At 35.7% G+C, this 132,550-nt stretch overlaps 17 protein-coding genes and 1 non-coding gene across 33 annotated transcripts; 7 read left to right on the top strand and 11 right to left on the bottom strand.

The window, feature by feature from the left end:
* Nucleotides 1-996: 996 nt before the first annotated feature.
* LOC113693714 (uncharacterized) lies at nt 997-10,229 on the bottom strand. Of its 4 annotated transcripts, none has more exons than XM_072053063.1 (16): nt 10,051-10,211; nt 9,810-9,906; nt 9,598-9,701; nt 8,423-8,524; nt 8,242-8,313; nt 7,870-8,098; nt 7,476-7,735; nt 6,201-6,354; nt 5,429-5,538; nt 5,247-5,334; nt 3,975-4,310; nt 3,821-3,895; nt 3,044-3,660; nt 2,663-2,771; nt 2,387-2,566; nt 1,044-1,455 (listed from the first exon to the last, which is right to left on the bottom strand). In XM_072053063.1, exons 6-16 carry the CDS (start codon nt 8,032-8,034, stop codon nt 1,279-1,281), a joined length of 2,271 nt encoding a protein of 756 aa, XP_071909164.1. In that variant the 5' UTR covers nt 8,035-8,098; nt 8,242-8,313; nt 8,423-8,524; nt 9,598-9,701; nt 9,810-9,906; nt 10,051-10,211; the 3' UTR covers nt 1,044-1,278. The 4 variants fall into 4 exon arrangements, with proteins under 4 accessions (XP_027068127.1, XP_071909164.1, XP_071909165.1 ...); XM_072053064.1 differs by having other exon boundaries at nt 9,810-9,899; nt 10,051-10,190; XM_027212326.2 differs by lacking the exon at nt 9,598-9,701 and having other exon boundaries at nt 997-1,455; nt 9,810-9,899; nt 10,051-10,229.
* Nucleotides 10,230-23,698: 13,469 nt separating this feature from the next.
* On the top strand, nt 23,699-25,074 carry LOC113692394 (zinc finger protein 8-like). The gene has a single exon (XM_027210797.2). It carries the CDS (start codon nt 23,988-23,990, stop codon nt 24,738-24,740), a length of 753 nt encoding a protein of 250 aa, XP_027066598.1. The 5' UTR covers nt 23,699-23,987; the 3' UTR covers nt 24,741-25,074.
* Nucleotides 25,075-31,845: 6,771 nt separating this feature from the next.
* LOC113692133 (uncharacterized) lies at nt 31,846-35,197 on the bottom strand. The gene is made up of 6 exons (XM_027210504.2): nt 34,883-35,197; nt 34,731-34,781; nt 33,984-34,035; nt 33,840-33,898; nt 33,664-33,709; nt 31,846-32,129 (listed from the first exon to the last, which is right to left on the bottom strand). The coding sequence occupies exons 1-6, from the start codon at nt 35,009-35,011 to the stop codon at nt 31,981-31,983; spliced, it is 486 nt and encodes a 161-aa protein (XP_027066305.1). The 5' UTR covers nt 35,012-35,197; the 3' UTR covers nt 31,846-31,980.
* A 1,448-nt stretch (nt 35,198-36,645) lies between these two features.
* LOC113692357 (dirigent protein 22) lies at nt 36,646-37,570 on the bottom strand. Its single transcript, XM_027210752.2, has one exon. The coding sequence runs from the start codon at nt 37,409-37,411 to the stop codon at nt 36,824-36,826; it is 588 nt and encodes a 195-aa protein (XP_027066553.1). The 5' UTR covers nt 37,412-37,570; the 3' UTR covers nt 36,646-36,823.
* Nucleotides 37,571-42,787: 5,217 nt separating this feature from the next.
* LOC140008501 (large ribosomal subunit protein eL21z/eL21y) lies at nt 42,788-44,530 on the top strand. The gene is made up of 2 exons (XM_072053065.1): nt 42,788-43,130; nt 44,072-44,530. Exons 1-2 carry the CDS (start codon nt 42,894-42,896, stop codon nt 44,327-44,329), a joined length of 495 nt encoding a protein of 164 aa, XP_071909166.1. The 5' UTR covers nt 42,788-42,893; the 3' UTR covers nt 44,330-44,530.
* Nucleotides 44,531-51,233: 6,703 nt separating this feature from the next.
* On the top strand, nt 51,234-57,995 carry LOC113692741 (carbon catabolite repressor protein 4 homolog 2). 3 transcript variants are annotated; one of them, XM_027211264.2, is made up of 12 exons: nt 51,234-51,949; nt 53,738-54,488; nt 55,139-55,225; nt 55,302-55,385; nt 55,458-55,544; nt 55,955-56,041; nt 56,400-56,453; nt 56,540-56,631; nt 56,738-56,852; nt 56,993-57,137; nt 57,341-57,492; nt 57,749-57,995. In XM_027211264.2, the coding sequence occupies exons 1-11, from the start codon at nt 51,792-51,794 to the stop codon at nt 57,484-57,486; spliced, it is 1,806 nt and encodes a 601-aa protein (XP_027067065.1). In that variant the 5' UTR covers nt 51,234-51,791; the 3' UTR covers nt 57,487-57,492; nt 57,749-57,995. The 3 variants fall into 3 exon arrangements, with proteins under 3 accessions (XP_027067065.1, XP_027067066.1, XP_027067067.1); XM_027211265.2 differs by having other exon boundaries at nt 51,640-51,949; nt 57,630-57,781; XM_027211266.2 differs by having other exon boundaries at nt 51,640-51,949; nt 57,649-57,781.
* A 1,427-nt stretch (nt 57,996-59,422) lies between these two features.
* Nucleotides 59,423-60,664, top strand: LOC113691775 (non-specific lipid transfer protein GPI-anchored 22-like). 2 transcript variants are annotated; one of them, XM_027210071.2, is made up of 3 exons: nt 59,423-59,917; nt 60,021-60,116; nt 60,356-60,664. In XM_027210071.2, the coding sequence occupies exons 1-3, from the start codon at nt 59,581-59,583 to the stop codon at nt 60,466-60,468; spliced, it is 546 nt and encodes a 181-aa protein (XP_027065872.1). In that variant the 5' UTR covers nt 59,423-59,580; the 3' UTR covers nt 60,469-60,664. The 2 variants fall into 2 exon arrangements, with proteins under 2 accessions (XP_027065872.1, XP_027065873.1); XM_027210072.2 differs by having other exon boundaries at nt 59,427-59,917; nt 60,359-60,664.
* A 582-nt stretch (nt 60,665-61,246) lies between these two features.
* Nucleotides 61,247-69,180, bottom strand: LOC113691512 (F-box protein At3g58530). 3 transcript variants are annotated; one of them, XM_027209667.2, is made up of 13 exons: nt 68,733-69,177; nt 68,375-68,434; nt 68,037-68,120; nt 65,546-65,676; nt 65,358-65,433; nt 64,452-64,522; nt 63,971-64,057; nt 63,777-63,849; nt 63,584-63,651; nt 63,441-63,509; nt 63,085-63,190; nt 62,524-62,592; nt 61,247-61,592 (listed from the first exon to the last, which is right to left on the bottom strand). In XM_027209667.2, exons 1-12 carry the CDS (start codon nt 68,943-68,945, stop codon nt 62,527-62,529), a joined length of 1,104 nt encoding a protein of 367 aa, XP_027065468.1. In that variant the 5' UTR covers nt 68,946-69,177; the 3' UTR covers nt 61,247-61,592; nt 62,524-62,526. The 3 variants fall into 3 exon arrangements, with proteins under 3 accessions (XP_027065468.1, XP_071909167.1, XP_071909168.1); XM_072053066.1 differs by lacking the exon at nt 62,524-62,592 and having other exon boundaries at nt 68,733-69,180; XM_072053067.1 differs by lacking the exon at nt 61,247-61,592 and having other exon boundaries at nt 62,555-62,908; nt 68,733-69,178.
* Nucleotides 69,181-72,916: 3,736 nt separating this feature from the next.
* LOC113694195 (ubiquinone biosynthesis protein COQ4 homolog, mitochondrial-like) lies at nt 72,917-77,898 on the top strand. The gene is made up of 2 exons (XM_027213060.2): nt 72,917-73,469; nt 76,885-77,898. Exon 2 carries the CDS (start codon nt 76,955-76,957, stop codon nt 77,642-77,644), a length of 690 nt encoding a protein of 229 aa, XP_027068861.1. The 5' UTR covers nt 72,917-73,469; nt 76,885-76,954; the 3' UTR covers nt 77,645-77,898.
* Nucleotides 77,899-78,543: 645 nt separating this feature from the next.
* Nucleotides 78,544-81,385, bottom strand: LOC113694194 (probable protein kinase At2g41970). Its single transcript, XM_072053068.1, has 7 exons — nt 81,189-81,385; nt 80,290-80,543; nt 80,067-80,197; nt 79,723-79,992; nt 79,207-79,339; nt 79,028-79,114; nt 78,544-78,925 (listed from the first exon to the last, which is right to left on the bottom strand). Exons 1-7 carry the CDS (start codon nt 81,295-81,297, stop codon nt 78,800-78,802), a joined length of 1,110 nt encoding a protein of 369 aa, XP_071909169.1. The 5' UTR covers nt 81,298-81,385; the 3' UTR covers nt 78,544-78,799.
* A 4,787-nt stretch (nt 81,386-86,172) lies between these two features.
* On the bottom strand, nt 86,173-91,120 carry LOC113691620 (E3 ubiquitin-protein ligase SINAT2-like). 2 transcript variants are annotated; one of them, XM_027209846.2, is made up of 4 exons: nt 90,986-91,120; nt 89,178-89,404; nt 87,573-87,959; nt 86,173-86,741 (listed from the first exon to the last, which is right to left on the bottom strand). In XM_027209846.2, the coding sequence occupies exons 2-4, from the start codon at nt 89,391-89,393 to the stop codon at nt 86,421-86,423; spliced, it is 924 nt and encodes a 307-aa protein (XP_027065647.2). In that variant the 5' UTR covers nt 89,394-89,404; nt 90,986-91,120; the 3' UTR covers nt 86,173-86,420. The 2 variants fall into 2 exon arrangements, with proteins under 2 accessions (XP_027065647.2, XP_027065646.2); XM_027209845.2 differs by lacking the exon at nt 90,986-91,120 and adding an exon at nt 90,793-90,979.
* Nucleotides 91,121-103,553: 12,433 nt separating this feature from the next.
* On the top strand, nt 103,554-108,374 carry LOC113692769 (gamma-tubulin complex component 3). Of its 5 annotated transcripts, none has more exons than XR_011815892.1 (4): nt 103,554-106,185; nt 106,284-106,740; nt 106,824-106,886; nt 107,978-108,374. XR_011815892.1 is itself a non-coding variant. In XM_027211319.2 (2 exons), the coding sequence occupies exons 1-2, from the start codon at nt 103,664-103,666 to the stop codon at nt 106,594-106,596; spliced, it is 2,835 nt and encodes a 944-aa protein (XP_027067120.1). In that variant the 5' UTR covers nt 103,554-103,663; the 3' UTR covers nt 106,597-106,744. The 5 variants fall into 5 exon arrangements, 1 of the variants encoding a protein (XP_027067120.1); XR_003449052.2 differs by having other exon boundaries at nt 108,035-108,374; XR_011815893.1 differs by lacking the exon at nt 107,978-108,374 and having other exon boundaries at nt 103,728-103,922; nt 104,066-106,185; nt 106,824-107,300.
* Nucleotides 108,375-108,611: 237 nt separating this feature from the next.
* LOC113693003 (uncharacterized) lies at nt 108,612-109,978 on the bottom strand. The gene is made up of 3 exons (XM_027211594.1): nt 109,645-109,978; nt 109,087-109,540; nt 108,612-108,723 (listed from the first exon to the last, which is right to left on the bottom strand). Exons 1-3 carry the CDS (start codon nt 109,976-109,978, stop codon nt 108,612-108,614), a joined length of 900 nt encoding a protein of 299 aa, XP_027067395.1.
* LOC113692770 (DNA-3-methyladenine glycosylase) lies at nt 108,851-114,340 on the bottom strand. Of its 3 annotated transcripts, none has more exons than XM_027211323.2 (7): nt 113,782-114,340; nt 113,627-113,698; nt 112,130-112,250; nt 111,519-111,589; nt 111,011-111,068; nt 110,670-110,858; nt 108,851-110,060 (listed from the first exon to the last, which is right to left on the bottom strand). In XM_027211323.2, exons 1-6 carry the CDS (start codon nt 114,097-114,099, stop codon nt 110,695-110,697), a joined length of 804 nt encoding a protein of 267 aa, XP_027067124.1. In that variant the 5' UTR covers nt 114,100-114,340; the 3' UTR covers nt 108,851-110,060; nt 110,670-110,694. The 3 variants fall into 3 exon arrangements, with proteins under 3 accessions (XP_027067124.1, XP_027067123.1, XP_027067122.1); XM_027211322.2 differs by having other exon boundaries at nt 108,851-110,055; nt 112,127-112,250; nt 113,782-114,339; XM_027211321.2 differs by having other exon boundaries at nt 112,127-112,250; nt 113,782-114,339.
* A 768-nt stretch (nt 114,341-115,108) lies between these two features.
* Nucleotides 115,109-118,352, top strand: LOC113694268 (uncharacterized). Its single transcript, XM_027213170.2, has 3 exons — nt 115,109-116,179; nt 116,948-117,027; nt 118,013-118,352. Exons 1-3 carry the CDS (start codon nt 115,295-115,297, stop codon nt 118,104-118,106), a joined length of 1,059 nt encoding a protein of 352 aa, XP_027068971.1. The 5' UTR covers nt 115,109-115,294; the 3' UTR covers nt 118,107-118,352.
* Nucleotides 118,353-119,021: 669 nt separating this feature from the next.
* On the bottom strand, nt 119,022-119,103 carry TRNAS-GCU (transfer RNA serine (anticodon GCU)). The gene has a single exon. It is a non-coding gene; the product is annotated as a tRNA-Ser (tRNA).
* A 262-nt stretch (nt 119,104-119,365) lies between these two features.
* LOC113692086 (thioredoxin-like 3-1, chloroplastic) lies at nt 119,366-121,654 on the bottom strand. The gene is made up of 5 exons (XM_027210438.2): nt 121,216-121,654; nt 121,037-121,111; nt 119,965-120,031; nt 119,841-119,858; nt 119,366-119,719 (listed from the first exon to the last, which is right to left on the bottom strand). The coding sequence occupies exons 1-5, from the start codon at nt 121,512-121,514 to the stop codon at nt 119,621-119,623; spliced, it is 558 nt and encodes a 185-aa protein (XP_027066239.1). The 5' UTR covers nt 121,515-121,654; the 3' UTR covers nt 119,366-119,620.
* Nucleotides 121,655-127,576: 5,922 nt separating this feature from the next.
* LOC113693004 (uncharacterized) lies at nt 127,577-129,681 on the bottom strand. The gene is made up of 4 exons (XM_027211595.2): nt 129,321-129,681; nt 129,033-129,133; nt 128,770-128,837; nt 127,577-128,359 (listed from the first exon to the last, which is right to left on the bottom strand). The coding sequence occupies exons 1-4, from the start codon at nt 129,459-129,461 to the stop codon at nt 127,743-127,745; spliced, it is 927 nt and encodes a 308-aa protein (XP_027067396.1). The 5' UTR covers nt 129,462-129,681; the 3' UTR covers nt 127,577-127,742.
* Nucleotides 129,682-132,550: the final 2,869 nt, after the last annotated feature.

The raw sequence follows: 132,550 nt of genomic DNA on the forward strand, positions 1-132,550 counted from the left end.
TTTTTTTGAAGCAAACCACTTAAATGTGACATTTTGAACCCTTGCCTCCCACCCCACCAAGCTAGGTGATGGCCACCAGCCCAAAGGTTGGTAGGTAAAAAAAAAAATTCCCAATACTTGTTATGCCAAATTATGCTTAGTTGGAGTATTCTTCAATGAATTCATGGATGCTGGGGTCCAGAACCTATAGGCGTGCGTGGCCTCGATGCCTGAAATCTTAAAACTATACAGCTTTCGCCTTTATGTGTTGGCCTTCTATATAGATAATCTGTGGGTGTCCTGGCCCCATTAATAGTTAATACTACTGATTTGATCCTCTTCTTGATAGTCAAGCTAGATTAGAAAGGTCCGGTTGAATGTCATTGGCGGTAGCCTTGGTAGGTCAAGCCACTTTTTGATAGGTGTGTTAGTTTGAATCTGTTCTTGATTAGCTATCTGTCCTTGAAAAGATACTAGTGAGTAGTCGCAAAACTACTGAAATTTTGTCTCGCAACCTTTTTTGGTAGGACTATCATCCGAATGAATTGAATTCAGCTATCAAGTTAGGTCAGATTTATTTGAGAAACGAGTTCAATTACTCTACCATCCAATTGTTCATCCGATCATTCTTAGCATTAGCTTTCTAGATTATTTCAGTTCTTTGACATTTAGGTCCGTTTGATTCAGGGTCTGTTTGTACATTTTCTGGAAAACATTTTCCTTCCAAACAATCAGACCCTTGATCTGTGATTTTGGCTATTCCAGCCGTTAGTCGGTGGACACCAATTACTTGAAGCAAGCAATAGGAGGCTTTTACTCCCAACTGTTAGTATTTATTTTGTCAATTCTGTTGACAATCTCTGCTTTGGAAAGTCGATTTGTTCGAAGTAAAATGCTGATACTAGACTTGATATTGGCAGAGGCAGCCATAACATACTGGCAATGAATAATGTTTTGCAGATCCAAGCGTTCTCATGGGGACACTGTACATTGCAGTGCAGAGAGGAGATGCTCAGATGAAAAAGAAATGTTGTTATATAATAGAAACTCGTGAGAGAGAAATATTACAGTATAACAACGTATAAATTGACCCTCCAACACGAATACACTGCCTTCAGAAGCAAAATTTTAACTTGCCTTCACTGCTCAGACACTTGTTTATGTAGGCATTCTTTTGAGACAGAAATTGATACAACGCGGAAGAAAACCTCGGCAACCAAAGCAAACCTCAAGAACTGAGGCATCAATCTCTCCATAATTTACATTGAGCTGCCTTGCAGGCATCTCCATACGGACATCTCAAACAACTATTGATGTACTCATTTCAGCAAGAACACGGTTAAATGTGTGGTGATCTGAAGTGTTCTTAAACCCAGGAATAAAATCACAAAAGAATCTGAGTACTGCAGCAAGTTGCCGTGGGTCATTAGATGAATAAGCTGCTTCCAGAAACAAGGAAGGCCGAACACTAGTCACCTGAAAAATACCATGAGTTCTTCTTTAAAAGGATTGTGAAGGTGAGATATTTATGCTCTTGGCTTCAGCTCTTCTCATGCATGTGCAATGGCAATTAAAAACTGGTGCAGAAGAAGATTCCAAAAGAGAACTTTACAGGTCAGAAGCAAGCCCACTGTTATCTTAGTTTTTTATCCTAAATGAAATCAAAAACTTTACAAAAATTGGCTTCTGATTAGAGCATTTAAATGCCAAAGCCTCCATCATGTAGATGTCCAATCATGCTTCAGATATGTCAAATCAGAAACATATTTTTGTGTTGAAGTAAAAGAAGGCAATGGGTTATATTAAGAAGAAAATTGAGCGTTGAATGCTTGTATTGCCCTAGAGTGTATGTAAGTAAATATGCATGATCACATCCACCATTTCCAAACCCTAAGCTCATTGTCTCTTTCCTTTACCTACATCCACTTTTAAGCGAAGGCATAGAAAAGTTGAGCTTTTACTCCCTAAATTCTTCAGAGAAGCAATGAGACGGGAGGATAGTTGTCCACATGCCACTCTTGTCAAAGTTAGTCATCACAAATATGCATGTAGCCGTGTTCCTTGGCAAGAAACTCTGACCACTCTTTTTACCCATAACACATCTTACAGAGCTTAATGGCGTTTCATTGTGTAAGACTGAGCTTTCTTTTAAAGGCCATTCCTATTCTATCCAGAAATTAAATAAATTCAATGGAAGACAGAGCTACATTTTAAAAGTTGATGCTTAGACATAAAACTATGAAGGGACAAAAAAAGGTTACTTTATTCTGAATAAGGTTACTTTATTCTGAATAGACCAAGCAAATGAATCATGTTGGAAGAAGACGTGAGACAAAGTGCACTCCATGAACTACATCGAGAAGCATGTTAGTCATAGAACTATAATCAAGAGAGAAAAAAAGAGTACTTTGTGTTTCCGAGTGTAACGTAACGCTTCAAGATAATATCCGTCTTGCACAAGTAGCAACACATACTCATGGTGCAAAGATAGCTGTCTAAGCATGTCAAGGCCCAATTTTCTTGTCTGAAAATTCTGACGACCTGGCTCAAGTAGTTGCAAGGCAACTTCCAGAGAGGGCTCAAGGATCTGCAGTAAAATGAATCCATTGTTGAACTTTAAGTAACGAAAGTACAAAAGATGCAAGTGCCATAACTTCTTGAATGAACATATATGAAAAGTAACCTTATTGATGACAAATAATCCTAGTTCAGCATGACGCTCACTTCTTGCAAGCAACTGCACTGTCAAGACATATATATTTGGATGTAATTTTAACTTTTCCAGGTTAGCCCTGCAATGAAGGAGATTAAAAATAATTTAGAGGAACAAGAAAACCAAGATTATTCACAAAATTAAAATGAGAGATCAAAGACAAAAAAGTTACATCTTACACCTTTATTCTGTAAGATGATTATATACTTCTTTCACATAATCATTAAAATAAAAAGAATGAAGACGAACATATTCCTCAACAAGTCTCTACGTCTAGAAGAATTGTGACTTGTTTTAAGTCTATAAGAGCAAAAAAGCATACGCATGATAAATAACATGACGTAGAAGTACCTGCGTAGGAACTCAATGATGATAGCAACCAAGTAGGAAGCATCCCCTATCATCTCTTCCTCAACCAGAGCAAACACAGAACTGTACAAATCATCTGGTGAAATCACTGCTGAAGTCACTTGGGAGTCTAGATTATCAAAGGCACCAGCATTTAATGGTGTGTCACCAGGTCTGAGAACTTGTGATTGTGACAAAGGTTGATGAACTGCAGCACTAGATGATTCAACCCTCAAAGAGTGCCCTCCATCTATTTTACCACTCGAAGAATCAAGTTTAAGAGAATTGATCTTTTGTGTTTCAGCACTAAGATTGTCGTCTGAGTCCGAAGTTAAAACAAAAGATCTTTCAATGGATTCATTCTCGAGACCACTACTCACTGTTTCATCTATTACAGATTTTCCAGATGCATCAATACGATTGTTAGCATCATCAACGATATTTGCACTAGAAACACCAGAATTTGAAGTATTTTCAGCTTTTGTTCTCTTATCATTACTCCTTGTTTTAATTGACTGTGAATAAGAAGTGATTAAAACATCCAATGCCCTAGCAACAACAGATACTGGTCTGCGTTCAAGAATCATAGCTCGAGCTATTGCCAAGCACAACTGTTTTGCCTGAAACAACAAATAGGTAAAATTACAATTACCATGTAATATGAAACTTTGGGTGTAGACTGGACAACGTCATAAAAGGCCGTGGGCAATCATCATTGCACCATGCACATGGCATGTGTATCTTAAACACAGAACACACATGGAAGCAATGAACATTTACCTTATTTGCTTCTAACTTCCTCCTCTGTAAGAAGTCTAAAATAAATGGTACTTCTGAGCTACTGGCAGCAATGGCCTGCACACATATCAAGCAAATTGTCACAGCAAAAGTACAGATCATAACACATAGAATGTAAACAGCCACAAAAACTTGCCTCCAAATCTATATTTATCTTCCACAAAAGCCCATTAGTAACGTCACATATGAGATCAGGAACAAGAAATGACCAGCCATCTCCGTAAGTAATTGATTCAGTATCAGTTAAAATTTGAGTCTCTAAAGCATCAGAATTCCTGCTAGTTGATGAGGAACACAAGGAAGCAGCTCTAGGGTAAAGCCTCAACAAAAGAGGAAGTGGAGCAGATATGGGTGCTCTAGAGTCTGCAAATAGGTCATACATAATAACAACTTTCGCATCCACTTGATGAACAAGCAAAACATTATCAATTGCACTGACAGCAATCCTATTAGAATAAATTGGCAAAGAGCCCTGAAAACACAAAGGAAAAACCATTAAAGGTGGAAAAATCAGAGAGAAGGCAAGATGGAATGAACAAATAACGAAAATCTTATTCTACCGTAGTGTGCCAATTGGAATGGGTTCAAACTCAGAGCAAGTCCAGATAAACACGGAAACTCCTTCCTAGGTGAAATTTAATCTAAGATCATCTGCCAGATCTTTTTACAAATAACAGGGTTTAAACATAATTAATGGAACAGGAAATGTACAAGAAAGAACAAATTTTGAGGACGCAAGCAGAACCACAGACATGTTTGACATTTCACAAATATCATGAGCTATATTAGCTCCTACTAAAATGGCAGGATGACAACAGTGCTTTCTATTAGTACAATTTCAGAAAAAAGTTTTATTCAGAAGATGACAAGCATTGAATAAAACCAAAAGAGATTGAAGATAAAATAGAACTTAAAAGTGGCGATGATCCAAAATCCATGTAACAGCATCACCAAGAACTGCCATTTGCACAACACCAATAAAACTGAATATTTTACCAAAAGTGGCTAGGTGACAACATTGACTTTTCCTTGCCAAGTGCATCATAACGATAAAGATAGTGTGGATATGCTTTCACAGACAACCTCTCACAATTGCATCAATAGGCTTTAATCATTTGCAGTTCCTATCTCAAAATCACATTCTACATTATATATTCCACTTAGATAGTTTCATCTAAAAGCTGACAGATATTATTCAGAATAATAATTGACTATAATCATTGGACAAATATCAAAATCATGACAATAAATAACTCATCATATTAAAGTTGCAAAAATAAGCAGCAGGCTAAAATACAATTACAAAACACTGCAATTAACTATCTGCAATAGGAAATTTAAAAAACATATTCTAAAGTAGTAAATACTGAGAAAAAGGAAATATACTCAATTTTCAGCAAGATCTAACCTGCTGTATAACAGCATCTCGATAAAACCTATATGAGTGCAGTAGCATCGCAACTCTATCAAATTGCAAGCAGTAAATCCTACCATAACTGTTGACAAAAGAAGTTTATAGGAAAGTTTTGATTAGGACCGAAAGCAAAAAATAAATTAATAAATAAAATAAAAAAGTACAAAGCATCTTACACAGTGACAATGTGAACATCTTCAGCAGAAAGGACAGGCCTACTGTTAGCCCCATGTTTTGCCATTACCATTTCAAATCTCGGCAAGCGGATAATCCCAGCTGAGGAAATCTAAATACATGAATTAAAGCTCTGTTAAACAGATGAAGCTATATAAGAAGTTAATCTTAATATCAATGGATCCAACAATCACTAAGGCAATTGAAAACATGAATTCATCAGACAAAGTTCACTAAATTACAAAACCAATTTCCTAATTACGTCAAATGCAATCACCTAGTATATAATTAGTACAATTATCAATGAAAACAATTCTGGTCGAAAATTAACATCATCTAGCACTGTAATATTTAAATAAAACAAATGGAAACAACATAGCCTGTTTCCATTCCTCGGCAGTGGAAATTTCACTTTCTTCACCAACTACTATACCCTTAATTTCCCAACCCCACAAGTATGATCACCTCTTAAGAGAAAAGAGGGGGGGGGCGCAAAAAACCGAAAGCATCCTTGAATGTACTTATTTAATGACTCAGGCATAAAATGAAGATAAGTTGGTAGCCTTGTGAAGTTACATGAGGACAGTTTGATTGAATGGTAGTCCATTCATGCCATAATATTAATGATTCTGCAAGTACGACGTTGATATTATCTCAATAATTAATATCTAAGTAAAGATAGAAGCAGAGGAAAAAAACATAGAGTCCTAGCATCAACAAATAAATGAAAGAAAATAGAGAGGCCTTCAGTCTAAAACCATTGGTAAGCTATACCTGATATCCTGTGAAACTCTTGTTTTGCATGCCTTGGGCAAGAAGCACCAACCTGCTTTCATGTGTGTAGATATACCAACTGACATTTGTCTTCTTGGTCTCAACTAAAGTAAGTGATTTTGAGTCAGAACTGTAAGAGAACAACTCCAGCCCACTGTAATCAAGTAACACTTTTAGAAACATTTTGAAATTAAGAATAATATTTAAAAGGATGTTTCATGCATGCTTGCTCAACAATAGACACATAGTAGCATGTCAACAATACAAGATAGCAGATTCTGGATATAAAACAAATGGTTCATGACTCAGGTGGTCCAGGTGGGAGATGCGCGAGTGCAAGCATAACAATCTTTTACTACACAAAAGAAAAAAGCACAAAAGGCAAGAGAGTAGTTCAAATCAAAGATTGAATAGATTATGTGCATATGCACTTCAACAAAATAAAGCAAGTTAACTTTGAAAGACCTGCAAGGATCAATTGGAGTAAATGACAGTTGCTCAAGAAGTAAATTCTAGCCTTTTAAAAGTATACAGCTGTGTTTAGGCGTTCTTGCTTGTTTTTACCTACTGCTATTAGGTCATTCAAAGCTGAAAATAGTTATTTTCAACAAGCAGCTCTCAAGATGCTCCTGCGAAACAGCTATTTTGGTTTTCAAAACTTTTAATTACGTTTCCAATTCTTTAAACAGCTATCCAAGAATTGTTTTTTAGCAGGTTTAGAAACATTAAGCAAGCTAGAAGAGACCCTTAAGACGGTACCATGTTCTTCAGGATGGTACCATATTCTCTCAAACTATTCAAGATGGTACCATATTCTTCAGGATCTCAAAACATATTTACAGCTCTCTTCTCTGATAAGTCTGCAGTTTTTTGTTTTTATGGGTTCCCATGGAGGACATTTAATGGCCTTGCAACATGGTAACTATACTAAGGCTTGCAACCCTATAACATCTGTGTCCATGAAATTCCTAAGTAAGTCTGGAGGATCTCTCAAAATCTTGAACCCAGGTTACATACTCAGACTCATCTTACTAAGCTGTCAGCACAGGCTTTGCCCACTCTCCATGTATGAATAATTTTGCAGTCCCATTCCCTTCTCAGCCACTACCCTTTCTCCAAGAGTCTGTAAACCTCAATCTTGAGGCCAACTTCAACATGCGTTCAAATCTACCACTCTCAGCAATTTTTTTTGAGCCAATCCAACAAAGTCTGAATACACCTATCTAATAAACATAGACACAGACAAGATATTGTCAGAAGTTCTTCAGCTCATACCTGGTCTTCACAAAGACAATATCACAAGTTGGACAATCAGTCCAAAAGAATCCCAGAATATGTTCTGATTCGGACCTGCACTTATAGATAAAAGTTTTTTCCCCCTCTCTATTCCAGATCTGAACTTCATGATTAGATCTTTGGACTGCCAGCAGCTGACAATCTAAAGAGTATCGAACTGAGAGCACTGGACCTTCACTTATTGAATCACAGGATGGAGCGACATTTGGATCAAATGGAGCAGTTTTCCATGAGAAGACCTACAAATTGTAATAATAACAGATGTAATTTACTCACACCACCAGAAAGTAACGACAAATCAAGGTATCACCCGAAATTTGACTACCAAGTAAAAACTCACAACTAAAACTAGTATTTTACCGTATTAAATCACCTGATCAGACGTAGATGTAAGTAGCAGCTTACTTCCATCATCATAAAATAGATTTCTAGATCCCGAAACTTTGCACCTCAGTGGTGGATACCGGACATAAACATGTGATACAGCACCAGATCCAGAGAAACCAGAAGACTGAGACGAAGATGGTTTCCCAAACATTTTTTGAGTTGCAATCCGGAAAACAATCAAATTCCTCCTGCTAAATTATATACAAGCTCCAGCACTGCAGGTAGCAATCAATATGTATGAAACATAGAAAGAATAAAAGGATAATTAGCACAGCTTAAAGGACAAAGAATAAGATCAAAAATGAAATTCATGCAGTATAGCTTGGATACTGTCCAAAAGTACGTGACCATATCATACCAGTAGAATTGAAGCTATACTAAAATGAGGCTTCCAGTGGATATCTGATATGCTTCAGGCTTTTCCTCTGACCTGTGTATCCACACACAAAGTCATATATTTATGTCTGTGTCAGTAGAGACAATAAATACCCCAAATTTAGGTTATCTTTCTTTTGTGTGTCGGAAAATGAGTCTCATACCACATTCTGCATGCAATTCCTTAATAAAAGGAATTCTTTTAAACACATGTCACGTTCTACTACAGGAATCTTTGCTGCAACACAACTACCGTATGCTTTGGCCTGTACAAAATGATTACAAACATCAGCACAAGAACCATTTTTCTTTCTCATTTCTTGGGGTGGGAGGTTGTCAGATAAGGAAGCAAATAGCACTGCGCATTGCTTTTTTATTTTTATGAACTTTCAATGCAAAATTTGTTGCAACATTTTAATCACAAACTGAAGGGATGAAGCTTTTAATCAACAATTAGCATTTGAAAACAAGAGGGAAAAGAATTTATGAGGTGGCATTACTTTGGGATGTCATTAGTCACAATATTTTAATTTTTTTTTTTTTGGATATCAGAGACAAAAACAACTACTATAATTATATGTCTGTCTGTCGAACTATAAGGCTTATCACCCCAACTATGTTATCCAAACTCTTCACTTTGCCCTGCCGTTTCCCCACTCTCCATTTTGCACTAGAGCAGCCAGTCCTGGAAACAGAACTCAGGTAGTCAAAGTTGGAGGGTGTCATGCTGCCTTCTCTTGTCACTGATGGATCGAACCAAATGATGGATAGTCTTTCCATGGAATCGAGCTCGTGACAATAGACAGACAGACCACAATTTCTTAGTATGTCCATTTCCAACCAGGTCTTTCCAATAAGGGCAGGGAAGGAAGATAAGCTTTCTTATGCACTGATAACAGAAGACCTGAGCTACCTTTTATACGTATATGTAAGCTTCAGGGAAGCTCCTTAGGAATGAAAGATGATGGCTCTACTGAAAAATGATGGATTGACTAAGGTGGAGTGGAGGAACTAATCATAAACAGTCAGCCAAGCTCCCACATTGTTCTTAGAAAAAGATGCGGCATACTCCTCCTTTTCTCTTAGCCATATGTGCACGATCAGTAAAGAAAAAGACTCCCGTATCTAAGTCTGGATAATAATCGTACCAACATGTTGTTCATTCTATATTTCTCACGGGGACCCTCACTTCACTGATAACTTTGAACGTAATGCAACCAAATTAAACACAAATCAGTGGCACCCGTAGAGAATAGATATGAATTGCCTCAATTTCTTTCTTCCATCAGTCAATCGACAAAACAGTTTACACAAGCTTTTTGCTTTGTGTTAGTTATACATGTATAAGCTTTCAGAATCTAAGCTCTTGTTCTGATCTTCCTCTTCTAACTAGCAAATCCACAGGCACTTTTCCATCTACCCACAGTACGCAAATTCGCATTGCTAAGGATAAAAAATTAACGTCAGAACTAACTCATCTTAACTTTTCTTAATTTGTAAGAACTGTTACTTAGGACTACAAAAGCTTGCATAAAACAAATAAAAGATCACCTGAGCTCCACAATTCACCAAAATTCGCCGGAGTAACGTCGGAGTACTGTTACCACCAGTCTTCTCTTTCATTATCAACCGCTCAAACACCTGAAAACTTTGATTTTAAAAAAAAAAATCAAATTTCCAATCGACATTAATAATCAATCCACCAATTCTAACAAATTAATTAATACTCATGTTACCGTTTGGAAAAAAAAAAAAATTAATACATCTCAAAAAAAATTAGGGCTTTTATTACCTTGGACTGCAATCATTTCCTATCGGAGATCAAGCCGAAGTACCAAAATCAACACCTTTTGTTCCCCTTTCAATTAAGTAAATATTTGGTTTTAAGTATTTTAATTTGCCCTAAAATTTTTTTCCTTTTTGCCTTATCAAGCTTGGGGTTGTTGAAGTCTTGTCAAAAATTTTCACCTGACGGTCTTTCTAATCATAGGCAGCTTCTTACCGATTAAAAAATGGGCCGTTTTGGGCCCTGTGAGTGGATCTAATTTTCTCGTTCTACTCACGGATGCTTAGAATCCCGCAGTATTTCGAAGTGGAAAACAAATAATACGGGCTTACTTTGAAATCGCTCCCGTATTTGGGCCCAATTTTTGTAGCAAATCCTCTTCAATTTGTATTCTTTTAGGCAAGTTACCCGTATGCGGCTCTGTGTGTTGGGTTAGTCTATTTACCACTTACAAACGTACCCACCTTATCGGCTTCCAAACCTACCTTTCAAGCCCATCTGTTCTAACCCAATGGGTCGATTTAGTGGTAGATCTAAAAAATCAATTTAGTAACTTTTGTCATTTTTTTGGACAAAATGTCTCATTGGTCCTCAAACTATTATACATTTAAACTTTTGGCCTTAAACTATTAAATAGAGAGTTAGAGGCTTATAGCTCTCCAATTAACCAAAACATATACTCATAGCCTTCTATCAACTTAAGTCGTCATATCTATCTAACAAAAACAGCACAAAAAATGTCAAGAACCACCTTCACTGTACTATTGAACATAATGATTCAAATTGATGGAAGGATTATAAGTATATGTTTTAATTAGTTAGAAGATTAAAATGCCCATTTAATAATTGGAGGACTAAATGTTGAACTTTATAATAGTTTGAGGGTCAAACTCATATCTAACTATCTCAAACTAATGCCGATGGGATAGTAAATTTTAAGTCTCAAATTTCTTGAATTTCAAGTTTGTCCTCTAGTACCCTTATTTCTCTCCATTGCAATATTAATTAGTCTTGAATTATGCTTATTTTCTTAGATTTTATTTGAAATAATAGTTAATGACTTTTAATAATTTTTTGGATAGCAAAAAATCGTTTGGAAAATTTATTATTTTGAAAGTCCATTTGAGTCACAACTAATTATTTTCAAAGTCATTTGGAGTGACTATTTTTCAATATTGGGCATATCCAATAAGATTAAAATAGATAGTATTTGCAGACTGATAATATGTTTTTGAGGTTGTGTAATGACACCTTACATTTAACCAGCACCAAAGAAAAGAATTTAAAACATAGTTTGATTGGGGAAAAATTTTGATCCTCAAAAAAGTAATCCTTAATGTTTGGAGTGTGAACCATAACTTATAAACAATTTACATTGCCTTGACAAACATTGATGTGCTCAGAATCTCTGCTTATTGCATAGATAACAAGCATAAGAAAAAAAATACATATACATACATATATAAATATATATGTGTGTGTGTGTGTGTAAAACTTCTTTTGCATAAATGAAATAAAAAGTTTTTGAATGTATCAATAAATTAAAATTCTAAGTAAGCCTAAGCATAGCCAAGTTAGGCACTTCTAGTTCAATGCATACATGGTTGTAGAAAGAGGATTATCATTATTTTAATTTGGAAAAAAAATATTTGTTTTGAAAAAAAAAATGAGTTTTAGTTTTCAAACTACTACCATGGACATACATATCAAATTTTTAAATCATCTAGATCAATTCTAGAATTTTGAGAATTGCAGCTCTGTTTTCATGTCACTACCAACGGTTTTGAAGTGTACTATTGTGCTTATTGGCTGCAATTCTCTGACATATAACATATGACAAGCTTGAAGAAGCAATTATAAATTTTGGTAGGATCTAATGCAGAAGTTGTCTTCTACAATTCCACTTGACATTCAGAAATTTCAAATGCATAAAACTTGTTTCAAAGGATATATATATATAAAGGGATTACATGAATTTTCCAACAAGAATAGTGTACTTTGGCAGTAGAGCATTCATATATTTGGATAAGAAAAATATACTCAAGTAACAAAGAGAGAAGGCTGGTGTGTTTGGACTTGGTAGCAAGGATTTGAGATTACCTTTTAGTATTATTGGTGTAAACCTCCAATAATCTTCTAGACATATGTGTGTGTGTATATATATATATGTATGTATGTATAATTTCAGTATTAGGGAAGAACAACCGAGTAAAATTTATACCAAAAAAAAAAAGGGGAAATCCTCTAGTCATTGTTCCAACTGATATTGCTAAAAATATTTTCCTAGTCCAACCCTAAAGTTGGCCAGTTGCGGACCATCCTTAAAAGTGGAAATCCATTTAAATGATAGTGCAATTTGCCCTTTTCCACTATTGTAATTAAATCTGGTTACCTAAGCATGACATCTCAACTTATTTTGCAGGCCCTTAAACACATCTGAGAAAAGACTAAATTAGGACGAAGGTACAATGGTATCATTAATGAAGTCCAAAGTCACAGGAAGAAACATTCAAGGCATTAAATGCGAAGCAACTCAAGCTGGTGCCTCATACGAAGGACAACCTAAAATGAATATGTGATAAATGAAGCATACACGATAACATTATGTGGTTTGATGTTGCCCAAGAGAAGAAACAGGTAGCTATTTTATATGGATTATCTGAATTATTTTTTTTTCTTAAATTGCTCATGTACTTTCCTACTAAGCGTAATGTCTATAGTTCTATACCTACCAAACTGGCCATGGGGTTTCTTTGTGACCCTACTTGCTTCCTCCAATAATTGGAAGTGGTTAGTCTTAGGGTTTTTATTCATTAAAAACTTAAAAGGGGTTTTAGGCGTTAAGTTTTTGTTAAAAAAAAAAAAAAAAAAAAATTATGCCAAATTGAAAAAGTGTGTAAATGTAAGTGGAGCAATGAATGCAGATATGCACTTTTAAATGATAAATTAGGTATGAATTGAATGTAAGAATATGTACTCTTGGGGTAGTAGTTAGAATAATCCAAGTGAAAATATGTCTAATCTGCGCTGATACTAGGTCTCTCTTTGTGGGTGTGGGTTTCTTCGTAGGGATTAATTTTTATACATTGTGAGTGTAAAGATTTTTTTTTTATACACAAGTAAATTTAGATGAGTGCCGCATCATCATTGTTCAAAATTTAAATTCACTTTTTGTCCATATATCAAATATCTATACTTGTAAGTGTAAACAATATTTACACGTACTGACGGTGTATATAACATTAATCTTTCTTCATACTTTTAGCTTAATTACGTTTAGGTTTGAAATGACATGAAATTTAGGTGAAGTTTGACAATTTGAAGCATAAGTAATTGGAAGGTTCAAAAAGAAAACTGAAAAGGGAATAACAAACTAGTCAAACATGTCAATTAGAAAGCATATCATAAAATAAAGGGAAAAGTATTAACTAAGAAATCTTGAGGAAAACCCCAGGCAATGATGACTAAATAGAAACATGTATAAGTTGAATACATGAGTAGGCGTGAAATTTACTCACCATACAAATGAAATATGCCAAAAAATAAAACAAAGATAACGAGATCTTGTTTTCACAAAATATATATATATATATTTATATAATGAGGAAAATGTTACTTATGGGCACTCTTTTAAGTTTTCAAAGAACTTCTTCTTGATTTTTTCCTCTAATAGATAAAGGGTGGAATTTAAAAAATAAGGAAGGGATAAGAAAATTATAGCCTAGAACCTCTACATTCTAAGGGTTCAACCTCTCAAGTTAAAAAAAAAATCCTAGCTGTAAAAATATGGATGGAATTCATACTTGGCAAGGCAATTATTAAATATCATTGTTCCACTGAAATGCAAGGGAAATCTGCAAATCATAGCCGTGATAGAAGTCATGTTTACGAATAAATGGATGCCAACAGCAAGGGACCCAATAGGCCACCTCTTGATTTCAATTGATTAAAGGTAGGATGTCGTAACAACTACTGCAATTGGAGAAAGCAATTAACGAACATGAAAAGGATGTATAAGTGATTAACAAAAAGAGCTGAATTTTCGTAGGTTGCTACAATTAGGTATGGTTTATGTAGCTGATTAAGCTCCACATGTTGAATCAAAAAATACAAGTTTTGTCATCATCTTATGGGCTAGCTCCAAATGGTCCTTCGATTTGCAGCAATGAATATCAAGGGTCCCATGTAATAATTATGGAAGACAAAGTCGTACGTAGAAATTTGGTTTTGTGGAGGAAAAAAAAAGAACAGGAACAAAAAATAAAAACAAAACTATTAGTAATAAAAAATCAACTAATACATCTCTCAGTGCCTCCTTGATCAAATTTTGATAGAATTAAATAATCTTCAAAAGTTTTAGAGAATTTTAAACTAGTCCTGATGCATCTCTTTTTTTATAAAATGGATAGGAGCAGGCGTGCGCGTGCACACGCATATGTAGACACACATACACACACATGAATGAGAGACTTTTGAATCTGTTTAACCACGAACAACGAACAATTAATTAAGGTCAGGTGAACATTTTTTAGAACAGATTTATATATTCTTACTGCTTAATTTTCTAGACATTTGAAATAAATCAATGAATTAATTACCCTTTGATACGCACGAGCATTTGTTCTACCAGACTAAATTGAGTCCCAAATAATTGTTGTGCTTGCAGGAACCACATTAAAATGGCAAAAATCAAAAGCATCAATCAGAAGTTGATTGACGAAATTGAAAGGTTTAAAGGGGCAAAGAAAGAGAGCGACAGAGTTGTGGGGTGCACAGTGAATTAAACCGAAGAAGGAAAAAACACAGGACATATGTGCGTTAAAGAGGAGACCTGATCAACTGAGTAGTTTCTTTGTAAACAGCAAGAGCAGGACCACTCACTGTTGAGGGATGGCAGCCAAAAGCATTAGTATGAATCAATGTGAAGAACCCAAGTCCCACCAAGTGCATGCAGTGCAATGCAACTTCTCCATCTCCCTTCTATTCCAGTCTTCTTCATCATCAGTTCCTCTATCTTTTCAAAGCGTAAGTGGGGCTATAACTATGACTCCAACACACACTAGGAGTAGTAAATAACAACTGCAAACATTATGCCACTATTTATGACCTGTCAACGTATGTATGTTCCACTGCACTGCATTCCAAGGTGAGCAGAAAATGATTGCCAAACCAGCTGGGTACGTAGCATTTTCTGAAATGGCCCTTCTACACAAAAATAATTCACAGAATCAACTAGAACCTGCTGACCGCTTCAGAGATTAGATGACAACATTTCATTGATCATTATCCCAAACTTAGGAAATCGAGCTGAACAGAAATTGGCAAATTATGACTAGCTAGGGTAGTTCGATGATGTTCTATATAGTGTTAAGTTCTTCCAAATTTGGAAATTATAATCTCTTTTTCCACTGTATATTGACATGGGTTTGGAAAGTGGAATTCTATATATTAATTTGAAATTTTGTCAACGGTAAGGGTTTGGAGTCCATCTTAGCCTTACAACTTTGGAGAGTAATCCATGCCAAGTCTAAATCAATGCTACTACCACATTTACCATTGTTGCAACCTAACATAAGTGATAAAAAGCCAATGATGTCAATTCACCTAGTCTCTATTGTCAACATCTTATTAAAATCAATTGTGTGGACCATTTCACAGGAATTGAAGTAAATGGAGAAGCGCAATTCATGTGATCATGGTTTTACAACTACCAAAATCAGATGCAATGATGCTAATGTTTTAGCGTCAAATTACCTTTCTTTCTGGATGTACATAATTCATTTTGAGTGCAAAAGAGTTAGAAAAAATCATTCAAAATATCTCTCATATTTTGCCGGATAAAATTTTTTCATTCTTCACTTTTAAAATGTTAATTTTACAGTGTTTATAAATTTAAATTAGAAAAATTTGATCCCACCCAAGTTTTCGATCACTTTTTAGTCTAAAATTACCACATGACTCACGTGCAGCTCTTTTTTATGTACAAGAAGATCATATCCCACTTTTTTAATAATAAAAATGAATATAGATTGTGTCTATTTTTCTAGTTTGAGTGAGAGGTCTTGGATTCGGGACCTCCCACTTATATTTCCTCTCCCATACCACCCAATCCCCCTCTCTCTCTTTGAATATAGAATGGATCAAATTATAATTTTTCAGTGAAAAAATGATCATGATTCGTGTCCGATCCTACTTCTTTAGGAGTAAAAATGAATATGAATTTGGCCATTTGTATGAGTCACGTGATGGATTCAGGAAAAAAAAGTGGTAGAAAAATCTAAGTTGGAACTAAATTTTACTAAGTTAATTTTATAAGAAATGTAAAATTAATATTTTAAAAATGAAGGACGAAAAAATTTATTTGGCAAAATATAAGAGACGTTTTGAATAATTTTCTCGAAGAGTTACGGGGCCTTTCCACTACTATTTTGTAGTGTAATTTGGAACCTTTTAATCTTGCCGTAGCATATTTATTCACTAGAGGTAATTTGCTTAATCATAAAATGCTAATTGTACGAGTATGAATATAATTCTAGTTGCATTATATTTCGATGCTCATTATATTTGTTACTAAGTTTGATGGAGAAAAACTACACGGAGTCTTGAGCTTGCATATTTTCTCTTTCAGATATAGATAATCTGTTGAGTACTTGAGTTAATTCTCTTCTTCCATATAAGTATATGTGTTGTGATTCGAGGGTCTAATTCCTGTTAATGTATTTATACCTTTACTACTTAAAATGGAAACCCTTAACTGAAAATAGTGTGTATGTATATATATAAAGCGCTTTTACCACTTCTTGAATGATTAATACAATCATGGCCCGCCCACTATGCAATATACATGGAGGTTAATTTATAAATGACAAAGGCAACCAACGAATTGATGTATAGTTCAGGATAGAACATCATCGGATCCTTTCCAAATCTTGTGGATTGTGATATTTCACCGACAGTTCAGCAATAAGTTCAATGCATTAGGTTCCCTATGAACTCATCAAAACATGTTGATTTTGCTCAAACCAACATCATTAATTTTGCTACAGTATTAGACTTTCCTATAGTAGTAATATTCCGCTACAGCAGAAAATTGGCATTTTTGCGCTTTAATCAAAATGCCAAAAGATTCCTTTTTTTTGGGGTGGAAGGGGGTGGGGATATACGTAATTTAATCAGCTCTAATTTATTATATCCCGTATATACGTATATACTCTGTGCTTCCTAGTTTTTTTTTCTACAAAAAGGGTAAGGTGTGTTTGAGAGTGTGAGTCCAGACTCCGGAAGAAGAAAGGGACGGAGGAGGAGGAGGAGGAGGGGGGGGTGGGTATTGGAAAAGTCTAAAAATGCCACACAACTCAAAGTGTTAATTATGCAGCATCTGAAAAAGATGCCATTGGGTGGTCCTGAGTTTCAGTTCCAGACAACAATGATATATCATAGCCATCAAGCTTTTAAAGAGTTCAAAGAGGTGTTCTCATAATATTGACAGTTTTAAGGAGATGGATTTTACATGTAGAGGTGGATAGGTAGACGATGGATGGAGAGCCAGTCGGAGTCATAAAGTTAGCCCCAAAGCATGTTGACATGTGTTTTGATTTTTGATGGTTTATCCTTTCAACAATGAAAATGGTGGGCTCTCATGCTCTCTTCTCCACTTGCATTGCTTTTCTTGTATCCACATTCTTGTTCTCTGTCTTCCCCACCATTCTCCCTCTGTCATTTGCCAAAATATCTATGCACATACCAAACCTAATTTACTTCTCTCTTTATTGCGTACATACACCTCTTGTTTTTCTAGCAGATGAGAATTTCTTGCTTGTATAAGGTTAGGACTGATTTACAGCAATGTGTGTGAAACTTTCCCTTCTATAGACTTCCAAATTAATTAAGGATCTCCAAGTATTTCAATATATTAATTTAACCATTTTAGCATATACTATAATTTAACCATTTTAGCAATGTATAATATATTATTATACATATATTTTGGAAAAATTTATATATTATTATATAATATAAAATTTATAATATAATATTATATAGTATTATATTATATAAATTTTATATAATATTATATAATATAAATTTTATATTACATGTATAAAATATATATATATATTAAAAACGAATTTGAAATCGAAATCAGAATTCGAATTCCGATTTGAAATTGTGAATTCGAAATCGAAAATTCCGATTTGAAAAACTCCGTTACCGAATTCGAACTAAAATCGAAATATATGAATTCGAAAAACCCAAATTCAATTTCGATTTACCGATTTTGAAAATTTCAAATTCAATTCGAATTCGATCGATGAATCGAAATTTTTCGATTTTGCAAACCCCGACTCTACTTGTTTGTCTGCTCAAGCAAGTTCCTTGAAAAGTATTAACTGTTTCAACAGTTCAAAATAGCTTAGTGGTATAGTACTATGATGAAGTCATACCCTTGTCCTTCTAGATTCATTCAACATGGCGGTGTAGCTGATCACTGGTCTGAAATTATTCCAATCAAAAGTCAAGCCGAAAGCCATTGGGGATTGTTAAGTCCCACCTTTCAAGAACTGATCAAGAAGAAAAGCAAGAAAACCAATAGTCAAACGGTATCTTTTCCTCCAGGGTTCTCATAATAACTCAGAAAAAGTCTTCGTTTAGCTATTCATGCCATGATTCATGAATCAAGGAACAAGGGAACTACTTAAAGTGAGGTGCTTCCCATTATATTGATGTGACAATCACAATTTGATACGGAAACCCTTTTTTTTTTTTTTCTTAGTTTTGCACAAATCACTTAGCATGTGGGCCGTGAATTAGATACAAGTCAATTCATGATCTCTCGGTATAGTATACATGCATGTACATTTTATACTTGATGATAGAAATTTTCTGCCCACGAATTTTGCACTCAAAATTAGTCATACTTACGTTTGCATCAAGAATTGCTCTTCCCCCTATTTCCGTGGGTCCAATTTTGGCTCCTGTCTACCTGGTCCCAAAAACTTAAATCAACTCCATAAACAAAACATAAGAAATTAAACCAGGTGTGGCCTAAAAATTATAGTAGTATAATAATCTGATGAAGATCAAAAATGCACTTTCCAAATTCAGCATCTGACATGAATTATGCTGTCTGCATTTCAACGTTAAATTGAGCAAATAAGAGGGTGCATGTAGTATATATACATATGAACAACTATCTCTCTCTCAATATATATGTATATACCAAAATCACTCAATTGGATCTACATCAATCCCATGCCGGCCACACATGGGAAACACATGTTGCTGCAGAAGCAATATATATATATATATATATGTGTGTGTGTGTGTGTGTGTGTATGTGTATGTATGTATATATGATGAGAGGTCCCAAGACAAGAGTAGTTCTTGAGAGGCAAAGTCACAATCAGGCCACCTATTTTGAAAGAGAGCTGAGGGAACAAGAAGAAAACGACTCTTCTCAGTCTTCTGTCCTCAACATTGCATCAAACTTAACTAATGTGGCTGCTGGAACAAAGGGTCTAAAGAGATAAAGCAAAGGGGGGAAAACACCACATTGTCTAGGCAAAGATAGGCCAAAACAAAAGCTCTTCCCTTAGACTACTTAGTAAAGAGAATTAAGGTCGTTTAAGATGGTGACACTTCTGGTGGTGGTGCTGGACATGTGTGATCGCAAAGACATCTCTCAAATCTGCGATTTGGATGTAATGTATGCAATCTGAGCTCAGCATCTCCCATGAGAATGCCATCTTCTTCATTTGACATTTTGCTCTAGTGAATATAGTATTCAATATTAACGATCCATTATAATATGGTCTATATCATATTTTGACAATACATATAATGGGATGTGAGCTGCAGCAGCTTGATATTCTTTCATTGTAGGTTTTTTTTTTCCATTTAGGATGAAAAAGATTTCAGCTTCTTTTTTAGTCATTTAGTTTACTTTTGCGATTTTTATCTTGATTCGATTGCAGTCCCTGAATTCTTGGTGAAATAAAAATAATGGGCTTGGGAGAATGAACTAACTAATTAACTTGAAAAGATCACCAAACATAGAGTAGTTTAAGTTCTAACTCAAACATCCTGGAAAACAATCTCTCCTTTCGAACTCCTTAAGGCCTACTGAGACAAAATTTCTACTGAGACAAAATTTATCAACCTAGGACTTAGAGGTCTTAGGTTTAAATTTCCCCTTGCACCTCCCCGCTTCTTAAATTCCATCCCTCTCTTACTTTAAAAAAAAAAATTAGAAAAAAGACAAAATTTATCAAATTAAACTAAATAGAATGCTAATTAATTGAGCTCCCTGGGCCAATACGTTGATGAGAACTGGAATGAACAATAATTGCTCCAAACTGTCAATATTTTACAATTGTCGCGATTCATTTGTGGTGAAGGTGAAGCATTTGAGTAACTTGTCACTGTCCATCATTTACCTCCTCTAGGGCCAAAATTTCCTTTTTAGAGACCAAGTTGCAGAATGCACCAAGAAGTGGTTGAACAACATTAGCAAACAAGGTGCAGAATGCAGCAAAAATTGGTTAAACAAGAAAATCCTAGTATGTACTCATACTTTGTTCAAAGAGACATAATTTGAAGTGTGGTACAATGTTTGAACATAATTAATTAAGCACTAAAAAGGCGTAGTCCACATTGAGTAGCCACGGGACGGGATCCACCCGGTCGACAAAGGAAAACAACCAATGCCAAACTGTTTACATCAAATTATCAGTTTTCTACTTTCACAAAGGCACAGACGCACAAGTGGTGCAGCTGAATTCAATCCCATGTATGTACATAAATGGTCCCCTGACTACTCCTGCGAGTGTGACTTTAATGGCAAACAAGGGTTTCAATTCAAGGGTGATGAATGAAGTACTTTTGTTATTGTTTTATAAGGTTTGATACATACACATTTCAAGGGCTTGTTTGGTGGAGAGGTCCCATCTTAGATTATATACATGGTAAAATCCATCAAAGATTTTTGTTTGCTTTTCTTTTTTAAAGAATTGGGAGAAACAGAAAGGGAATTGAAGAGAGAATAGTATATAATATAGTGGCTGAAATCATTTTTGAAACTAGAAAACAAAACCCTTCATCATCTCCTCTCTGAGTTATATTCACCTATCACTTTTCTTTTACTGTAAGTTGCAGACCACCTTTAAGTCTCAACAACAGTCAATACACAAAACTAGCTAAAAGAACTACCAACCAATGCATGTCTAATGCGGAGGGAGATATGATACATAGAGGATGTTGACTTGTCTTAAAATGGCAAAGAAAGAAAGGTAGAAACCAGTAATTAAGATGCCAGAAGTTAGGGGTGTAGAATAGATAGATAAAGACAATTATTGCTGAACCGTTAAAGCGGTAAAAGATGTATCGACTAAAGCAGACTGTTTTGCAGGAGGGGCTCAAAATATATATAGGCATTTCATTAAATTGCCATTTTAGATTAATAGTACTCTCATGCAGATCCAAACATGCCTCGAAATGTACCATTAAATGGCTCCACTTCTGTTAATACACTCCAAAACAAGCAAAATTTCTCTCCGGAATAACTGAGTTTTACCAGGTCAGGTGAAGAGAACGGTAATTAGTGGTCACTCTCTGCTGCTTTAAGACTACCAAAGTAGCAAAAATATCTTCCAGTTGTCAACCAGCTAGTTCTGTGAACTTGTGAGGGTGAGAAATTAGTAGTCAGTGATGCCCATCATTAGCCAGTGCTCGACGGCAATAACTGTTAGTGCTTGAATAGATTGGACTTACGGTTAAAGTGTTAAAACACACCTTGATCCAATATATGACTGAAAAAACTTCTTCTTCTTCTTCTTTTACTGTATCCACAGCTTCTGGATGAATTTTTGCGAATTTCACCAAATATTTTATCAAGTTCGACTAATCTAGAAGTTGTGTTAAATTTTGACTGAAATTTTGTTTTACATAATCTTGGAATGTTTGTAGGTAACCAAGTCAAGATAATCATAAGTTACCAATCATGCACATGCATAAATATGAGATTAAACAGTCTCCTTTAATGTTATCGAGGCCTCCTCCCTAGATCCCCGAAACAGATCAGTGAGATTTTGTCTAAATTGCACACATATATAGTCGTATGATAAAGTAAAAATGGGTTGAAAAAAACTGAACCCCACGATCTTTTAAAATTAAAATTTCCTATCCCTTTGCGGATTTACTTTTGTTTTCTAGTTATATATCCCAATTATAGGTACACACAATGTGTATGCAGTTTAGAAATAATTATTAATTTTTATGAATATATTAATTTTTGTTTTTACAAAAATAAATTTTATATAAATTATTCATAAAAAATTACAATTATTTGTAATTTTTTCTTTAATACAATTATAATTAATTTGGTAGTTACTATATTTAAGGGAGTTATGAGAGATTATATTAGTAAATATGATTAGGTGGTTAGGATAAAAATTATTTTTTTTAAGGGCAAAATTAGAAGTTCAAAAAATGACACAAAATGTTTACCCCTACTGTCATCTCTCTTCCTCTTATTATTGTATAGATGTTTTCACTTTCATATAAACGACATCTCATTAATGGCAAATTGATGAAAATGCAGAAAATTTTAATTTTATGTCGACCAAATTTAGGGCATATGGTCTCAACTCTCAAGGAGTTAACTCTAGATAATGACCTCTAAGTTTTGTAACCTATTAATAGCAATCTCACACTTAATTAACCAGCATAGCATGGGCCATTGTATCAGTTTGTCCTTCACCTCCTCATTTCTATTCCCTTAAATAGGATGCGAAACTACAAAAGCCAACTTAAGAAGACTAACCATATAGAAGCTAACTTTGCCTGTTAACTTGGGAATGGTATATGCTTTAATTTAGAATTTCTGATGATCTTGGTTCCTAACCGAAATGTCTAAAACTAATTTTCCAGGAATGCTTTAATTTGCCTCTGACTTGTAACCGTAAAATTGCTTTATGTTGTTTAGAAAAAATCTTAAAATCCAGCAGAACTTTTATTGAGACTAAACGTGGATTTCTACAACATCATTTCGCATGGCTGATTTAGCAAATATTCAATTGGGTAAGTAATTAATTGATGGATAACTTGCTTATGTACTGTCAGTGTATAATTTTCTTTGTACTAGCAGGTTCAGATCATGTCAAATCCCATGAGTTCAAATTTAAAATTCAAATTATATACATATGGTATACATCCATAATTGCTAATATAAAAAAAAATCATTACACTGTCACTGTATGAAAAGTTAATCCTTAATTAATTACATTTGTGTTACTAGCTACTTCCAAGGCTCAAAAGAAGAAAAGGAAAAAGAGAAAGAGCAATATCACATGAAGTAAAATGCAGCATATACAGTGGTTTTGTATGCCAAACAAAAATAAAGAGTGACAGTTTTATATCCCTACCTTTGATGATCAATGTCAAAAGTCAAGTCTCAAACACATAACAACTCAAACTAAGTATCCTTCTGAACCAAAACAAATGAAATAGATTAAGTTTATAATTAGGTAAGTGCCTGACTAGTCTAATTTGTCAGAAGATACACCTATGACAGTGTGATTGCAAAAAATTATCCACTAGCTAGGAGCCCAGCACACAAAAACCAGAAACCACTGATCTCAAACATAGACCAAAAATTGTGGCCTTGTCAGGCATCACTCAAGGAAGGAAAGGAAGGAAGGAAGGAAGGGTCAGCTCCAAGCTCCAATTATATCCTTGAATCAGACCACTCCCTTCTTCAAAGGTCCCCACTACTACCACAAACAAGTGAAACAACAACAACACCCTCCTCAAGTCTCTATTCTTAACCTCAGTACCCACATTCATGTAAAACCACTACATTTTCCTGACTTCCCTCTTCTACATTCTCCTCCAATATTCCCCAGGTTCATCAGTTTTTTTTTTTTTTTTTTTTTTTAGTTCTCCTCATGGACAAGGCTGAAAGAGAAACACATGACTTCATGAATGTTGAATCCTTCTCCCAGCTGCCCTTCATTCGACCTGCACCAGTTAAAGAAAAGGGCATCCGACTTTTTGGCAAAGAATTTGGAGGGGACTCCAACAGTACTGTTACTACTGCTGACGACTCCGAATCTGCTCTGACGACTAATCCGCATCGTCATGAGCAGAGTACTAAGGATAGTGATAATGGAGATAGCACTCGAAAATTCGAATGCCACTATTGTTGCAGAAACTTCCCTACATCTCAAGCCCTTGGAGGCCATCAAAATGCACACAAGAGGGAGAGGCAGCATGCTAAAAGAGCACATCTTCAGTCAGCGATGGTGCATGGAGGCCTAGCTGAGACTCATGTTTATGGCCTTATGAATTATCATCGCCTTGGTTCGGTGCCAACCCCGGCTTTGGCCTATCATTCCTGGGGGAAAAGCAGCAATTCTTATACAAGTAACTCAAGATTCTATGGTACTGGTGGTCACGGCTCTTTTTCTCATCAGCCACCTATCAACGGCAGCCCGTTAGCCTTGTGGAGAATTCCAGCAGCTGCCCACAGTTCCCCTACTTTTAGTCGAGACGGTTCGGTTCATCATCCACTTCCCTTGTTTTCCAATGATGATTTGAAGCCTCCACAAGTGATGAGCTCCAATTCTCAAACTCGGCTAGGGTATGAAACTTCAAAGCCTAAAATTCAAGATCATGTGAGTTTGGACCTGCATCTCTAACTATACTAGTCTCAAGATGATTGATTTACTTCCCATCATATATAGGGAACTTTTGTTGTTTGATGAGGCAATTCCAAGAACAAGTGTTTCTTTGGTTTTTTTTTTTTTTCCTTTTTTCCACTTGAAACCACCTTCTTTCTCTTATACTTCCAGTAATCAATCTGATGTGTAAATGACATAATTTCACCATTTCAGCATGCACTTATTTCAGTGCAGTATGGTGAAATATTTCCCACAAGAATTACTTCTCGAATTTCTTGTACTTAACATGCGGCCAAATTGGTAATTGGTTTTGCCCTTAATTAAGTTTTACTAATATATTCACCTTTACTAATTGTCTCCTAATTACTTGTTCATCAAACCCCCGTTCTATAATGTCACAGTCCGGCACGCCCGGAATTCTTTCTTTTCCGGTTTCCAGCATCTTCAAATTAATTAACACTTCAATATTGCATAAACTCTTGGTGATAATGAGGAGAATGTTTTGGAATATTTGCATTTGGCTCTGAAGAATACTTCTTGAAGAAACACATATTGGGGAGGTAAATTCACGTGCGGAGGTTTTTTGCATGTCCCAGATCCTAGCTATGTAGGTAGACTCAGAAGTTAAGAAAAGCCTAGGTTGATCTATTATCAACTCATTGGTCATTCTGTACAAAATACATAGAAAGCTGGTGGTTTTATGGTAGTTTCTGGTATAACAGCTTTAGCATCTTTAATGAACATTCTTCATACTTTTCGCCTACTTGTTAGATAGAGAGAGAGAAAGAAAGAGAAAGAGGAGATGAGGCTCCTGAGATTTTTGTACGCGTTGTACCTTTCGAACTTTAAATGATCTTCAGACTTCTACTACATATCTACTCAAAGATTTTGAGGTGGATATATCAGGGATTCTGAGCCTGTAAGGAAAAAGGTGGCAAGTTTAAGGCCACTTGTTGAGAATTGAGATAACCAACGTGATATAAATGCAACCATCCTAAGCAAAAAATACCCCTAATTAAAGCGCTCCGTTATAACCATTGAGCCCGAGTTACTGATCAAATAAGAATCCACAATATTCTTGATTTGGAGTCTTGCTGTTTTGTTCATGCGGAATCATGCAAGCTAAACCATGGAAATGTTCAACATCCAATAAGTTTTTTCAGAAAGCTTTCTGGGAATTAATTAATTAATTTGAATGTAGTCTAGAAACACAAGGAAGCACACACACAAAATCCACCACAAAGTAAGTGGAAAATCTTTGTTCTAATTTCCACCATTTAAGTACAGAGTTAAGTCTTCTACTCGTCTACAACCAGCTGGAATTTCAGCTAATATTTTCATTCTCTCTTTTCTTGGGATGTCGATTACCTTTCATCTCCACGTTTTAATAAAATTTGATCCAGTGCATACTCTCGAATAGTGGCTGCAGGTACCCTTGTCAACAAAAAAAAAATTTGACGAGTTTCAAGGGCATCAAAAAGTTGACATGGTATTATGCAGGTTTCATCATAGGAAAAGTTATAATAGTGCACTTCAACCTTGGATTATGCACTCAGTGTTTATTTAACTGTCTCAGACCTATCATTGTAGTAGATTTAATGATCTGCCACTTCTACTTTTAAGAGTTTACTCTTTTATAGTTCATCCATCAATGGTAATATTCTTATTCACTGTTTAAATGGACTGTTTACTTTTGGACCGAAATGTTGCTCCGGGTTATTTTGTGTCACAATGTGAGGACAGACAATTGAAGTAACTAGTCTATAGACAAGAACTGAAACAGTAGTCAAGTACTTGCTGCTGCAACACCTGCGAATATTGAAAACAAACAATGGTATCATCTGAAGTTTTGAAATCCAAGTTATAGGCTTTGTAAGCTTAAATTGTAGATGTATAATAAGGTATTGCTTCAGTAAAAACCTTTTTAAACAAAATAAACTTCAAACTAAGAACCTTACCATGATTAATTTGATCAGTTAAAGCATTCAGTTTGTTAGTGTTACAAAACGCCCATTAACTTTCTTGTAGTGCATTTGTTGGTTTGATAAGCAAATATTAGTGGTGATGCTTTAAAATGATAATTTTGCAAGAAAAGAGAGAGAGCGAGAGAGAGAGAGAGATCATCAATTAGCCACTACAATGCCTTGGTCTAATTAATATCCTAACCGACATTTGAATTAAGTTAATTGTCAAAGTACCCACACGTTTGTAATCTCAATATAAAGATGAATGGTGGAAAATTACAAGCTCACATGATATGATGTACACTTCAAATCACAAGGGGAAATATATATATTGCTGTCTTTCTTTTGGCGTGAATAGGTTTGTCTTGTTTAACCTAAAAGGAAAGATTAAGATTGTCCTTTCAAACATTTCTTACAAACTATTATCAACTAACATGGCATTTGTGAATGATTGCAGCTTGTACTCCCATATTATCATGTTTCCATCCCATGAAGCCAAGTAGATAGCCATGTAGCCAATGACAAGAAAGATTAAAATTCAATGAACTTGAGAAGTATCACCAGAAATCTTTCAATCCAAATCTTTTTAAGGTACTTTTGAATGAGACAGTTTTCATTTGAAGAGGGACTTGTATCCTTCTACGTTCCAATGCAACCTAAAAGGACTAGAAATGCTCCTATATTAGGGAAAAATATCGGAACAAGTAAGGTCTCATGATTACTAGAGGCCGATTTGATGCATCAAAAGGGAAATTATAAGGATGGAGCCAGCGGTTGTTGAGTTTCAGGACAGCAAATTGAAATGTACTTTACGAGGACTCAGTACTTCTGTCTATAGTGAGTGGTCCACAGAAAAAAAAAAAAAAAATCAATGCATTGTACAATGACTCCACGCCATTGGGAACACATCCTTTATAATCTTTGATCGCATCCATGCGAGGAGCACCTCCACAATGTGCAGTAAAATTTTATCCACGATATATGTTGAGTTATAAGTGAAAATATGAACAAGTCCTAGCACCGTTAAATATACTGTCGTCACAACAGATATTAATTAGGCTGTAGAAGTGAGAAGCCTTAAACCTAGAATTCAGAACCTCTCTTTTAAAAATTAAAATTCCTTTTACTTTACCATCCAACCGATCCTCGTCTACGAATTTCACATTAATACTCAATCAAAAGAGTAAATGTATGATGGTAAATTCGTCATTTGATCAGATTGTACTGCAACAGTAAAATTGCTTCTATGACAATATCAGGCAGCCATGAGCCATGCATCTATCTATACGTAACGACTCCATACAATCAAAATCATCATCCCAGAAATCGATGTTTGCCTCTGTAATATTGTCGGGCAACTGTCATAGCCATTTCTCGCTAGTCAATATCATGTTTAGGGAATGAAATTTTCGTGTGATGAAAGTAAAAAATGATCCTGAAAGATGAAAACCACCACATCAAGATCCCATCTGTACAGTGGATTCGTAACACACGTGCCTGAAAAATATGGTCACAAAATTTTACGATCTTCCCATTTGCAAGATGATCTATTCACAAACAAACGTGCTTAAAGACATGGAAGCCTATGCTACAATCAAGCCAAAACTTTTGTTTACATCCTCTCGTTGGGGAAGTAGCTTATCAGAAAGGTGCTTAAAAAAAAACATAAGGCCCAGAGTTTGCTCTAAGGAACGTGGGGGAAAAAAATATATGAAACCAATAATTGTCACAGTTACACTTTAAAATGGCCAAAAATACGAGGGTTGGTTGGCTACAATAACTAAAAAAAAATCACCCAATATAAGAGGATTTTTAATGAGGATAAAAAAAATATAAAAAAAAAAAAGAGGCCAGATGACCAAAAAGTATTGAGAGGAAGGATAAACTGTCCTGGGCCAATTTACAGCGCCAGTGATAACGGCCCCCAACTATATAGGGGCCCGCGAATAAATGAATTGTAGAAGTGGGGACAACTGATTCTTGGACATGAGTTATGATAGCACAAAGGACGCAATAAAGACACACGAAGAAGAGTACACGAATTACGATCAGGACCACGTCTCCCAGCTTTGGAGAGCCCAGTGGAATTTAAGAAACATCGGCCCACAACCCAATAAAGGTTGGAACGAGGTTGACAGTTTCAACAGTATCCCATGCTAAAGTGCGCAGCAGGTGCAGCTACCGTGACAATAACTCCAGTTTTTTTTTTTTTTGGGTATTAAAAATGAATTCGACGCTAGTCCTTACCATCTTCGATCAGGAGTCACTTGCAGGATTTTTTTTTTTTTTTTTTTTTGAATCATCCATCGGTCATACATTGACAATGGGAGTTCTCGAACGGAAGACAAGACCTTTGTCGAGGAAATGACAGCAACTACTGTCAGTCGAGCCCTCCAATTTGTGTAGTAGTGACTTTAACTCTGCATATATGAATGAGTTGTGATGATGGCTGGCGCTGGAAAAGTCCATAAATTGGCGCCCAGAAGACTTGTGCCAATGTGGTCATCTCCGCAGGTTAGTTTTGGTTTGAATGCCCTGGTTAATCAATCATTATGGAAACTGAAATCAGAGGATGCTCCTCAATGAGGGATATTCCAAGACCTTAAAGAACCATTTAAAGCCTACTTCAGATTTCTTGGTTCAAGAAATTCACAGGTTTTACCCTCTTAAAACCCCTCCAAGAAGAGCACAGGAAGCATGAGATTAAGGTAAAGCAGTCGCCGAGATAATATAATCTTTCTTTCCTAAGGTATGAAGCATTGAGCAGAGACCGCACAAACTTTTTTTAATTTAACGCAGAACATGTTCAACAATCTGCAGTTGAATGAATAATCACCATGGCACATGCAATGAGTCAAAAGAATATGCAGTTGAATGAATCCTAATAATGCTGGGAAATCAGGAAAACATCAACAGAGGAGCTAGCAGCCACCACAACTAAGAGCTTCTGCAAGTTTTTTTTTTTTGGTCACAGCAACGATAATATTTGTATAACCTAATCTATTCTAATCTAAGTAGCAGTTGTTTAAACGCTGTGTCTACTTAAAATTAAGCAACGGCTTACGGCAGTACCGTGAACCCTTTAAATGCATTTCCACCCGCTTGATTTTTAACACCATCCCCCCCCCCCCCAACCCCTTTGGTTGGTGGGCATATGATGAGACGACAGTCGACAGAGCTGAGTAAATACTCACCAAGTGGTTTAGGATAACTAGCAGAAAACACTCACAATATATAAAAAAAATATATATATATATATATATATATATTATTGCTCATTTTGACATTTCAATCACTGTTGAACAACAAGATACACCATTTCCAAAATGCACAAGTCCAGGACAGTAGTAAAACACACAGATTCTGCCCATGCAGTGATCATGGAAACAAGGACCGGAGCGTACATTTTAGGGAAAAATCTACTCCCTAGTAACTTCCTTACCGACCATACCAGTTTTTTTTTTTTTTTCTAATAGTAATTTAAAAAAAAAAAAAGGAAAAAGTTTTCGTTTGATGTCGACTGGCATCCTAATGTCTGTACGTAAACAAATATCAGCGAAAACAAAAGCTTTACTCAAAAATATGCTCTTACTTTCTCAAATGGCAAACCAACAAAAACGACATCGGCGACAAAATTTAGTAGCGAAAGCACCCGGCTGTGGGTTCTTAAACGACAATAATGTGATTTCTTTTAACCTTTTCACCTTTGAGCGACCGCCTTTTTTTTTTTTTTTTTCTTTGCTTTTTACCCTTTCATCTATTTAATTATATGTTTTTACTCTCGAGAGTGACGAAGGAAGGACCACACGAGCTGTAGAAGCACTGCTGCAATTTAACTAATTATTGGAGCAACCACCAGTGGGACCAGCATGGTTCCAGAATTCAAAACACTCCTAAGACTCAGATTATATTATATATTTACGAGACAGGATATGCGCCCTTTTTTTCTTTTTTTTTTTTAGGGAAAATCGTTCAAAACGTTTCTCACATTTTATAAAATAACTTTTTTCGTCCCTCACTTCTAAAAGTGTAATTTTATATCCCTTACATATTCATATCGGATAAATTTAGTCCCTAACTAGGTTTCCGATCATTTTTTTATCGGAATCCATCACGTGCAAAGCACGTGATCATTTTTTAAGGGTAAATTTGTCAAATTATGTTTTACATAATCTGATCTATAGTCCTCCACATTTTATAAAATAAATTTTTTCGTCCCTCACATTTTATAAAATGATTTTTTCATCCCTCACATTTTGCAAAATGAATTTCTCCATCCCTCACATTTCAAAAAATGAATTTTTCATTTCTCACTAATTATGTGTGTGAATACATTTTTTTAAACACATGTATATGTTTATTTGATTTTGCTTAATAATAATAGCATAAACACATGTATGTAATTGGTCCCAACTTGTGGGCTATCTTCTATTTTTGTATGATTATGACTAATATTTACCAAGAGAACCTTAATTTGCATATTCTTATTGTATTTTGACCGAAAATAGCTTTATTGGCCAACTTGACAATGAATGTAAGATTATTTACTAGCTAACACCAGATGAAATCAAATGATCACGTATAATATATGGTATTCGTATTGTTAAGTGAAATCAAATAGACACATACATATATTTATGCTATTCGTATTATTAAGCAAAATCAAATAGATATATACATGTGTTTAAACAAAATGTATTCACACACTTTTTTTTTTATGGTTTCCCTCACATGCATAATTAGTGAGGGATGGAAATATTCATTTTTTGAAATGTAAGGGATGGAAATATTCATTTTGTGAAATCTGAGGGATGAAAAAATCATTTTATAAAATGTAAGGGACGAAAAAATTTATTTTATAAAATGTGGAGGATTATAGATCAGAATATGTAAAATATAATTTGACAAATTTACCCTTAAAAAATAATCACGTGCTTTGCACATGATGGATTCCGGCCAAAAAATGATCGGAAACCTAGTTAGGGACTAAATTTGATCGATGTGAATATGTAAGGGACATAAAATTACACTTTTAAAAGTGAGGAACGAAAAAAGTCATTTTACAAAATGTGAGGGACGTTTTGAACGATTTTCCCTTTTTTTTAATCAAATTCTAGTATCTCAGAGCAGACCCAGATTTAATTAGAATAAACCAACAGTTGAAATTAGTTTTTCTTTTTTCTTTTTTTTTTGATAAAAAGTCATATTTCAATTCTTGCCATACTAACATACATCCATCCGGCAACACTCACGCACAAATGTGAATACTAGTTTTCATTTTAAGTTCTGTGCAATCATCCCAGTGTTCCATGTTGGGAGGGGGAGGAAGAAGTGCGGCTGTCTTCAATCCGTCTGGTGAGCAATGAAATGCAGTAACTCGATGCGCTTGAAGCAGCATAATACGATGTCACACTGAGCTGAGTAAATCTTGGAAATGCATAGCCTGTTGGGACACCGAGTCTTATCAATTCAATTCATAGAGTAGGCAAGTGGAAAAAAAAAATCTGAGATAGAAGATTCGTTATTTATATCACTAAAAATTCCCTCAAGCAGGTAAAGCATATGCAGCATAAATACCGTCATCAGTTTCAACTCATTAAATTGCAGATATTAAACCAAGGCTTCAAAGTAGCTTAAAGATCCTTGAGGTCAAAAACTACAACTCGTAAAACTAAAAGCTTGAAAATTTCATTGAGGTAACCTAGCTCTCAAGCCTATTCAATGCGTCTCACTTTCTAGATGCACTCATTCTGTCTTGAACACTACTATTGGGATAAGTTACTGTAGCTGAAAATCCTATGCAGTTAATTACATGTATCATATTGGTCAACAGGTCAGTATTGTTACTCATCCTTCCAGATTCAATGAGCTTAAAAGCTCAATGGTGGATGACCTCGAGGTGCATCATTGCAACTAAGCTCGATTCCAACCCCAGAACAGCACAGAAGCTTCAATCTCTTAGTGGCCTGTTTAATCTTGTGCCAAGTCCTTTTTTTCCCAATTATTACCTATTTAGGACCCATCATCCCTATAACTTGTCCAGCCACAATTCTATGTTTGAAACAGTGGAAAAATCCTTGTTCATTTGTTCCCTCTTACAGTTGTAAATTTAAGATCAAATCCAATAGAAGAACCAGTAAAGGATGATGCTCTACAATGAAATTCTTCAAATTCTCCAACATCATCATGTTCTGTTTTGTACTCTGTACAATGACCACAAATGATTTCTTTTACATCTCAGGAAATTAACCATTCTGATCCCGAATAGGAATAACCCCAAAATCATAGCATCAATGCAGTTATAGAGCTAAGCATGTCACCTAGTCTGCCTATTCTAACACCACTAAGAAAAAAAATAGTGCACTAGATCGACATGGGCCCCTTAAACTGCAGTAATTAAAATGAGTCCCAGAAGAATTTCCAATGCTAAGAAAGCAGCATTCTCTTATGCAGAATGAATAACCAGCCACCGCAGTGGTCAGATAAATTGGGAGCAAATCCAAAAGATTCAGAAGAAACTATGTGGACTTGAATAAACTTTGATAAAAACCATGATGCCTGTGCGTAACCTAAAACCGCAAATATAATTCATTAAAGAACCTCTCCACAGCTGACTGTCCAACAATGGAAACATTTAACAAAAGTCAATGTACAAGTAAAAGATTGCAATTAATTTCAAAATCCTAATATTGACCCAACGGATTCCTTAGATTCCCAGATTCCTAGAGATTTTAGCATGAAATGATGGAAAAAGTCTCAATTCTTGCAACTATGAATTTCTCAAAGACCAAGTGGGATCACCATATCAAACTTAATGCTCTCAAAGGCAAATATGATAACCATAATCCAAGTTACTAACTTGGGGAGGCCATTCTCAAAGTCAAACTGAACATCTATTAGCAAATTGCAAACATGCCAAAAAATGGAAAACTCACCACCAGATAAAGATGAAAAATCTGATTAAGAACAACACATACCTCCAAATGCAGCACTAGCTGCGGAATAGATCAGAAATGGAGGAAGCTGAAAGCAAACAAAACCAAAGCAAATTAAATGAGCTATCCAAGTAGAACACTAGACAAGTATGCTCCCATGAACAGAAGTGCTAGAAGGCCTAAAAAAGTTCCAGAAGGCAAGGATGATACAGTCGTACCCCGATAACAAATGGAACCCACTTTGGCCCCTTCACATGTTTTTGGACATACGGAATCCCTGAAATAAATTTACATTCAAAGAAAGAAGAGTTCAGGCAAGTTCAATACTACAAAATGCAAGCAGAAACCGGATGACTTGGTACCTGTGTTAAAACCATGAATTGCACTGAGAAGTCCACCAATTCCTGAGCCAGCCTATTTATCAGAAGATCTAAAAGATAAACAACCAAACAAGCAGGAGATTTTCTTTTTATCATACAAAAAGAAGAAGGGGAAAAAACATTGTAGGAGCTAGATAACCTACTATCAACCTCAAAGCAAAAAATTACCACCAATCAACAAGGATAACAACATTTTTGTCACTAAAGGTTTGTGGAAGAAAGAAGGGCACGAGATACTCTTCAAAGCCAAATGTCTCGAAAACAGTGGATGGATGAAACCCGGAATGAGTAAGACTTGATTTACATAGTAAAGTACGCTTCATGGTTAACTACTCTATTAAACGAATGTAGAACCTTAACAGCATGACTTTAGCCAAATGACCCAAAAACTGTTGATAAAATGGAACTTGGAACACTTTGTAAAGTATACAGCCAAATTAACTATTCCATCCAACGGGTATAGGACCTACGTAGCATGACCATTAGCATCTCCACAACAATGATAATAAAACAAAACCAAAAATATCTATTATTATCTTCTGAAAATGGTAAACCTCAAAATCAATGATCCAATGTCATTTTAGCAAACCCATCGCAAAAGACCACCATATTTACTCCACCAACTAAAAAAAGATTTAACAAAAAAAAAAAAGACAATAAGTAAGATTTAGAGATTAACTTTTATCTCAAAACACAACGAAAAAACATCAAATGATTTAATATACTAACCACAGCAGTGGCGTCGCGGAGAACCGGAGTGATGGTCCACTCTCCCTTGTCCTGTATTCCCAAAAAAAGTTTGAAAATTTTTAGCCCAACTTATCTCGCGGACATATCATCGAACACCTGATATGCAACCAAGAATAAAAACAGATTCCTACCATCGAAGGTTCTAAGAGACAAAGACAACGAGGGCAACGGGGAGAGCCAAGGCCAGGTTTCATGGTAGGATCGTATTCGTACATATTCCCTGTTCTCAGCTTCTCTTCGTAGACTTCGCGAGTCCCCATTCCTTAATCAATTCTTGCTGGTGAACGTGATCTTCAGTCTTCTTGTATTGTTGCTTCTACCTCAGTTCCCGTAGCGGTGGAAGAGAATTTTAAGTTTTTTGTATTTTTTTTTCCCCCATTCTTCGTCTTTTCCTCTTCCTCCAAAATTTGGGCCCTGCTGAACTTTGGACTTGGTTGGATCGCTCTGACTCATGTGTGTGTCAGCCCGAATTTTTTTATAGGCACGTGATGTCGAACATCTGGACATCTCTGAGTCCAACTCGCGAAGCCCAATTCTCCAAAATGACAACTATGACAAGTTTTAAGCCTAACAACCGTACACCTGTCCCTACATGCCAATAACAATATACTCCGAGGTCCCACCTAATTAATTAAGTGCCACTCGAACTCAAAAAACAAAAGAGAATAAATGTGTTTCTATCTTCTTTTCCTTTTTATTTTTCTGTAAAATATATTATTCAAGATCGACTTGTGATTGTGGTAAAGTGGCACAGAATCCCAGACCTACAATTGAATCTTTGTCCCACACAGTATAGGCATGCTCCTCAACCCGGCCTTTATTCCTCTCGAAAATTCTACCCTTAATTTTTTTACTTTCCCTTTTTTTTTTGTTTGAGGAAATGAATGGTTATTTTCCAGACATATTAATTCCATTCAAATGTCCTAAAGTTGGAGAGAAATGGGATGATTTATTTATGTCCTATTTGATAAATCTAACTCAACACTTAAGTTTAATAGATTCAAATCTTAACATATTCAGTTGCGTTTGATAATCAAAATTTAGAACATCTGATTTCATTAAAATGACACTGAATATTCTAAACAAAATTTACTCTAAAAAATAAGTGATAAATTATCCATTTATCACTTAATTTGATATACATTAAAACGTATCAAATCTAGTATTTAACAATTCACTAAGTTAATAGAATCAGATTTCAAAAGTTAGAATTTAAATTTCAAATTTTACTTTTCAAATTTCAATTTTATCAAATACACCCTTAATTACAGTGAAAACTATTTGGATTTAAAAAAAAAAAAAGAAAAAACCAGAAGAATGCCACAACATTGAGAGATCCTCAATGCCATTGAAGTTTCACGTGTTAATTTACTTAAGATTACATTAAACACAATCGTCAATTTCAAGAAGAGTCCACTTTCGTTACACATTAAAGTCAAGATTTAGGCCAACTAAAATCTTCAATATCACTTATTTAGGGACAACTCAGTACCACTTTTGAATTTTGGATCGGACAAGCAATAGCACTGACCGAGGAACTGGTTTGAATTTAGGCACCCCATGACGGAATTCCAATTAATGCAACCTACACCAACTCCACAAAACGAGGAATATCTGTCCAGAAATTATAAGTTCCTTTGATTTCTTGCGAGTCTTCCTATAGAAAGGGACGTATAGGTGACAAGTGCCTCTTTAATCAACTTGTCCCAGGAGAGAGTTTCACTTTAGCAAAATGTGTGAAAAAACTTGCTAGGAATTAACCTTGTTTGGACACTTCTCAAAAATTGAGTCATTTTTTATGATCATATTTTTTTATTATTTTTTTTATATATATTAAATTGTTACAATAATTTTTTTTAAAAAAAATTTAAAAAATACAATCCAAACAAGAAAGTATAGAAGCAACAATCAATTCGAAACATCATGCACGTCATAAATCACTAGTGCATATTTGACAGTAGTGGAAGAAGTGGAACTTCCACCTTATGTGCGTTGAACAATTAGCTGTGCTAGTAGTCGCTTTCCATCTTGTGCTTGATTTTAGTAGAATGATACTCCCAATTTGTCAAGATTCAATAGTGGATGACATAGACATTGTATTCCACCACAGCATCCCCAGTCTTGAGATCAAAATAGTGAGTCCTTGCCTGAGCATAGCCACGAGCAAATCTGAAAAGCCCACTTCCTCCAACAACAGGCATCTCCCTTACCGTCGAAAGAACAGTGTTTCTACCCAATATGCTGAGGGTGCTTCCATTATACTTTCCTTCAACAAAAACATAGTTCAGGACCATCAAGTATCCAGATTCCTCCTGAGCTGCTGATGCATAAATCCCTTGAGCCCTCCCCACAAGTTTGGAGCTTAAATCTGGACCTGCTGTTAAGGGATCATCCATCATGACCACAGCTCCAAATCCAGTTGCTGAAGAGTTGGTCGTGGTGGCTGCAGCGACTCGAACAGCGGTGGGATTTCTCCCGCTGACAATATCATGGAAGTAGAAATGAAGGTGGCTTAGCTTCTCCCTCTTCAACCCCATTTCTTTTCTGGACAATTTTCTTGAGAACTGTTGACATGCTACAGGAAGAAGGACGGCTGATGAAGCAAAGAGAACGCTAAACAAAATGATGATAAGTCCTGATTTTGGGAAGGTTTTTGCCATGGCCAGAAGCAGCGTGAATTAATTGCGATACTGAACTGTGTCTAGGATGTCTAGGATTCGGAGTTGAAGTGTTGATTGATTATGAAGGGACTGAAAGACTTTGGGTCGAAGGGGGGCTACTCTTTCTTTTGTGCGTGTTACACTACCAGCGGTATATAATTATAGGCTATAGGAAAGTGGGATAGGGCAGGCATAATTGATCTTTAGCTGACATTAAGGCCCTTTCGGCAAATAAGTTTTTTTTTTTTTAATGTGTGTCTAAAATTTTATTATAGTGTATTATAGTAGTTGCAGAACAAATTTTTGAAATAAATTTTTGGGTATTTTGTTTAATATTTTGAAACAAATTTTATAGATTGATTTAGGCACCTCTGATCGTAGAATAAGAAAATTTCAAGACTCCTTCGATTGAGGATACTACCATGATCGCGTAAGTACATGGAAAAAGAATAAGAATGAAGTCTATATAAGTAAAAGCATTAAGAAATAATTTCTTTTCATAATTTATACACCAGTGGTTGACTAATTAAATGGAAAAATCTCGAAAGTACGAAGGTACTTCGTATCTCTAAAACAGCAAGTCTTTCATAATTGACTCTCTAAAAGTACATAATTGACTTAGGACCCTATACTCTGTAAAAGTAGAAAATTTCAGGGCTCCTTATAGTTTATTTCTATTAAAAAACTTGCACTTCTATCTCAAAAATTAATAGGCAATAAGTGGAACGACCCAACAACTTTATTTATGGCTAAAAGTCCTAAAGAACTTGCAATGCTGTCTTAAAACCAATTGGTAATGAGTAGCTCAGTAGCATTTATTTATGACTAGAAATCGTTGAAATATCAATGTGGGGTATTCTACTAACATTCTCAAGCAAGCGTAACTTGATAAATAGATTTAGAATATCAATGTGGAATATTTTACTAACATCCCCTCGCAAACGTGACTTGACAAATAGGTTTGAAACCAAGTCACGAGTGAAACTATAAACAGGATAACCAAGTCACGAGTGAAAATATAACCCACTGGGTAACAAATAAACCCGAGACTTAGCTCGGATACTGTGTTAGAGGTATGGCTGGAAATCCTTAGAATATCAAGGTGAGATATTCTACTAACAATTTCTCAAACGCTCTTTTTTACTTTTCCTTTTTAACCCAAAGCCACTTTGAAGTTTTTTTTAAAATATTTTTTGTACTTATAATGTATAAGAAAGCAACATGATCCTTTTTAAGTGGATCAGAAACGGCAAGCAAGCAAATATAATCTCGTTCTCTTAGAACAACTTCTTTTACTCTTTCTTATCTCGCAAATACATGAATAGCAATAGAATAGAGTAAATAGACACCCAAGTCAACATATTGCACAATTCTTTTACTAGCATACAGAAGAGGACAGTCACTACTACATAAATGACCTGAAGACACTAATTAGGGTGAAAGCTTTTCTGCGGGAGGAGCTGTGCACTGACTGATAACACAAACACAAATGAAAGGCTGATTTATCCCAACACAATCACAGTATCCTTCGCCATTGTACTTTTGCTTGCATACTCTGGGACAGGTTTTAATATCATTCTTACGACATAGATTAGCTATAAACTTTTTGAAATCATGTTCTTGTGCGTGGCTGCTCATCACTGCTGCGGCTGCACCCACCCAAAAAAAAAAAAAAAAAAAAATACTCATGAGCAGGTTTATATGATTCTTCAGGAAATAATCAAGTAGAAATCTCATATTAGTCTATAATCAATTAGACTAGTGTTCTATCATAAACAAAAACTGCTCACATGCAGAAACTAGCTTCTGAAGTTTGGTTATAAAGAATGGAAAAGAATAGACCATAAATTAAGAGAAAGGAACTACGTAATATGTATTTGTAATTAGGCGAATATTGAATGCACATACCAAGACGAGCAAGACGCAAGATGGAAGAAAACGAAGTTCGAACAGCCATTTCTAAATGTAGTGATATCACAAGCTTATTTATAATTTACATTACGGGATCCTACTTTGTGTTAGGAGTTTCTCAATAAATTTTGAAGCAGATGTATATTCGTCTGCATCGCTGAAAAGTTGCGATTCTTTTGAAAGGTCAGTGTATGTGTAAGTTCAGAGTATGTGCAAATTCAATTAACCCGCAGAGTTCAGTGCATGCACAAAGTCCAGACTATAAACTGGTTCAAGAAACCCGCTTCATTTTGAGCCACTAATGCATAAATCCCTCGAGTCCTTCCCACAAGTTTGGAGCTTCTGTTAAGGGATCGTCCATCATAACCACAGCTCCAAATCCAGTTGCCGAAGAGTTGGTCGTGGCTGCTTCAGCTACTTGAACAGCCGTGGGATTCCTCCCGCTAATAATATCACTGAAGTAGAAATGAAGGCGGCCGCCTAACTTCTCCCTTTTGAACCCCATTTCTTTTTTGGACAATTTTACTAAGAACTGTTGACATGTTACAGGAGGCAGGACGGCTGATAAAGCAAAGAGAATGCCAAACAAAATGCCGAATGCTTATGACTTTAGTGTAAACTAGGAAATATATTGGAGAAAAATCATAAACGACCCATGTATCCAGCCATGAAAACATGAAAGTTGAAGCAAGCCGTCTAATTGATCTGTAGCTAACCGATATACCCTACGACAGATTTTCAAGACTCCTTCAGTCGAGAAAACTACCATGATTGAATTAATTCATGAACACAAAATAATGAACTCTGCATGCATAAGTAATTGAATCATGAGAATTGAGACAATTGATTTCCATAATTTATATACGACAGATTCTAAACTGAATGAAAATTCTCAAAAATACAGAGGTATTGATCGAGCATGTGAGGCACTTGACATCTCTAAAACAGCAAATCTTTCATAATTGACGTTTTAAAATATTACATCAACAATTTTGACAAAATTATGAGGTACGACTTCCTTAGCCTGATGTCACTGTTCAGCCTGTAATCTATGTCGTAACGCAGGATTGACCTAAACGGTTAACTCCATTTTGGAGATGTGCTCATCTATATTTCGGGATAGAGGAGGGTTACTGTAACGGATTAAGGCCCTAACCTTTAATACTATTGTAACTTGTACATTCTAAAGCCAAAAAATTAATACCTCAAAAAATTGTTGACCAATTTCTGATAACAACTAAAAAAAAAAAAAAGCAACTTAAATGTTGGCATTGCATGGGAAGAGAATTGACGAAGATTGGCAATTAAATTTAATGAAAATATCTAATGATTGAAGTTTGCATTTGGTTGACTTGAAAAAAAAAAAACTTTGAATGGGTTACATTTATTACATTTAGCTGTTGATGGTTTTCCTCCAAAATAAATTTAACCTTTCTTGTAAGCAAGAAGCAAGATGAAAGTTCTAGCAGCCACATCGATGCGTATTGTATGTTGTCTAAAAGAAGAACGCTATGAATTAGATGTAATATCCCATTAAGGAATCTAAGGGCTGTTTGGAACCTGAGTTTTTTGGGAGTTTGTTTAAAATTTTACTGTAGTGCACTGTAGAATTTTTTAAAAATTTTTTGTAGAAGTTTTTGTAAGGTGAAAAACTTTTATATAATGTGAAAAATTTTGTAGAAGTTTTTGTAAGGTGAAAGTTTTTTTTTTCCTTTTCTTTTTTTGCTTTTTTTTTCTTTCTTTTTCTTTTTCTTTCTTTCCTCTCTTCTTCTTCTTCCTTCCCCTACCCCTTCCCCGTTACCTCTGCCTCCCAGCTCCAACACCTCCGTCAGCACTACCTTTCTTCTTTTTTTTTTTTTCTTTTCTCCTCTCCCCCCTCCCTCTCCCTTCCCCGCCACCCCTTTCCTCCCCTCTCCTCTGCCACCCCCCTCCCACTCCCTTCCCCGTTCCTCCCCCATCTGCCCACCACTCCCCTTGGCCCGCCACCCCTCCCACACCCTCCCCCGCCACCTCTTATGCCCACCATCCTTTTCCTCCCCTCTGCCCCTTCCCCCTCTCCTCCCGCCACTCCCTCTGCCCCGCTATGCCCTTCCCCTACCACCCCCTCTGCCCCTTCCCTCTCTCCCTCACCATCCTCTCTGCCCCTTCCCCCTCCCCTGTTCCCCTTCCTGCTTCTCACCTTCCCTTTGCCCCTTTCTTTTTTCACATTTTCCCTCTCCCACTCCTCCCGTCTCCTCTCCTTGCTCTTACCGGCAGATGAAGTAGCGAAATGGTTTTTTTTTTTTTGGGCAATTTTCCTTCTCCCCCCTCCTCCCCTTCCCCTGCCACCCTCACCCTCCTCCCCATGCGATCTGGTCTAGTGACCAAATCGGCCAAAGAGGAAGGGGAAGGGTGGTGGAGGAGGAGTGGGGGAGACACAAAGAGAAAAAAGACAGAGAGGAGGATGGCAGGGGAGGAAGAAGGGGAGAGGGAAAAAGGGCAAAAAAAAAAGAAGACAGGCACCGGAAGAAGTGATCGGCGTCGGAACCGGCGGCGGAGGTGGTGGTGGGTTGGAGTGGGGGAGGAAGAAGAAAAAGAAAAGGAGAAGGGAATTTTTTTTTTTGTGTGTTTTGGATATTTTAAGTGTGTAGGTAAAAAACTTTGAGAAGTTTTTTGGGGTTTCTGTAGTAAAAGTTGTTAAAAAACTAGTAAGTAAAAAACTTGTTCAAAAACCTGGCTTCCAAACAGGCCCTAAATTTGAGAATAAGAAAATTGGGTGGCTCAATCAAATAAGGATAAAATTAGCCACATAAATATAATTGAGGGACTATTTCGCCTTAAGTATAACAATTGAGCGATCAAGTTGGCTCATAATAAAGTTTAAATACTATTTCAACTTTATTAAAATAGTTAAGGAGCTAAACTGGCTCGTTCACGGAAATAGTATAGGGATTAACTGGTGTTTTGCATCACATTGGTGCTCATTGCTCATGGATCTTTATTCCTCCGTACAAAAGGGGGCCTAAAATTTTTACTTTTTTGTATAAATCACAGGTATTTACGTCCTTTTTATAGTCTGCGATTAATCTTGATCAATCTCATCCAAATACTTTGCAGAAAACTCTTGGGTCTTTTAGTTTTATTTTTACCATATGGACCTTTTTTTTTTTCAAGGAAAGAAGCAATACCTTAAGAAATAAATAATGTCAAGATTACCTTTTTTTTTTAGTGTATGCGGAGGTTTCGAATCCACGATCTTTTACTTCCACTTCATTTTTCTCGTACCACTTAACTCATCATTCTCTCCTCAAACTACATTTAACTTATATGCACAACGATACACTAAAATTCTCACAAGCAAATAATAATTACCTCAATGGATCAAACTTTGTCTGAAAATGGGCCTTGTGTTACCGATTGCAGGCCCGTTACTTTTGAAGCCCATTATCTTCCCCCAAAAACCCTAGGACCATCCGGCTATAAACAAAAACCACACTCTCCAGCTCCGCCTTCTCTTTTGTAGGGTTTGTTGTCTCCATTCTCTCATTCTTCACCCACCACTAGCGAGAAAAGAGAGGAGCGATCAGAAAAGATGCCGGCCGGACATGGACTCAGGGCTCGGACGAGGGACTCGTTCTCCAGAGGCTTCAGGAAGCGCGGAACCATCCCGTTGTCGACCTATCTCCGGACCTACAAAATCGGACAGTACGTTGACATCAAGGTGAACGGAGCCGTTCACAAGGGTATGCCTCACAAGTTCTACCATGGCCGCACCGGCCGCGTCTGGAACGTAACCAAGCGCGCCATCGGAGTTGAAGTCAACAAACAGGTCGCCCCTTGAACCATAATCCTGAAATGGGTTCTTCTCCTTTTTCATTTTCGATAATTTGCAATTTCTGTTAGAATATATTTTCCATTTTCTCTTCTTTATTTTATTTTTTTGTGGTTCCTTTTGCTTGGTGTTTAATTACTTTGTTGAGCATTAGATTAGTAGAAATATTTGTTTATTCTTCTTGTTATGGTGGAACTCAATAATTTGTTCATTAGGATTTAAACAAGAAAACCATTTGGTTCCTGGGTTTTTGTTCAGTGATCTGTGGTGGTTTAGTTGCAAGTCTCATGAAATTGTTTGATGGCTTTGCCTTACGCAGAAAAATGGATTTAAGTGTTTTGTGCTGGTCATTAACCTAGATATGTTATTGGGTGTTCGATTGGACTAGTTTTAATTGAGAAATAGGAAGAAGTCGATTGTTTTTGAGCTGATGTAGGGGTAAATTGTTAGTCTAATGTTTTATTTCCTCGAGTAATGTTGTGATTATGCTATACCTTTTTACATTTTTTTCTGTGTGTTTTTTCTTGCTATTCTTTCCTCAAGGGTCACTGTTATCATGCTAAAGCAAGTAATTGCATTCTGGTAAAACTGTAAGGAGTGCAATAGCTCATTCAACGAATTATGCTTGTCGATTTTTTTATCATGCTTGTTATGCCTGTCAAAACGAAGAATACTTTTTTTTTTGCACTGAATTTCAGGTTATGATGTCATCGCCTCTTACTAATAATTTGCCCCTGTTTTCCCCCCTTTCCTCCTCTTCATGAGTGCAAGTATATTCAAAATTAAGCCCAATTTTGTTCTTCTGTTACTGGTATGCTCTCGTTTGGATCTTTTGCATTGAGAATTGCATGTTAGTTACTGTGTTCATCTACCTTTTGCATCGTTTGGATCCTTTTCAAAATTAAGCTGATCTTTGCTTCGATGAATTTTACCTGCAGGTTGGTAACAGGATTATCAGGAAGAGGATTCATGTTCGCGTAGAGCATGTTCTGCCTTCTCGATGCAATGAGGAGATCAAGCATAGAATCAGGAGAAATGATGAATTGAAGGCTGCAGCAAAGGCAAGAGGTGAAGTCATCAGTACCAAGAGGCAACCTGAGGGCCCCAAACCCGGTTTCATGGTGGAAGGTGCAACTTTGGAGACTGTAACTCCAATTCCATATGATGTGGTCAATGATCTCAAAGGGGGTTACTAAGTTGGTGCTGTTTTGGAGTACTCTCTGTTTGTTTATGGCTTAAACAATTAAAGACTTAAAAATCTGTTTTTCTCCTGATAGATTTCAAATTAGTGCAGATTTGGTATTTTTGCAATATTAGTAGAGGCATTGGGCATTGAGTTTTTGTGTTTAATGAAAGCAATGTTGACAAAATGATGATGTGGTACCCGTTTCCAACCATTTTTGTCTTCGAGCAATGTCACTTTTGTTGCTCCTGACTTCGAGAGTATGTGTTTTCTGCACCGGATATGTTGCAGCTTCTGTGGATGAGCAATTTGGAAGTTCTTTGGTATAACAACGGGGTTTACAGAAGCATATTTATTTTTTGTCTTTATAGAGTATTTTCTGAAACAAAGGACTTTATACAAATGCGGATGGGGTGTAATCTCCACGAAGGTACGAGTCAGTTGAGTGGCTGCCTGGGTTTTCTACTGGGAAAGACGAAGGTACGAGCGGGGGTCGGGAGACCAAAGAAATGGTTATCGTGGTTTACAAAGTACTTGTAATTTTAAGCAATACGATAAGTCGAGTACTTCATCACCACGCGGCTCCCGTTTCCTCTGTTGCTGGTGGTCGTGCAGGTGCAGGTGCAGGTGCAGGTGCAGGTGTCGGCGGTGATGCCGGGTAAATACGGTAGCCCATCAACTCGATATTAGTAAATCAACAATTAATGGTTGTGTGTAGCACTTGCAGTATAATTAACAGCGTAAAATGTTGGTTGCTTTTACGTGGTGAGCATTGGACGTTTTCAACCTACGTTTTTATCTTTTTAATTATTTTTTTTATCTCATATACATTAACATTGCAAAAAATTCTACAATAATTATTTCAAATAATTTCTCTTGATATCTTTTGTAGTGGTATATCCAAAATGCCTGCTAGAGGATTTGTTGGGAATTGGAATATTTATCAACTAAGAAGAACTAATCAACATGGATTTTTTTTTTGGTTAACTACATCCATATTTCCAGCATTGAATTAGACTTAATTGTAGAGTATATAGATTGAATACTATTATAATAATCAAAAAAATAGTACAAGCATAATAGGAGAATAATGTCAGGAGTAAATGTCATTCCTTTGAATTTATTATTTGAAATGAAGAATTAAAATGTTACCATGTTTTCTAATTGGTACAATTTAATTGGGTTGTAGTTGAGGGCCACAATGGTATATGCAGAAACAAGCAGAGGACTGGTTCACAAACTGCAGTTCCGTTGTACTGTCCACTTTGCAGTCGCCTTGATTGTCTTGACCTCTTACACCATGCAAAAGCAATCCAGCTTTAAAGAGCATGCAAAAAAAAAAAATTGTTAGTAACAAGAAAGAATATTGCTGGAAGGTTATTTGTTAGGCAAGCATACCTCTCTTTCTCTAGGAATTTAAATAAGAAATGGGCACTTACCATAACTAAACGCCATGTGATTTTTGATATTAACATTCGTTTTGTATATTGTAACACAAATATGTGTCTTAGAAATCATTTCTCTGCTATGACCTTACTTTCCTGCCTCTCATGCACGGCCTTCCTAGGACAATTTTATGTTCATTTGCTTGGATTTCTAAGAATTTTGAATCCTTTCGATACTCTAATCTCTCCATTTGTTGGACTTTGAAGGACCTTTAAGAATCACACCATTTGGAAATCTTACGTTGAAACACGTTTCTATTATCTTATAACTTGTTAATTTTAATATTTGTTTAAAAATCTTTTGTTCCAAGGAAAAAATATTTTGGCTTCTAAGATTGTAGTTACTATGTAGAGGCTCGAACTCGGACCTTGATTTAGATCCGAGTCTCCAGGAGTCCCAAACTAATTGCTCAGTTTAGTTCTCAAGATGTTCTACTCGAAGTCTTCTGACTTCCTATATACTTTACATCTTAAAAAAAAAAGACCACGATATGACTTATTTGACTTGTATCAACATCTTGACATATGATCCGCTAGAGAAGCGGTGCCCTACAAGATTTGGATGACACGTCCTACATTTCTAATTTTTGTAATTTTAAAAGTTTTATGGCCTTAAATTGAAAGCCCTTTGGTTTTCTGATTGATAAAGTTTCAAAACCCATAGAAAGAACAATTAGTAAATGATAGAATTTGTGATTGTAATTTGTATGATTGACAAGGTGCACGGACCTAAGAAATTGCAAGAAGAAGGATGCCCCTTAGGCATGAAGATGGAGCCATTTTCACCATTGTATACAGTCTTGGTTAGCTCGATGTGTTCGTAAAGGTTTATATAATAGACAACTCCATGAAATTAAGTTTGTAAAAGATTTGCTAATTAATACCCAATTAAATCTACAATATGCTATTGGTTGCTAATATAGAAGCCAAATCATATTGCAATTAAAAACCGTAATACAACTTAGAGAAATATTTTGGTATAATTCCCCTTTTAATCATTGGTGCCCTCTTCTTCGACACCAGCTTACTTATTTTTTCAGTGGTTTCTACTTTATATTGTCCATTTATTCAATGAATCAACCAAACCAGAAGATTTTATTACCATTTTTGGTGAACTTCTTTTCCATTTCTGCCTTCTACGGTTTCTTACCTTTTTTTGGCTAACCACCTCTCACTCACCTTTTTAATCTCAATGCGTGCTCTTTATTTTCACATTGTTACCTTTTTATGCTCATCATGATTTACCAATGAAATGATGAGTTTTTTTTTAGTATGAGAGTACTCATTAATACACCTAATTTACATCAGAATTGTCATGAGAATGTAAAACCTCTATCTGCTTTGCATTCAAACATTTTTTCAACTTTGAACATTTTTATTGAATGTAATAGGGGACTCTCATTTTGGGCTAGGTCAAACTAGACCCACCTGGCACTTTGGGGATGCATGAATGTAGATTAGCTAGTTGGGCTTGGGCCTGAAGGTCAGGCTAGCAACCTTATGTTCTGTATCTTGGCGGTGCTGGTTGAGCGGCATATGTTGGCTTGCAGCTTCCGGCTTAGAAGCCAGCTTTTAGATTGGGCGCTAGAGTGCGTGCGTGTGTTTTTTGCCCTGTCCATTTTTTGGGCACTAGCGCGTGTAAATACATGCATGCTACGTATGCAACTAGGGGTGAGCAAACGGTACAAATACGGTGATTCGATTAATTGAATTCGATTATTTAATTTATAGAAATTTAAATTATTTTTAATTTCAAATTGACTATAATCGAATTCATTTCGCAATTGATTTCGAATTCGAAAATGGTAATGAATTCAATTCGGACCGAGTTCATTTATTGAAAAAATATATATATATATATATATATATATATATATTGGGGCTCCTAAATGATAAGTGATAATCTCATAACCCGACTTTTTCCAAATTCACCTGAACCGAAGGAAGTGATTGTGTAATTTTCAATTTACAAATTGGTGCTCCTAAATTATAATATATTCATTATGCTCCTCAATGATTTAAAAATTATTACTGATCTGATCCCCAAATTTATTCATAATTTAACACATTACGATGTTCTAATCATTTTGTGGTTTAATTGGCATTTATTTGATCACTTATACCTAGAATCCTTAGTCTATGATTTAAGAAACACATAAAAAGTGATTAATTTAAACTAGAATAAACCTTAGACTGTTCAATGATTAGTGATAATTTATGAATTTATATATTATAATGATTAATAATAAATAATATTAGTTACAAACTTACAAATTATAATGATTAGTGATAAGTTATATTAGTTACAAACTAAAAATTTATTTCATATCAAAATAAAACTTATTTACTTACATATGTTATTGTGAAAGTCAATACACTGATACATTGATTTGCAATTCATATACATTCACTTACAATACTTAGTTGTCTTGTCTATACTTAAAACCCCGAGATTAGTGAATAGAGAATATGAATTTTCATGTAAAATATGCAATGTAAACTTAGAGCACACTAATACTTGCAAGTTACATGTTACGCATTTAAATATTCAATAATTCAAACATGAATGATGTATCAAATTACCAATATCTAAATTCTAATTACTAATTATGTTTATTGTTTAATATTTAGTATTATACATATATGTATTAATTATTAGCTAATTTTAGTCATGTTACTCGTGTATAAAATAATAAGTATTATAGTTATGTTATATTGTTATGTATTACTATATATTTGTATTATTACAGTCATATAACAATTAACAAATGCTAAAATAATATGTTGTATATTATTATATATTATTATTATTATTATGATAAGTACATGATAATACTATATACTAACTATTATTAATAGCATTTACCTATATAATATAATAATATATTAGTAGTATATACTAATACTAAATAGCATTTATCTATATATTAAATAATTTTATAAACTAATTTGGCATTTGAATGAGGTAATGTGGTGCCCTATTTCATTTTATATAATTTGAATGCGAAATCGGTTATTACCAAATTCATAATCTCATTACCTATTTCATACCATATTAGAATTCGATGAATTCGGCACGTACCGAATTTGTACCAGATTACCAAATACCAAATTTCAAAATACCAATTTGAATTTGAATTTGAATTTGAATTTGGTTATGAATTTGGTATGTACCGAATTTGCTCACCCCTGTATGCAACAGAATAATTCAAAATTTAAATTTAAATTATTTGACATGCATCCACACACTTGCTAGTTTAAGAAAAAATAAAATTTTACACAAGCAATGTAGAAAATATTAATTCTATGTTATGTGTAATTAGGAAGCTTCAACTTTTTTTAGAGTATAATTATCAAAAGTGCATCTGAAATTTGCAACTTAAGCTCAGAAAGCAGTAAAAATTTTGACACTCAGAGTCTCGTTTAGAATTACGATTGTTTATAAAGAAACACTTCTGACACAAGTGTTTTTAACTTTTTAAAATGATGCCTTCTAGTAATTCACATTTTACATGAGTCACAAGTGCTTTAAATGCTTTTAATTTATTAAGACGGTTGTTTATAAAGAAGCACTCTTGACACAAGTACTTTTAACTTATCAAAATTATGGCATCTAGCAAGCCACTGCATGAGTCACAAGTGCTTTAAATGCATTTAACTTATCAAGGTGGTTATTTATAAATAAGCGCTTCTGACACAAAGTGCTTTTAATTTATCAAAATTATATCTTCTACTAAGTCACATTGTACATGAGTAACAAGTGCTTTCAACTTTACCAAAACACTTCAAGATGTTAGGTTTTCCATTTTGGACAATAGTGCTTTTAACTTACCAAAGGCCTCCCACGCGTTGAATATTACTTGGACAAGATGTTAGCTTTTCCATCTTCGACAGCAGAGGCCTCCTACACGTTGAAATTTTGATACTCAAAAAAACTATGAAGTGTGTTTACATAAGAGATTATTTGAAATATTATATGAAATAATCATTATAGCACTTCGATGTGAATGAAAAATTATCAAATCTCAGAAATTAGGTTTTCATTATCAAAATATATGTGATGCATGTAATATAAAAAAATATGTTGAAAAATTTATTTATTATATCAGCAAATATTATTGGACAAATAATTCATATCCAAACATTTGCATTTTTTTTTAAATTATTTACTAACATGAAATAAAAGAAATTAGAAAAAGTGACAAGATTAGAGTTATATATCTTTTGGATCACTTTATTCTTCATGATTATAGTCTATTTTGTTTTATTTCAACAAACAATTCAGTTTTTTTTAAAGTGACAAATAAGTTGTCTAATGCACTAATTCAATCATTTCTTACTACATATTTTTGAAATTTCATCTATAACAATCACGAAATTTTCAACTTATCTTTTCAAAGTATGTAATCAAGACAGAATCAACTCATTTTTTTTTCTCATTCAAAATCAATTTGGAATTAAGATCCGCAAGTCCACGAAAGAATAGTACATTTAAAAGGCTCAAAAAAACACAAATAAAAGTTTTATTTCAAAATCCTAAAAATTCAAAATATTGGTGCTACCAAAAGAAATAGTCACACTTCGTCAGTAGCGGCGCTGCGGTGATGACTAACATACATGCTTCGTTATTGAGAAAATTGAGATTTTGGTACCAATGTTAGGTACATTGACAGTTTTTATCCTTATAGTTTGGATGAAAGCAATTTTAGTACCAAATATTTTAATTTTTCAATACATTTAATCCAATTGACCAGTTTTATTAGATTGTTACTAGAATCCAGTCACGAGTAGCGCATGTTGTAGCTAAATTTTGAAAAAAATAAAAAGATATTGATATGAATTTTGGATTAACTGTTTTTGAGGGTATTTTTAAAAAATTTTACTGTAATAGAGTTTTTAAAGTATATTTTAGAATATTTTTAAAAAATATTTTAAAATATTTAAAAGTAGAAGAGTTTCTAAAATATATTTTGAGATATTTTTTAAAATTTTAAACTAATTTTTAGATAATTTTTTAGAGTATTTTTAAAAATTTTTTATTATATTTAAAAAACTAATTTTTGAAAAACACTCCAAAAACAGGGAATTCAAACAGATTTATGTTTAATCATATTAATCTTTAATTAAAGGCTATATTAGTCATATGTTAAGTCGGATGTGCTTACTGTGTGTTAGAAATGGTCTAATTAGTGTCCTTTAATTCCAGGTTATAGCCACCAACAATTATATATATATTTATTTCAAAATTTAGCCATCGTGCTACTTGCATGACCAGATTCTGCTAATAATTTGTTAAAACCGGTTAATTGCACTAAATGTTCTTAGAAATTGAAACATTTGATCCTAAATTTACTTTCATCCAAACTTTAGGGACTAAAACTGCTTATGTCCCAAACATTTAATACCAAAATTGCAATTTTCTCTTTCCTCATTTTATTACACGTAGTGACGCGTGACCATTCTCAGTTGTCTTTCTCCTCCCTGGACCCAACACGTCCCTTATATCCCTCCCCAAACAAGCCTTCTATGTTTATTTCGCCTCTGTAAAACCCTAATCGATTTTCTTTTCTCTCGGGTTCATTTTCACAAACATCCAGTCTACAATACCTTGTCGATCAACCGATCGATTCTCCCAAAATTGATACTCTTTTCATCACTGCATTAGATTTCCACCCTTTTCTTCACTTCAAGATCTTCTGGAATTCCCGATAAATTACAATATTTGACTTGAAAATTTCTTGGTAAATTGTAAGATTTTATTGAATTTTAGTTTATTAAATTAACCACATTTTAGGGTTTCCTTGGTGATATATAAAGTGTGGTCAAGGCTGGCGATTGGTGCCGAGGATAGCTGATGGCGGATCCGCCTGGTGTCCGCCAAGAATTTATGCTTTTTACTTCAGCTTCTGCCGATTCAGCTGCTGCCGTTGGATCGCTGTCGTCGTTGAAAATTCATTCTGTTGTTGTAGAAGTAGTAGGGTCTGGAAGACTACAGAAGTGGGCCGATAATCGCGATTGTAGAGTACAAGAATGCTGAGTGTGCTGCGAGTGCACCTTCCGTCCGACATTCCTATCGTAGGCTGTGAGCTGACGCCCTACGTGCTTGTAAAACGTCCTGATAAGTCCGTTATTACCGAAGATGTTCCCGAGTCCACTCCACTTGATGGCTACTTCTTAAGATATAAGTGGTAGGTCTGCCCCTCTATTATTTCTTTTTCCTTTTTTTTTAATCAGGGTTTTTGCCCTTCTCTAAGCGAACGGAAAAAGGTTTTTCTTGTCATTTTTTTTGGTGCTTATAGTTTTAATTCTTGGGCTGTTTCCTTGTTAGTACTATTTGATTCTTATAGCTTTTATGCATGTTGCTTTTTGTCATGGTACTTTCGATTTTGGTTTCTTAGAGGTTGGATTGTACGGGTGGGTGACTGTTGTTATGGGCAAGTTGCCAAAATGTTGAGTAGCCATGACAGGTTTTTGGTTTGGTTATAATTATTGCTTTCGTTGATAATGATTGGTCTTTATGTTGTTGTGGTTCAGATGGCATTAATGATTGCGTTGACAGAATGGTATATAGCCAAGATTAGTCTTTTTGTGGTTTATGGGAACTAGGGTTGCATTTTATTGTTTATGGTGTATGAATTAAATGCGAGGAAGCATGAGATAAAATAAAAGGAAGGCTGTAGTTATTGTGCTAAATTTTTTTTTGTACTCTTCTGCTGAGATTTCAATGTAGGTTTTATTTCGTGTCTAAGGATTTTTGTAGTCTTCTGTAATGAAATAATGCATGGGAGTGTTCATCAGGTAAGTTATAAAAGCTGCCGCTGACTAAGTAATATGCTGATTAGTGTAGTTGGTAACAAAAGGAAGGTTTTAAGTTTGTATCGTTTAGGGTATGCTTACATGTTAATTGTGCTTTTATTAGTTTGCCATTGCTTCTGTCTTACCTTTTCTGGCAATTTTCCCACCTTTTAATTGTGGCTTGTTTTTAACTTTCTGATGCTTCTTCATGTTACCTTTTGTGGAGTTTTCTACCCTCATTTGAGCAAGCAGATTCAATTTCAGTTTATATTTGTGGATTTAAATGAATTTTGATTATGTGGGTAAATTTGTTGGATTTGGATCTTAAGCGACATAGGCAACACGATTTTGTCAGTATATCCCCATGTCATTCTGGGAAAAATGGACTTCTATGTAGCAAGCAATTTGTCTAAGTTCGAGTTGGTGTTTGACGAAAATGGAAGTGATATTTGCAAGTATTATTGTTAGGGGCAACCTTGGATGGCTACCCTTCAGGTGTTGCAAAGTGGTAGTAGCTCATGTCTTGAGTCTGCAGTGGGCTTCTTTTGTATATTCTTACTGTTCTATCAGCTATTCTTTCTTGGAAATTGCTTTTATTGTATCTTAAAATAGGAGATGCATGTTGTAAGTAGCTTTAGGTTTTGATGTGCAGTTGCTTCCCCCCCCCCACCCCCTTCCTCTTAACATTTCAACATAATTCTATTCTTGTCTGGAAGAGAATTTGGCCTGGCAAATTGATTTGCTTATTTGAGCTGTAAACGTGTAAAACAATTGGTATATTGTTCGTTGATAGCGTCTGCGCTGTTTCATTGTGTTTCACTTCTGACAATCTGGACGAGTTATTTTTTCCATCCTGTAAGATCCTTGGTTTCACCTTTAAGCTTTATACTTCTTGCATCAATATGGTTTCCTTTTATTTTTATTTTGTTACCTGATTTTAATTGTTGATGTTGGATATTTCATATTATAGTGCTTTGTACACCAATACAATGTACATCCATCACAGAAGCAGAAGGCACATGTGCTTTTCCTTTCTTGGTCGAATACTTTCTGGATCTGGCTGTTTTACTTTTACACTTAACTTTTGGTTTTCTCAATTGCTATAAGGACAACTTTATAGTGTGTTGGGTATTAGATTACAGTCTTCAACTGCATTATTGAAACTTTTTTTTTGGGGGCAGGTATCGCATACAAAGTGATAGGAAAGTTGCAATCTGTAGTGTTCATCCATCTGAGCAAGCTACATTGCAGTGTCTTGGATGTGTTAAAGCGAAAATACCTATCAGTAAGAGTTACCATTGTTCTCCGAAATGTTTCTCGGATGCATGGCAGCATCATCGTGTTTTGCATGAGCGCGCAGCTAGTGCTGTTAATGAAAATGGCAACGAGGAAGAAGAAATTTTTGGGCGCTTCAATGGTTCAGGATCTGGGGTTATCAATACAAACTTGACGGGTACGCAGGCCAATTCTAGCTTGGCAAATGGTGCCACGGCTTTATACCCTGCTGCAGTAACACAGAGAGGTGGTGAGACATGGTTCGAAGTTGGACGATTTAAAACATACACACCGACGGCTGATGATATTGGCCATGTCCTTAAATTTGAGTGTGTTGTAGTGGATGCAGAATCCAAACAGCCTGTGGGGCATCCAAGTACACTACACACTTCTCGCGTAATTCCAGCCCCATCTCCTACTCCACGTAGGTTGATTCCTGTCAGTGGAGTTGAAATGCCAGGGCATCTGGACGTTGACGGTCGTGTATCTTCATCAGGAACCTTTACTGTGCTGTCATATAATATCCTATCCGATTCATATGCTGCAAATGATTTGTACAGTTACTGTCCTTCTTGGGCTCTTTCTTGGGCTTATCGAAGGCAGAATCTATTACGTGAGATAGTTGGCTACCGTGCTGACATTGTTTGTCTTCAAGAGGTACAGAAGTACATCAAAGCTTCTATGTGCATTGTAAGATAGGTCAAAACTTAATGAATTTTCGGTGGAAAAATGGCGACCCTATGAAGGTCCGGCTAGAGAAGAAATGAGAACAACAATGGAAATGCTTTTCTTTTTTCTTTTTTTAATAATAAAGGGTAAAAGGTTTGTCAGTTTTGTTCACAGTCACTTAACTGCATTTTGTTCATATAGAGTGGTTTCTCGGAGATCAGAAGTGCTATGTCAGTTAAAAAGCACAATTTCTTTTCCAAACAGTAGTTCATGTTGTATAATACAATAGTGACTTGTCAAAGCTAAGTGTGTTGTCTTTGGTTGCAAGTTTGTGTGTATTTTAAGTTGAAAAGTTTGTTTTCTTTTTTGTCTTCTTGTTGATATTCTGGTAAAGAATCCATAAATTTATTTGTACAGTATGTTTATGTTGTCAAGTGCTTTTCAGCATTAATGAAAGGAAATTGGGTCAACTTTTACTTGGATCTGCCCAAACCTGAAATGTAAATGTTGTTTATGACTATTTTTCTCTCCTTGGCTGCCTAAAGTTTCAGCAAATGATTTCTTCCACCTGTTTAGGTATATTTATGTTGACGACAGGCATGAAATCAATAGTGTTGACTGTATTTTTTCTGTCCTAGGTTCAATGTGACCATTTTGAGGAATTCTTCGCCCCTGAGCTGGATAAACATGGTTATCAAGCTCTATATAAACGAAAAACAGCCGAGGTTAGTCAAAATGTTGATTGTTGTCGTGTTCAAAGGTAGCTGTGCCAGTTATACATTAGACTGTTGTTGTGTGCAGGTCTTCAATGGGAATATTTATTCAAATGATGGTTGTGCTACATTTTTCCGCCGGGATAGATTTTCACATGTCAAGAAATATGAGGTATGAAGCTTTTTCATTATATATTTTTGCATTTTCTCTTTTGTTGTGCTTGACTGTTCTGTGGTTGTGAAGGTTGAGTTTAACAAAGCTGCACAATCCTTGACTGACGCTTTAGTTCCAAGTACTCAGAAAAAAACTGCTCTGGGTCGATTGATCAAGGTATCTTAGTTCATTGATTACATGTAATTTTTTTTATTCCTTCCATTTGAAACGGATGACATGCTGTTCTTTTTGAACTGTGTCATGATAAAATTTATGTTTCTTTAATATCTGAGTCAGTAAAAAATAGATGTCCCACATGTTTCTGACGCTCTTTGTTTTTTAATTTACCATCCAGAGGTCATACATGTTTTCCAGTTTAACCTTCAACTGTTTTTTATTGACTTTATACCATTCTTTTTTTTGACCTTAGACCCGCCATGTTATGCAAATCTTTTTAACATTCTTGCATTGTCAAAACTTGGGCATCTAGCTTGCTGAAAATAATGGCAATGCTTCATCTCTCGCTAATTATGGAGTAAAAGTTATGGTATGTTTTCGTATCTGACTAATAATGTGTCTTCATATAGGATAACATTGCACTTATAGTGGTTCTGGAAGCAAAATTTAGTAACCAGGGAATTGATAATCCTGGGAAGCGACAGCTTGTTTGTGTGGTAAGCATTTAAAGTTGGTTTGCTCTTTGTTCTCAAGTTATTTTATTCCTACTAATGTCACTGTTGATCAATATGGCTGTGGCGATACTCTAATTTTTGGCCAGTTGCATTAATTTTCATCACTTGATTTAATTGATGGCTCATGCTTGCTTCATACTCCTGACTCAATATTACTTTTATGTACTTGAAATTCATTTCTCAATATCTTGGTCCCGTGAAATTGTTTCTTGTTTGTTAGACATGGTTTCTAGGTGACATATTTTTTCTTTTGGGGGGAAAAGGTCCTTTGGATACATCTTTTTAAAATGTTCATCCTGTGGAGCATAATTGTGACAGTATGTATTACCTTCTTGTACAGGCTAATACACATGTCAATGTTCAGCAAGATTTAAAGGATGTGAAGCTGTGGCAGGTTCTTATTCAACCTCCTCTTGCTGTTGTAGTTGCCTCTATCTTATTATGTGTTAATATTTGTTGATGTGCATGCCTTTGTATCAGGTTCATACATTGTTGAAAGGGTTAGAGAAAATTGCTGCCAGTGCAGATATCCCAATGCTCGTCTGTGGAGATTTTAATTCTGTTCCTGGAAGGTCAGATATGGTTTTTGTTTAATTTGCATACTAGTGGTTGTTGTTATGTAGGTTGTCCATCGAAGCAGGAGTTAACTTCCTGATTTATGTCGTGTTTTGGGTGCAGTGCTCCACATGCTCTTCTTGCCATGGGAAAAGTTGATCCAATGCATTCAGATTTAGCAGTTGACCCTCTTGGAATCCTTCGCCCTGCCACAAAACTTACACATCAGTTGCCATTGGTATGTTTCTTGATCTTTAAACGCTAATTTTTAATTTCGTCGACAGATTAAACTTCTTTCTCTTTGAGAAGCTTTTAATATGCATAGGCTTGTACTACTAATGATCCTGAGTTGTACGTGCTTCTTGATATATCATATAGGTAAGTGCATACTCATCATTCGGAAGAGCAGCTGGTATTGGTTTTGAGCAACAGAGGAGGAGATTGGATCTTACTACAAATGAACCTTTGTTCACCAACTGCACCAGGGATTTTATCGGCACTCATGATTACATATTCTACTCAGGCATGCTCAAAGTGAACTGTCTTTTACTGTTTTTATCTGTTGACTCCCTAGTTCCCCCATGCAGAGCATTTCTGTCTGATTTATCTCTCATTTTTCAATTTGTCCAGGATAAATGTATATTGCTGGGTGTGTGAAGTAATTCTTGCTAAACGTATAATATATTTTTAGTAATGTTGTAAATTTGTTATTTTTTATCCTTTCAGCGGACTCCTTAACTGTGGAATCTTTGTTGGAGCTCTTGGATGAAGATGGCTTGAGAAAAGACACAGCACTTCCTTCTCCAGAGTGGTCTTCTGATCACATAGCACTCTTAGCTGAATTTCGCTGCAAGCCTAGAACTAGGCGCTGACACTGGGTAGGCTGCTACTTCCAGTCCTTTTACATCTTTACCTAGATCTTATTTTGATTTATGAGGCAGTGAATGTATCGGATGTTGCTGACATGATTTTAATTCCTATTGTTTCGTTTCACTTCATTATTGAAACAAATCAGGATGGTGCCTATTGTGTAGGGATTATTGAAAAGGTTGTAAATATGTATTAACTCATGCCCAAGCATTCTCCCTCTCCCACCTCGTTTGATTACTCAAGTTTTGATGCCCGTGGCTGCAGGTCTTGTTTGCGGAGGAATTTCAGAAATAGAAACAGAGACAGAGTCATTTGTAAGAATAGTAGATGATGTTTCCTGTGTTTTTCCTTAGGTGTTCCCCAGTGGATCCTTAGTTGTGATCTTTTGTATCATGCAACCTTTGTTTCATAGAGAAATTGTGGTCATGCTGTACTATAGAAGTTCTCCTCTAATTCAAATAGAAATATAATACCAAATACCCATAGGCGGTATGACCGGCTTTTTTCCAAATTTCTTTGGTGCTTTGCTTTTCACATCCATTGAGCTGCCAGCATTTTGAGGCGGCAATTTCCTGCTGGAATTTTTAGCCAACGGCACTGGGATGAGTGAATCTAAGAGCTTGCTGCTCATCAGATGATGGACTCCATCATCTTATAAAGAGACCTTAACGATATGGTAATTTTTATTGTTATATATTGAGAAAAACAAATTAAGATTGCATATTACACATCCTATGAGTTGAAAATTTCTCTAAAGCCGTGGGAAGGAATTTTGTCGAAAACGTTTGAAAGATGAACAAAATTAAAAATGGTCAAAAGAATCGCGTTGCCTGTAGTGTGTTGGAAAATAAAAAAAAAGGCATGAATTTTAGAATTGCGAAAAAAATGTTAGAAGAAAAACCGCTGAATGTTAAGGGTCTTGATGTCATATTGGTTTTTATGGCGTGGATATAGAACACAAAGGTGCGGAAAAATTTTTATGGTCATTTCATTTCCTGGCGGGCAGTTTTGGTATGTACAAATGTTCGATTAGGACCATCTGATGATGTTCCAGGAGAATCAGTCAAAACTGCCGTAAATTTCAAATCACACATGTCTGTACTTCCTGATTGCTTGATTATCCAACACATCTGGAAAAAAAAAAAAATATATATATATATATATATAAAGGCTCAAATGCCAGATACACAAGCAAGTAGTCGGTCATCAAATTTGCTCATCCTTGTACGTAATTCATCAAAGAAAAAAAGAACGGAACAAGTTGCAGCGGTCTCTGGCGCCTGTTGAGTGTCAAAGCTTCGTTCGGACATTCACTTAATGTGATTTCAGCTCTTCATTTTGCTGCTCTCATTACGAGTCCCTGCAGTTTGGCTGATTGAGATTGACAACTGAACTGGTCAAAATCCAAGTCTAAGTCGTGTATAATCAAAGCAGAAATAACAATTCATCCAGATATGTTTAGATATCTGTCATTGCATCGGGGGTTTTATATCACATTTTGGAAACTGCCATTGAAGAAGTTTGGGGTTAAGAAAGAAAGAAAAAAAAAGGTCAGGTTGGTTGAATGTTGATTTCAGATGGATTAGATGAGTATATCTGTCTAAGTTTGCTCATTATATTAGTACTTACTGCGTTGCAAAATGACCACACGCGTCAATATCTTGATTGCAAGGCAAGGGCCCAAAACTCAGACGAAGCTCAGCAAAGGAAGTCAATTCAATTAGAGCATAGGAAAGTTTGAAATCTTGCTCAGTCATTTTAGCTTGAGGTACTTGCCAAATTGGATACATCACGAAGACATGCTTTTACAAGTTTTTCTGGACAGCGATTTTCTGACTCCTGCGGGCTGTGTTGCAGTCCCAGCAATTAATGTATGACGTCGTGCATGCCTGAATTAGCGCCAATCCATATATATATATATATGTATATGTATATGTATATGTGTATACACACACACACACACACACACGCACACACAGAGAGAGACACATATACATGCAAAGGGGCAGAACCATATCATCCCTTAATAATCACCCACCTCTTTCTCGCGGCAGTTTTATTGAATTGGCTAAATAAACTGCATAATTTGGCGTGTCATGGAGAAAATTAGCGCAAGAGTTTCACTATGTTTGCTAGCTCTGATGATGGCTGGTTGTGTTAGAGTAAGCAGTGATTTTGCACAAGACAAGCGAGAATGCCAAGATCAATTGGCCGGTCTGTCGCCTTGTGTTTCATTTATAAGCGAAGAGGAGAAGCATCCCAGCCCAGTTTGTTGCCTCAGGCTGGGAAATAACTACGATCAAAAGCGCAGGTGTTTGTGCATGCTGGTGAGAGACCGTAATGAACCAGGTCTTGGCTTCAAAATCAACGCTACACTTGCACTCGCTCTTCCCTTCATCTGTCACATACCAGCTAACGCGACGCAGTGTCTTGGTAATCGATCAACTATAGATTAATTCCCGCATATAGTCTTAGCTCTGCTCGTAACTTTCATCCCTTTTTCTTTTTTGGCTAATATTTGTGGCTTGGATTACAGATTTTCTGCACCTGGATCCTCGGTCACCAGATGCTCAGATTTTTCTGCAGTTCTCTAATTCTTCTGGAAGTAGAACCTCAACTATTAGTGGCATAGGTACACTTTCTATTCTTTACACTTTATCCTACAACTTTCTATGCCCATGCTTTTGCACAATTTTTCTGTTTTTAATAAATAGTACACCGATGATCATCGGAGGTTGAGTTTGTGACACCAAATCACAGGATTCATCTGTCTGTTTGCAGAAACGTGATGATGGTCTGTTTTATGTTATATGTTTTGCTATACATTGCTGATACCCGTTTTTTTTTAATTTTAATTTCTTTCTTTTGTAGCAGCTGATTCTGGAAGTTCAAGCTCGATAAATCGTGGAAAGAAATGGCTTAACTTGGCGATGCTTGGCGTGGTTTCAGTTTGGCCACTCATATCAAGCTTCATTAGCAAGTAGTTTGTAGGGAAATTAGAGTGGTGCTGTCTTTGCCCTTTTTCTTCCCCAAAAGAATGCAAGTGCATGCGTGTGTGTGGTGTATTTATATGTGTCTTTTTTGTGAGCACTTGTGATAAATATTAGAATCAAGGAATATGCAATCTAGTGAAACCAATGATCCCTTCCAGAAAGACACAAACGTGGTTCTTCCCAACAAGCGTTGCATTCTTCTTCTTGATCTTACAACTAATGAAGTGCTTCTTATTTCCTCACAGCAACGGGGGACTGGAGAGGGTAATGTACCAATTAGTAGCATCTGTGATGGTTGTTTATGACTTCCTCTTCTTCTTCTAGTAAATGTGTGTGTCTGTGTACCCTTGTTTCCATGAGTGCACAGATACTTCAGGAAGCCAAAAGATGAGCAAATTTGATACTAAATTATTGAACCTAAATATGGCAAAATTTTCATTTTCCGCATGATCTAGAAACAATTGCTTTCCATACGAACAAAAACCTACCCATAGGATGCCCCATCCCTTTCAGATGCATTGTGTGTTTGGGATACGCTTGAACATAGGTCAACCAAAGTGGTCTTGCAACTCAAGCAGAGCTTTGCCATCGAAGGCATGCAATTTTGTGAAGAGGAAGGTTCTCCTAAACTTGAGGCAACAAGCTATCCTAGAGTTTATGCCATGCATATATACATATATATATATATATATATATATATATATATATATATATATATATATATATTGTTATAGTCTGATGCAAAAATGGTATTATGTCAGAGGTCCTATGAAAAATGGAACATAATACGATAAATCATTGAGAATAAAAATATGCCAAAACCCTCATGGTATAAACCTGACACTAATAATACAACCATTAAGATGCGAACCCGAACCTATGAAACCATGTTCTACACATAGTTTTACCTGTTGAAAGTAGTTGCTGATTTTCATAGGAAGGTGTTGTGATCTTGCATAATGCATTAAAAAGTAATTGCGAAATGTAGAAAGCATACACGTTAAATCTAATCTGCGTGCTTGATTTGATGGAGCAATAGAAGCACGATGACCTGAGAGTAAAATGGTATCATGAATCCAAGTAAGTCCACAAGTTGTAGAACACATGTTCAAAACCTGAAAGCACAAAGATTGCAATGTTACTTGTGATTCCTTTCCTCCTTCATAATTCTTCGCGTAAGGAAAACAGAATCTACACGTAAAGGGATTAGGCAAATTCTCCGAATAAGGAAAACAGAATCTACACACAAGGGGAAAACATCCCTAATTATTGTGGCAATGGCACAAAACATCTTCTAGTTACCCCACCAGTGGCCAAAAGGCAAGCATTGGATGTTGGTGCTTGATGCGCATCATTAGCATGATGCTCAGGTCTGGGAATCCCTAGAACACTGTGTGGTGGGGGTATGGTCAACTCACTTAAAGTTTGGTAAGAAGGGGTGGGTCCAATTAGTAAAAGAGAATTTAACCACTAAATAAAATCCAATGAAGCTTTCACATGCGTATCAGGGAATGTTTTTCTGAAAATAAAGAGAGGACTGCCATTGAATAATGGCTGGTCCTCTCTGGGAAGCTTTCTAATTCTGCCCCATTTGTTAGTGCATTCTTCACTTCTTGAAGACAAAAGCAAAAAACAATGCTTCAGTGGGATTTGAAAAAGAAATGCAACTGAAGTTTGATGGCTTGATATAGATGGCATTTCACATTACAGAGCAGAAATATTGAGTGGATACTGTCCATATAAAGTCTTTATCAGCATGAAGCAAACGTGGGAATTTTAAGCAAGGTTTTTTTATTTTTTTAAATTGAAACATTAAAGGGAGCATAACAGTTAAATACGTCCTGAACTCCTGAAACCGAAGTTAAAAGCTCAAAGCACATTTTAAGGGTCAACAAGGGGGCTTAACAATATTTTGAGCTTTAGCCAACAAGAGAGTCTGAACAGGTTATCCATTTAAACCATGGACTATCACTTACTTTAAATAAGACGGTAAGCCAATCTATTAAACTTTAATGCAAGATATTATTTGCAGCCTGACAGACTTACAGCTTAGCTATGCACTTTGAAGCATTTCAGCTTTGGGAACAATTGACGGAGTTCGTCACGCGCCCTTCCCTGCACAAATTTTTTTTTTTAAAAGGGACTATATTAAAGCCCTGTGTCACCTATGATTGCATATAGATGGCTCCCAGAGAATGTTAACATTCTCAGGTGCATATTATGTGCATTTGTTTGAAACATAAAATGAAAAATATAATATTTACATTTATCATAAGATACAATATGATCTCCAAACAAGTATGTCATAAGTTCGTCGTCTTCATAGAACGAAATATGTAAAATCTATTTCAACATCCAGAATTACATTTATCCAAATCCCTTGTTTGTCTATCCTATCAAGTCACATCCCCATCCTTCGTAAGCATTCTTCCTAGATCGGGACAAATAGAAGACTCCAGTTCTTATGCCTTGTATACCAATCAAAATTAATTTTCAAGGAACTAGTACATACGAGCATTGTTGTGGAAAGGGACAATGCATTTTGTACAGATAAGAATGCATAACAAGTGGAAGGACTTTTGCTACTATGGCAAACCAAAAGCTTACCTTAATGCCAACACAACCATTCACGTCGAGTGTTGTGAGTGTACCTGAGCAGCATTTGCAGAGGGCCTCAAGGCACCTATCAGTCACCCCAACAATCCCAAACAAGCTAAAAGGCAAAACAGCCAAGCCCCAGAGACACAAGTTTCAGTCCAATAGCAGGAAAAATGTGCTAATACATCAAAGTAAGCCTACTTCTTGTATGCCTATATCAAGTTCAGAATACAATGGCAAGGAATGTGCAAAAATTAACAGGCAGATATCCATGAATTAGATTATCTAATATTTTTACAAGGGGATTACTCTAATGTACAAATAAGTACTTCATCTAATGCCAATCTTCAATTTTCTGGATTTACCTCAAAAGTTCAAGAGAACTGCAGCTTTCAGCTATAGCTTTCACTCCCACATCTGTCACATGTATACACCTAAATAACAAAGCATTAGCTCTAACAAAATAGACAAATTTCTTGCATATCGCTAAAGCCCATATCTGGCTTACCATGTCAAATTCAGTGAAACTAGCTTTCTGCAGTTGGCTATAGAACGTAGTCCATCATCTGTTAGGTTCTAATATACCAAACTTTGGTCAAAACCAATGGCTTGGGACAAAAAATCCACCATTGCACAAAGTTGTAGGTTGGCTATTCAAGTTTGATTATGACACAAATCTGTTATTCTAAAACAGAATATACCTGAGCACCACAAAGGTCTAAAAACCTTAGATGCGACAACAGAGAGATCTTTTTATAAGCTTCATCTGTAAAGCTGCCCAAACAAAATGTAGAAGTTGAGATGTACACAAGCATGGCATACATTTGAGATGTATAAGTTGTGTTCGATTACTAGAAAGGTCCTAATTTTACATATTATTCAAGGGTAAATTTACCTAGAGAGGGCATAAAGATTCAAACTTTGAAGAGAATAGCAATTCAGCAATATCTGTTGTAAACCACCATCTGTTAGCTTGATGCACCTAGTGACATCCCAAAGATATGAAGTGAGATACTGTCAGGAGGGATGAATTATTTGACCCCCTAAATGGGTTATGAAGATGAGAAGCAGTTGATGCAAGATTCCTGTAATGAATAATTCTCCATTTTCATGTAATAAAATACTGCATCCTCCAGTGATTTCTTTTTCTTTTTCTTTTTCTTTTGTAACACAGTCAAATGATCACTGTCTTGTCTAGACATCTTTGAAACAAGATCTTCTCTATTCATCAGCCTTGAGTTAAAAACAAGCAATAGCTGATATAATTATGTCAACTATTTTATTTATAGATTTCTAACAGTCACTACAGTATGTTTCTTTATTTTGTCTTTCCAATGCAATAAGACTATGAATCCAACATTAACCTTAATCCATACCTTGTCAGGTTTAAAGATTCCAAGTCTCGATAATTGTCAGCAATTAAGTGCAAACTTTGCTCCGTGATATTCTGTCATTGTCAAGAAAAAGAAGCTACATGAGAGATTTCCATCTTACAACAGATGAAGTGATCAAGAAAACGTAGCATGCATGATGAGCAGGAGTTGACAACAAGTAAGGCTCATGTCTAACTACGTAACAAAAATTTGCATCACAGGAAAAAAAACTTACAAATATTTGCATTACGGAAGAAACGAAATTGAAGAAAATAAATTTTAGTAAATTTTTTGGTAAGAGCTATGAAGTCTTAGCAGCAATATACAATTTCTTCAGTTGAAAGCTTGGAGCTTTCCAAATGGGAATCAAGATTAGGTTACTCTAATTACCTTAGGCAAAAGAATTCATAGAAAAGAAATAAATCAAGTAGTCCAAGACTATTGATCTCTAAAAGAAAATTTAAACAAGTGGAGAAACATACTTATTGGCATGTCATTAATTGTTTCCAACAAGAAGCAGATCTTAGGAAAGAAAATTTGATTTGCACCCTATTTTGGTGAATTTTGACAAAACAATATGTTTCATTATTTTCAACCTGCTTCTTTCTATTTATGGACTTAAAAGTCTTCTAAGAGAGAGGCTCAACCTAACAACCATTCTCTCTTTTCCATTATATTTCCTCTCAGAGTTAATCTATAAGACTAATCTTCAGCACAAGACATCAAAACTTAAATACAAATCACCTGTCGGATTTATGGCAGAAATGTCCATATAGTGCCGCATCTTAAAAGTTCAAGGTCATGCATGGAAATTCTAGGACATTTATTGTATAAATTAGGGTTTTTTTTGGGGGGGGGGGACATTGTTGCTTCTACATCCACGGATTTGAATTATCAGTTTTCATGTACCTTACACCCACTCAAGTTCAAATCAGTTATACGTTTACAGTTCCTCACCAAATGCTTGACTCCAATATCTGTAACCCTGAAAGCAAAAGTATAAGCGAAGCCCATTGATGATTAAGAGATTTTAGCTATAATTTGCAATAGAAGAACAAAGCACATACAAACATAGAATCAAGAAAGCCTTCGAGTACCTAACATTCCAATAGATGGAGAATGCCGCAAGATTCGGACAAATGCTTGTTATAACTTCAACTCCTTTATCTGAAATCTTCTGGCAGCCATTTAGGTTCAAAGACTCCAGATTCTTAAGGGCATCCACAAACTTCAAAGAATAGATATTCTCATAATAAGGACTTTCAATTCACCAAAAAAAAAAATCTGTACTGAAATTCCATATGCATAGGCCACAGAACTCAGTTTTAAAGTACTTTAAGACAGTGTCAAAACATTTCCACAACAATCAGGCCAGAGTAAAGTATAAATTTAAACTGTGTTCCTTTTATTAAGTCAAAGAGTTGTACTTGTATAAACCAAAACCAGGGTCTAGCTTTGGGAACAAATTATAGAATTTCATTGTTTTCACTCAACTCAGGAAGTTAAACAAGCAGAACTATCCATGTAAGGATATATGGATTTGTCATTAAATGAGTGTAATCCCTGTTTGGGAAGAGGCTTATTGATGGAAGATTCAGGCGAACAATCAGCAAACTCCTAGAAAAACAGAACTCGTATTTGTTATGGGGAATCAAGGCTCCAGGCTAAGCCAACCTTACTCACAGCACCTAACTTTCTCTGGCACATTTAGCTTAGCTATGCTTCCACTCAATAGGCCGCTTTAGCTACCTCTCCACTTTCCCCATCAAGTAACTTATGAAAACAGGCAGTCAAATTTAAAGCATAAAGAGCAAAGCCAAGCAATAATTCATCATCTACCTAAGCTAATCTAAGAGAATAAATAAATGAAAATATGACCAAGATGCAGGACAAAGCTAGAAGCACTTGAATACTGGATTGTACTGAGGTTTGATTTTCGGCAAAAAGTATGCATGAATATATACACAGAGAATGGAAACAACAGGAACTCAAGTGATTTAGACAATCTGGGGAATATTTCTGTATTCTGTTATTTTAAGATAACATGTAAGGATGAAACACTTCATTTTGATGAATTGCAGTCAAAAGCATACAGTAAGACAAGCATCACCTGACTTGTATGATTGTGGAAAAGATCAAGTTTGAGGAAGTAAACCTAATGTGCTACACAATAAGGCAGAAGCAAGAACTAAATAATTGAAAGAGTAAATAACCTGACTGGTTTTCCAACATAACCAATGCTAGAGGTGGCACTATGGATAAATGGTTCATAATTAGTTTTGACTTAATGGATGATGGATGAAATTCATCCAATCCATTTAGATCCATTTATTAAATGGATCTAAATGGATGGATCTAAATGGATTAAATACAAACCAATTATCCATTTATAATCCATTTAAATATTTTTGTTACTTTTTTTTTTGCATTACCATTTCTTGTAATATGAAGATACTTTTTTATGTACTTGTAAATTTTAGGTGCACTTGAATGAGAAAGAGGACATATTTTAGGTACTCTGATTATTATATGGTTATACATCCACTTCCCTATACTTGGCATGCAATAGACTGCTTTAGATGGAATTTGGTATCAGGTCCATTCCTGTTTACCATGGCTGACGCATTACAAACATTCTGCCATGGCAGCAAGTTGAGCATGGTCGTGTGGAATGTAAGTGATGGCATCACAAACCAATCGTTTACACTCGCTAAAGGCTGCGGGCTTCATTGCCCAATGCAGACTAGTTCTAAGGAATTGCAAAGCAGTTGTATCCTCTTTAAATTCAAATAGCATTCTTTTCGGTTCCTGTGGACAAGTCCAAATTTGAAATTTTGAATGGACCAGCATGGAATACTAGATTTTATGCAAGACAAATACTGGATTCAACGTTCTCAGGGGAATTTCATCAAGCACTTCATAAACATAATAAGCATAGTGCTAGTAACAACACCTTCATGAATAGCTAAACAAATTAGTCTTGTTTAAATAGATTAATGATCACTGATTCATGTAAATTATTCTTATGATGTTGGACCTGTGCTTTTTTACCTGCTGATTTGAGGTACAACTTTTTTGTATGACGTCGTCAGTGAGAAATTGCGTGAAGAATGTCACTGAGATTGAGCTTGAACGCTTGGCAAATGAAGTTCTACTAGTCTTAAATTGTCAGATGAGCTTTCACCTAAGTTTTTCTTGATAAAACTGAGGTTAATGGCCGTAGAACAGAAGTATATTTGGAATTTCTTTTGGGTCAGTTTTTGGAGAGTTGCAAGAAGGGACAGAACATCAGGACTCTGAAACTAGCGGACTCTTGTGTTTTAGTCATTTCCTTTCCTTTCCTTTTATTTGGTTTTTAAATAAATGGATATATATGGTTTTTGTGGATAATCCATGTAAATCCATTTAATTTAATGGTTTTACTTTGATTAACCATTTAAAACCAACACTATAAATGGATAATCCAAATCCATTTAATTATGAATTATATGGATGGATAAATGGATTTCAATCCAAATTGCCACCTCTAACCAATGCTTCCAAGTGAAAAAAATAGTAATATTATAGGTTTAAGATACCGAATGGTACCTTGCTTTTAAGAATTTCAAGATTCTTATCTTCAATATCTCGTGCAAACTCAAGGTTTATGTTCTTCACATTGTGATATCTTGGCTGCAAGAAAAAATAAACACGAAAAAGTAAATCTCACCACCATTTAATTAATCATTCTTGACAAATTTCACAAGGTAGCAGAAGTACTATCCATTAGACCCCATTGCTAGACAAACTTGCGTGGAAGCAGATTGAGAGCAAACTCTCTTATAATGAGACCAAAACTACCAGTAATGACTCTTGTTTCAGAAGTAGCAAACTTTTCTCAGCAAGGAAAAGACCTGAAAATTTAAGAGGGGCTGCAAAGAACTTACTAGTGAAAGAGCTGCGACAAGGCGATCTCCAGCATTATTCATCTCATGCAAATCAATAACCTGTAAGTTTAACAAGAATGAACAAACGCCAGAATCAATACCCCAGTCGCAATTAGAAAACAATCCAAACTTTGCAGTAATGTGCGAATTCAATTACTATTAGTAAAACCCATGAAGTAAAATTCCAATTTCATGGAGAATGTATCAATCCTTGCATTAACCTGTGAGCTTAACAGTAATTAGTAAATCCCAGAATTAAAATTCCAACTGCATTAGGAAAAAGATTGACTCTTTGAGCATTAAAAAACAGGGAAAAGATATAATTAAGTAGGGGAGTTAAGAGGAGGAATGGACTGACCAACCAGATGGAGGGATGGGAGATGAGAGTGCGGTGAAGCCAGGGGCTGACTAATAAGAGAGAGATGAGGTCTCTCTGATGAAGTTTGATGCAGGTACAGACTGCCTTCATCACCCTTGGAATTGTTTCTTTGTTCCATAATGCTTCTTCTACTTCTACTTCCTCTTCCTCTCCTCCTATATCTGTTGATTCTTCTGCACATCTCCTCTCCATTTACTTTGTTTCTCCTCCTCAATAACTCGATTTAGGAGCAACACAGTACTAGCAGGGAAAATAAACAAGAGGATATTCTAGCCTATTCCAAGGAAGTGGGGGAGGGAGGTCTAACTGGATCCGATGGGAACGTCGCCTATTGTGATTCAAATGTACATTTTATGCATGTTTGAACGTTTTCTTCTGCTTGTTTTATTTTTTGGTTAAGGATGAGGGCCTCAAAATGAAAAATAAGAAGAGGGCTCTTTTTATTTTCATTTTCACAAGTGTTGAGAAAACGCAAAAATTTTTAGTTCGGAAGTCAGTCGCGTTTGGATTAAAATATATAATGTACGGTGTGCACGAGGTAATAAGAATAATTAAAAAATATGATCACGAAAGATGTAATTTTTTTTTTTTTGAAAAATTGCAACCAAAACATGACGGCTGCGTTCAAAATTTTTTTTGTCATTGCCTATAAACAAGCCATATTTAGATTTCTGCAACATAATTTTAAGTGATCTTTACATTTCCTTTAGAAAAAAAATGCACCACTACTACCTCTTCAAACATTTTAAAGGCATAGGACATGTGAGCAATTTAGAATTTTTTTCAAAATAATTTTACATACTAGTATTAGTACAGTATATATTTAGAAAAATTTTGTGGTCTCTTTTAAGTGCTATTTCCCTTATTTGTATCTCTCACTAAAAGTAATAATTTAAATCTTAAATATTTAATAATGTTTAATCTAAAAGTCAATAACATTTTTTTCACCATCCAACAATGAATTTTATTTGTAGTCTTGTAAATATAATACCCAAAAAGGAAATGTATTTATAGATGTTATGAATTATTTCCATGATGTGGTGTGGTGAAAAGAAAAACGAATGAATCTTACATAATCACTAGTTGTAAAAAGTAAAAAAAAAAAAAAAAAGAAAGAAAATAACACTAATGGTTAAGACAATTATGCGATTTTTTTTTTTTTGAAAGACAAGAAATTAAGTCTAACCTTCTTGATACACCACTACTATACTATAATGATATCTATATATATACTTTTTATGCTATATATAAAAAAAAATTTATATACACTATCAGTGTATACATTATCATGATTGGATAGATAATATATGAATAAATTTTGGATTTCAAAATCAAATTTTACACATGTGTTATATATCTAATGGTGATAGTGTACGCTTAAAGTGTATACAAATTTTTTTTTTTTTTTGAAACAAGTGTATACAAGATTAATCCATATATAAAAAGGTAAATTTTATATCCACAGGTAGTGTATACACTATTATTGTTAAATAAATTTGTACCACTTTATATTTTTCCTAAACTACCCTTACTAACTACCTAATATAATCAACTACCAATTAGAGTTATGAATTATTTCTAAATAGTTATCTATTTATGCAATTTATTTTGGTGAATTTTTTAATATTTACTATCAAAAATGTAAAACCAATTCTTCTGAAAATGATACATATTTACTCAAATTTTTAATAATATTTTCTTATTAGTTGCACACACATTGGTGTGTGCATTTTACATTAGTATATATAGAGAAAGGATAGGGTTTGGTCTAAACATTTTGTTGTCATTTTATGTGCTTCCATATTTACCCTCATACAAACTAATTTGAATTCCATTAACTACCCAAATATATGTTGTCAACATAACTACCTATATGCATTTTTTAATTTACTATTTAAACATATTTTTCAATATAACTATCCTTAAGAAGTAATTGCTAACATAACAATCATTTTGTCAAAAACAATTTAAAATATTAGAGTTTGCATTAATAATAACAAAAACTATACAAAATTCATTCACCATAAAATATTATGCAATTCTTTGCACACACATTGAGTGTGCATTTATCACTAGTTTATAATTATACTATTCACCTGTTTAGTTATTATAAAAACTTTTTATTACTGTGACATAAAATGGTATATTGTTAACGGTTTGATAGTTGGCATGCAATTGACCAAATCACAATTAGAGATCGCCGTGGATAGGGAAGTTGGCAAGGTGTGAGAGGGGGGAGGGAGAGAGGTTGGTAGGGGAAGGGGGAACATAGAGGGAGGGAAGGAGAGAGGAGAGAAAAGAGGGAGAAGCAAAGGAAAGAGAAAGAGAAAAGGAAAACAAAAAATAAGGCAGGCTGTCAGTAGCGGAATGAGATGGCTGTGCTGTGGTGGGCTGAGGTGAGGGAGAAAGAAGAAAAAGTAAGGTAGGAAAAAAATATTTTTTGTGTGTTTTGAAATATTTTAAATGTATATTTAAAAAATTTTGGGATGCTTTTAAAGGTTCCTATAATTAAAATTATTTTAAAACTTGTTGAAGACAAATTTCTCAAAAAATTGAGGTGCCAAACTAGCTATATATTGAGTGAAAAAAAAGAGAAGCAATAGAATAGAAAAGAGAAAAGTTATTGTAATTGTTACTAGACATGGCCATGATTCCAGAACTGTTGGTTTCGATTTGTGATTTCGATTCTTTTTGAAATGTGAAACCTAAACTGGCTCATATAGGGACGGTTACAATTTGAACTTATGATTCTGATTTATAAACTAACTGTTTCGGTTTTGATTGTTGTTATAAAATTGACTATAAAAAAATATGACAATGAATGTTAAAAAAAAGAACTTTATTATGTTATCATGTGTAAGGAAAAAGAAGAATTGATGAAAATTTTATGAAAAAAAATATCTTATTATTAATTAGTTTAGATTGGTTTTAGGCTTAGATCAGTTATGGGATATAGATTTACTAATATAATGGAACAATGAGTTGTTAGGTAGGAATTGAAACTATTGGTTATTAGTTGTTGACTATTGATATTGAATTTTAAATTGACTAAATATGTTTCGACAGTAAATATTTTTTTAGACAATTTGAACAGATCTTAAACTATCAGTTCCAATTTCAAATCAAAACTTTTATGAACTTGAAAGTGAATCTGAATCTTTAGTCACGATTATAGTTCCGATTCCAGTTTCAAAATTTCACTTTCGATTTTGAATCAGCAGACCACTAGATCTATTTCGGTCCGATTCTGGTTCAAACCTGAACCGGAGCACTCTTCTCTTGCGTTCAAGAAAGGTGAAAAGGGCCCCAGTTATAATTTTGCTCCCTTCTCGCAGACACCAGACCTATTGACTTAAAAATCTTCCTTGCTGATAGAAGGTCACCAACTGTTGCTTACCCTGAAACCTGTGTTTTTAAACTCGGATCGGACCGACCGATCGAACCGAGAACCGATCAAGTGTTCGATTCGAGTTGCACTAAAAAATCAGATGTTTAAAACTTAGTCAAACCCGATCAAAGACCGGGTTTGATTGGCAAACCGGATGAACCGGTTTGATACAAAGCCTTCTCTTTTTTGCTTTTCTTTCTTACAAACCAGCGGTGGGATCTTGGTGGGCCCGATGAAAAGATATATTGGGGCCTTCTTAATTGAACCAGGGATCTGACATGACATGCACAGCACAGTTGGAGACCTCAGCCACTAAGTCCTGCGGCCCAAATCTTTTTTTTGAAAGGTCAAAGCAATTTGAATATTATGTTTTAGCTTCTAAGTTGTTAAAAATTATTAATATATCTCAAATATTTCATACTTTATAAATGTGACCCTAAAGTTTGGTGTTATTTTTCAATCAAATTCATAATTTTAATTATAAACTTGTTAATGTTCATTGAATAATATAAATTGCTACTTAATTATTCTAATTTTTTTGTATTTTCTTATTAAATATATTTAAATCATCAAATATATATGAATATACATGTATTAATATTAACATATTCTTAAGTATTTTATATACAATATTTTAATTTTTAAATAATTTTTATTTATGACATCATCCGGTTCAATCTCGATCGAATCCGATCGAACTCATTGATCCCTGAAGACAACCGAGTCAATGCTCGGTCCGAGCCTGAAAACATAGCCCGAAACCATTGCTGTCCATGAGACTACACTTCTTTCCGGCATCTTATTAAAGATCGCCTATGCAGTTTCCATATCACCAACCTTTTACATAACCAGAACATTGTATTCCAAGAATTCCATATACAGAATGAGCTAACTCCAATTTTCGAGCTCTCAAAAGCCCACTGATAACCGAATTCCATGTCACAATACTCCTTTCTGGCATGGACTCAAACAGCCCAATTGCAGATTCTATCTCTCCACGGCTCATACACCGTCCAATCAACGTATTCCACGAGACAACATCTCTTTTAGGCATATAGTCAAACACCTTTCGAGCCAAACCCAAATCCCCACAACAGTTGCCATAAAAATCCATAAGCGTATTCATAACAAACACACTTGATTCAAATCCCAACTTCACAATCTGATTATGCACCATTTCACCTTCTCCCAACGCCTCAAAAGACTCAAAACATCTCAAAAGAAAAGTGAGTGTGAAACTGTTAGGCGAAATCATTGAGGCCCTCATCTTTTTACAAGTCAATTTTAGGATCGAAATTCTAAATTCTAAACCACCAGAGTGGTCTCAGGTAAAGACTCTCTCTCTCTGTGTTCTTCTCTTTCTTGTTAAATATTTGTCACATATTTTCTTTTGCCTTCGTGCCCTAGTTGTGATTTTTACCCCTATCTTCACTTTATTTTAAATTTTTTTTTTTTTTGCGGTTGACATGATTCACCTAGTCGACAAGTTGTAGAGATGTTTGCCTTTTCAACGATTCGGGATTCACGAAATATGTTCGTGCAATTTTTTCTGCAAAACAACTGAAAGATGGGATCTTTTATTTTCATGGAGCTATTAATTTTATTTTCTTTTGATTTTCTCCTTTTGTCTGACTTTTTTTTTCCGCATGCATTGTCTTTTGGCACACCACCACATTTTTAGTTGGATTTGCAAGGATGCAAAAGTCCATTGTTTGCTATTAAAAAACAGAAGCCATTTAGGCGTAAAAGAGATGTGAGATATGAATAGAGAAATCAAAGTTTTAGTGGGTTAGAGGTACTGGGTCCTGGTACGAGTGCGGACAGGAAAGTGGCAATAGTCATTGCTCTGACTGAAGGTCATCCTGCAGGAGATTTATGTGCTTTGCCTCTTTTATGTCTAGAGGTTTTAAACAAATGCATATCGCTTGTTCAAAAGATTTGAGCAGGATTGCCTCTTGAAGCCCCCCCTTGGGTCCGTCTATGTAGTTAAATTTAACTTACAGTCGGATCTAAGGGGAGGCTTGAGGATCCATGATTGCTGCAAAATTCTGAACTTTAAGCATTTGCGTTGTCGTGTGTTTAGGTTATGTCAAGTTGCTTAAGACTTGAGTTTTCTTTTTAATTGTCATACCTTTCAGATATAGGAAGTGAGAATATTATCATTTTGGTTTGGTTAATGCTTTTACTCATGCTTCTGAGTAAGAACATTATTATTAGTTAGGCATATTAAAAGTTAAATTAACTTGGATTTGCCACATAAAAGGAGAAACTATGTTGTACTGTATGCAGAAAGTTTTGGTAGTTTCACAAAACAGAAATAGACATGTGTTTGCTGAAATGCAATCACAATAATATAATCAGTGTCTGCATGATTACTGGGTTAGGAAAGCCCAAGATAGCTGACTTTAATCAATAAATTTATTGACAGAGAATCGCTATTCTTGCAATAATGATGCAAGTATTTTTGTATAGGGACAGGAAAGAATATTGTTTCCCCAAATTGACAATAGACCTAATGCCCTTAGTGAAGCACAGGTGCATGGTTATCAAATCAATGCACAAAAATAAGATTTGAGATGCTCACATGCTTTGATAATTATGTAGAAGTGCACAGTATGTTCTTCATGGGGGTCATTTAGCTTTCTGCAGCTCTGAATCAACAATATTGCTTTCTAGCCCTATAAGCATTCAATCTGTGTTGTAGCAGTTTTCCTGATTATATGATTTGAACAAATAAATGTTTCAGTTATATTGAGCTTTCAAGTGTTTTTGGGAAAAAAAATTGAATGGTTGGAAGTTTATTGCGCCTGGACATATTTAATCTTAAGGGCATCTTAAGCTAAGAAAGTTACACCTACTAAGAAGAGAGGTGCAATGTCTATTTTGAGCATGAATATAGGAGCAATCTAGGCATGAAATGAAATCTGGATCCTTTCTTCACACACATGCTAATAAGGTTTTGAATTTATCTTTCAAAGCACACTGAGGTCTTCCTTTTTCCAATGATACTAGCATAAGTAGCAATGAGTTTCTTGATGTAACTTGATGTAATGTGCTTTTTAGGTGGATTGGATGTCCTCAGTAAGCTAACAATATTCCTCTATATATATTTTTTGCTTTAGGGATCACAGGTACTATTAAGTGTAGGGAACGAGTGTGAACGTCTATCCTTTACTATTTTTAGTTTCCTCTAGGTTTACCTAATTTGTCCCAAAAGCTTTGAGATAAATGTTTGTTTTATATTAAAAGTTTTTGAGATAATTGTTTGTTAGAACCTCAACTCAGAAGCTTATTGGTGACTATCAAATTTGAGCACGATTGCCTCCTGGATCCCCCTTCTAGCTCCGCCACTGCAATTGTGTTTGTTGCAGTGTCGGATCTATGGGGAGGCTTGAGGATCCATGATTGCTGCAAATTTTTTGAATCCTGATGATGTGAATTGCTTTGTATTTAGTTTATCTGAAGTGACTTGACATAATAATCTTCTTTATGTGCTTACTTTTGGGGATGTAAAGTGTAACAGAGGGATTTATATGAATTTGAGTTAAAGTTCTTGATGCTGTGACAATCTTCCGCGTATAGGAATGTCATGTCGTATGCATTCACCAAGCATAGGATGTTAAAGGTTTATGCTGACTTATCTACTAAAGCATATCATGCAGGTCCAGAGAGATGCGGAGTAGTAGTTGTATAAGTATTCATTTTGCACCTTTTTGTAGTTTTTCTTCATTTTATGACTTTCAGCTCTCTTGGGTCATGTAGAGACATTCATCCAGTAGCCGGACTGAATCAAAGAAAAAGTTCATAGGCTTACCACATCCTTGTTCACTTTTGAAATGGTTCAACCAGGATTTTGTATTCTAACTCCATTTCTGTCCACATTTATAATCATTTTTTTAATTGGATTTAAGTGGAGAGGGGAGTAGGATTTAGTGACTAGCTTATACATGTTGATAATCTGACATGTCATATGTAGTGTTAAATACACAGAGAATCAGTTATTTGTAGATTATAATATGTAAGATTATTCATCCAATTAGAAGATTAAAGCTAATAAACATGATGTAAACATACAACAGGGGATGTTAATGCAATTTATAAATTAGAGAAGGGATTGACTGTAACTAAAAGAAATCTCAGGAATGACCAGTATGGTGTACACAAAATATAACTTGGTGCTGGCATGAAACAGGTAACTGAATAGGTTATACAAATTCACCCTTATGCATGAGTAAGACAGGAATAATGTTGTAGTCCTACAAGTTGAATTTTCCAGTGAGTGTTCTAGGTACATATGTGGTGGTAGTAACATTTCTGGAGCCTTTGCTGCCTTTTGTACAAGTGTATGAAATACTGGCATACATTAATAATTTATGTATCAAGATGAGATGAATTATTTGTTGTGTTCTCAGTTGAGTTTGTACATTGTAGCATTTTGAAGATTGTAAAGGTGATTTTTGGAGTAGCGTTTTGAAGATTGTAAAGGTGATTCTTGGGGGATGATAAAAAAGTGAAAGAAATCTCTATAACTGGATGGAGTAGCAATTCTGAGCTTTCTTTTTTTGGTTGGTGGTGCATGTAATCTCTTAGTTGTTTGTAATACTCTCTTTCTTTTTGGTCATCTTGCCTGCCATTTTTGGAGTTGGTCATTGGTTTCTACTAAATTCCGAAGGGGCGGTCTTCTTTCCATCACTTGTTGCTAAGATGACCTTCAAACTCTCTCCCCAATTCCTTTCATTGCAGCTCCAGTTGAGAATGCTGGTTGACAGCCCATGAAAGCCTTTAAACACATAGATCACCAGTCAAATTTGCAATGATAGAAGCTGCACGAATCCGGCTCAATGGGTGGCAGAGGGTTGCTGTAGCACTTGGTTCAGCAGCAGGGGCATTACTGGACCCACGAAGAGCAGATCTCATTGCTGCTTTGGGGGAAACAACAGGACGACCTGCTTTTGCAAAGGTGCTTGAAAGGATGGAGAGGAGTCCCGAAGGCAGAGCTGTATTGAAGGAGCGTCCACGTGTCCTTTCTACAGAAGTCGGTCATGCATGGGACCTACCATCTAACACATTTGGTGCTGCATATGCAAGATTCATGGGATCTAGAAATTTTTCTCCTGATGATCGGCCACCTGTGCGATTCATGGAGACCGAAGAGCTGGCTTATGTGGCAATGCGTGCTCGCGAGGTTCACGACTTCTGGCACACTCTATTTGGCCTCCCTACCAATTTAATTGGTGAATCAGCTCTCAAGGTGATAGAGTTTGAACAAATGCTACTTCCCATGTGTATGATGTCTGTTGTGGGAGGTACCGCTAGATTCAGCGAGAAGCAGAGAAGGTTGTTCTACCAACATTACTTTCCTTGGGCCCTAAAGGCTGGTTTGCAGTGCACAGATCTAATGTGTGTCTATTACGAAAGGCACTTTCATGAAGATTTGGAGGATGTTCGACGAAAGTGGGGAATAATTCCTGCACCTTTGCCACCTAGATCGGATGGGGTCTAAAAGGTGAAGATATTACAACTTTTAAACCAATAAGAAGAATCATGTCGTCTTACTGGCGACATTTAGTTGTCTATCTGCTGCTTTTTCTTTCATCTGTATTTAACCAATTTCAAACAAATCAGCACAGTTACAGAGCCTGGAGGAATGATATTTTCCTGCAATATACACAATTCTGTGTAAAGATGTATCTATTTGCAAGGATTGCGGAAAGAGTATGATTTGAATAGAGCTCTTGGATACCTGTTTTTGAGTTCCTTTATATTCCCAACAACAAAGAACATATACATTAAGGGCATTGACTCCTGTGACACTATAGTCAATTTAGTATTCTTATTAAGTGAATTAGTGTACAGGCTCTGCAGAAGTTGTTCCAATGCGCACAACATCATCACGTAAATCCATAGACTCCATATCTTATGCGTATCATCTTGGTTAGAAGGCTTTAATCCCGACCAACTTCAGTAACATGATGCCTTTATTCTTTCAACATGCTGCTCTTTTTTTAGTAGCATGTTTCTTCAGGCTAATGTGTGTGTCCATGCGGGAATAGGATGACATTTCTCTGAAGGAAATGTGGTTTGTAATTACTCCTATTTTTTCAACATTGTTGAGGAATCCAGCTACTGCGGTCCATGAACTAACATATAGTCATACTAAAACCCACCTCCAGAGCAATATGTTTGATTGGCCGATACTTGAAAGCATTTACAAATGTACTTACTGTTCCTAATGCATTCGATAATACCATATGTTCCACAAGAACTGTTTTTGAAATGATAGGCTAGTTATGGGTTGCTATATAATGGTATCATAACTGATCATTGAAGATACTAATAATCATCTTTGAACAAGCTTTGATTGCCCTGTCAGAAATTGACTGTTTGATGCTTAAATTCCAATGACAAATCTAGTATAATCAATATTAAGGTACTATAAATAGCAACTAAGTTCTAAAAGTCTCTGTTGCTTCAAGAAAAATTACAATTGCTCATCTTCATCAAATTGTAGCAACAGGTTCGTTAAAGATAGCATTGAGCGGATCAGAGTACTACTGACTGCAAGACTGCCTCTCTAGCATTGTAGCCATAGGCATTCATAAAAAAGAAAGGGGAAGATAGAGAATTGCAAGATTGCGTCAATCTCATGTTGCAACTTTTATGCTTGAGACTCTGGAGCTGCTGGTTTTGAGTTGAGAAGTGGCTGCAATGCCTTGACAACAATTGTCATATTTGGCCTAAAATCTGCCTCGTACTGAACACAGAGAGCCGCAACAGCTGCCATCTGTCAAAATGAAGAAGGATATAAAAACATTCAACACAGGAGCTTCATTTGACTCCTCTACGTTGGATGATGAAAATTTGAAACAGGAGAGATGGAAAGGACCTTAGCAATTGCCTTTGGCGGGTAGTCGTTATTTAGCTTGGGATCCACACACTGCTTCACCTTGTCTTCACTCAATCTTGGAGTTGCCTGCAGGAAAATGGCTATCGGTTGTCATACTTAGGGAGATGAATGAGATACTGAATGGAAACTTTAGACATTGAATAGTGCAACGATCATACCCATGTAACCAAACTCTGCTGTCCTTTCGGCATAGTGTGGTCTACTGGCTTCCTTCCTGTTAAAAGCTCTAGAAGAACAACTCCGAAACTGTAAACATCACTTTTTTGAGTGATCTGCCCTGTCATGGCATATCTGAATAGGGATGGCAAACACATAAGTGACAAATAACAAGCCTTTCTGAACTGAAAATGATACAAGGTCAAATCAGAAGGAAAAAAAAAACTAAAGGTCTAAGATCATCAGGCAACATGACGATCATCATCTTTCTTTCCCTGGTAGACCTGTCTGTGTTTGTTAAAGATAGCATAGTCTGAAGTTGACACTTGACACAGTTTATCTAATATGGATCTTCGGGTGTGTCATCTTTTTGCATATAACTTGCGCATTCAAAAAGAAGTTTGCTTTTCCTGATAGATCTGGGTGAAATCTGATTTTGTAGATTCTAAGCAAAATTTTATCTGATAGGGGATTGCTTCATAATTGTTTTTTGAGAAATGGGAAGAAAACTGGCTTACTCTGGAGCATGGTAGCCAAATGTACCCAAGACTCTTGTTGAGTGCAGCCGAGCTGCTGTATCAGAAGACTGATTTCCCAAGTTGAAATCAGCAATTTTGGCCATAAAATCATCAAACAGTAGCACATTGCTGGATCTGACATCACGATGAACAATAGATGGTTGAACCTTTTCATGTAGATATTCAAGGCCCTTGGCTGCACCATAGGCAATCTTAACTCTCTGATTCCAGTTAAGAACTGGACCGGGTTCAGCCCCCTGTACACCTTTCCTACCTATAAAGATGGCCAACAATCATAATTTGCGCACCAAAGAGTTTTGGAAGTTTGATATCATCACAACTACCTACCATGTAATACGTCATGTAATGAACCCATTGTTGCGTACTCGTATGCCAAGATTCGGTTATTTCCTTCGAGGCAATAACCAATTAAGCCAACAAAGTGCTCATTTTTAAGTCTTGAAACTGTTGATAACTGCATGAGAAAGAAGGAACACCTATTTGAGTTAATCACATCACCTTTGACTTGTTCTTTTATGGAAGTAAGTTTCTTTGCCAGATACTCACCTGGGCTGCAAACTCAGAGTCTGGCTCTGGTGAAGAGCTGGTATCCAGCTTTTTAATTGCTGCTGGCTGTCCATTATTCAGTTTTGCACAGAAAACCCGGCCATAAGAACCTTCTCCAATTAGAGCTTTCGTTCCAAAATTGTCGGTCAGCCTGTTCAGCACACTCAAAGACAAAACTGGTGTCTCAATAGGTAAAGCTTTCTGAGGAGCTCCGCTTCTTACTGCACCAGTCTTTGGCTCCCCTCTTTCACTGCCTACAGTATTAATCAAAAGCAAAAAGAAATGAGGACATGCCACTCCTCTCTCGCATTACAAGTAAAGTAGAGCCAAATAAATAAATACACAAAACAGGAAAACACCAAAGGGACACACTTGTGTAAGACTCATTTATGATTTTTGTGAGGTTGTAAGACCATTCTTTTTGTTATTCCATTCCCACTTCATGGTAACCATTTAGCTTTAGGCTCTAGAGCATCCTAGACTAGGAAACTTGCCTAACCTAACATTGTTACAGTGAAAATTTAATGAGAACCAAGCTTTGAGAAGAATGGTGATGCTGAGAGGAGCCAAATGTCATAATTGATCATCTAGATTAGATTAAAGCTGTGATAGGTAAGATGACCAGCAGCTTAAAAAAGAGAAAGGGCACCCAATTCTGCATACAAATGATATTTAGTTGCTACTCTCCCTTCTCTTCTTAAGGCCCCCGAATATTGCACTTGACATTCTGATACCACAAGCCTAAACCTGAAATCCTGAACTTTTGAAGATGTTAGATTAAGCTTAATCTTTAGAACAACTTTCTATTGTCTGTATAGGAAAGAAGAACTTGAAAACAGGGCCAGAGTTATTTTTTAACGTCACTACGTCTGATCATGAATGAGTAGAGAAGAAATTACCTCCGCCTGCACCGCCACCGTAAGGATTGCCAGCTCTGGGAGGAGCAGTATATTGATTTGCAGGAGGCCCGCTGACATTTTCCTCTTCTGCACCTCCACAACACAGCATTGTCTAGTTTTGAGGGCAGGACAATTTAAAGAAGGCCTTGAGTTGACTGCATGCAGCTAATAATTGCAAGGAATCAACTTTACCAAACTAATTCCTGCAATACAGAATCAGATGAGCAGAATGAGGATAAAATCAAATGAGTCATCACCAAAAATTGGATAAGCTAACAGCTGTAGAACAAGTTTCTTGCTTAGGGACGGCAAAATGAATGGTGGAACCGTACAAACTTGTCTACAAGGAATGGGAAAATGTTATAGAAAATGTGACATCAAATTATTAGCAGGAAACAATTGTCAATAAATCTCATCCTAATCATCAAAAGAATACATGATAATCTTTAGAAATCACCAATCCGCTCTTGAACCAGGCAGCATTCCTAATTCAACAATGCATTGCAATTTGAGACATGGAAAGCAAGATCACGAGTTTCAGAATCACTTGGGAACAAAAAATAAGGTAAAAACAAAAAAAATAGAAACAATGAGATCAAATTTCTAAGGCAATTTTTATTATTTTCAAACCCCAATAGTTAACATCTAAAACCAACATCAATACCACCCCAAGAATCTGAGAAATAAATCAATGATGCTTGAAGGGACGCATGAAACATACTGTTTATTACCGAAAATCCCTTGAACCCAAGATGGATGAAAAAAAAAAAGAAAAGCAAAGAAAATATGAACCTCTAGAGAAATGCAGGGAAGGATCAAGGGAGAAAGAGGGATGAAAAGGAGGAAGAAAAAGAAGGGAGAAAATCCATAAATTTTTTTTTTTTTCTTTCTCTCTTTCTTTCTCGGAAGTCTTTCTTGGTTTTTGGGGTAGCAAAGGCAAAGACCATTCTGCTTTCGCGGGAAAGCCGCATTTGGGGTTCTTCTTAACCGCAAAAAAACTAACATATGAATATAGACAGACTACTACGACTTGGTAATGGTACCTACCAACTACGTGCGAGCCTTGATCTTGCACGTCCTAGGATTATATTGTACTAATTTGATCACTCCTACGTAGTATATTCTAGTCAAAATCAGGACCCTTTTGATTTTTGAGCTTCTAGGTGGTGGTCTACCATCATAATTTGCACGATAAAACCGGCCTATATATGTTGTTATTGGGGTCAACTTTTGTATTTTCCCCCTGTCTAGCCTAGTTAAAGATTAGAATTGCTAATTCTTTTTGTTACTTTGTAGTTATGTAGGAACCACAATAGTACAACCGATGAAGCAATTGTGTGATTCGAACGCAAATTTTTGTTTCCAGAGACTGAATCCAAGATCTTTTGTTTTTGGAAAATTTTGCAGCACTCTTTGATAAGTTTAATAGAGCCTCTTGCAAACATTGCAGTGGTCTGATGGTTGATTGTAGTACATCTAACACCCAAAGTTCAGGAGCTGAACTTGGATGCCATTGGCGGAATGAAAAAAATTGGTTCCCAATTTGGTCCCAAAAGATTTGGTCTACACCAGTTTTTCCCTAAGTTGTCAGTTTTGTAGATCTCTAGATTATGTGCAATTTAATGGTTCCCTACGGAGGTCTTGGTCTAATAATATATGACTGACGTTAGAGATTTTAAGGTGAAATTTCATAAATTGTGAGTATAGTCTAACTTTATGTTTTTGTCTGTGTATCATATACGAAGTTAGTTATAATCTTATTAATTTTATGATATCTTAGGATTTGATGTCATCATTGCAAATTACATGTAATTTTTTTAACCAATCTTAAAAATGCTCCCCTAAGTAGGAATATTTCCGTTTCCTAATTTCTACTGCTTGATAAATGCTTTAAACTTGAGATAATTCAAATAATTGGTTAACCTTATATCAAAAAAGCACGTGTTGATTTTCTTTTTTTTCAGTGTAAGTGGAAGATCTAAAACACGAGATCTCTCACTTGCATACCCTCTTCCTGTATCGTCCAATTTTTGAAAGCACTGAAGAAAAATAGTACGACAAAAGGATCATGAGATAAATAGATACAGAAATACGTATTTTGCAATATCAATCTTTTCTCTCTCTTTTTTTTTTTTTCTGTTTCTTGGTGTCCTAACCATTAATTTTCCTCTTCTCCATCCATGCATCTTGCCAAATAACACTATATTTGGATTATAAGTAACAGACATCTAGGTTTGGGTTGTAACATGAATTTCTCTATCCAAAGTTAGGAAACTAAATCTCTTCCTCTCTCGTCAAAAGATTTTCTTCCCGTTTTGTTGTTTTAAAGATTTTTTTTCCTTCTACATGTTCATGTACACTAGTATAAATACCACCAACTGGTCTCTAGCTTCTTCATCGATCCTCCAATATCCTTCTTCATCTCTCTCCTTAGGCATATTGCAAGGCTACCCTCCACATTCTCTTTTCTTCACCAAAGACTAGATATAGCAAAGTTTTCCTTCTCATCTTTGTGGCTCATCACTCTTTGTTCTCCCAGGCCTGTCATTTATTTCCTAACAACTATGGTGCTTTTTGTATATATCATGCAATTGTGAAAATCATTTCTAAACCAACTACAACTTTTATTGTATTAAACACTGCCACAAACCTACATATTTATCTAGCACATGCATGTTCTTTTATACAAGTTGTGCCATTGATTTGTTTCTCTCTTTTCATTTTACTAACTTCAATATCTTTCTTGCAGTTGCCTCGACAGTTCCTCAAGCACGGGGTCAAAATAGATGCAGGGTAATTCTGAACTCATGATTGTGACCTAGCAACTTGCAAACAACAATGCCTCCAAACTCACAACGGAAATGGAGTTTTCACCTCAGGAGGAGAACCTGGCAAATTTATTTGGTCATGTTTCTACAATTGCCCGCCAAAATAAATTTCTATGTAATCTTACCAAATGACTGAATCATGAGTGTAATCTGTAGCTTGAGCATGGTTCAAAGACTCGGCCGAGTCATCACCGTTCCGGACCCTCCCGATACGATACCATGATAAAACGATACCAAGATACTTGACTCGCCGAGACGTCAACTTGAAATGGCCGAGTCACATCGAGTCATTTCAAGTTATCCCGAGTTAACTTAAATTCAACAAAAAACCTTTAGAAAAAAGAATTAAAAAGGAAACCCGAAGCTATTAGAGTAACAACTACAGCTAGATCCCAACACAAGAAGGAGAAGTCAATATTGAAATCATTGTGGTCAGTATGTTTGGATTGCAAATTTATCTCAAATGATATTTCGCTTGCATCATAAACATATTTCCCAATTCACCTTTTTATATTCCCAACTACTTTTTATTTTATATACATCACATCACAAAAAGTGCTACAGTAATTATTCCAAATAATATTCCAAATAATACTCTATCCAAAGATTTTACTCCGAAACCGATGTGAAACGTTCTGGACCGTGACCACGACTTTGAACCACGAGCTTGAGTGATATCCAGGCGCCTGTAGCCCTGATTGAATCTTTTCGACCTGGTGCTGGAAAGGAATAAATTTTCAATAAAAATCATTTTCTTCTATTCGTGTACACAAAAAATGATTTAGTTTTCTTCATCAAATGTACTGCGAATGTGTAGTTATATTCTACTCTGCTCCCATCTTGCCAAAGGGTCAAAGAAAGTTGCTGATTTTCATTTAGGGAAATTATGCTCATGACTGCCCCTCTGCACTATATATCAAAATCATAGGAAATCAAATAATATGTCACACATAAAAAAGGGAGAAATTTTGTGTATGTGAGATAGGAGCCTCAACAACTAATTTTCCAATCAATTGATTTGTTTCACATTAGTATATATACATACATGTAATTATTATTTCCTCGAGTTGCACCGCATTTTTTGAATGTAATCCCTAAATTAATCTCAAAGAACCAAAATTCAAACAGGATAATCTCATCCATCAACCTCACTTGTACTTACTTTTGCTAATTGTAAACGCGTTCCCGTGGAACATATGTCTTGCACACCATAATTGGCAAAATACAGAATGCATGTAAAACATATGCATATTATATTAGTGTTTTTTTTTTGAAAATTATTATTAAAAGTTCAACGTAAAAAGTATAAATTACAGAAAATTTTGCATCTAAATTCGTATGAAAATAGCATGAATACATTTAAAAGTTCAGAAACAAAATTGGTAATACATTTAAATCATATCTAACCTAGTGCGTGGATACACACATATATAATTGTTACCCCTTTTTGCATTTGTAGACTTTCTCGGTTTAACTTTATTTTTTTCAAAAACGGTTTGCCTTAATGAGTTCTCAACAAGGTGTAGTTCAGCCATTAATATTTTAGAATCTAAAGTAAAATAGAAAAAGCTTATAAATATGAGGTAGAATAATAATTATTAATAGCTGTATTCATAAGTAGGTTAAATGTGATTAGATGTCTCGACAAGAAAATAGGGGAAACTTATAAATGTAAGGTAGACTAATAATTACTATTAACATTTGCATTTAAAAGTAGGTTAATTGTGATTAGATGTCTTGACAAGTATTCATTAGACGCCTGTCAGCAAAAGCTCCTTCCAAAAAAAAAATTTTTTTTTTTTTGACACCCAATCTCCATCTACAGACCCATGGATGGATATGGAATGAAAAATGATTCCCAGTCCTTTAAAGTATTGTTCAAGGTGAAAATACTTTACAAGTCTGCCAATGTCAGTGCATGGCTTACCCCGTTCGACTGAGCCATGATGATTTAATCGACTTTCTCCTCCACCATGATGGCACAGGACCGCAAACCGAATAGAGTGCCGCTAAAACAATCTAACAAGCATTGTCTGATGAAGAAAGATCAAGAAACTGTCAAGAGTGCCACGCCTAGTTTCAATTCAAGTCAATAAATTATCTATTCTGTTGAACATTCCTACCTAGCTAAAGGGCTTTTCGAGAAGAACAGGGAAGAGTAGGAATGAGTATGATGCATAGAGAATATACTTGTAAACGTTGCATCTTTTACTACTAGAACTTGAGTTTTCAGTTTACTCAAGTACCTTTTCAGCTATGACCTTACCCCTGATCCTCAAGGTTAATAACAAAATGGCCAATGCACAAAAAATAATAACCAGATATTCATAATTCCTGCGCTGGCCACACGAGATACAGAATATTCACTGTCTCGAGAAGCTGTACAATCGGGCCACCTATAGGCTCAGAGTTCTTTCCAAATGCGCCCTGTCACCCTCAACTTGAGCTCTTGCCCATCTCCACCGGAGAAGAAGAGCGCCAAGGCCCTTGGAATGATTAGTCCGTCTTGACTGTCGCGAACTTTCTTGTGGCTGTCGCGGATGCTCCTTGGAACTCCTTGCCATGTTAATTTACGGCCATAACCACCAACTTCCAACGCGTAGCTGTACTTTCTGGCCTCGCTGTCCTCGCCCATGAATCGGAGGAAGGCCATGTAGACTGGCGCCATACCAATCTGGAAAGCCTCAAAGTGCAAGCAAAATTGCTTCCCATAACAGTTGAAGACCTGTATGCAGAAAAAGGAGTGCAGGACATCAGCAGGATTTACATTCAGCCTCAAAATGTTATGTTGACGCCACAAGTTACATAATAGTTCGCTCATCTAAAGCCAGAACATTATGATATGCCGTGAACTTTGAGCATGTAATAAAGAGTAACAAAATAAAGATTCAGTGCATCTAATCCTTCATCTCCATGACATTTGAAGAGAATTCAGGATATGGATGGACCAAAATACCAGTTAAACTCTGCAAGAAATCTTCAAAGTTTAAACATATCATGTTTTAGTATTAGCAGATATTATATGAAAATTTTCAGAGAAGAACTCTTCTACACAAGCATAGAAGGCTACATAACTTCCCTACATAGACATCAATTTGATGCAGGGTAAACAAATCTAAACTCTGAAGTCAGAAAATCAGTACTAATTGGTGCAGTTCAGCAAATAACCCTCATAGCCATTGTCAGACCAGACACTCTATCTTTGCCTTTTTTCCATGTGAAATATTAAAAGTCCATAATGTTATTGTTCTGCAAAATGGAACTACTTTTGCAGAATTACATGGATCCGATGATCTTCTTTAACATGCTTTACCATGTAAACTTCCAACACGGCATGGAACTTCTCTTCATGCCATCAGTCCATCGCCAACTACTGATCATACATTACAAGAATCAGGAAGCATATTAACTTTCATTATAAGTTAAGGATCAGGTCAATTACTATGCCGTAAAAAACAATGTGATTCAGAGATTGCAGTGGACATTATAATTACCATGTAAATTCTATAATGCGTAAGAAAAATGCTTCACATTTGTGTTGCAATAATTAACTTACTGTAAGCATCCATGTTGCATTCTCAACTTCATGTGGATTGGATTTGACATATCGATGGTTGAATGTACAACCATCATGCATGTCAACCTTGTGCTCATCCTTAAGATGTGCTACCAGTGTTGGAATATCACCAGTTATGGAGCACTCAGACCCAGCATAAGGGCAATTGTATGGACGGAATCGACAATTCTGCTCATGTTTGAGCTTACTATAGTATGGAAATATATCATGACAGCCAAGACCCTGGTACTGACAAGGAAGTTCTAATGATTCAGCCACTCTTTCCAAGGCCAAACATCTTATGTCTCCAAGATCAAATCGGCAAGTTGGGCAAGAGTTATGGACTCTAACTTTGCAGTTTGCACAAAGTGTGTGTCCATTGGGGCACTACATAAAGAGAATCAAAAAATAAGGTAAAGAATTTAATAGCGGTTGGGACATTAGAAAAATCATAAAAGCTTGCACAAGGCTAATTTAAATACTTCACGACAAACAAGTACTCATGGAAAGAATAGCATGCAGCATTTGTATGCAAAACAAAACTAGTCAAGATAATGATTACTAAAGATGTAATTCTGAACCATGCATGGAATCGAGAGGATCTAGTATCATAATGAACAAACAATCTATCTACTATATGAATCATCCCAGACACTGAAGCTGAAATTGACAATCACAGCACAATGACCCTCATTTGTTGTCAAACTAACAAAACTTTCTTAATTAAACTATTTATGACGCAATCTACCACACACTAAAAACCAGAATCACCAAATTTCAAAGGCATACCAACATATATCTTCTCACCAAGTCCGATAATCATCCGAGATTGTATCCTAGCCTTGAATTTCAATATCCATGAGATAGGATTTCAAATTCATTGATCAGTTAACAGAGTCATGGGCTGAGCAGTACAAGATTTATTGCACCTTTTCAGTTTAAGTTTAGCTGGTTTAAAGGTGATTTGTCCATGACATATCATGCTTCTCTAGACAGACTTTTACAACCATGTAAAACTTTTTTCTTAGTCCTGTGAGTAAATAAAGTAGAGAGGGATGGGGATATTTCACAAAGAAGACCTAGGAAAAATTTGATCTTCTATATAACAACTTTTAGGGGTAGATTGAAATGAAAATCAACTTCTACAAGAGGCTGCTTGCCTCGCACAACAGGCACACCGCAGAAACTTCTGATGGATAATCCAGCTTGAAACTAGTAGATATGGACAAATTAACAAAAGCATGAGTAATAATTCCCACGATATTGAAGTGTTAGTAAACGATGAATGAAGAAAAAAACAATATTACAAAAAAGAATAGAAAGTAAACTTAAGAGATTATGAATGAAACATGTATCGTATAAGAACACCACTAGATAGATGACTACATTATAAGCTGTGAAAGACAAGTAACCCATAAATGATCTCCGCTTGGAGGAACAGCCAAAATGTACACATAACATAAAAAATCCATCACTCAACTGACAGAATCTAAGATCAATAAATCCATGCATGTAGAACTACCCCAAATAAATTGGACATCATCCAAAGATAAATCCAATCATCAATGAAGAGATCCAACTTTAGCTCACAGCATTAAATCAAACCTGATGAATTGGGGGGTACATCGAACTTCCGCAAACAGGACACTGAAGAAGTTCATGCACACCATTCATTGAAGATATTCCATGCTTTTCACTAAGGCCAATCTTAGGTTTAACTGAACTGCTACTTTTCTCTGCCTTGACTATTGCAATGTCATAATTTGTGGCCTTTGGGAGTGAGTCAACATCTTCTCTGAAAGCGCCACCTCCAGGAGCCATTTTCTTTAAACCTAAAATAACAAAAATACTGCTAAGTATCTGGATGCACCAGCAAAACTGAGACTTACTTCAGACAACAATTTAAGTACCATTAGTAGTAGAAGTTGTTCAATGTGTACACATTCTAGATGGTCAATTTTGACTTAAGATTCATTGGAAAATACAAAAAATTGGAAATCTAAGCCAGGTAAACTAATTCAGCTGGGTCCTAATCATGCTATTAGATCAACTATTAGCGCATTGACTGAGCCCAAGAATTTCCATACTTCCACTTTTTGTTTTCCCACCTTTTGGTTAAGAAGTTAGGTAGATTTTTAAACTAACATATATCTAAACAGATTCTCTGTACCTACCATACATGCAAAACCACCACTGATAGGCTTTCTGTTATCTATCATAACAACAGTTACTTGCTCTCGTATCATAGGATAACCAACCAAGTATATAGTTTCATTTAGCACTTTCCAAGATCAACAGAATAAGTTGCAAACTTACCCTTTTACCAGCGAGCCATTGCTAATTCAATCTGACAATCATGTCATGTTTGCACAAACTTAAAAGGCTAACAGATTGCATTTTCAAATTCTCATTTAAAGACAAAAATAGAAGCCTCAAGCCAGTGCTCTTATAATTAGAAAAGAAGAATGGCGTGTCAATAATTCTCAATACTAAACGGATAAAGATTCATAAATCATCCGCCAAAAAATAGCATTCTATTAGTGGCAAAGTGATAGCTCACCAACAAGAGATACCTTTGCCTACTCCCTCCACCTACAACCTAATATTCTCTATTTTAAAATATTTCACCAAAATGGTTAAATTAACATCTTTCCAACAATTAAAAAGAAAAGAACTTTGAATATCTTGTAATATCATTCAAAACCAAAATTTTTGGTGCACAACAGGATAAATTTGAGGGGGAAAATATCTGCGGATTTTCCCAGAATAAAAAGGTGAGTTTTATTTTTTTTTAAAAAAAAAAAAAAAAAAACCTATCATGTTTCCACTCATATAACTGGTTTACGAAGATTCGAATTTCATAAGGAAAAAAAAAAACCTCTTCCATGTTTATTCAGTCACAGAACTAATCAAAACTCATTCCTGGCATCAGAAAATAAAAGGCTAAAAAAGGGATTTAATCCCTCCAATATTACCAAGAACAAGATTAAATTTTTTCAAAAAAGGGAATTTTTTTCACAAGCGTGGCTTCCCATATCCCCCAAAAAAAAGCCAAAATCATAAAAGAAGAACTAGCCCGGAAATGAAGATGCCAAATTGAAAATTTACACCACATTTTGAAAAAATTAAAAAAGATAAAAAAGAAAACTTTTACTCAAAAGACTGAATAAAACTGCTAATAATAGACTGAGGCAAAATCACACAACGAGATTATACATACCTACTCGAAATTGGAATCGATTTCTTTTCGCCAGCAACAAAAATCGAAACTTTATAGTTATAGATTCTCCAAAATCGAAAACAAAAGAAACGAGAATAAAAAACGAAAAAACAAGAGTAAGAAGAAGAAGACGACTTGTTAGCGTAGTAGTACTAAAAGCTGAAAACAAATGTGTTTTGACCATGAATCATACCTGGGCTGATTAAAAAAAGCTGGAGGAAAGTTTCTCAGTGCTTGTCTGTATTAGAGATGAGTCAAAGGCCCATGCAATGACCTTTGTCTCAATCTCCCCGTTCGGTTATTTCATTTTCTTTTTTTCCCCTATCATAAGATTTTGTGTTAGAAATCACACTGACATTAATATTGTACATGTCATATCACCATTGGATGTATAAATATTACTAGAATTCAATTCAAATTTTATATAATTGATATTAATTCAAAACTGATTATCATTAGATTTTGTATTAATAGCTCCGTTTGAATAAGCTTTTTTTTGGGTGTTTTTGAAAAATTTTATTATAGCAAAGTTTTTAGATTATATTTTGAAATAGGGAAAATCGTTCAAGACGTCTCTCACATCTTACAAGATGACTTTTTCTGTCCCTCACTTTTAAAAGTGTAATTTTACGTCCCTTACAAATTTATATTAACCAAATTTGGTCCCTACCTAAGTTTCTGACTAGTTTTTGCAGGAATCCACCACGTGACTTGCATGTGATCAATTTTTAAGGGCAAAATTATCAAATTAAATTTTTACATAATCTGATTCATAGTCCCTCACATTTCACAAAATGAATTTTTTTGTCCCTAACATTTTACAAAATGAGTTGTTTCGTTCCTCACATTTCAAAAAATGAATTTTTCCATCCCTCATATTTTTTAAAATGAATTTTTTCATCCCTTATTGATTATGTATACAAATAGCTTTTTTTATATAAATCCACGTATACGTCTATTTGATTTTACCTAAATAGTATGAATAACATGTAATTTATCTCTATTGAATTTTATCTAAACATGCTAATTGTAGCTATACACATACTATTTAATTGATATATATAGGAATTTTAAACTAATAATTTTGTTTGAAACTCATGTATATATTTATATGATTTCACCATTTGAACCTATTCAATATTTGTGACATTTCTCTTTTGGTAATAATTTATTTATTGAGTTGTATAATAAGGTCATCTAATTAATGGGTCCTAAGTCGAATTCTATAATTGTGCTAACAAATTTCAGTTTAAATCTGAAATATCTACTCGACACTTTCAAGACCAATAATTGAATTACTTACTTTGTGATTGTGTTAAAATTTGAAAGTGCCAATCACTTATTTCTTTTTTGTCATACATTTCTTTTGTTTACTTTTTCTATCCAAATTTAATTCGATATAAACACTCGATAATATTTATGATTAAATGTCTTCTTTATTTTCAAATTTCGAGTAAAAGAAAATGAATATAAGTGAAAAACTAACAATTTTTTTAAACCAATGTATATATCTATTTGATTTCACTTGAGCAATATGAATAGTGTGTAATATATCTCTATTTGATTTTACATGCTATTCGTACTGTTCAAGTGAAATCAAATAAATATATACATGGATTTAAAAAAATTTATTCATACACATGATCAATAAAAGATGAAAAAATTCATTTTGAAAAATGTGAAGAACGAAAAATTTTATTTTATGAAATGTGAGGAATTATGAATCGAATTATATAAAATTTGATTTGACAAATTTGCTCTTAAAATATGATCACGTACAAGGTACGTGGTGTACGTGGTGAATTCCGATCAACAACTAGTTGGAAACTTAAGTAGGGACCAAATTTGATCAATGTGAATTTGTAAGAGATGTAAAATTATATTTTTAAAAGCGAGGGACGAAAAAAGTTATTTTGCAAAATGTGATAAACGTTTTGAACGATTTTCCCTTTGAAATATTTAAGAGAAGTAGAGTTTTTAGAATATATTTTGGAATATTTTTTAAATATTAAAAAAATTTAGAGTACTTTTTAAAAATTGTTATTGTATTTAAAAAACTAATTTTTGAAATCTGATAGATCCAAACAAAGAGTTTTTAGAGTAAAACTCATCGTTGGATGTGTAAATATTAGAATTCAATTCAAAATTTTGTCCAAAACTGATTGTGTATGCACACTTAATGTATAAAAAATTAATCATTTTTTTATTTTTGTTTTAGAATTTGAATATTAATTTTTTTTAACGTATATATACTCATAGTATATACACATATCACATATCATTGTTGGATGTATAAATGTTAGAATTCAAAATTGTATAATTATTATTCATTCAAAACAGATTATATGTACATAATTAGTGTATACAAAATTAATCATTTTTTTATTTTTTGTTTTAGACTTTGGAAACCTAGTTGTTTTTTTGGGTTACGAGGTTAAGTTAAAATAGGAAACGCGGCAGAAATGCCGTTGCCCACACGCAACGTTTAAAAGTTAAAAAGTTGAAAGTCCAAAAAATTTGCAGCGTCATATCATAGATGGATCTTCCTTGTATCCTTCGTTCTCAGTTCTGTTGCAGCAATTGCCACTGCAACTCTGCATTGCTGTTGGAGGAGTCTTTCTTTATTATTTTGTGCACCGCTTTGGCGTTTTCTTTCCAGGGAAAGCTATTACTAGTAGTACGTCATTCCACGTGTTTTTTGGTCCTAAGATTAGGATAAGTGTGTTCACTTTCACATTAAAAGTTGTTTTTTTTTTTTTAACCTTATCTAGGCTCAGTTGAGCCTCCCCATTGAGTAGATTCCCCCCTCCCCGCCCTCTAGGAGTAGGAGTAGGAGTACGCTAGATATGTGACGTTACGACAAAAAAAAAAAAAAAATCTAGGTTTAGGGGTTTAAATTTAAAAATCTGGTAGTATTGTAATGGGATTTTTCTAAGGAATAATTTCGGAAACCTCTCTTAAAGTTTGTCGTAATATCACCTACTGCTCTAATAACTTCTCAACTAAAAAGCTCAATTTTTTTTAGCCAACAAATCTAGTCAACAACTAATTAAATTGGCATTCCACATTGGTTCATATTTTTTTCATAATCTGCTGGTAGTAGGTTATCAAAAGAACGGTCGAGTTGAATTTAATCAATCTTTTATTTCATAGTTTAGACAATGTTTAACAATTTGAGGAGTTTTGGTGAGTAATCAACAGTCTATAATTGTTTACAAGACTGGATTCAAGAATGCTAAACAAACCCGTGTTTCTTTTGCTCCTTAGATTTGGACATTTGTTGAATTTTCCTAAGTAGTGAAACTAGTACTTTTTTGCATTAAAATGTGATTAAGGGCTTATTAAAACCATTTTTGTTAGATTAGGAGATGACAAAACTAGTAAAATATTGGTTAAGCAGATCTTGGATTTTCAAATCTGACACCTAATTCTCTTTGCTCAGAAAAAATCCTATCATCTAAATCTAGGATGGCGCTTCTCATACTATAAGAATTATAGTTGATGTATCTAGACACTCTTATCATAAAAAGATTAATCTAAAAATGATCTCATGAAAACAAAATCTAGAACTTGCCCATGTTTTTTTTTTATTTTTGGGGTCAAAACAGCATCTGCCATGCTAGGGTAATAGCTAACATGTTGTTACAACTTTGGTATTTATTATGCTTATACTCCTTAATATTTTTATCTTTCCTTTTTAGCTTTGTTTTGCTTTTTATTGTTAATGTAAGCTTTATAGATAGGACAAGGATAGTAGTGGAAGAAAGATATTATTCTCTCTTATAATTTGGATTGCTTAATGATGCTTTTGCCTAAAGGGACTCGAATGTGACACGAAATATCAATTTAAGGGAGGTATATGAGATTTTGAAAACCTTAAGGGTGTTAAGTAATATTAAGAAAAATCTCAGGAGAGGTTCTAAAATTATTCTGTTTTGTAACAAATGTCTAGTTAATACATTTAAATGCCCAATATTTAGACACTTTTTCTAATTTAACTACACTATTTTGAAAAAAATTAATATCTATGACCATTATTAATCTTAATGAGAGCCATACTGATTATAAAATGGTAAAAAAAAAATTTTTTGCTCTTTTTTTTTTTTAATTAGAAGAAATTGGTGAGAATTAAATGAACGATTGACTTATGTGTTCACTTTATCTAGGCATTTTTTTTAAAATTCTCATTGATGCTATCCATCATTACATTTTCTTTTTTAAATTATAGTTAGGACAAAAGTTATTGGGTTTGCTCTCAACTCAATATGTTACATAAAAAAAGCTCAATATGATTTTTGAAAAGACTAGAATTCAAAAAGCAGGTAATTTAAAGTTTGACTTTGGTCTTCTTTTTTTTTTTTTTTTTAAGTTTGAAAATGCTAAAGCTAAAAGGTAAAGCAATTGAAAATATCACATAACAGATTTTCTAATATCAGAAATTAAAAACAAGTCCAAAAAATCAAGTAAGAACAACCCAGTGTGTATCTCGAAGTATTTTTTAAAGTAGTGTTGGCTACAACGAACATAAGCTCGGTTTGAAGCCCCACTATAGCAACATAAGAACAAGAAATTGATCAGTTTGAGATGCTAACGAAAGTCTATATTGACTTAGGTTAATAATCAGCAAAATGTATTACTACTACTAAACAAGAGCAGGAAAGAATAAATTTATATTACTTGGATTGATAATAGGGATAATTTCAGAAATCTTACTTGGGGTTTTTAACGATTTCGCGTAATTTCTTTGACGTTTGAAAAATTACACATACCTCTCTTGAATTTTCGTGTTGGTAATAACATTTATTTAATTGTCAAAATTTTGAATGAATAACCCAAAATGCTCTCATGAAATTGTGAAGTTCGTTCTACCTTCTTATAAAATCATTTAAAAAAATATGGAACATGCACAAAATCTTAAACCTACTTTCAACCCTTATGTTTTGCTATTTTAAACCTTTGATATTACCATATTTCAAACTGGTACCATTATCATCATGACCACTACCACTATCTCTTCCCAAATTTCAAAACCTCAATCAAAATTTTTTTTAAAAAAAATCAGCAATGTTGAACTCAAAAAAATTTAATAACTACATTAATATAACATTTTATCCCTCAAATATTGGAGTACCAAAATCAGCCCTATTTTTTTAAAACCGTTAACTTACATCCTCTTCTATTCATCTCCAGATCCTACAAGCAAAACTAAAATTAATTTGTAATATGTTAAAATTATATTTAGGATATAATTAGTCATTCCACGAGTGAATTTTATTTTCATTTCCATTAAATATCCAATTGTGTGATGCATTCATACGAACAAGATTAGGGACGAATTATTTAATTGCATAGAAAATATTAATATGTCAAGAGTACTAGGTGAAATTGTCGAATCCTCCTCGAGGGAGGATCCTGAAATTATCCCTTGTTAATAATCAGCAAATCATGAACCTGAGTAAAGCTCTAACTCACCGACAAAAAGGGTGCATTGCTGGACTACGGTACAGCATCAGATGTTGAGTTCATAGTTAGAGACAGTATGCTGGCTAGGACTAGGTTATTCTCTGACATTATTAACGAGCCTTTGATTGCCAACGCGGTGGATCAAGCCGACCAACCTATCGATGTTTTCCGAGAGTAGAAAACCGTACTTGACTAAATCAGCATGGCTCGACGGTAGAGCTAGAAAAAGCTAATCAAACCACGTTGCGACATTTGATTAGGATAGGGATGTCACCAATGAGTTCAAAGGATGGAAAATTATATAAGCTCTTTGAAATTATAGCCGAGAAAAAAAGTATGCGTTTGTAGGCTTATACGTTTTGTAGTTGTCCAGTCTAAATTTACAGATTTAATACATTTATTTACTTGCACTAGTTATATTATTAAAACTTGCACAGCCGCACGAGGTGTGAATTTGGAATAGAAGTATTTCTTATCGTTTTAAACTTCACAATAAAAATCAAAATACTTTCTATCTACAGTGCACACGTACCTATAGGTAGCTGTACGTATATGATTTTGTTAGTGATTAAACTAAAGAAAAAAATATATACAATTAAACATTCTTAGATGTAGGCAAATAGTAGTTTTTTACCCATATGATTATATATTATTGATGCAAATATCCTTCAAAGAATTTTTATTGAAGCCTGTCTTGTAGACTGGATCAAGGATACCAATAGTTGTTGGTGACGATCGTTTTAAAACGATGAAATATTTTTTAAATAAAATATAACTTTTTCGTGAACTATTTATAAGATTTAATAATAGAAACACAATTATTACACGTGAAACTCATATGAACAATAATAAAATATTAGATTTTATGATAAAGATGTACAAAAATTTATTATATAAAATTACAAAACGTAAAAAATAAAAAATTGTTATACTATCGACGGACAATTATCAACCGTCTCTGCCCGCGTCTTCTCTTGTAGGTTGTCCCTGGTCAGAAATCGAGTGCTGAACCGAGGCGTGTACGATATAATATTCCTACGGCGTCAAGCAATTCGTCATTGCCTTGGGAGCATCTAAATCAAATCATTCACATGATATCCTAATATGGCGGAGAATTTTATGTTGATCCCAAAGACCTAGTAGACATGCTTAGTAATTAGTCTATGACTAATATAAAAACCCCGCGTTCACATATAAATATCTCACTTGCTAATTCACATGCTATGCGTGTATGTTCACTTAGCATATTATTCCTTTCGTCCCATTTTGATAGTTCTGTTTTATTTTTTCGTCTGTCTCAAATTGTAATCCACTTTTTAATTGAAGAATGTAGTTGTATTTTAATTTTTCTAGAATACCCTTATTTAATGTAAGTTATTGTTACTATAAACCTACCCCATTTAATGAGAGTTGATTCTTTTTTTTATCATCAATTCAAGTTCCCACAAAGTTGCACTCTAATTAATGTGAGGGTATTTTAGAAAAATAATTACCTACATTGATTGTTCCAATAAAGTTAACTACCTTTTTCTTAAACTGTGCGGAAAAAAAAATCAGAACTATCAAAGTGGAACAGAGGGAGTAAATTAAATCAAGTGGGATGCTTATGTGTTCATGTACAAGACATGCTTAGTAGTTACTCCGTATCAACATAAAATTGTTCGAACATGTCACGCATTAATCAATTAATCTAATGCATAATGTTAGTGCATAGATACTAGCATCTTAGATATATAACACATATAAAAAAATGAAATTTAAATTAGAATTGACCATCCGAAAGTGTTAGTGTATATAAGATTGATTTTAATTTCATTAGCTTAAAGTTAGAATATAGCATGTAATACAAACATGACGTAAGAATAGGCAATCGCATTAATAGTTGAGTCAAGATTATTGTTACCAAAAGAAAAGAAAAGAAAGAAACAAAAGTTTCTATATATTTCTAAAGATACTGACGTTATTGAGTTGCGAAAATGTTGAAAGTCAGAGGAACTATAACAATTGGACAATTTATTATTTTCAAAAATAAAAAAAAAAAAATTTAAGACAAGCACAGCAGGGTTGGCTTCCCAATGCTCTAGGGTAAACTTTCGAAGAAACTTATTTTAATTTACCAAAAGTAAACTGTTGAAGCCAATAAATAGGTAGTATCTGTTATTTATTCATTAGCTTCATTATTTAAAAAAAAAAAAAGAGGGAGGGAGAGAGAGACAAAAAAATAGATAGTAGGGGTTCTTTTCCTTCATCATTACTTTATTAATTTCAATGTTCAAAACGCCATGTTTTAGAGCTACTTTTACAGTTTTGATCTTTTTTATTTTTGGTTTTATATTCAGCTTTAGGACTTAACTGTTTTGATGTTTTCTGGCCATGATTTTGTCCACCAACTTAAACCTACAAATCCTTCATCTTGGATACAGCGAATGCTGAAATATTACTGCTCCAAAATCAGAAAAACTAGGATCATATTTACCATTAACGATAATAGTTACTGCCGGTAAGAAATTTATGGTCTCTGAAAACTAGGATCATATTTACCATTAACGATAATAGTCACTGCCGGCAAGAAATTTATGGTCTCTGGTTGCTGTTTTACCGATCAGACCGTAATTAGGAAGTCGACATAAAGCGACGGGCAGCATGGTAGGAAAGCGGGCCTCTTTTTACTTTTTCAAGTGTCCAGAATCTGGACGGTCCTTTACTGATTGAATTTTTTCCCTCATGGGACCATCTAACGTTACTGATTCCTTCGAGCATATTCTCCAACCATGCCAGGCTCATCTCTTCTTGTAAATCATTAGCTTAGCCTTAGAAGAGAAGCATAATCCCATTTTGATTCGATTGTCATTTTCGTTCAAACCTTTTGTATAGCTCCGTTTGGGGTTGCAGTGACTCGTAAAAAAACGCTTTTGACACAAGTGCTAAATAGTTTTAGGTTATCAAAAGATGGGCAATTTTAAGTTACGAAAATTAGTTACTAAATACCTTAAAAGTACTTCTGGTGTAAGCGCACTGTAATTTCAAATGGGACCTAAGTCGTAACGAGGAGTGTGCTCTAGATCATGTTTTGCATGAGAGGAATAATTGTGCAGGTATCTTGGTCAAGATTAGGTTAAAATTGCTAGTCTCGCACTTCTTCTAGATCCACCATCTACTATGAAGGAGTTCTTGGCAGCAAATTTATTGGGTGCTTCTTATAACAGAGTGGTTAGTTTGTAATGGGCGTCTAATCCTCTTCTTGATCAAGAAAAAAGAGAAAGAAAGGAGATATTTTTCATTAGCTAATGAAGTTGTGTTAGAGTAAATTTTATCTCTTCTCTTCTTAGCGTTTGATTAGTATTTTACATTATCTTCTTTGTGGTGTTTGTTTGATGCATCTTTATATATATATATATATATATATATATATATATATATATATATTCTCTCACCAAACTTCAACTTTGGAACACATCTGGCCATTCCAACAACAAATATACCTATAAGATTTTTGACGATTAGTTATTCTGGTAACGAAAAGAGATGATTCTCAACCATGGACCAAATTCAAAAGAAAAAGAGGAGTACGTTGGAATGTCAAGATCAATTTCTTGCATCTTTGGAAGTGATAGGATGGTTGAGACAGAAAAGAAACAACAAATGAAAGCAAAAAAACAAAAATCCCACAGCCTTGGGACTTCTTGTGGTCCTTGCATACTCGATGAGAAAATTAAAGAAGCACCGTCGGGTAGTCTCTTGCAATCTTGGTCCCTAGTTTCCTTGTGAAGCTGATTGGAACATATCTGTTAGATTCGCATGGCTATTTAAGTTTTAACTCTTTTTTTTTTTTTTGTCACTAAAATTTTGTGATATTGGCTCTCATCATCCACACACACGATGTATGATAACGTTCTTGAAATCATACGTCTCTTATGTGAGTTTTTAAAAATTACTTAATAGTGCAGTTCTCACGTTAATAAGATCTGATAAGAAAGTGATTCGTTGTGATCAACTGAACCAACATAGTTTGGCATGGCTATTTGAAGCTAGCAAGTGTGGGCTTGATCAAGCATAAGTCACATTCACAAACATAGGGCTGAAATTGGTTTCTTTTATCATATTCGTCTTCTTTAACTCAGACCTACTTTTACAAGCACAAAAGCAAATATAGGAGGAGTTTTTTTTTTTTTTTTTTTTGGGGAACGACAGAGAACTTTTTACTAATGACAGTCAAAGAAGATTACAGTTATAGGTATATCCCTACCTACATAAAACAAGCACTAATCTATACAATACTCCAAGATAAGCAGAGAAAACAATGAACTTATCAGAACTTAAGCCTGTATAAAATATATAGAATTCAAATTTAGGTTCTAATAATAATTAATGCATTCAAGATTACAGAATTGAAGAGATAAAATGATCACTCATTTGTGAGAAAGAAGAAAATAAATAATTCACGCTATTATTGAAATCTCAAACAATGGAACAAAACCACACCATAATAACACTTGATTAGACTCTTTTAGAGTGTCTCTTGAACTCTTTCAAGAAAATCTCTCAACTAATGCCATATTTGTAACTTACTAAGACTTATTAAATAAGAAATCACTTGCACAAAAAATTACAAAGCAAAATACAAATTTGAAATAATTCGCCTTTGACACGTGGAGGTCTGCAAGTTGGGCTTTAGCTCAGAGCCCAAATATTTGTTAGCCAATACGGTAAAACTTGTTGATAAACAAATAAGAAATTGGCCCACATCATTTTCTGGATATGGTGTGGCCGGAAAGGAGACCCAATATGCTAAAATTTATTTATAAACGATTGCGCCAAGGCCAACGTTATTATTTCTTTTTAATATTATAATCAGTTAATTGCCTTTGTTATTTTTTTACAATTTTTTTCACAAAAATAGGTAAATTACGTATCTTTTAAGTGATTATTTCATCATTTTAATATGAGAATAATCATGGGCATAAGTAAAAACAAATAGGCACATCTCCACAGTAACTGGATGACAAATAAGACGAGACAGAAGAAATTGTAGAATGAATTTGGGAATTTCAAAAAGTTTTGGTACTTTCACAGTGTTGTAACTTTGTTGAAACTAGAAATACAAAAATGTTTAAGGTTGAAACAATAATTTTGTGATACATGGAAAAACAAAAGAAATGGTTTTGTGAATTGCAATTTTACAATTCACAAAATTAGGTACCAAAAGGGGTATGACTGTAGTTGACGGTCTAAAAGAAAAACATTTGAAGGTGATATTCAAAAGAAAATGTATCTAGGAAAGAAGAAAATTTTCATTATTTTATTTTTTTTTATTCTATTAGTAGAGTTTTTTTTTATCATTCCTCTTGAATATCATCATATCTTCAAGTTAAAATTATCACTGAATAATGAAACAGGCGTTTTTGAAGCTTTAAATTGTATTGACTTTAATCATTTAAATTTTAATACACTATTATCGCTGAGGGATAGAAATTGAGAGAATGGACTATACAACTTTCCTAATTTTTATTGGGGAAAAAAAAAGGAGGTTTTCATAATTTGTTGTTCTGGCAACGAGAACAGATGATTCTCAACTTTTGGACCCAACTCAAAAGAAAAGGAGGAGCAAGTTGAAACGTGAAGATCAATTTCTTGCATCTTTGGAGGTGGTAGCCTGGTAGGATGCTTGAGACAGAAAGGAAACGGAAAGAAAAGAAGAGAGAAAACAAAAAATATCCCACGGACTTGATGGTTGATAATACTTCATTCGTCTAGTCCCTTTACAATCTTGGCTTCGGCAAAAGTTACTCTTTCCCCTTCTGTTTTTCCCCCCATACTTCCCATATGAAACTAATTGGCACATTATATATCTTTCTCAATCTCGTGGCTATATCAACTGAACCTGGAATACCCTGGCTTGGTCAAGCACGAGCCTTAGCTGAAATTGGCTTTTATCCTATTCATAGATATAGGGCTGAAATTATCATCAATGTTCGTCTCCTTTTAAGCACAAAAGCAAAATACTAGGAGTTACTTACTATAGCTCAAAGAATTCGGCTAGTTTTTTTTTATTTTTTTTAATTTTATAAATAGAAGGTTTTGAATTCAAAATTTCTTATTTATAATTTCTCTTATTTTACCGTCCAACATAACTATTTCTGACCGAGTTCATAAACTTGAAATGAAGCAATGCACTGTCTTCCAAAATGATATTATGATAATGAACCAGCAATAAATTTACAAGAAGGCGTCTAAAGAAAGATTAGACGGCCCCTTCCCCCCCCCCCCCCCCCAACCCTTCCCCCTCCCCCCCAAAAAAAAAAAAGAGGATTAAAGTGGAGTCATGAGGTTAAAATGTTTTCTTCACGGTTTGATGTATTCCTCTTGAAGGCGTGGAATGTCATCTTCCGCCTTTGGAATTGAGAGTAGACTCAAAACCCGAATATTTGTCAGCGAGAAATGGACCCATGTTATTTTCTGGATTTGGTAGAAAAAGAGGCTCAATTTTTATTGATTATTTTTCATATTGTAAAGCTAAAATTTATCTACAAATGAGTCTGCCAAACGATTTTTTTATTTATTTTGGTTACTTAATCACTCATTGCAATTAGTCAAAACAAATAGGCCAATCTAATTTATTGGAGGTATCAAATGGCTATAATTTGTTTCTAGAAATTTCAAAAGGTTTTGGTACTTTCCATAGTGTTTTAACTTTTTTTTTACGATGACTCGAGTCCTCAATTTATTAATTACAGTTACAATGTTTTATCAATCAAACTATGGCCCCGTTTGGAAGGTGAGTTTTTTGGGTGTTTGTCTAAAACTTTACTGTAACTTACTGTAGAAATTTTTACAAAAATTTTTGAAGTGTGTGTGTTTGTTTTTAATATTTTGAAGTATATAGTTTAAAAACTTTGAAAAGCTTTTTAAGATTATTGTAGCTAAAGTTTTTAAAAAACTTTTAGCAGACAAACTTGACAAAAAAGCAGTCAACGCATATCTGCACTTTGTTGTCATAATGCTATAACTTGGAAATGAGAAATATAAAAATCTTTAAGGGTCAAGAAATGATTTGTGATTTATGAATCGAAGTAAATTAAGGTCACAAAAATAAAGCAAATGTCTACAAAAGTGCAAATCCTTCATTCATTTTATTTTTTTCGTCCTACTACTAGTTTATTCACAAGTTTTATCGTCCTACTAATTGTTTATTCACAAGGTTGGTTTCTATTTTATTCACAAAAAAAGAGGTTTTATTGGGATATAAAAAGAGGTTTTTTGAAAATGTTAAAATATGGCCCCCCTATACTACAAACTTCTTTGCACCAAAAACTTTCCCCGCCCATCCATATTAAATCAAAAATCAAAATTCCCACAAACCCTTCCACACCTCCACTTCTCACTGCCCTCCGCTCTCGTCTGTCCAGCCATGGAAGACGACGATCAGAAGGTCCTAGATCTAATCAAAGAACTGGTCCACCGCTTACTCTACACCTCCCAGCACCCAAACCCCTCCCCGTCAGCCTCCTCAAACCCTAATTCCTCCTCCTCCTCCTCCCCCACTACCCATCAATATCAGCAAGCTCTCCGGTATGCCCTTCGCATTCTCTCCAGTCGGATGACCCCATCAATTGCCCCCGACGATGCCGCAATGGCCGAGTCCATTAAACGCCGCCTCGCCACCCAAGGTAAATCCTCCGAAGCCCTTACTTTTACGGATCTTTACTCCAAGTTTTCATCCAAAACGGGCCCCGGAAGCGTGAAAAATAAATGGGGTGTGCTTTATTTGCTAAAAACGATCTCTGATGATCGGAAATTGCTGAAAAATCAGTCCATTTCTAGGGTTTCTAATGGATTCTTCGACCCCGCCTCGGTCGGCGGATTGCCGGCATTGTTTGATAGTGACTTGAGCGACAGAGTTAGTGTTGTTAATGAACATTACAAGAATTTGAGTGATTTGGATGACAAGCATTTTTCGCATAATTTGGGGGGTTCTAGTGATAATTTGAAAAAATTGAGGGGTTTGAATAGTTTTGGGAAGGTGGAGAAGAAATGGGGTGATAGTGCTTTCAATGAGAATTTTGAGAAATTGAGGGTTTCAGGGGAGGGTTCGAGGGGTTTCAAGGGTCGGGAGAATGTGGGCAAGGGTTGGAGTGGAGGGGTTTTAATGGTTTCGAAGGACCCGGAAAATATTCGTCATTTGGCGTATAAGGAGTTTGCAGCACTGTTAAGGGAAGAGAATGAGGTTTCAGAGGAGGCCTTGGTGAGGGATGTGTTGTATGCTTGCCAAGGGATTGATGGGAACTATGTGAAGTTTGATGAGAAAGCTGATGGTTATATGTTGCCTGAGTTAGTGAAGGTCTCAAGAGCAACTCATGTTATGGTTCGGAAGCTTTGTGAGCTTGGATGGTTGTTTAGGAAAGTGAAGGGTTATATTTCAGAAAGTATGGAGAGGTTTCCAGCTGAGGATGTAGGGACTGTTGGGCAAGCATTTTGTGCCGCCTTGCAGGATGAGCTGTCAGAATACTATAAGTTGCTTGCAGTTCTTGAAGGTCAGGCAATGAACCCGATTCCACTGGTTTCGGAGAGTGCAACTTCGGGGAATTATCTTTCATTAAGGAGATTGTCAGTTTGGTTTGCTGAGCCAATGGTAAAGATGAGATTAATGGCAGTTTTGGTTGATAGTTGTAAGACTTTGAAAGGTGGGGCTATGGCGGGGGCAATTCACATGCAAGCCCAACATGGTGATCCACTTGTGAAACAGTTCATGAAAAGATTACTCCGATGGGTGTGTTCCCCTCTTTTTGAAATGGTTAGGAGTTGGGTTCTAGAAGGAGAGCTTGAAGATATTTTTGCTGAATTCTTTGTTTTAAGTCAACCAGTTAAAGCCGAGTCGCTCTGGAGGGAAGGTTACAGTCTGCATTCTGCAATGCTTCCTTCTTTTATTTCGTCTTCTCTGGCTCAGCGGATTTTAAGGACAGGGAAGTCAATTAATTTCCTTAGAGTTTGTTGTGAGGATCGTGGTTGGGCTGATGCAGCAGCAGAAGCTGCTACTGCTGCTGGGACTACCACAGGGAGAGGTAATCTTGGTTATGGTGAAACTGATGCACTTGAATCTCTAGTTGCGGAAGCTGCCAAGAGGATTGATAAGCATTTGTTGGATGTTATGTACAATAGATACAAATTCAAGGAACATTGCCTCGCAATTAAACGCTATTTGCTCCTTGGGCAGGGTGATTTTGTACAGTATCTTATGGATATTGTCGGTCCGGAACTGTCTGAACCTGCTAATACAATCAGTTCATTCAAGCTTGCAGGACTACTGGAAAGTGCAATCAGGTCATCTAATGCACAGTATGATGATCCTGATGTACTGGACGGGTTGAGGGTTAAGATGATGCCACATAACACTGGGGACAGAGGCTGGGATGTATTTTCACTGGAATATGATGCCAGAGTTCCACTAAATACAGTTTTTACTGAATCCGTTATGGCTAGATATCTGAGGATATTCAACTTTTTATGGAAGCTGAGGAGAGTAGAGCATGCTCTTATTGGTGCTTGGAAAACCATGAAACCAAATTCTGTTACTTCTCGTTTCCTTGATAAGCTCCCAAATGCTGTTAAGTTGCAGTTGGTTCTGACATCAAGGAGATGCCAAGTTCTTTGGGATGAGATGAATCATTTTGTCACAAATTTGCAATATTACATCATGTTTGAGGTCTTGGAAATTTCATGGTCCAATTTCTTGAAAGAGATGGAGATAGCGAAAGATCTTGATGATCTACTTCTGGCACATGAGAAGTATCTTTGTTCAATTGTGGAGAAGTCTCTCCTTGGAGAGAGGTCACAAACTCTGAATACAACTCTTTTTGTTTTGTTTGATCTAATATTGCGGTTCCGCAGTCATGCAGATCGATTATATGAAGGTATTCATGAGTTGCAATCGAGGTACTGGCCTTATCTTTCCATTTATAGTGAATTTTTCTGAAGTTAAATTATTGGTTCTTTTTCTTTGGCTCATTTAACATGTTTGTTACATTTTTCAGAAGCACAGAAACTTCCCTGTCTTCACGTGATAAAACAAAATCTCGGGCCAACAAAAATGACAAATTATCTGAACCTGGGTTGTGGCTTGGTGAAGGCAGGAAGGCTCTAACACAGCGTGCTGGAGAGTTCCTTCGAAATATTGGGAAGGATTTAGATGCAATTGCAAACGAATATACCTCTGTGTTTGACGGGTTCATTTCTCAATTGCCGGTGCAGCAACACATAGATTTGAAGTTCCTCATGTTCCGACTGGATTTCACTGAATTTTATAGTCATCTGCAGTCCAAAACTGGCACAAAGCTACTACCTTAGCACCCCTGTTAAGCGACATTTTACTTTCTAAAGTGTGTAAGATGTATGCTTTCTTTAGTAGTTGCACATCATGTGTGCTTGTAGATAGTCTCTTGGCTGTTGTAGAACAGGCCCTACATTCTGTACATAATTATTTGCTTTCAGGTAATAGTTTACTCTCTCTCTCTCTCTCTCTCTCTTTCTCGTTTGCTTACTCTGTTGCTTATTCGTGGTTTTCTTTCTTTCAGAAGGCATTCTTAAGTTCTTGAGCAGGTGTGCAGCTGCTCTTGGCTGTTGTACTTGAGCTGAAGGTATTCTGCTCTGACTGTCACCAATGTAGAACATAGTGTTCCACGTTTGATTGTTATGTTTCATTTTAGTTTTTCTTCTTTTCATACGGTCAATTTTTGAGCTTGTAAGTCTCTGTAACATGTTTTCGTTTGGTATGGTAATTAGTAAAGGCGCTGGTAGGTTTATTGCCATCATGTTTCCATGACTTGTTGGTGATATATTGGTTCCTGTATCGCTTAATGAATTTATTGGTAGCAGTGTGTGGAACTGTATTTGATTATATCTTTGTTTTGTTCTGATGTTGTCAACAGAGAATATCTTGTGGCCCTTTAAAATCTTGTTGTCTTGTATAAAGTACCCAGCATGGATTGTGCTTTCCAATAGGGAATGCTAAACCATGCTTTATAATGAATTCTGCTATATTTCGTTATTAATCCTTGGAAAAGGCTCTAGATTAAATGGTTCATGCTACTTCTTAGAAGGACTTTTCTATTGCATTCTACCTTGATCATCTCTTCAGACTTGCTCTGTTGATTAGTGGACCATTTATTTGTTTTGCTGTTTTAATGCAAATTTGCACGCAATGTGCATCATAACTAAATAGATATATTGTGCATTGAGGAGATTGGTTTGTTGTGACTTGTGAGAACTTTGTCTTTCTTCCTTTGCTTCTATTACTTTTATTACCTATTTCTAGTTGACATTCCCCTGTTGCAAGCTGACATTCAACTGAATCAGAATTAATGGGTCTGTACTCCCATTCTAGACATCCTTAGATTTAAAACATCTTCTATGTAGATCGCTTTGGTGTTTTATTTATTTTTTGGTTGGGTTCATCTCAGATTTCAACCACCTATGTTGGTCCATTGAAATTTGTATTACCTTCGGACGGTTTGAAGCTTTTGACAAATTTTGGCTACTTTTTATGTAGCGGTTGATAAATGAGTGAATCTGAATAATATGCCAGTGTACGTCTTAATGTATTATTATATGACAAAAAAAATCAATGCTTGCGGCTACAGTTGGATGTAGGTTTTTGAACATTTTATTCTAATTCTCTTCTTTTTTGATCTCAAGGTTCTGGAAAATTATTTCTCTTTTTGGTTGTCAGGGTTAGGAACAGTGTGTTGCACCATATCTTAGCCTCTTTTATTGCTGTTGTTGACAGTTCTTTTTCCATGTATTCGGCTTGTTTGGGAGTTTGAGTCTGATTAATGGAGAACAGCAGAGTTTTGCACCCTTTTAACGTGCAAGTCTGTATGTACCTTTGTCTGACTCGGCAGCATTGTGGAGTTCCAAAATGTTAGGATTTGTACTTTGCATTGTTAGATTTTTGTAATTTGTTAATATCGAAGTGTTTAATGGCTCCTTATGAGGGGCTTTCTAGTTATGTTGTAGTGAGCTTATAGTGTGTTGGGTTCAGAAGTAGCTTCTGATGGAATATCAACGGAACTAACAATTGCCTATTCAATGTATCTAAGTTCCATAGAAGAGGAAATTGCAGTTGAGGATGAATTGTGTGTGTGTGTGAGCTTTTAGTTTCAGGTGCTGGATTATTTACTTACTGAATATCTTAATTTGTGTTGAAATATTTTAATCATGTCAAAGATTGTCTAAATTTGTGCTCGCAAGTCGTAAGCATTAGCAAGGAACTAAATCATCCTTTTCGATAATGTATCAAACTTGTTATGGGGAAATCTGTTGTGTTGTTTGAAATTGAAATTTGAGTTACTTGTTCAAGGGCGTCAAGTTAATCCCCCATCAAAGGGCTGCCCAATGACTTCTGTATCAGCAACTGTTCTGCTGCTTGATTTACTTTTTGCCAACGCTACTGTTTTACACGCAGCCCCTTCAAGCCTGCATGGAAAACAAACCAGATGCAATTCCAGTTATGCCAAAAAAAAAAAAAGAGGTCTATACCAAAACATGAGCAATTGGAAACAAAATTTAAGCAGGGCTTACGTTGAGAACTAGACAAAAAAACTTGTGAAAGTATGTTACCAAGTTATCAACAATTTCATAAACTCTGAAGCACAGAATTTAAATACTTTGTTTTCTTGATCTCTACGAAATTCATGTATAATTCCTATCAAAACAAAGGAAGCAAATATACAAATAATGCCTGTGCATCTACTATTCATTGAGGAAACAGATTTCCCGCATGGCTAAGCAGAATTTGCCGCAAGCGTGCGATCTCTCCCGCAGAATTGAGTTTGATACCCGCCCAACGTATACTTCTTTCCTGTGAATGGTATGAACTTATTTTCAACACTAGTTGCATTCTTTTTGTTATCTAGTTCTTCAGAGATCCTCCTTGATTTACTTGGCTGATTACCGACTTCTTCAGGACCAAACACTAGCTTTCCAGCACGCTTTCTGGATAAGGGTTGTGCTTCAGATGCCATTCTATTGCTAGATTCTTTAACTGGCAGTTGAGAAGAGGGAGGAGTAGAAGAAGCTGCACGAGGCACAATACTTCCAGGTTGCTCATCCAATCTTCTGGCAGCACCCACAAACGGCTTGAACTTAGGCTGTTGATCATCATCTTGAGCTGATGTTTGTTTTTCTTGAACCTTTCGGGGATCAGCGTCCATGGCAGCACGCACAACTGATGATGGAGGTTGCTTTTCTGGCTCTTTGTAGTCTAAAGGAGGTGCAAAATCAACCTCACAATCTGTCTCAAAAAGCGAAATAGCATTCGAAGGGTTGTTTCCAATATGTCAATGTAATACCGGTTATACTGATGAGTGATCATGATGGTATCTCCAGCAGTCACACATGCAAAATCTTTCAGTGCTGTTTCAAGGATTTCTTTAGGATCAGGTAGTTTGATAAAGTTCATCCTATGTGGTTGAATCTTCATAAAACTTCCTCTGGGAAGAGTTACATACTTCAACACCACGATTGAACCAGGATGAATTTGCAAGTTTTTCATCATCCATTCTGGCACGTAAACAAAACCCTCATCCACACTGAACTCTAGAACGCCACAATGAGAAACTTGTTGAGAGCCACCCTCGTTATCGTCCCGCCTGCCCCTGGTGTTGGTGGTGGTGGTGTTGGTGCTGGCGGCGGCAGCAGTGGTAGTTGGTTTTTTAATCTCAAACACCATGGATGTTGTCCATATAGACTAAGCGTTCAAGTGCCGAGGGAGGCATTACGATCCTGTTTCCATCTTCGAGATATTCCCTATCCTTGATATGAGAAACCGGAAAACAATTATAAGATTGTTCAAAGGATTCATAATCTTGATCCTGAAAATCTTCCATGGCTGGTTCCATGTTAGATAGAAGATTAAAGCTGAAGTGAATTAATGAGGTTGTTGGACTTGAACGAATCTCTTTTACAGGGTCAGGGAGACTTATAATTGTACATGTCAGTGCGTCTCCACAGATAAGGTCCCTTTTCCAACTTTTGTTAGAATCCTTTGTTTCCTTTTTCACTTCGGTTTTAGTTTGACGATTTTTTCTGATCTTAAATGGGTGGAACATAGCCCATTCATCTAAATTCTCCAGTCTCCCAACTAGTTATATTAAATTTGTCCAAACATCAGAACAGTTGTATTTTTATAAATTTTTGCCCATTTTTGATGAAAGGTTTGACTAATATATAGCACATTTGTGAATGCATACTGTCTCATGGTAAATTACATGCAATTTAGATACTCGTTAAACAAAAAAAAAAAAAAAAAAACCCTTTAATCGTTTAATCATAGTTTTTCAAGATTTTCCCTTCCGAATTTGGAAATAGTTTTCCGTAAAGGAGACTTCAAAACACCGTATTGAGCAGAGATTTTAACCCACCAGTGTCAGATGGCGTCCGGAGTAGCTAGGGAGGTCTCAGCTTGTTTTTGGGAGCGCTTATCCAAGGGGTACCAGCAATTGCAAACCTCCACAATGCGTTGACATGTTCTGGCAAAGCATAATCTATTCCAACTCTTGGACCAACAAGTACATGCTCTGGCCGTGGTCCATCTAGGAGCTCTAAACCACCTGAGTTACATCCTAGTCTATGTTAGAATCTGTTTAAGAACATCCTAGTCTAGGAAGTATAAATGTATAATACTCCCCATAAAAGTTTCACCAGATTTGAGCTTTATCAGTGATGAAAAATAGGAAGAAAGAAAGAAAAATTGGAAGCTTACCAGGAGTATATAGGGAATGGTTAGACCAATCTGTTGAAATTCCTAATGCTTGACCAACCTTGAGAAACAAATGAGAAGTGTCAATCGGAATAAGGTTGTTGAAGTTGGCGTAGTTTAGCGGAAGACATATATTGTCTTAATGAGAATCAGCTTGCTGAATGCAACCTCAGATGTTTCTACAGCTAACAGCTGCAACACATTTCTTTTAATGTCCTGTTGCTTAATACCCCAATATGATTGTCATTTCGGTTGTTTTTTTTTCCCTTGGGGATTCTTTAAACATCTTGTTTTTCAATTCTAGATTAGCACTAAATAATGATACTTAAAAAAATTCAGTCTAGATTTTTCTGCTAATAGACTTGTAGAACAATATAGTAGTTTAATCCACACCTCTTCCAGTAAAAGTCGCTAAACTATATTGCCGCACAATAATAATGTTAAAAGTTCCAAGCAGAGGATAGATGCTAGAATGTTCATACAAGAGGAGGAAGAAGAAGTTATAGATCACCTTTCCTGGCCCTGTAAGAAGAACAGGCTTCTCAGTCACTATACCTCGACGTTGTTGAATGGTTTTGAGCCCTGAGTTATAATTAAAAGAATTTTGGCATAAGATCTCAGCCATGATAGCTTTTATGATGTTAAGGATATTCATCCAGGAAAAAAGTGGTAGATAATAAATTTTCACCAGAAAAGTTCCTCTTTAGTATCATGATAAAGCAGCAAACATCAAAATCTTTATTTCTTTTCTCCACGTTATTTGGATAACATGTGAATCACTACTTTTTTGGTTACCAAAAAGCATTTCCCTAAGACAAAATCTGAATGAATTCTTCATCAAAAGTCTTCTGCCTAGTTCACATTTGGAGCTTTCAATATTTATTTCACATTTATCTCATCCAAATGCAACAGAAGTGCCTTGGAGTTGGCATTTTGCTTCAGCATAATCCAATATGTTCTACTAATGACTGCTTGAGGTTATAGCTGCCACATGGTATTCCAAGAAAACTTGCTACACTACCATTATAAATTAAATGCAAAATACAAAACAAAGAAACTATAGCAAGAATCGACAAAAGAAAATGCTAATTCAACTTCAGAATTCCAAAATGGTATTACCACTGATTGGGGCACAAGAACGAATTAGCACAGCTGCTCCTGCTCCTTCTCTGTCCGCGACAATATTGAGCATGGTGTGGAGACCATAGCAAAGGTAAACATATGCATGTCCACCAGGTCCAAACTATATTAACCACAAAGAGAAGATATTTACAGCAAAGAAGCCACAATAAAATATGATAATGGATTCAATTTTATATTTCAGGATATGTTAGCACTAAACGAACAAGGAATAAACCTTGGAGTTAGGCATTTTCCCTAGTAATATCTTCAATTTATTGTATTTCTGAAGTTAAAGAGATCAAGTTGGCTAGGAACTGAGAAAGAATAAGGCCTATCTTGCAAGGTCCCTAATTTAATTGGAAGAATAGGTCATCTGAAAACTGCTAATACATCAGCTAGACTTAAAATTATAGTCTCAAAAGTAGCTTAAATTTGGATAAGTTTTCATGATTGCATCTGATCCACAAGCCAATGCAAACTATTAAGTACACAAAACAAGTCTTATTACCTTGTCATGGCATTATTTGTTAAGACAATACAAGATAACCAAGAACCAGAAATTGAATCTTTAGCCAACACAAACACCTACACACAAAGACATTTTATATGGTCCAAAATCAGAAGCTCTGCTCTTCTGGTAGGCAGGTCTACTTAATAAATTATGATTATCACCCTTCTGTACCTCCATCCACATGCATCCATCTTTTTTGTTCACTTTCATTGCACTTAAATGCCGAGAGGATACTAGCAGGCAAGGATGGCTTAATCCTTAGGCAGTTACAGTAAAGGGGAAATGGACAGTTTGAAACATACCCTTCCTGGTATTATTGTAATTGCACAATCCTTATAAGGAATGAGATCTGAAACCTCAAAAAGGAAAGATGATGACATGATATTAGGTCAGGAATTTTGTGTTCATTATTCCCCCAACTGATTCAGCATCTGAAAACATGAAGCAACGGTCACATGGTACTCATAATGAACATATTTTCGTAATTTGCAACTGATCACAATCGAGGCATTTGGAAAGTACCGTGGTATAAAGTTTTGCATCCACCTTGTATTAGGGGTTGGAAATCGTTCATTCTTATGTAATTGCTTTCATCTTAGCTATCTCCGTTTTACTTCAAGGCTGCTTTTTCAGGGAACAAGCTTAGTTCAGCCTAAAACTAACTGCTCACTATTGTGTCATTTTACAAAATAAATAACCGGCTATCCAATTATGCTTCTGTAGTACTATAAGTAAACACAGACCATTTTACAATTACCACATGGACCAATCAAACAAGCAGAAAATTATGACTGTTAACGATTCATTATTACAGATTCTTTATTTTAATGATGGGGAGCGAAGGCCAAATGTATTTGTAAGACTGCAGATAGTCGTTTCATCCTATAAAAGTTATCTAAAATCAGGCACGATTAACATGCTCCATTCATTTGCACAAGTAACAGGCAAAGCAGATAGCACTTAAATGGCTATAACAATAAACTTACAACTGGTGCTGTTCTTGCTGTCATGCCAAATCGACCGTGGCAAGCTGAATCATTTGGCCTATAAGCTTCCACCTATAATCAAGTCCCAAAAAAAAAAGTGTTAAGGCATCCCGTTCTAAGATTACAGGAATACAAAAATAGATATAGTAATTCACCTCAGTTATCTGAAGAACAACATCGTCTCTTCTGAGGTACTTTCCAAGCAAAAGTGGGGCAAGATCAAGGGCATCAATTTGGTAGAAATCAGGGGACAAGATTGGCCATTTCTCAAAGAATGTAGACAACGAAGAACTGGGATTTAAATCATTATCATCATCATCATCTCGAAAGTCAGATTCTGGGATTGTTGAACTGGGGTTAGCCCTGGGATTGACTTTTGCTGTCGTCTTAAATTTTCTTTTTATGATACTGGTGGCGGTGGTGGTTTTCTTGATGGGTTTAGTGAGTTTTTTGGGAATTAGAGTATCCTTCATCGAATTGATCGATGAAGAAAATGGAAATTTGGACTGGAGAGTATCAGACAACAAGAGAAGTCTTTTGATTGCAAGAATAGCATAGAAAATAGTGGACTTTGATAGTTTGACCCTGCAGCTTTTTGGTTAATTTGGCGGGTGTTTGTTGACGACTTGATGTGGTTGCTGTCAATGCAGTAGGAAAGGAAGGAATCAGAATGCTGCTTGGAGTTCAATAAAAAAAAAAAATTTTTTTTGGGTTCTTCCAAAAGGATTTACTTAGAACAGCACCTTTTATTGTTTCAGTTTTTTAATTTAAATCTGACTATTCTTATATTACCTCATTAACTACAAATGCAATTATTCCAAGTAGCAATAGATTGATTATTCTCAAGTGAGTATATGTATGGAATGGCTACTATTTGTCAAAAATAATTACTTGTAGCACAAATATATTATTATTTTTTTTATCTTTCTAATTCTTTTTTATTTGATATATATGACATCACAAAAAAACTAATATAATAATTACTCTAAATCCTTCTTTGAATAATCTTTTATCCGAATAATTTTGCTCCACATATTTATCAATTGAAAATCTTTATTTTATTTTGTTTGTTTGAGAAATTCATCTACTTTCATCCTACCTTAGATTTAGTGAATTAAAATCAATATAAGTATTGGCTAACAAAATTAACTTATTTTCATACTATAATTCATCGAGTGCTTGACTTTAATAGTAATCTACTTAAATTTTATTTAATTTTTTTAACGGGTTTAAAATTTTATTTAATCTCTGTCTATGGAAGTTCTAATATTTGCCAATTGAATTCAATTATTTTTTGTTTGATATATTATATTCTTGTAATTCATTTGGTAGTTGTGGAACAAAATTGAAAACTTGTTTGGGCAAAAGTTCAAATAAAAGAAATATTAAGGGAGAAAGAGTGAAAAGTAGTGTAAGTTACCACGGTGGCCTATTTCTTCTAGACCCTTCTATATCTGAATTAAAATTTTTGCAACCCAAATTAGGGTTTTCCTTTTACTATTCTAGACCCTTCTTCTTCCTCCTTCCACCTCCGGAACCCTCCAGAGACTCTCACTTCTTTTTTAAATCTCCCTTTTGCACAGAGTTTCACCTACAAATACGCACCGGAAACGCTCAAGAACGAAGAAAGCGAAAAAAATAAACTCCTAAATTTTCCACTTAAAAACAATGGCGAGAATGGGCGAAGGAGACAAGAGATGGATCGTCGAAGACCGCCCCGACGGCACTAACGTCCACAATTGGCATTGGGCCGAGACAGATTGTCTTGAATGGTCCCGCAATTTCTTCAAGAAAACCCTCTCCGATCAATCCCTATTAAACGGCGAAGGCAATCTCTTCATTAAGATAAACAAGGTCGATAAACTCGACGGCGAAGCCTACGTCAACATCCGGAAGGGGAAAATCATCCCTGGGTACGAATTAAGCCTCGTAGTTTCATGGGAAGGTGAAGCCAACGATTCCGATGGTAATTCAGTGCTTAAATCCGAGGGGACCGTAGAGATACCTTATATTTCCGATGAGAACGCGGACGAAGATCCGGAGCTTAGGGTTACGGTGAAGGACGATGGGCCAATCGGCAAAAGATTAAAGGAGGCCTTTTTAGCAAAAGGGAAACCGTTTGTTCTGGAGCAAGTTAGGGCTTACGTCAGTGCAATGGCTAATGGTGGGCCCGCGAAAGAGGAGCTGGAGGTGAAGAAAGTGGCAAAGAAGACTGCTGCTGCTGGTAGTGGTGATGAGAAGGCAGTGGCGGCTGCTGCTCCGGTGGTGGAGAAGAAGGAGGTGGTGAAGAAGGAGAAGAAGAAAGAAGGGTTTAAGACGATTACAATGACAGAGAAGTTTAGTTGTGGGGCGAGGTATTTGTTTGAGATATTGATGGATGAGAATAGGTGGAAGGGTTTTACGCAGAGTAATGCTAGGATTAGTAAGGAGGTGAATGGGGAGTTTAGCATATTTAATGGGTCAGTGACTGGGACTAATGTGGAGTTACAAGAGGGCAAGCTAATTGTGCAGAAGTGGCGGTTCGGTAGCTGGCCTGATGGCATTCACTCAATGGTAAAGATTTTAACTTTTCTCAGTATGATGATTTAATTTGTTCTTGTTTTATATTCTCTGTGTATACATGGATGCTTTTGTGCAGCTTATTTTCGATTAGTCTTTCGTTTTATTCCATTTAGCAAGTAGCATGCTAGAACTGGTTAGTGGAAGAATTTGTTCATGCAGAATTTGTTTGGTAGTTCTCCACCAAGGGAAATTTACCGTTGTTGGTAATGAATTTAATACCCAAAATGTGCTTCAGGTTGAGTCAACCGCCTGTATGTTAACGTTAATATGTCTGTCGCATTGTGATTGGTGCTTGTTCGACTGCTGCAGTGGATTAATATGCTTGTTTACTTGTTGCTGTGGATAAACTAAATCTTGGCAATGATTGCTGCTAGTTAAATTTATTAGCTACAGTCCACTTGTGTATTTTGATTGATTTCTTGAGCAGCACTTCAGCTAATTATTAGATTTTTATTGTGTGCTTTGGAGCGTTGTAATACAACTTCTGTGTTACGGTAGTTTTTCCTGCCTTTGGATTATAAACATTGTACATGCTGCCTGCTTTCTAAGAATTAATGCACCATGGAGATGTACATTGATGTTCTTATTAACAGCTTGAAGAACTTATATTATTTGTCATTTTTTGCATGTTTGATTGATATCATCACCGCTGAGCAGCATGCAGTGTTTGACTTTGTTTGCAAATTCAAGTTACATGTGTTATGGAATTTTCTCCCCTTTGGGTTATAAACGTTCTGCTGAAAATAATATATGCTGCAGGTGCGACTAACCTTTGATGAGCCTGAACCTGGGATTACAATTGTAAAGCTTGTACATAGTGATGTTCCAGAGGAAGACAGGTTGGTGCCATCTCTAACTGCTTCAGAATATATTGCCTTACCTTCAGCTAGCTGTATATTTCCTAACGGCGCCACCCCATCCCTCTAGAAAGAAAAAGACTTGGCAAGAACTAGGCCAAATTCTAATTTGGGCCTCCACAGTTTGGCCAAATATACCCTATGGTCTGGAAAGCCATGATCATTGTCTTGTCCAGAAAAGATGTCTACGTGTTAAAATCACGTCTGAAATAATTATATTAGTTGAAATTTGATTGTACAGAAGGAAACACTCCCACTGGAAAATGGCTGGATTCCTGTCTCTCTCCACCCATCTTCATGTCATCCAACCCCTTATTTGCTCTCCAAATTTTCCGTAAAGCCACTTATGCCCGCTGTGACTATTTTGCCCTCTCATGCATAACATTCCCTGTTGGCTGTTTCTCCAAATCGCCTACCTACAACTCACCTTATCTCCTTCCATTAAACCAGCACCACCTTTCCTTTTCCCTCCCACTTGTTTGTGTCATAGGTGGTGAACAACCAGCACCAAGCATAAATCCTGGTGTCCCTTGCCTTGTGTCCTCACAACCTGCACCAAGGCCCTTGTCATCTTTTCTCAACCTACCCCTTAGCTAAAACTCCTTGCCTTTAGTTTTCAAGTGGACTCATTTCTGTTTGTTGCAGAGATAGCAGGATTAGGCTAGGTTTTGATTGGTCGAACTTTTCCATGTCTTTGGTTAATTCCCTGCTCTGGAAATCTACAATTTTAACTGTTTAAATATGTAATAAAGTTAATTTCAGAACTTTCTGTTATATTTTCTGGTTTCTAATTCTGGGAACTGAAAATATAACATTAGGGTTCATATGTTTTTGAGGCTTTCTCAAAGCTTTAAATAGTTTAGCCATCTCAAGTGGTCTGCAAATAATCAACTGCAGATAAACAGTTATTGAATTTTACTTTTTGTACACTTTCCCCCACCCTAATTGAAGCTATTTGATTCTGCAGATATGGAAACGCAACTGTGGTGGAGAATACAGAGAGGGGATGGAGGGATCTTATTTTCCACAAAATACGTGCAGTTTTTGGTTTTGGAATATGATTTTCTTCTTGGAGTTAGTTAATGAATCCGGCCAAGTGTAGAATTTTGTCATTTTGAGTTCCGTCAGACTGAAATATGGATTGAATATGACTCATATGGTAAATGTACCCAATTTTATGGGTGCAGCTACCATCATCTTTACTGTGACCTCTGGCTGTGCCAGACCCATTAGCCTGTGCTACCAAGTAACTAATTGTGAACTGTGTCTTGATTCAAATGAAGGACAATGTTCTTTCTTTTCTCTCCTCCATTGGCGCAGCATTGAAATTGCTAGTCATGTCTTTCTTCCGCTCTTTTGGCTCTTGGTGGGTGTCGGAGAATCTGAGAGAGAACTTAAAATCTGATCGTCCCTTGCCAAATCTGAGAGAGAACTTAAAATCTGAGAGAGAACTTAAAGTTGTGTTTGGATTGCATTTTTCGTGATTTTTTATGAAAAAATTACTGTAGCGATTTGATATATGTGAGGAAAAAAGGTAATACGGAAATGTGATCATGGAAAATAACGTAATTTTTTGATGAAAAATTGCAATCCAAACAAGGCCTAAGTTTTTTCTACAGTGTGTTTTCGATATCGCAAGTTGTACTAAACTGAATTATCTATTTGAGGCTGCACTAGGAAAACCGATGGCAACACAATCAAATGGTTAAGGAAAAAAAAAACGCGTAAAAATAAAAATAGGCGATGAACTGGATGCTTTGAAAAAATTAAAGTAATCATTGATATGGCTTTCAAAAGGGTTCACTTTTTGTACAAGGACTTGAGAAAGGCAAAAAAAAAAAAAAAACATTGAAAGGAAAAGGTGGAACTTCTACTGTGACAGCTGTACTTTCAGGAACATGGTTTAAAGTCTATGGGACTTTTCTAGGTCGGAAATAAAGAATGACCCGACTTTATGCAGGAAAGGAAAATTTATTCGTCGCCTGAGAGATTCGAACTCTCGCGGGGAAACCCCATGTACTTAGCAGGCACACGCCTTAACCACTCGGCCAAAGCGACGGTTTTGTTGTGAGGTCTTTGATATGAAATCTTAAAATATAACTAGAGAGGGCAACATGAATCCCAGCCTTCCCTCTTGTGTTTGTGTCTCATTTGACAATTCATTATAACAAGTCCATTCTTTGTTACTTACCAGAATCCCAGGATTTCTTCCTTGTATTTATGTCTTATTTGAAAATAATGAATACATATTCAATTTTACAAGTGTTTGAGAGAACTTGATTCGAAAGAAAAAAGTATAAGATATAGGGGACTTTACATATGAGAGAAAAGTTCAAGCAGGAAATTCTTCTTCAGTATCTTCCCCCCTGAAACGTTTTTAGAAGAAGACACTTTTACTGTACATCACAGAATAAGGTGGGGTGTTGAAATTTACCATAACTATGTTTATAGAAGATAAATTTACCATAACCATGTTTATAGAAGATAAACCTATTGACAAAATGAAGAAGTGGGAGGGAAGCGATCTACATCCTATGTTGAGCTTGAAACTACATGTATTCTCATGCTTAAAATTCTACACAAAGTTCTGGATCATTTGTCTCAGTTCTTCAATAACAAGCCAAGCTTTGTGTCCTCCGATCACTTCTGCTTTCATCTCCCCATCTTTCCATAGCTGCAGGAAAACACAAGACACAAAATCAAGTGAAATCACATCAAGTTTTTAATTTGGTTATTGGTCAATCTGGTTAGAAAGAAATTCATGCTTAGAAGAGAATCACGACTACTGAGCTCACCTGAATCGTTGGCATTTTCTGAGACAAAAGACATCACAGGAAACATCAGTAAATAAATTAAACAGATGAATGAAAACCATAAAATTAATACAAGACTAAAAATGATCAAATTAACTCAACATACTGTTATGTTTCCACGCTTTACTAGGGCCTGGGGCACTTTGTTCACATCTACACAGAAGAACCTAAGCCTGTCATGAGAAGTAAGCGTCAGATTTGAAACCAACTTAAAGGGCTTCTATGTATGTGATCCAGCTACTCATACATTCACGTTTGCTACAGCTCCATGGATCCATAGGAGTAGTTGAACTATTCTCTGCTTTAAGATAACATACCCTCTATAGCCATAAGAAGTTGCTTTAGTAAGTACAATTTACAACGTCTACAGACTCTTGTTCTTGAACGCAGGTCTGAGAAAAGTACATTCTGTTCAAACATTACTGTGTGAGAATTTGAGCTTTACAGAGGAAGTTTAACTTTGTAAATTTCCCAATTCAAAATATTTGTACCTACTAACAAAACTGTAAGGCCTAATGATGGTCATAGAAACATAACCAAGTACTTTAGAATTCAGATTTCTGGTACTACAGAGTTATGCAAACTGTGGAGGTTATTGTCACTGAATATCTCAAGGCATAAAAGGGCTACTATTTGCCTGAATTCTAACTACTATGATATTTTATTTCGATTTTCCAACAAAAGGCAGAGAAATCTGGAGTTCGGATCTCTCTTCCAGAAAGTTCAAAAATCAGAATTAGATATCTTCGTCACTTGTGGGATTCAAACCCTTCCTATTTCTTCCAAATTCTTTCATCAAATCCACATCCATCATAGTAGTTTTTTTAGGTAGTGTCTTCAACCCTCAATCATCTTTGTTTAATTTCTTCATTTGTTATCGCAATTGGAATATTTTGCTGGCTAATTACCACAATTTAGGTGTGCCTGAGCCCCATTAGGACTTCAGCGTCCAATATTCCTTGCTATGTTGCTCACATAGACGTGTGGTTTAGATGCAAATTAATAGTGCTTATCATGCAAATCCGTGAAAAATATATCAACAATTAGCCCAGAAGAAACATATTAGAAAATTTTAAGTTCTATTCTAAGTTGGTCATTGGCAAGGCTATTGGAAGTAGAGCATCATCATGAATCCATACATCAAATGCAGTAAATACAAGTAATTGAGCAAAACTTACTTGGTATCATATTCAGCAGCTAATTTCTCTAGTTTTGGCTCCAAATAGATGCATTTCCGGCACCAAGAAGCCATCCTGTCACCATTAACAAACAAAAACCAGTCGAAAAACTAACATGTATTAGTCAATCGCAAACAACATGAAAAATGAAAAACAGAGGAAAAGATGAGAGGGATGACCAATCAATGATGATGGGTTGTGAGAGTTGTTTAGCTTCATCAAGAATCTTGTCCAACTGATCACAATCTTCAATGGGTTGCATTTCAATAGCTGCAGGCCTTGACAAGTCTGGCAAAAAACCAGCACCAACCCTGGAGTCTCTCTTTACTACTTTCTTCCACTCATCTTTTCTTTGATCAAAGCTGAACCCATATGATTTTACTAGAACAAAGCAGCTTCCGCCACCCCACCAGTGCTGCTGATGAGGATTATGGATTTCCCTGCATAAGATGTGTGAATTTGGTACAAAGATTGACATATCTCTTTCAATATTATCTTCCTTCAAGAATGAAGTTACCAAGAAACGAAGATAAGAAATTTAGGCCATTCTTTTCTTTTCTTTTTTTTTGAAAAAAAAGGGCCAAAAGGGATAAATATCTTTGAAAAAAAAAATTTGTTGGGGGGTCAGTGTGATCAGTGAATTTTGGTTATAGCCTTTTTATTTGATTTTTGTTTGTTTGTAGGACAAATTAGAAAGATTATCCAAAAGCTATCTTGGAAAAGGAGGTTGGCTTTTTGGGCCCCATTGGGAATATGGGCCAGGCCAGTTTATAATAAAAGCCAGGCAATATTGAGTTCTCCTAGGAGGCCTAGCCCATCTTCGCATTTTCAAATATAGCCATCAGATCAGAAATATGCAATTTGCTATACAATGGTAAATTTTCATTCAACTATACAATTTTTTTTTTTCCATTTTGCTGCTACTGAGTTCTCCTAATTAGGGGTGGCAATGGGGCGGGAGTGGGACGGGGAATCCTTCCCCCATCCCCCGCCCCGTTTTCCCAGCGGTCCCTCGCGGTTCCCCTGCGAGAAAAGATGCAGCATATGCTAGGGCTATGCTCGTGCAGCATATGCTAACTAGATTTTAAAAAAAAAGTAAAAAAGAATAGAATTTGAACTGAAATCAAGCCATCAGAAAGAGCAAATTAGTCAGGTATGAGGCGTATTTGAGGAGAACAAAGAAGATGTCAAAGGCATGCAAGTGAAGCTAACATTTTGAAGCTATGATGAACTGCCAAAACCCAGAAGACTGAAAGCTTGTGGATTGTTTCGAAAATCAAAATATCCCTTTTGCTTTTTCAAAATCAGAAAAAAGAGTTGTTAAGCTAGCAGCTTGAACTGCGGAAGTCCTGGAAAGGAATGGCTAAACATGATAGCATTCTCAAGACTCACATAAGGAAGTTACAATGACAGAAGAGGAACACTAAGTCCGACTCAGAAGAATCCCAAAAAGCCGCTGTCCACTAAATTTTCAGTGTGAAGAAGAACGCATTCAAGAGCGGGCGAAACCAAAGTGTGAAGAAGAACGCAGAAAAAAAGAGGGTGGATGATCCAAATTCAGCAGACAGCGGTGAACGATAGTGAAAGGCAGATGAACAAAGGTGCGGCAGATGACCAGCTTCGACTTTGCAAATTATAAGTGAAGGTGTAGCTTTAGAAAATTTAGGATTGTTTTGTGTGTGCGTGTGTGTATATATATATTTTTTTTTTAATACAGGGGACGGGGCGGGATATGTTGCCCCATCCCTGCCCCGTTTTAAGGTGGGGAAAAATATTTTGCCCCCGTCCTATCCCATCTCCGCTTCATTTCTATCCCTACAGGTTGGGTATTCGCGAGCATCCGTCCCTATTGCTATCCCTACTTCTAATGTTAAATTTTCATTCAACTACTTAATTTTTATTTAAAATTCAAGAGATAGAATTCAACGATATTAGAACTATATATATATTGGCTTGATTAGAACGTTCTCAATTTTAAGAATCAATTTTAGACCAACCCTTGGGTTGACCAGTTCCAAAATTCTCCCTCCCTCCCTCTCTCTCTATTTTGACACATTGAAGGAGATCTCTGTTTATTTCTCCTCTTGTTTCTACAATAATAGCAATTACTCTCTCTGTCCCAATTATTTAGTCATATTTGGGGAATATAACTTTTTAAAAATAATGGTTTGATTGTGATATTTGTACTTTCTTTTTCAATTTTATCTCCACAAATTCAAATTTTAAATTTGAATAGTAACATGCATATGATTAGAAAGAAGGGTTGAAAAGAGAAACTAAAAAGTATTTTGACTTTTTCAACATAACAAATGTTTTGAGACATCCAAAAATAGAACGTACGGCACTTTCAATGGAACGGAGAGAATATATTGTATTTGACTACATATCTCCATTTTGAGGGAGTTTTCTTTGTGGGTTTTCTTAGTGACTAAGGAAACAAAAGGTTATGCAGAATCTTCAATTAGTTAGATTAGTGGGATTTTGTCCATGACTTCACTAGTAACTAATTGAAGCCATACTAACTCCCGAGGGAAATAGAAATTTCAAGAGAAATGCAAGCATCTAAGTTTTCAGTTTTCACATGGTAAAATCTTTGTCCGCAAATAATATCTCACTGAATCCAAAATTAACCTTTTCCTCGATAAAAGGAAACAAGAAAAAAAAAAGGCGGCAAATTCTAAGCTAATGGTAACTGTCAAAGACTAAAGCCTTGTTTGGATTGCTGTTTTCCGTCAAAAAATTACGTTATTTTTCGTGATCACATTTCTCTATTATTTTTTTTCCCTCACATACATCAAATCGTTATAGTTATACAGTAATTTTTCCATGGAGAATGCAATCCATAATCTATACTTCAGGCTTTTATATTTGTTAAGGACTGTAACAGAACATCAACGAAGCAAACTGCTTAGTGATCGAGCCTTAAAAGCTGCAATTCTCCTCTTGGGAAGTGGGAACCACATCTCAATCTTTAATATCCCCCGTAGCCAAGGCAGTGAATTCCGTTGTGAATGCTGGTTCAGCTTCTTTACCTGTGAAACTCTTTTTCATTTTCTCCCTCTAGTATTCTTTCTAGCAGCCCAATGATGTTCGCACAAACGATAACCAGCAGAACATGGTTGAGAACACCTCCATCCCTTTCCATTTGAGCGACTGCATCTTGGATTAGTAATGTCATCCATTGTTTTTTCTTCCGTCTTGATCTCTTTTGCAGCTGGAGTACTGTTCATCATCAAATCTGCAATCCCTTCAGAATCGTTATCGTCTTTGCACAGAACATGGTCACCTCTTACTTCGTTTGAGTATTTTCTGCTTCTTCTTGCACTCCCAATGTTCATGGTCTTCCTCTGCGACAATTTTGCTGGGCTGTTGAGTGCAATCTTAACCTCTGGGCCTGCCGCTTTACGTGGAATAGTAATCATCTTCTTGCTGCCCTTCCTCCTATTTCTCATAGCAGTCCAATGATGCTCGCACAGTGAAGAACCAGCAAACCTCCGCTGAGAACACCTCCATCCTTTTCCACTTGCTCGGGCGCATCTTGTGTTTGTACTATTATCAATTGTTTCCTCCTCCATTTTGATCTTTTCTGCAACACATGCAGAAACCCCTTCAAAATTATCTTCGTGGAGAACATGGTCACCCCATTTTTTGTTTGTGCGGTTATTGCTCTGTCTTGCATTCCCAATAGTCATGGTTTCTGTATGAACCAATGCTGTTGGGTGGCTTGGTGAAATCTTGACTTTTGATGAAGCTACTTTATGTGGAACGCTGTCATTGTCGTTCTTCTTCTTCTTGTTCACCTTTCTCTTAGTGGTCAAGTGAAGCTTACAAAGTGAACAACCTCCAAAACTTGGCTGGGAACACCTCCGTCTTTTTCCATCTGTCGGAGTGCATCTTGTGGTAGCAATATTATCCATGTTTTTCTCTTCCATTTTGATCTCTTTTGCAGCTGGGATTCTGTCCATCACATTTGAAACTACTTCAAAATCATCAGTCTTGTCAAAAACACGGTCAACATTGCTTATGCACTGCCAAAAACATTTTCCTGTTTTCCTTGCACTGCCAGCACTGGTCTGCTCTCTTTGCATCAGTTCTGAACAGCTGCTGATTGGTACAACTTTAACCTTTGATGAAGCTAATTTACGTGGATTACTGTCCTTTTTCTTCTTCCTCTCCTTTCTCCTACCATTCCTGGCTGAAGTCCACTGATGATCACAGAAGGTATTACCAGCCAAACTCGGCTGTTTGCACCTCCATCCTTGCCCATTTGTGCGAGTGCATCTTATGCTGGTAATGATATTAATCATGCTTTCGTCCCCTGCTATATCCTTATCCTCTGCAGTTGGATAATTGATCGTCTCAGGAGACCCCTTTAGATCATTATCTTGATAGAGAACATGGTCATCCCTCGATGTAACTCTGCGTTTTCTGCCTGTTCTTGCATTCTCAATATACATCAGTCCTCCTTGCGATACTGTTGGAGAGGAAGTGCTTGGTGCACTATCTAAGCTCAGCAGTATTCTCCTCTTCTTAAAAGGGAAGATTTTATCTTCTTCCAGCCAATTTCCTCCTTCATATACATTATACACATGCAATTAATCAACAATTAATAGGTACTAGTACTATATTATCTCAAGAATCTTCCAACATGAAAATTAATTAAAAAAAAAAAAAAAAACTTCCCACGTAGAACAATGAAATTAATCTCATGCATGCATGAGAGAACATTAATTAAGATTATGCATACACAATACTGTACAAGAAAACGGCAATTGACATCAATATGGTTAAGGTATACAATAGCCTCACCATGTAAAAATGAAAATTTTGCTTATCAAACTACGTTCTTAATTCATAAGAAGATATTTCCTCTTTGAGCCCCTCTTAAACAGTAAATTGCAAACATTTTTTTTAGGCAAATTACAAACATTTTGTTAAAGCATAAAAGCTTAAAACATTTTGTTGCTCTAAAGAAGAAAGCATGTTTACCTTCTTGGCAAATATAGCTATCAGCTGATCCGGGGCTGCAATAATTCCTGCACATTTCGCGCAAAAAACATGAAAAAAAAAGAGAGAAATCTGCTGTGGGCACATTTTGTTTTTTTCTTTCACTAGTCTGTAATTGCACCCAATATCAACTACTACATTATCAGCAGAATAAAAATGTCACTAGTCCATTGCTTTCTAATTTACCCCCATTTAGTAGAAGGAATCTGTCTGATATGCTCCATTACTGCATGCTTATCTACTGCAGCACCGCCACCCTGCAGTACAAATAAACAGTACTACACTATCACGGCACGACAATGACTGAAGGGAGAACCATCTTTTTGTGTGGATTTTTCCCTTTTTTGCACATAATTTCTTAATAAAATGGAAAATTTTCCTCTGGGTTCAACTTATCTGATCGTGTAACAAAAGAAAATTCTGGTAGAACTATAAAGCATTGAAGCGTGTAGTAATAGAGTACTAGTTATATTTGGTGGGCTAGATTCAATTGATAGTAATTAACAACATAATCATGCACATGTTCCGATATAATTTTTCTCTGTTAGGTAGTAATATTATAAAAGATTAATGAACCCAGTGATGATATCTAGAAATTTTTGTAAAAGAAAATTACTACCAAGTAAGTACTGTTAACTAGAAACCTGTTGAGAAGAAATGGAAGATTCGGTTGATAGAAGAAGTGATGGGTGATGGGTAGGAGGCGATTCAGGTCTTTGTTGTAGTAGTGGGTGGAGAGTTGACGCAGAAGCTGGAAGATCTGCTGGTGGTGGTGGAGGAGAAGAGGCCATTCTTTTGTTTTTCTTAGATTTCAACACTTCTCTTTCTATCAAGGAAGGAAATGGAAGAATTTCTTGTTGTGGGATAGTTTTGGATTCAGGTCTTGGAGTCTAAAATACTAGAAATAATGGGGTGAGTGATGGCTGTGTAGGTAGGTCAAGAAAGGATGTGGGCTGGGCACGCAAATGATGATGAAGCAAGCAAGAAAACAGATCAACAGGAGGAATATTCATGTGAGAGAAGGGACGTGAACAGGAGAGAGAGGAGATGGAGATACAATATATGCAGGTGATAGCTGATTCTTGGCTTTTTGTGGATTTTGGTTTCTAAACCTGAAGAGTCAGAACAGTTATGGTTTATGGCCTACTAGTGTTGCTGCAGTGGGGTGATCCGTTGCACATATATTGCTGATTCGCGTATTTTTGCACTGCAGACTTGCATCAGAGAACATGATCAATTTTGTGATACAGCTCATGTATACAATATGGTTGTATATAGTCTTACTAAAAGATATGGAGTCTAGTGCTAGTCTAGTCTGGCCAAAAAAAAAAAAAAGCTCAAGAAAATAGATCAGAGCAGCAAGTTTTGGGGAAAAAAATAATCTTGTCAGGAATTGAGTTAAATTGGTTCACTTTCTGTTTTCCTGTGCTAAAATTTATGTACCTTTTGAATAATGGCTATCGAAGTTGAGTTTAACCGAGTAGCAATCAATTCTTGAAGCCTGGAAGGGCTGCTGCAGTTTTCACAGACTTGTTTTATATCATGGAGTTTGTCGTCAACAAATTCATTTCTAAAAGTTTATAAAAATTGCTCCTTGTAACATCGTACTCACTTTTCTCACGAACTGCTAATAGCTAGTCAAAATACAACTAGGCATTGCATAACTAATCCGTGTGCAAAATTATGATAGAATCACGCATCAACTACTAAGCAAACTACTGATTGATCGATCCTTGACAACTCCAATCCTCTTCTTTGGGAGAACATGATCATCGTCAGAGTCTTCAGTATCTGAAGAACAAGATCTTGTACCCCTAAACAACACAGTGAATTTGTTTGCATATGTGGGCTGATCATGATGATCAGCAAATTTACGTGCAATAATCTTCTCCTTCTTCTTCTTCTTCTTCTTCTTCTTGGTTTCCCTACTCTTGTTTAATTCCCAGTGATGCTCGCACACATAATAACCGGCAAGACTTGGCTGAGGACACCTCCATCCGTGCCCGTTTTCGCGCCGACACCTCTGGCTGCTGCCTCTTGTACTACTGCTCTTCATGTTCCCAGCTGCCAATATTCTGGTTCCGTTTGCCCCTCCAATCCATTCAAGATCATCACCATGTTCATAATCCGTAACATGGTCAGCCCATTTCTTTTCTGTGCGTTTTCCGCTTGCTCTTGTATTCCCACCATTCTTCAGTTCTCTTTGGAAAACTGTACCAGTGCCGCTGCTTGGCACACAGTCCATTATATCCAGAATTCTTCTCTTCTTCAAGGGGAAAATCTTGTCTTCTTCAAGCCAGTGCCCTCCTATACTAACTAACAAATTACAGTGGCACAAGACCAATATTAATCTTCACAAGCATAACTATATATTATATTAAAACCCATGCATGCGTCAAACTAAACATTATTACCATATACAGGATATCAAGAAAACACAGCAAAACATCAGTTTGATTCCAAGACACATTTTCCTGCTTAATGATATGTACTTTAGCCTTTCTATGCATATTTTGCTTGACTGTGCCGTGGCAGGTAAAAATGCTCTTTGTTCTCAAAAGCAAAATAAAGTGTCCCTTTATTTGGTCTCTTTTAGTTACCACCAAGAAAAAGAAAAATGTAAGATTTCTTCGTAAATCCATGAAAAGGGTGTACTAATTTATAGCAGGTCCTAACAACTTTTAGTGGGTGATACAAAAAAAAAAAAAAAAAATGAACGAGAATACCTTGTCGACGTGAAAAACAGGAAGGGAGAGAGCGATTATTTGCTTCTGCACTGCGATTCAAATAACTCCTGTAACATGTAACACAGAATAATAGGTTAAAATAATGGATTCCTTTCTTCTTTAAAATTGAAAGAAAAAGGAAAGCAAAGATATTACACAGGCGTTTTTCCTACTCTTTTACAGCCAGATTATGATAGTACCTCTGTAGCATTGAAATGGGATGAACGAATAGAAATGGAAAAGTACTAATTAAATCACCCAACCTCTGCTCAGCACCAACAACCGCACTGCTCTTCACCCCTGCGGCCTTATTTTCTTTAATGCTTCCAGTCGCCATTAGTTGCTGTTCATCATCATCATCGACCTGCGTTGATACACCAGACTCATAACAAATTGCTGTACACGATAACCTTTGATTTTTCTAATGCTCGTATGTAAAAATATTACTAAAAAATTGTTGCAAGTACTATATATATATATATATATGTTTTCCTGTAAAAGAAAGAAGTCATGATGCGCATGAAGAAAACAAGAAACTAAGAAACTTGAACCTGTGGAAAAGAAACGGAAGATTTGGTTGATGGAAGTTGTTGTGATGGATGATTAATGGTGTGAGGCAGGGGCTTCAAGGGCCAGAGAACTGAGGTTGAAGATTGAAGATCTGGTGGTGGAGAAGGAGGAGCCCATCTCATGTTAACAGAACAGTAGAAGGAATATCAATTTGTGTGTGAGAGCAGGGAGGACAGATTGAGAGCTCATAAATATATATACATTGTACTAGACAACATTCTTGAAAAGTCAGTTCGTACGATATATGGAGGCAAAAGTTCAGAGGGAGCAGATCAACTTCCATTTGCGTGCGAGTGGCAAGTGGTGGCTGGCCCTGTCCTTGTGGCAGTAGCTGCAGTGGTGAGTGGCGACCATTTTAGGTTTGGGGCAATGGGACAGACAATGCCGTTTGCGTGTTTCTTTTCCACTTACAGTAACGTCCCTGCAGCTGCATACTATTTGATATGGACGAAGGTCTCAAGAACGTTAATATCATTATTTAGAGAATTAACTTGGAGGAATTTTTGGGCTTAATCCAATCCTTACAAAACCTTTGTGGCTGAACGTAGGATCTATATGAGGGCTGCCTGATTGGGCTTTCCAAAAGCGTCAGGAGCTCATCTCCTTAAGGGCCTGTAATTTTTATGGATCCCACGTTAGGAAGTCCATGGTGAAAACACAGAAGTGGATGTGGTTGTTCTATTGCCCAGCTTGATAACGATCAGACTACACTACAGAGATCTCATTTTCAATGGGCAAACAGCTGCAAAATCAATGCAAGAAAGGCTTAACTTTTTCTAGTCCGCCTGCTAGATTCCTGGATTGGGCCTCAATAACACTCCATCCATCTATGTTAATTGCATCGCATGAGAGGCATTTAACATTTCTTGGGTTTGGTAGGAATCACAAAAAAGTTGCTCGTGTTTCAGTTAAGATTGCAAAATTCATCTGTTATCATACCTATTGGAGAAAAGATACTCCAGATTTTGTTGTGCCATTTCTAGTGATGGATTTTAAAAAAATTTTTTTTTTAGGGTTTCCGTAACAAGTGGATCCCGTAGACTAATCCCGTGCCCCCCGTAACTTACTGGCAGCGAGGCTCGAACCAGGGACAACACTCCCATCTTCAGCAGCCCCATGCCACCAGACCAAGCTTCGGGGCCTAGTGATGGATTTAATGGAAAGTAATGTAATTTCGACATTTCTATCAAAAAAAGAAAGCAATTGAATATATATATATATTTTTTTTTTTGTATAATGGCATATCTAACCTAGTCTAACCTAGGACCCACGGGGAGGAGCCTACTCTAGGGATGGCCCAATTGACTCGAAAGAACTTAACGGGAATTGAACCATTATCAAATCAAACGGGATGCACCATGTATTTGTATGGATTTAGAACAATTCTCATATAGAAGCACGTTGATGGAAGATAAGGTTTGAACTCTTGACCTCCCACCCTATAATTAATGCGGTGGCCAACTCCTGTACTGGGAGTTGGTTAAGCAATTGATTTCATGTATGTCTTTTTTTGTTCCTTTTGGAATAAAACATTTGAGGGTAGGAACACCTAGCCACAATCCAACAGTTTACTATAAACAAAAACCTATTGAGTACCCGCAATAGCTCACAAATCAAGTACACATGTTAAGCTAGCTAAACTTAATGGTCTTGTTCGATGCGTGTCTTCTAACTTGCCTTTTGGAGTTTCATCTCAAGGAGTTGGAGGTTTCTCATTTCCAGCTTTACATATATCGATTCCAACAACAAATCATTTCCATGAAAAAATTGTAGGCAAGCAGAAAAGGGATCATGGGTCAAAAAACAAAAAACAAAAAACTGTTTCACAATTACACCACTTCTAATTCAATAATAATAACACAAGCAGTGTTTAATTTGTTGGAGATAAATGGGTCATTTTAAAATCCATTTCTTGCACATGGAAGTCTTGTATTGAATGGAATTCTTTTTTGATTTTTTCTTGGAGACCAAAAAAACAGGGGGAGGAGATAATGGGCAATGAGTAGTGACGGAATTCGCAGGCTGCTTAGACCGGAAGGGTCTTCATATTCATGAGCCACAAATACATAATGCAGATATGGAACCACTTGAAGCTACTCTTGCACTGCAGCTTTCTCCACCGAACATATATTCATGCTTTCCACCATTTTCCTTCATCCTTATCATTTATTCTTGTGTGCCCTGCCTTTCATGATTCAATCGTGCAAGATTATCTTCCCCAGACGAGCTTCACATATTAGTGTTTATGTACATTCGTAAGCCATGATGTATCCGCCAACACATGTTTGGACGGATCCGTGTATTCGAATCCTACTACTACTGGTGTAAAAATTTTAATGATGATTAATTTGTAAATTACCCTGTAAAAAATCTGTCTGATTCGAAAACCATGTCTTGACTCATGTAACTAGAGTCGGTGCCGTGAAATTAAAATTTACCAAATAGTGAAAAAAAAATTGGACATTATGTATCATTGGCAAATAGCGCTGCAACTTAGGTGGGTTGGCGAGTCGAATCAAGTCAAGTTTGAATAGCGCTGTGTTTGAGCTCGAATTCGATCAGGCTACTCAAATTTGAACTTGAACTCAAACTCGACTTAATTGATCAAGAGCACTTGTAGCTTAACTCCTCTCGCAGGGATAATATATTAACTCGAACTCAACTCAATAAAACTTGAGCCTTATCGAGGTCAAGTATTTGAATAAAAACTCGAACTTTGGTAGAATATAAACCCATAACGATTATTTCATAATTTAAATAAATATATTATATAAATAATAGAATTACTCAATTAGGCTCCTCAAGCACTCGAGTAGCAGCATATAAAGGAGTTCAAACTCAACTTGAAACTCAACACAAGTAAATTGAACTCGAACTCGAGTTCAAGCTCAGCTAAATTTGACCGAGCTCAAAATCAAACTTATTTTGACCGAATATTTACCGGGTGTTGGACAAGAGCGGCTTGATCCGGTAGCACTCCTACTCTAACCCAAAAACAAAAAGGGGAAGAAAACAAAGAGTAATATTTAGCATAAGCTATATACAATCACCCTTTAGTTTTTTGTTTGGTTGAAAATAAGCGTGATTGCTACCAATTTTGAACTGAGCCATAGTAAAACAGCTGAAATTATGAAAAATTGATTGAGGCTCAATAAAGTGGACTGAATGATACTTTATGTGCACGCCTTTCTCAAAGATTATCTTGCTTTTC

The sequence above is a fragment of the Coffea arabica genome, chromosome 6c (genome assembly GCF_036785885.1).
Source record: "Coffea arabica cultivar ET-39 chromosome 6c, Coffea Arabica ET-39 HiFi, whole genome shotgun sequence".
In the NCBI taxonomy this organism is placed as follows: Eukaryota; Viridiplantae; Streptophyta; class Magnoliopsida; order Gentianales; family Rubiaceae; genus Coffea; species Coffea arabica.

What these genes read in the sequence shown, in the direction of transcription:
- LOC113693714 (XM_027212326.2), bottom strand. Translation starts at nt 8,034, where the DNA reads ATGTTTGGGAAACCATCTTCGTCTCAGTCTTCTGGTTTCTCTGGATCT. An exon ending in GAGATGCTGTTATACAGCAG is followed by an intron (nt 4,311 to 5,246) that starts GTTAGATCTTGC and finishes TTGTGTTTTCAG; the next exon opens with GGCTCTTTGCCAATTTATTC. An exon ending in GTTACACTCGGAAACACAAA is followed by an intron (nt 1,456 to 2,386) that starts GTACTCTTTTTT and finishes GGTATTTTTCAG; the next exon opens with GTGACTAGTGTTCGGCCTTC.
- LOC113692394 (XM_027210797.2), top strand. Translation starts at nt 23,988, where the DNA reads ATGGACAAGGCTGAAAGAGAAACACATGACTTCATGAATGTTGAATCC.
- LOC113692133 (XM_027210504.2), bottom strand. Translation starts at nt 35,011, where the DNA reads ATGGGGACTCGCGAAGTCTACGAAGAGAAGCTGAGAACAGGGAATATG. An exon ending in TCCGCGACGCCACTGCTGTG is followed by an intron (nt 34,036 to 34,730) that starts GTTAGTATATTA and finishes TCTGATAAATAG; the next exon opens with GCTGGCTCAGGAATTGGTGG. An exon ending in GGGTTCCATTTGTTATCGGG is followed by an intron (nt 33,710 to 33,839) that starts GTACGACTGTAT and finishes GTTTGCTTTCAG; the next exon opens with CTTCCTCCATTTCTGATCTA.
- LOC113692357 (XM_027210752.2), bottom strand. Translation starts at nt 37,411, where the DNA reads ATGGCAAAAACCTTCCCAAAATCAGGACTTATCATCATTTTGTTTAGC.
- LOC140008501 (XM_072053065.1), top strand. Translation starts at nt 42,894, where the DNA reads ATGCCGGCCGGACATGGACTCAGGGCTCGGACGAGGGACTCGTTCTCC. An exon ending in GAGTTGAAGTCAACAAACAG is followed by an intron (nt 43,131 to 44,071) that starts GTCGCCCCTTGA and finishes TTTTACCTGCAG; the next exon opens with GTTGGTAACAGGATTATCAG.
- LOC113692741 (XM_027211264.2), top strand. Translation starts at nt 51,792, where the DNA reads ATGCTGAGTGTGCTGCGAGTGCACCTTCCGTCCGACATTCCTATCGTA. An exon ending in CTCTGGGTCGATTGATCAAG is followed by an intron (nt 55,545 to 55,954) that starts GTATCTTAGTTC and finishes GTCTTCATATAG; the next exon opens with GATAACATTGCACTTATAGT. An exon ending in TTTAATTCTGTTCCTGGAAG is followed by an intron (nt 56,632 to 56,737) that starts GTCAGATATGGT and finishes TTTTGGGTGCAG; the next exon opens with TGCTCCACATGCTCTTCTTG.
- LOC113691775 (XM_027210071.2), top strand. Translation starts at nt 59,581, where the DNA reads ATGGAGAAAATTAGCGCAAGAGTTTCACTATGTTTGCTAGCTCTGATG. An exon ending in TAACGCGACGCAGTGTCTTG is followed by an intron (nt 59,918 to 60,020) that starts GTAATCGATCAA and finishes CTTGGATTACAG; the next exon opens with ATTTTCTGCACCTGGATCCT. An exon ending in CTCAACTATTAGTGGCATAG is followed by an intron (nt 60,117 to 60,355) that starts GTACACTTTCTA and finishes TTTCTTTTGTAG; the next exon opens with CAGCTGATTCTGGAAGTTCA.
- LOC113691512 (XM_072053066.1), bottom strand. Translation starts at nt 68,945, where the DNA reads ATGGAGAGGAGATGTGCAGAAGAATCAACAGATATAGGAGGAGAGGAA. An exon ending in GAATCTTTAAACCTGACAAG is followed by an intron (nt 64,058 to 64,451) that starts GTATGGATTAAG and finishes GGATGTCACTAG; the next exon opens with GTGCATCAAGCTAACAGATG. An exon ending in TAGACCTTTGTGGTGCTCAG is followed by an intron (nt 63,652 to 63,776) that starts GTATATTCTGTT and finishes TTGGTATATTAG; the next exon opens with AACCTAACAGATGATGGACT.
- LOC113694195 (XM_027213060.2), top strand. Translation starts at nt 76,955, where the DNA reads ATGATAGAAGCTGCACGAATCCGGCTCAATGGGTGGCAGAGGGTTGCT.
- LOC113694194 (XM_072053068.1), bottom strand. Translation starts at nt 81,297, where the DNA reads ATGCTGTGTTGTGGAGGTGCAGAAGAGGAAAATGTCAGCGGGCCTCCT. An exon ending in AGCAGAGTTTGGTTACATGG is followed by an intron (nt 79,115 to 79,206) that starts GTATGATCGTTG and finishes ATTTTCCTGCAG; the next exon opens with GCAACTCCAAGATTGAGTGA. An exon ending in CGCCAAAGGCAATTGCTAAG is followed by an intron (nt 78,926 to 79,027) that starts GTCCTTTCCATC and finishes TCATTTTGACAG; the next exon opens with ATGGCAGCTGTTGCGGCTCT.
- LOC113691620 (XM_027209845.2), bottom strand. Translation starts at nt 90,976, where the DNA reads ATGGTCAAAACACATTTGTTTTCAGCTTTTAGTACTACTACGCTAACA. An exon ending in TCGATTCCAATTTCGAGTAG is followed by an intron (nt 89,405 to 90,792) that starts GTATGTATAATC and finishes TTGTTATTTTAG; the next exon opens with GTTTAAAGAAAATGGCTCCT. An exon ending in TGTACCCCCCAATTCATCAG is followed by an intron (nt 87,960 to 89,177) that starts GTTTGATTTAAT and finishes CTCTTTATGTAG; the next exon opens with TGCCCCAATGGACACACACT.
- LOC113692769 (XM_027211319.2), top strand. Translation starts at nt 103,664, where the DNA reads ATGGAAGACGACGATCAGAAGGTCCTAGATCTAATCAAAGAACTGGTC. An exon ending in ATTCATGAGTTGCAATCGAG is followed by an intron (nt 106,186 to 106,283) that starts GTACTGGCCTTA and finishes TACATTTTTCAG; the next exon opens with AAGCACAGAAACTTCCCTGT.
- LOC113693003 (XM_027211594.1), bottom strand. Translation starts at nt 109,978, where the DNA reads ATGGTGTTTGAGATTAAAAAACCAACTACCACTGCTGCCGCCGCCAGC. An exon ending in AGCACTGAAAGATTTTGCAT is followed by an intron (nt 109,541 to 109,644) that starts GTGTGACTGCTG and finishes TTTTTGAGACAG; the next exon opens with ATTGTGAGGTTGATTTTGCA. An exon ending in AAGAAGTATACGTTGGGCGG is followed by an intron (nt 108,724 to 109,086) that starts GTATCAAACTCA and finishes TTTTCCATGCAG; the next exon opens with GCTTGAAGGGGCTGCGTGTA.
- LOC113692770 (XM_027211322.2), bottom strand. Translation starts at nt 114,099, where the DNA reads ATGAAGGATACTCTAATTCCCAAAAAACTCACTAAACCCATCAAGAAA. An exon ending in TTCTTGTGCCCCAATCAGTG is followed by an intron (nt 111,590 to 112,126) that starts GTAATACCATTT and finishes ATTATAACTCAG; the next exon opens with GGCTCAAAACCATTCAACAA. An exon ending in TTCTTACAGGGCCAGGAAAG is followed by an intron (nt 111,069 to 111,518) that starts GTGATCTATAAC and finishes TTGTTTCTCAAG; the next exon opens with GTTGGTCAAGCATTAGGAAT.
- LOC113694268 (XM_027213170.2), top strand. Translation starts at nt 115,295, where the DNA reads ATGGCGAGAATGGGCGAAGGAGACAAGAGATGGATCGTCGAAGACCGC. An exon ending in CTGATGGCATTCACTCAATG is followed by an intron (nt 116,180 to 116,947) that starts GTAAAGATTTTA and finishes TATATGCTGCAG; the next exon opens with GTGCGACTAACCTTTGATGA. An exon ending in GATGTTCCAGAGGAAGACAG is followed by an intron (nt 117,028 to 118,012) that starts GTTGGTGCCATC and finishes TTGATTCTGCAG; the next exon opens with ATATGGAAACGCAACTGTGG.
- LOC113692086 (XM_027210438.2), bottom strand. Translation starts at nt 121,514, where the DNA reads ATGTCAATCTTTGTACCAAATTCACACATCTTATGCAGGGAAATCCAT. An exon ending in CAACCCATCATCATTGATTG is followed by an intron (nt 121,112 to 121,215) that starts GTCATCCCTCTC and finishes TAATGGTGACAG; the next exon opens with GATGGCTTCTTGGTGCCGGA. An exon ending in GCTGCTGAATATGATACCAA is followed by an intron (nt 120,032 to 121,036) that starts GTAAGTTTTGCT and finishes TTCTCATGACAG; the next exon opens with GCTTAGGTTCTTCTGTGTAG.
- LOC113693004 (XM_027211595.2), bottom strand. Translation starts at nt 129,461, where the DNA reads ATGAGATGGGCTCCTCCTTCTCCACCACCAGATCTTCAATCTTCAACC. An exon ending in GTTGTTGGTGCTGAGCAGAG is followed by an intron (nt 128,838 to 129,032) that starts GTTGGGTGATTT and finishes TACATGTTACAG; the next exon opens with GAGTTATTTGAATCGCAGTG. An exon ending in CTGTTTTTCACGTCGACAAG is followed by an intron (nt 128,360 to 128,769) that starts GTATTCTCGTTC and finishes GTAATTTGTTAG; the next exon opens with TTAGTATAGGAGGGCACTGG.